Raw genomic sequence first — 144,179 nt, forward strand, 5'->3', positions numbered from 1 at the left:
CGTATACTTTGCATTGATCGCGGGCGCCTAATCAGCTATCATGTGGTTTTGATGCTTGTTTTGCAGTTTTCTTATTGAAAAAGGTGTAAAACTATACGAGATATCATAAGGCGCGAGCGATTTGTTTTTTGTTTCGACTCCTGTTCTGTAGACGGACACAAGAAAAAAACCCGACTAACGAGTCATATACAACTCGCAGTAAAAAGCTCGAGTGGTTTTAGAAACTTTTATTCCCAATTTTCCTGTCGCTCATGGCAGGATTACAGTGAAGTTCGTTTTACACGAGGAACAAATGTGGTGGCCTAAGTCATGCTGGAGACATTTGTCTTTTGTGCATTGTCAACAACGATGACTAAATATTTTGTCGGTTTACGTCAAGTATTGTCATACGCTGCATATGTTTACCAAACTCGTAAGCATGTTCCAGCAGTGACCCAAAACAGTCAATGACTTCTCGTGCTTCACAACTGTCACCAGAACACCACCAATATGTTCATTTTCTACTTGTTCGTCGAAAGTTGAATGCAATCGCAATGGAACAAAGTGAACTCACACAAAAAATACCATTCTCAAAATATTAATTTGTTTAAACAAATATTGCTTTGACACTAAACACTGATATGTCTTCCTGATATAACATTCCCGCAGTCAGACGCATGTCACCTTTTTCTCTAAAGTACCCAAAAAGAGTTATAATTATTACCAGCGTCCTGAAGTACCCGACGTTCACCATTGATGAAACTCTTTTTTGTACCACGCTCCGTCCTTTGAAGCAGATAAACAAAGCTGTAAAGACAGAATGTGCTTATATGGGCTGGGTTTTATGCGAAATGTGTAGCTCCTGAGCCTGAAAAATGCCTTACGCTCATACCAAGGGAACGTAAATTATGCATAGCCCATAGCACGCGATGCATAATCATCCGAATAGCCTTGAAAGCCCACTTAGTCGTAATAATTCATATATGTACATAACTAGACACAATTAATTGCAACAAGCGAGAATCACCGGGGGCTCAAAGGTTATCGAGTTTCGGACCATGAGACACGCATCGCGGCGTCTTTGCTCGGCGCCTTTTTTATCATAAAATAACAAATGTAAATTATAAAGCCGGGAACACATTTGCGAAAAAAGGAACCGAAAATTGGAGAGAAATCGGAGGCTGCGAAAACCGTAGCTTGCGATTTTCGGAAGACGAGCCACATGAGGTGGAATGCGCGGCGCGGAAATCGCAATGCGCTGCGGTTTTCGTGCTCCGACTTCAGGAGGCTGTTCGGCAGTCTGGCGAACTGGCGTCCCATATTCCGCGCCTCTTAAAAACTTCAGCTATTATAACCTCGTTGAATGCGACGCGAGCCTTTGTAGCACCACCCTCTGATAGAGACAGAAGGGGACTTCTACGAAGGTTGAGATGAGAACGCAGGGATGGCATACGATGTTGCCTGCGCTGCTTCCGAAGCTGCGCGAGCCGCCATGTTGTGAGCCGATGGTATCTTTTCGTTCCGTTCTGTTCCGGGCTTTCGCTCACCGAGCTCCTCCGCCCCGAATTCGGAGGCGTCGTGCGAAAATATCTGGCGCTGCAGATCTTTCGAACCGCTCCCAATTTTCGGAAAAGGGGAGGAGCAAGGGAGGAGCCTAGCTGCCGTGCGATTTTCGTGCGCGGTTTTCGCACAAAATTCGGATTTTTTTCGCAAATGTGTTCCCGGCTTAATAGAGCTCTGCGAGCGGGTGTCTTTGGCCGATGCAAACAAAAAAGGGAGTTCTATAACATGTACAAGATTGACACATACATGCAGTTTATCAAATCACATCAAATCCTTTTTTATTGTCACCTTGTACAAGGAATTATGAACGAACTTCACATAAAAAAGCTGCAGCAGCGCTACTTTGCAAGTCCACAGACCATTAATATAAGCCTTCTAAGCAGGACCATCCTGAAATTATTCAAAAAAAAAAGAAGTCGAATGTTGTTAACAATAAATTTCAAAAGCACACTCACTTGGTGAAAACATCATTTAAAAGCATTGTGAACATGACATTTAAGGGCGCACACATTTCAACAAAGAACATCAAATTCATACTATCTCGGTTTTATACATTGTACGGAATTTAGTGTATATACCGGTGAATAGCTCAGAAATTCACAATCTGATAACTGTTTGACAGAGACGGCAGTATAGCGCAAGCAATCTTTTTTATAGCTCGAGCAAGGTGTGGGCACTACCAGAATCTCTCTGTGTCTTTTTGATATAGCCAGTTTTTTTTAACTTTAATATGAGAAGTATTACGTGCATTACTAATACTGTTTGGTGGTCTTCATTTATACCTCAAAATTAACAGATATTTATACAGGTTTACTGCTCTAATAACATGAGAGCGCTAAAACAAGTTGGTAATTGGCGTTTAATAAGGAACATTGTAATTATGTAGGAGACATTTCTTTTGTAATACATCAACGCGTAGTAGGTTTGAATGTGTTCTTCCTAGCCATATCAATTTGCAATAATTTAGATGAGAGTAAAAGAGTGAATTATAAAGGACTAACTTCATTTTTGTGGGAAGAAGGTATATAATATACAACCTGTCACTCCTCTGATCTGAGCTATTTTGGTTACAACAGGGTTCATTCGACTATTCTAGGACATAGTGGTAGAAATCACTACACCGACATACCTAACATGTTCAACACTTTGTATAGAATATGAATTAAAGGTGATGTATTTATGTACTGGAACTGCCTGACCACTTTTCTAGTGCATTCATTGTAAATTACATTTATCTACAAATTCGTCGTTGTCATTACCAGAAAAAAAGAGCTGTATCATCCGTGTATATCATAAAATTTGCAATTAGGGTTGATGTTCACAATATCAGAAGGAAAAACATTAAAAGTAGTGGTCCCAATATACTACACTGGGGTACACCACAAAAGACGGGTTGAACTCTGGAGCACATATTGTTTTTAACGACTAGCATTCAATTAGATAAGTACGACTTCAAAAGCAGCAACACTTGTCCACAAATACTGTAGCATTCAAATTTTTTTTTTATCAAATTAGTAGAATTCACGATATGGAAAGCCTTCGAACAATCCCCAAGGATACCAACACGCACGTCTCTCTTTCGAACTGTGTGAGTATATACTATTTTTGTGCAAGTAATGCCAGTTCAGCGGATTTGCTTTTACGGAGGCCAAATTGATATGCTGTTAATAAGTTACATTTCTCTGGACATGAAGTGTGAGAGTCTTGATATAATGTTTCTAGTTGGAATTATTTTCAAACAAACCCTTCAAAAAGTACAGCCCAGCATTTTAAAACGCATGCTGTTTTTTCATGAGGGTTGACTAACAAGAACGGGGAGGCAGCAGCTTTCTTCTTCTTCTCCTCTACAAGAGAATAATAAAAAAAAAAAAGATGAAAAACGGAACAACAAAACAAAAGGAGAAGAAAGAGGAAGCTGCTGCGTCCCCGTGCTATTCGGTAACACCTGCTAATGAATCGGAATGCGCTGTAAAACGTTGGGTTGTAATTTTCGAGGACTTCTGCTAGAGTTCATTCTTTTTTACCCAACAAGACAAATGTTTGTCAAATATGTATCCGTTCCCATTTTTAAGTAGTCTTGATAAAAAAGAATAGAAGTATGCCTATAATTTCCCAGATTTTTTTTATCTCCCGTTTTAAAAGAGCAGAGTTGGAAAAGCAGCAGCCACAAACCATCGAATAAAAATCTCAGAAAGAATCCGTGAATAGATATGAAGTACGTGCTTCACGGGCTCCATTTGTAAGCCATAAATACGCTATTACAGTTTTTTGTATTATTGAATACAAATATATCACTGCTTCCTCGGTAACAGGTTGCAGAAACATTGATCGGTGATTTTTTGATATTTATATAATCGGTATAAGTCTCGGGTGAGGCACCGTAAAAAATCATACATAATATTAAAGTGAGGGACCGCGACGGAGGACTGTATTTAATCTGAACACGAATTAGGTCACGCCTACACTTCTTATGGTTTACAAATGAGGAGTCGTATTCTACGCAAGCAGAAAGTAGATTTTTTTAAAAAAAATTTTGATTTTACTTAGAAATTATAAAATAATCGGGTGTGATAGTATTTGAAAACAAGCTTTACATGAGTTGTCTATAATCTTTTTATTTTTTTACGTAATTCTTTTGCGATCCAGTGTAAAAGTGGTTTAAGCACTTTTACACTGAAGTGCATAGTTCAGATAAGAACGAAGAAACATGTCCGGCGACCCTTTTTAAATTTTGATGAAAAAATATATTTTACTTGCTTCATGCAGAGAAGAAATGAAGAACAATAATAATAAAAAAATAATTCACTTAAAGAAAAACAATTATGCACCATTTCATTCACGTGCGTGTTTTGCGTACCGCGCGATGTTGGCATTTCGGGCGGCTTTCCTAAGAACCCTATTCTGGCTACGGGTCTAGAAATGTTTGGATGGAACAGCGCGGATATAGTCACATCACAGGCATCCAAGCATGAATTCCTAAGTAGCCCAAGCATCCACATTATCGAGGGTCTAGAATTATTTACTGACAAATTAGGTATAGGAAGGATTGACAAAAAAGTATTAATCACCGGATATTAGGGTCGTATCTTCAGTTACATAATCGCGAATATGGCGCACTGCGCAATAACGCTCTGGATTCAAGATTTTGTTTCTCCGTATCAATACAAGCTAAGGTCTTCGAGCTTTACCAGTGTGTTCCTGTGTATAAAGTTCAGCTGTGCATAAAACATTATTTTCCTGGTTAGCGGGCGAAATCTACAAAACTTGCTCACACAGAGGCATTGAACTACATACGCATTATTTTGAAATTCATTTAAAAAAGGCCATTTTTAATGTTCTTCATACTTTTCGAAATTAATGCTCACAATTTGCACTAACAGTCTCTGCAAATACACTTTGGCAGCGGCGGCGACAGCGGACGGACGTGCACTAACGACAGCATTCCTGTACATTACAGTCGGATCGCCGCACATTCACGGATCATCATCGAGGAGGGCTTCTGCGGCTGGTTCCTGAAAATCGCGGACGGATCTGAGGGAGACCTCGGCCGCAGCAGAGACGTGAACAGACAACATTTCCAAGTCCTCGATCATCTCGTCAAGCCTGACATCTGTCGGACATTTTTGTCTACTTCAAGCGTCTTATCTCTTCCGAGTAAGCGGTTCCTCTGGGTGTTTCGCACACTTTGGCAGCGGCGGCGACAGCGGACGGACGTGCACTAACGACAGCATTCCTGTACATTACTGGTTGGTGATTTGTTTTTCAATATTTATTCTAAAAGGGCGATTTTCGAAGCGCTGTCGCTGTTGCTGCCACACGTGTCGTGCCGCATATCAACTTTTGCTGTGTGATTCTAGTTTGCTTTTCTGTAGTACTGGTCGTTGGTTATAGGGAAAAGAAATCCCGGAAGTCTGAATGATGTGGTGAAAGCCATAGGTGAGAAATAGCCAAATAGCATCAAGGAAGTTGTTAAGGTTCTAAATGACCTGATAGTTCAACTTGACGCATTTGCGACCGACATAAAAAGTGACGTCAAGAAGGTAAAGAGCTCGAATGATGAAATCTACACTGAGCTGATCGGTATACGATCATCGCTCACCTTTTTGAACGCGGATGTCGAACAACTAAAAAAAGATGTCGGGGGCTTCCGTCAAGAACTATCGGAAGTAACGGTCCAATGCACTCAGAACCAAAGAGAAAACCAGCATCTAAGCAAAGAACTCTGTGACGTCAAAAGAGAAGTCATAGAACTGAAGCAATATTCTAGAAACATGAATCTCGAAATTAAAGGGCTACCTATTCTTCCAAACGAAAACTTGCAGAAAGCTGTGGGAGTAATTGCGACCTGCCTAGGCGCCGAGATTTCTGAGGGAGATATAGATGTAGTGCATCGAGTCCAGTCAAAGGACAAAGGGAAGCCGAATGTGGTGGTAAAGTTTTCCTCGCGCACAGTACGTGACAAGTTTTTGTGTGCGGCCAGGAAGACGAAACTCAACAGAAGTCTTCTAGGCTTCGAGGCAAACGACCCACTGCACGTAAATGAACATCTTTGTGTTGAGAATAAGATTTTGCTAAGTAAGGCTCGCCAGGAGAGGCGAGAAAAGAACTGAAAATTTGTTTGGGTAAGACAGGGCCCACTGCACGTAAATGAACATCTTTGTGTTGAGAATAAGATTTTGCTAAGTAAGGCTCGCCAGGAGAGGCGAGAAAAGAACTGAAAATTTGTTTGGGTAAGACAGGGCAAGATTTTCATGCGGAAGTGTGAAAACTCTCCTGTGCTGCATGTGACGTGTGAAGGCGACCTTGCGAGAGTTGTGTAGTCGTCATAATGCTAGCGCCTTGTTCTGTGTTCTTAGGATCATTATGCCTTACACTTTCCAACAGGTTGACAATTTAATGCTAAACCTTGATTCTTTTTCTTTGTTCCATAGCAATGTACGCAGTCTAAGAAAAAATCTAAATCAACTACTTGCATGTATTTCACGGCACCAACAAGCATATGATATAATTGCTGTAAGTGAAACATGGCTTCAAAATACTGAAACGGCTCTTATACCCTGGTATATATTTTCCTCCTTTCCAAGGGACGCACGTACAAGGGGAGGTGGCGTTGCATTCTCTGTGAAAGAGGACATTGTCTTTGAAGTTGTACATACTGCCTCTATCAGTGATGAACATAATGAATAACTTTTTATTAAACTTCCTTGTAGTCTAATAATTGGAGTAGTGTACCGTCCTCCAAGCACCGCAATGACACCTTTCTTAGACAAATTCGAATCAGTTCTTGTACAAATAACTCATAAGCATACCGGCCGCATTGCAATCCTTGGAGATTTTAATATTGACTTGGCATGGGATACGCACAATTGTTATACTCTACTTCTCGAATCCTTTAGCTTACACAGTATTATACGTGAACCCACTCGTATTACCAGTACTTCGAGTACGTTGATCGATCACGTGCTTTGTAACATCGATAGCGGTGTGTGTGCCGGAGTTTACTCTGATCCAATAGGGGACCATCTGCCTATTTTTGTTGTTTTGCAAAACCGGTCGTCTGTAAATGCGAATCTTTATGCTAAAATACGCACCAAGGTAAACTATGTCCTACTACGAAGTGTATTAGAACAAATTTTTATGCTTTGCATAATCATGACATCATCAATGAATATCAAAACTTTGTTCATGCTCTTAAAAACGCAGCAATGCAGAGCGCTGAAAGTAGGACAAACAGCAGATATGGCGAGCCGGTCTGCCCTTGGATGACGAGTCAAATTTTAGGCGTACTGAAAGAGAAAGACAGCTGGTATCGTAAATGGAAACAAAACAAAAGCAACAAATATTATCTAGGACAATTTAAGCGATTAAGAAACGCATCTGTTTCTCTTATGCGGAAAAGGAAACGGCATTATTACTCCTCTCTTATCGAACAAGCCGACGGGAATGCACAAAAGATTTGGGATATTGTTCATCACGCAATCGGCCGTCGCTCAGATCGACGTGTGCAACCAGAACTAGCCAACCAAAAAATGGTAGACAATTTTAATGACTACTTTACAAACATAGGTCCTCTCCTAGCAGCACAGTTGCCACATGTGATAGTTTCCACGAGGTTAACGGCTTCGGTTGTTAATACCTTTGTCATACAGGAAATTGAGATGGCTGCAATTACGTCTACAATTAGAAGTCTTCGAGTAAACATATCGGCCGGGCTCGATACCGTTCCAGTAAAATTAATAAAAGATGATATAGACATTTTAGGCGTTCATTTTCTACACTTGTTTAATCATTCATTGGAAAGCGCAATATATCCCGATGAGCTCAAAATAGCAAGGGTTGTGCCCATTTTTAAAGAGGGAGATACTTCCGAGCCGTCTAGTTATCGATCAATATCAGTATTAAGTGTAATTAATACAATTTTTGAAAAAAATAATTTGTAAACACATTCAGGGGAATTAACAAGTAAGTACAATATACTCTGCCCTAGTCAGCGCGGATTTAGGCCGAACAGATCTACCTCTTCCGCTGTACTCGTGTTAACCCAGCTTCTTAATAAGGCTCTTCATTAAAATGAAATTGCTGTGGTTGTTTATTTGGATATAAGTAAGGCTTTCGATACAGTTAATCACGACATACTATTGAACAAGCTTCATGAGTACGGTTTTAGGGGAAAGATATTAGAGTTATTTCAAAGTTATCTTTCTAAACGAACACAATGTGTAACGATTAATAATTTTATTTTTACACAACAAACAGTGCTTACAGGGGTACCACAAGGTTCTGTTTTGGGGCCCATTCTTTTTTTCTCGCTACGTCAATGGTTTTCCTTCTGTTTTATGTCAGTCTGAAGAACTCATGTATGCAGACGATACGGCATTATTTTTTGTCGGGGACACAATAAGTGAACCACAAGGTAAAATAAATGAAGAATTAACAAGGCTCTTAACGTGGTTCACTAGTAACCAACTCACACTTAACATAAAAAAAACTGAGCACACTGTGTTTCACTCTAGGAGAAAGCAAACAAATTCTGAAGAACTAGCTATATACGCCCTCTACTTTCGCTGGCGCTCAAGAATGAAGGGCGTGTGCGGTATCTGCTCTGCTCCGATATCAAGGCAGCGCTTTATCGTCTGTTCGGGCGCGTGTGCTCGTAGCTTTCATTGTGAATGCGTCAATGTTCTTGAGGCCAGTCTTGTACACGTTACTAAAAAAAAGTAATCGATTACAATTACTATTACTCTTGGATAAAAAGTATTCGATTAGATTACTTGATTACTCGACGGCAAAAGTAATTGGGCATTACTTAAAGAAGTAATCGTTACTTTTCCGATTACTTTATTGTGTGAAGACATCTTTAGCGCTCATAACAATGAACTACTTCCAACCTATCTTTCACATTAGCACAAGTATTGAAGAAGAAAAACTGGCTCCCTCTTCGTGGTCGTTGCACCTTCACAATGCGGACACAAGCATAGAATTCGGTTGGAGACGTTTTAGGATTTGGGCGTTCGCCAGTGTGTGTGTGTGTGGGGGGGGGGGGGGGGGAGGCGGAGGGGGTTGTAGATCTTGTTAAGCTTGAGCAAGAGTTGTCGCTCAAAGTTTGCCTCGCTTATTTTATTCTTCACATGTTGATGAGCTCGCATGTTATACAAAAGAGCAGCAGCTCCAGGATTTGAAACGGATCATGTGTAGTATCCATTGGCGGAAGAGATCGCCCCGACCACTCCTCAACTCGAAACATTGCTTGTCACAAAGACCACGTAGGGGAAACGGGGAAATATTTCAACTGCCTTTACTATATTTTGCATCCGCTTTAGGCATTCTTCGTTTCTGGCTCTCCTACGGGCTGCGAGTAGGTACCCTAAGCAGGATTTTTTTATTTGTTTTTTATTTCTGTGTGTGTGTGCGTGAGGGGGCTAGTTTGAACGAAGGACTCACAAAGCTACATTCTGCTTCCTCAAACTTCGCCCTGAATGGCCTTTGTCAAGCACTGTGGCTTTCCTGGGGCTTCCCACTCCCAGTCCCAGCTCAAAAAAAAAAAAGAAAAACGGACATTTCACAGAAACTGTACATAAAAAGAGATTGACCTCGTTTCCTACAGCTCCGCAAAAATCTTTCTTTTTCCCGTTCGAAAACAAAGCAAATTTTACTTATTGTCATTTCATAAAAAAAGGCGTGTGCCGGGGGGGGGGGGGGGGAAGGGGACGGGGGGGGGGGGGTCCTGTGTACAAATTGTAACGGTTACAAGTAATTTTATTACTTCAAAAAGTAATCAGATTACTTTTGTGATCGCTGCCTAATAAAAGTAATCAAATGATTACAAAATTACTCCAAAAAGTAATCGATTACAAGCAATTTGATTACTTGTAATGGGTACGGTACAAGTCTGCTTGAGGCTGACTTTGACCTGCTTGTGACGAACGGTGTTAGCGCCTTCAAGTGCGATTCCTGCACTAAACGTCGGAGTGAAGAGGCGTCGATAGTAAGAATCGCGTCGTCGGCTACGTCGGCTCGGGATAGCGATGGGCAACCAAGAGAATCGCCGTCAGAAAGTTGTAGTCTTCACAAGCTGGTCCAAGAGCTCTGCTGAAAGATCGATGGTCTGTCCGAGGAGGTGCGGTCCTTACGAGCTGAGAACGAATCTCTGCGAACGTATTTGGTGCGGAACAGTGAACTGCTTCGGAGATGCCTTGCTGCTGAAGAACCTGGCCAGGCCCAAGCTTGGCAGGGTGAGCCTGCACCATCTTACTCTAAAGCGCTGCAACCCAATGCATCCTTCTGTTCGGCGACCACAAGTTTGCCCACTGCCGCCGAGGTTTCCGAGCGTCTTCTGGAGGGTGAGCGTCCCCGGCGTGTGTTATCCACGAGAGGGGTGAGACATCCTCCGAATGACGAGCGGCGTCGGGGCCTACCCGACATTCGTCGCAATACAAGTGGTGAAGATTTGGGCATGCCACCGATCTCGGATCAGCGAGGACACATGGGTGCTGACAGCTCCAAGAGGGCGGTCTCCTCAGTTGTGGACGAAGATGGCTTCCAACAAGTCATGCCACGCCGACGAGTCAAGGCTTCCGTCGGTTCGGCAAAAGCCAGTAAGTTGCGTGTGGTGGCCAAGCCTCCTAGGAAGAGGGCTCTTTTTGTTTCCCGATTGCATCCAGAGACCACCAGCGACGAACTATCAGAAATTGTGTCTAGTGCTCTAGGATGCCAGAGCTTCTCTTGTACTAAACTGGCAGCTAGGTATGATACGTATGCTTCGTTTCACGTGTTAGTTAACGAGCGACCCAAGCCAAAGCAAGGGGAAGATTCTGCCGCCCCTTTAGGTTCCTAAACCTAAATGCTCGAAGTGTTGCCAATAAAGCGGTAGAGCTTGAGGGCGTTTTATTGGCATTTAACCCTGATGTGGCAATTATAACAGAAACTTGGCTGTACGATCAAATAACTGATAATGACGTTTTTCCTCATGGTTTCAAAGTGTTCCGACGGGATCGTGGCTCAAGAGGGGGAGGGGTCGCTCTTTTGATCAAGGACACCATTCCATGCATGTCTATTGAGCAGGCCAGGACTGTGAAATGGTCTGGGCCTCTATACGTTTTGGTTGCCAATCAATGCTTGTAGGAGCAGTATATAGATGTCCTCAGGCCAGTATTGATGTCGTACAGAGTTTATCTGAGTTTCTTTTAACTAAAACCAAGCAATTTTCACGTATAGTTAAGGCCGGTGATTTTAATTTGCCGATATAGATTGGAATTGCGTGATGCCCAATGGGATATGCAATCAGTCTAGGCTTCTTGTTGATATTGCTTTTAGTAATAATTTAAGTCAAGTGGTCAGGTGTCCCACACGTGTGTCAAATAATAGAGAATCCTTGCTTGATCTCGTGTTTTTATCTGAGGTCGTTACAAAAAGTATTCTTGACGTATCAATCGCGGATGGCATATCTGACCATGCAATAGTTGTATGTGACCTATCTGTACCGCAGCATGCACACAATGAAACCGAAGCAAAATCTTATCGTGGTTTCAACAGGGCGAATGATATCGATAATATAGACTTCTTGGAAGTGGCTCTAGACAGATTTCTTGCGTTTTGCGATGCGAACCCGGACTCAGTAAATAAGCTTTGGCTCTTTTTTAAGCAAGTCATCCTTACATGTGTTGATAAGTTTATTCCAGAGCGACCGACAAAAAGGAAGAGGCACAATCCATGGGTGACGCGCGATATTTTATATTTAAAGCGAAAGATAAATCGAGTAGACAGGTTCCAACCAAGTTTAAAATTTATGCTTCCTCCTCTTCGCCAAGAGCTACGGACCCTTGTGCGCACATCTAAATATCGTTACTTTAATGTCACGATGCACAACTTTCTCGTAGAAAATCCGAGAACGTTCTGGGCTCATTTGACAAAAAAAAAAAGGGTGATGATTAAGGAGCAATTATTAATAGCGGGCAGACATTTGCCGATGAAGCGAGCATAGAAAGTGAGCTTAATTATTTTTTCTCTTCTGTCTTCACCGTTGATAACTGCATGTTGCCTTCATTGGTAATCATGACAGTTGTGGAATCAGTGATTTGGTGGTTTCTACAGAAGCTATTTTTAACAGTCTTTTGCAATTAGACACTAGAAAGGCGAGTGGCCCAGATGGAATTCCTAACGCTTTCTTACGAAGGTACGCTGAATGGTGTTCCAAGTTTCTTTACGTGATTTACTCTTGCGGTTTAAAAATGTGTGACGTGCCTCAAGATTGGAAAGTAGCCAAAGTTGTCTCTATATACAAAAAATGGAGAGAAAAAAAGTGTTTGCAATTACAGACCAGTGTCACTGTTGAGTACATGTAGCAAGGTTCTCGAACACTTCATATTTAAGCATATTGTAACTTTTCTAGAATCTGAAACTTTCTTAGTAGATTATCAACATGGGTTCCGAAGAGGCTTTTCGACAGTGACACAGCTGCTTCATACGGTCCACAATTTTGATTCAGTGATTGATAACAATGGTCAAGTCGACACTGTCTTCTTAGATTTTGCGAAGGCGTTCGACAGGGTTTCGCATCGCAAGTTACTGCACAAATTGAAGCAAGTGTTGAACAATGATCGCCTACTGAGGTGGATAGACTCGTACCTTACAAATTGTAAACGGTTTGTGTGCGTAGGCAATGCTGAATCAATAGAGTTACCTGATCTTTCTGGAGTGCCCCAGGGCTCGGTACTCGGACCATTGCTCTTTTTGGTTTTTATCAATGACCTGCGAGTTGATAAGCCCTCGGTACAGTGCAGTTTTTTTGCTGATGATTATGTATTGTTTTCAAATATATCTTGCGTATCTAACCAAAAATGCTTAGAGGAGAGTATTCAAATGATTTCGTTATGATGTCGAAAATGGCAAATGAATTTGAATGTCAAGAAATGTGTGCAGATGTCAATTACACTGAAGAAGGTGCCTATCTTTTTTTCTTATTCTATTCATTCAAATGCCTTAGAAGTAGTTCATAAATACAAGTATCTAGGTGTTACTATCACGTCCAACTTAAGCTGGGCTAGTCATATTGAGCAGACTGTCGCAAAAGCGTCAAGTAAATTGTGGTCGCTACGTAGGAAAATGTGTCACTGTACTCCTGCGACAAAGCTGACGGCCTATAAATCGCTGATTCGTCCTTTGCTGGAATATGCTGACGTTGTATGGGACCCGCACTCACAATCGCTTATTGACGGCCTTTAAAAAAAATCGCTTAGGTTTATTTACAACTCATACGGCAAAGATTCACACGTGTCACCATTGTATACCGCCTCCGGAGTGTCTATATTATCATGTCGAAGGAAAGTAAAGCGTTTGACATTTTTGCATAGCATAATTCATAATAACGCTGGTTTAAATTTTGATGATTATTTGCAGTATAACGCGAGTCACGCTACAAGGCAGAAGCACGAGAATTTGCTCCTTGAGTTCCGCTGCAGAAAAGATGTTTAAAAAAACTCATATTTTCCTCGTTCTGTTAGTGAGTGGAATGAGTTGCCACCAAGTGTGACGGCGATTGCTTCTACTGCTTTCATTGCGAGTGCAGTTGATGAATTGTTTTTTTGTCACAAATGACTAAGCTACTTGTTCATTGTTGTTTGTTCATTCGACTCATTGATGGTATGTTTGTCTATCATGCCTTGGCCCTCAAAAGTTGGCCGGCAGTATTCCCAAATAAATAAATATACTTAGATAACGTGCAGTTGCTGCATGTTTCCTGTTACAAATATTTGGGTGTCTTGTTTGAAACCGATATGCAGTGGAAGAATTAAAAACATAAGCACAAAACGTGCACACGGATGCTACACACTACTAAAGGCTCGGGAGTTTTTTTAATTCGTATATACTGCGCATTCTATACTTTGCATTTGTACAGAGTCACTTGAATTACTGTATAGAGTCTTGGGGCGGAACATACACCACGTATTTAGAGCCACTCAGCCAATTGCAGAAAAGGGCAATGAGACTCATTACTTATTCTAGATATACCGAACCAAGTGGTCCTCTATTTCGATCAGTTGGTGTGCTGCCACAAGACCTCCTATACAACTTAAAAATAGCTGAAACAGTCTTTAAAATAGTAAAAACTAACGACCCACTCCCATTACATATATTTAAATTACCATTACGGAATACGAGAGCTGCAACAAATAATCTGTTTAATTTGCCATCTTGTCGAAATGTTTATGGAGAAAGGCTTATTGAATTCAACGGTGCCCTGGTATGGAATGATATCCCTACCGACATCAAATGTAAACCCAATATATTGCCATCCTTAAAGAAGTATTTAATTAAATTGCGAGCCAATGAATAAGTTCAATATCATGCCATATATATTTTTTTTCAATTAGTATGTATATTGTTTTGCGAATACTTTGATACGTGCGTACATTTGTTATGTTTGCCTGCCGCATTGTAAAGGTTATTTCTAATGTTGGACCCGCGACTAGCCTCCACGGCTATGGGTCTAAGCAACGATTGTGTATTTGAAAAAAGAATTACAAAGGAATAATAAAGAAAAAGAAAAGAAAAAGAAATAGAATATTTGTGTGGCTTTGAAATCATAAAGCGAGAAATACGTCCAAATTGACGCTAACGCGGTTGCCATAAATGGGGCGTGCACATGCCCATTCATTACAAATTCATTATTTAAAAAAAAAACTCAAAATGCTGCGGTGTGGTACAACCGATCCCAAAAATGCCCATGGGCGGAAGCGATCGAGAGGCGCCACCCTGTAACATGCTTCGCGGTGCCTGTTTCAACAGCCGGCGTGTAGCGTCTCCGTCTACGCGACGTAAAGGAAGCAACCAGAGCGATTTTGCAAACGAATCAGTCTACAACCTTGGCGGTAACATGAGATAGGAGGTAGGACGCGGCAGAACCTGAACCTCCGCCGCCTGTGAGCGCCGAAAGATCCGCCGCCGTAAAAAGCCACACAACGAAAAAAAAAAAAAGTCAAGATACTGCAAAAGGGAAAAAAAATTGCGATTGAATGAGATCGTCTGTAACAACGCTTTGGAGAATCGTGAAATTCAATACAGGTACGCTCATGTGACATACGTCTGTGATGGCGCACCGAGCCACTTGAAGAACAAGTACCAACTAGACGAGCTGCGGAGCAACAAGTAACGTCAGCGACGGGGATTTTTTGCGCAACTGGACATGGCAAGAGTGCGTGCAATGGAATCGGGGGTCGTTTCAAGCACCAGACAACGTTGTACAACCTCCGACGGCCCACCACGTCGATGATCAAGTCGGCGTCAGGGATTGTTGGCCTACTGAACACTAAATTGCCGAACGTGAAACCAATCCATCTCCCGAAATCTGATGTCAACGCGTTCAGGGACATGAAAGCAAAGGAGTGGGACTCTGTTTCTATTGTGCGCGGAATTCATTCCTGTCACTTCTGGCAGTGTACGCGGTCGGACACTTCGCAACCACAGCTCTTTTCGCAAAACAGTAAACGCAGAAAAGATATACTTTTGAAAGTAAAGTTTCCTATGGCTGCGAAAAGCAGATTGAGGTCGCGAGCTTGTGGTGCCACAGAGAAGAAAATAACAGTGATCGCTTCAGGCAAAAAAAAAATATATATATATATATATTTCTTCTCGGAGTGCCAGGAGAGTTCCGTGACCGACTCAAGTCAGCATCCGGCAGAAAGAATCCACGCGGCAAGCGCTAAATGTGCGCGCATGATTTTGATTTATTCAATTGGTTTAATTGTACCACTTTAAAGATGTGTTCTTTCTTATCAATATTTAAAACTGGTCGTCAGCTGCGCAGCCTCCCTACAAAATGTAGGCTTCAAAATTTAGTGATCTCAGAAAGCTGTATTTAAGTGGTTGACTTGTGCTTCAAACTCACCTGTAATCTTTGGTATGAATTCTTATTTTTCATGAACTTCTGTCACAGTGCTTTCTCTTCGTAGACTTCCTACATGTTTAGACCCCTTTCTTGCCCTTGTTTGAAATCGGCAACGTCCTATTTTTCTCTACTCCCGTTGCGGCAATTTACATCCTTCATAGATCGCTGGGGGCATGCGCCAACTTTGAATCAGGGCAGGAATGGGAAAGTCGCCATTTTTACAGGATATCTCGTCTGCTTAGTCGTTCAGGCAATGTTGGTTCGGCTGGACTCCCTCCGCTATTCTCACGGCTTGGATTTATACTCGTCATGCCTCAACACTGTGCTGCTGTAGGCTGCATAAATAGCAGCAAAAATGGTTAAAATACAAAATTTTATAGAGTTCCAGCAGGTTTTTGCGGGTGGTGCTCAAAAGCACCCGATGTCAGACACAGCGTCCTTTTTGCCCCGTTTTCCAAAAGCCCCCGTTTCAGAAGTTTATGACGCAAATTCCCCATGTCAAGTGGCCTGGTCCTTAGGTTGACGGCGGGAAATTCTAAAACGCGGGAAGTGTGTACGAGAGGTTGTACAACGCAATCATGGTGTACCCGGTACTCAAGCAAAGAATAACTGGATGAAGGTTTCCGTTGTTCAGGCGTGCGCTATACATATTCGCGTATCGCCACTTTAAAAGTTGATTTTAATATACGTAATATATCCGTATAATAATAATATCATATATATATATATATATATATATATATATATATATATATATATATATATATATATATATACACATATATTTATAATCAAATGTGTGCAGATGAATGAACCGTACTTAATCCAATTAATCAAAGAATCAAAGTTTTCAGGAACCCGCCGAAAGACAAAAAACGGCGGAGCCAGGATTTTAACTCTGGGCCTCCCAATGTCCGGTCGGGTGCGCTAACCTCTACACCACTCCACTTCGGCTTTCTGGCGTTTCCTACCTGTCTTATTAATGCACAAGAAACGAAATGTATCCAATCGGAGGTGTTCTGGAAACACACGCCGCCGCGTGGAACGCGGTACGACGCTTAGTGTCACGTGGTACGTGCTCGTTTGTGCTCCAGAAATCCTCCCACTGTTTGTCTCGTCCCGTGTATATGTAGCATTCTTTGTTTATGAGCTTTAGAGATACAGTATCATCATCATCTGCGAGAATCAAGAGCCACGCTATTGAATATACAACATAAGGGCACTTCACACCATCGTACGTGGTCTCCGAGGAGGATATAATCAAATGTGTGCAGATGAATGAACCGTACTTAATCCAATTAATCAAAGAATCAAAGTTTTCAGGAACCCGCCGAAAGGAACCCGCCGAACCTATGCGGGTCTCCCCGCATAGGTTCAAATCCTGTCGAATGCGCAAACATTTTTTCTTTTTTTAAGAAGACAGATGGGATGGCAATCGATGTGAGCACGGACGCCAGACGGACAAGGCTAGGCCCTAAGGAGCTTATCACCTAAAAATATCAATTCTGTATGTTTAGCGCTCTGTAAATTCAAAAATACAAAAATATTGCTGAGCATTTTTAAGGGCCTGATAGGACTTGTTATTAGCCTTGATTTGTGAAAAGCAGAAGAAAACTTAAGATGGCCTTCATATTAAACAGATTTTTCAGTTATTGGAAAATCGGGAAACTGCCTACATTTCGGTGCCTTTTTTTACAAAGGTCATCGTTTTTAAGTTCAATGGCAATTTTTGCGAATATTGTACAAACGCGCCCAAACTATGCGAAAAGTTTTAAATTTATTGTCTCTTAAAATTTGGATCCATAAAGCTCTGAATTTCTGAACTGCTCCGTACTTGATAATAAATGTTCAGCTCCTTTAATTTTATGTACAGTCTCTGCACAATAATATTAAACTTAAGGCGACAACACTTTTTCTTTTATAAATATCCAAAGGGACGGTTTCATGCAAGTCGCAAAAACGTGCACGTATATTAACAGCGACTTTGTGATTTTAGATCCTCTAGAGAAATTTTGTTGCACAAAAAAGTTGGAATATGCTTTTTGCGGTCGCACAAGTAAAATATATGGTTTGGTAAAATAAATAAATGCCCTCCGGACATGGCTTTATCTGAAAACGCCGCACACAAACGATATCAGTCAATCGTAATATTTTTTTGTAATATCTATATATTTTTTTACAGCAAAGCTGTTAAGAGCTAAGTTCCCCAGGATCGTGTCCGGTACCAAACCAATGTCGACACAAGTATCCACCGTCGCTCATAGAAGGCGGTAGCTGTCCAGCGTGTTGTGTTTTCCGGTTGTCTGCTTGCCGTCGTCGCTTGTAGATGGCGGTAGCTGTCCAGAGTGTTGTGTTTGCCGGTTGTCTGCTTGCCGCCGTCGCTCATAGGAGGCGGTAGCTGTCCAGCGTGTTGCGTTTGCCGGTTGTCTGCTTGCCGCCGTCGCTCGTAGATGGCGGTAGCCGTCCAGAGTGTTGCGTTTACCGGTTGTTTGCTTGCCGCCGTCGCTTATAGAAGGCGGTAGCTGTCCAGCGTGTTGCGTTTGTCGGTTGTCTGCTTGCCGCCGTCGCTCACAGAAAACGGTAGCTGTCCAGAGTGTTGTGTTTGCCGGTTGTCTGCTTGCCGCTGTCACTCATAGATGGTTGCAACCTTTCCAGCCTTTCCACTCTGGCTTGCCGACTTGCGGCCGGCCGTTACTTCATTCCCACGACAGAACAGCTTCGCTGGTCTTCCTTTTTCACCAGAGTGAAAAGGCTGAGAGTTTTTTCTTTTTGTGCGTTGTGGGGCCCTCCGCGGCGGCGGATCTATTGGCGCTCACAGGCGGCACAGGTTTTGTGGCGCTAATCCTCCTGTGTCATGTTATCGCCAAGGTTGTAGGCTGATCTGTTTGCAAAGTTACTGCGGTTTCTTCCTTCGACGCTACACGCCGGCTGTTGAAACAGGCACCGTGTAGCATGTTACAGGGTGGCGCACCTTGATCGATTCGGCCCATGGGCATTTTCGGGTCGGTTGTACGAAAATGTATGAGGAATTTTCCCTTCAAATCTACCGTCCACCACTGTGCTGTCAATTTGTCTTTTCCTGACAACCCCGTAGCATTTTTACGCTTTTTAATAGTAATAAAATTGTGAAGAACGAGTATGTGCTCACCCCATTTATGGCAACTGCATTAGCGTCAATTTGGCGATATTTCTCGTTTTATAACTTCAACGCCACACAAATATCGCATTGTGTGTTTGCAGATTATGTTTGAACATATTGTAAACGTTGATTTTGGAGAGTTTACAGAATATTAAAAATGGCTTTTTTTGTAATTAAAATTGATGCGTATTTAGTTAAATGTCCCTGTGTGAGTCATTGTATTTTTATCCCGCTAGCGAGGGTAACAATATTTTATGTAGCAATGAACTATATACAAGGAGGCAGACTGGAAAAGTTTCAAGACCTTAGCTTTTATAGATACGGAGAAAAAAATCGTTATCCTTGAGCGTTTTTGCGCAATGTGCTATATTGGCGATTTTGTTTCTCAAAATAACAGCTCTAGTACTTGGTCATTAATACTTTTTTTCAATCATTCCTATGCCTAGTTTTCAAAAATATTTCTAGACCCGAAGCCCAAACAGTTTTTTGGAGGGAAGCAGCCCGAAAATCCAACATCGCGCAATACGCAAAACGCGCACGTGACTTAGAGGGTGCTCACAAATTGTTTTCGCAAAGACAATTTTTTTTTCTAAAACAATGATTTGGTTTATTCTCTTGGGCAAGGTGCCTGAAAAATATTTTTCTTCATCCAAATTAAAAATGATTGCCGGACATGATTGTTCGATCGTATCTGAAAATGCCCGGTATAAAACTGCTCAAAAACGAAGTATTAGCCTCATAGGGTTGCTTTATATTGCCTTTTTGGTTCCAATTCGTCTGCAAGATTCCATCCCAAAAAACATTAAGTATAATCTCTGTAGGTGATCGGTGAAATATCTGTGTGGGTTTGTTTAACTGTTTACCGCTATCCTGCTTTTTCCCCCACGCAAAAGAACACAGGAACATGATTACGATGGAAGGGTAAAAGCACAGGCGAGCTGGTGAAGAACTTACATCGTAAACCGGAGACACGGAAAAATAAAAAAAAAACGGACAAAACAACAACAAGTCTCAACCTGTCTCCAAATTGAGACTTGTTGTTGTTTTGTCCGTTTTTTTTTATTTTTCCGTGTCTCTGGTTTACGATGGATGATTACGATGCAGCTCATGTTTGAAACTTCGATCGCACAACGTTTCCAATAAACAACTCGAGGACGAACTGATACTCAGCTGCGACCTTTGTTGGTACATTAATCACATTAAATCATTCATTTGATAACATGAGTGTGTCAAACTCTCTGGCTGACGGATGATTATTTTTTATATCTATATGAAAATACGCACCTGCAATTAAAGCTTTAGTTTTTCTTTTTAATTTTCAACCCCAAAAGCGTGAAAGTAGTCCTAGAATATTAAGCGTTTTTTAGATAGATATATTTCCGTTCGGTGGCCAATAGCAAGCAAAATGCACTGCCCCGAAGACAGCGAAATCATTTCATAACCAGGAGTAATCGCACTGTAACAATTAAGCAATGTGCATTCAGTATTGTTGTAACGTAGCAATGCAACCTCGCCACCTCGGCTAAAGGTTTTATTGACCCTTCGCCGAAGCATCGAAGTGATTTGTGCTTTAAGTCCTGGTTGCATAATGACAAAAAATTCGAAAGAAAATTTAATAAACAATTCTTCTATACACGAAAAATGTATATATTGTTGACTTTGTGTTTAAATTAATACATTTATTAAAACAGGTGGAAAATGAGATACACTCACATTAACATATTTCGGCAACTAATAACGTTTTTCGATCATTGTAAGTGTGTCCCCTCAAAGTCTGCACAATTAATTCATTTATTCTGATGCAGGTCATGGTTGCTTTTAATGTGAATAGGACGTGATCTGTCAGTTTTCCGAACCAAACTTTTCCATTTTTGGACCATCTAAGGGCGTGGTGTTTTCCTTTTTCTCAAATTTTTCTGAATGAAAAGTTGAAGGGCAGTGTTCTTAAGTTCGTTTTTGTTTTTCTACCACACCATTCTTGTTCTGTTGCCTAACAAATATAAAGATTACTTCACGGGCGTATTCTTGTTTCCCGGGTAGCCTATGAGCAGATACAACATGAGAAGCCGTTAGATGAGAGCGCTCAAGCTTGTCAGCCGCCTCATTGAGCGAGAAATGCAGGCTGGCAATTTGCGTCATTGTAATTTCATGTACTTCTTGATTGAGCTATCTGCTTCGAAACTAAAGCTCATACAACCCTGGCTGGAGCACATCCTGTAATGCTTAGCTGGTGCCATACTTCAGCTCGAATGCCTTCTTTTTTGTTTAAAGTTTTTAGTATCGGTCATTTGGTTTGTTATGCTTCTCAAATTCGTGAAACCTGTTTTACATGTGCTGCACGGACTGTTCCATACAGTCTACATTTCCGTTTAGACTGGGTAGACTGTCAAGTTTCTTGTTGATGGCTGCAAGAGTAAATTTCGCGTCTAATTCAGTCTGGCTATCATCGCTACCATCCTCCAGGGATGCACCACTCCTGCACTGTGGACTCTGCCCAACACCACCTGGACAGAAGGCCTCCACACGCGTCATCATAGTCAGATCGATCGAGGCGAGAGATTGGGCAAGAGTGCTGCGTCAGTGTTCGGCTGCGGCTCGTGGCCAAGCAGCCCGTCGAAGGTCGGGCTCGGGTCCAATAGCCGACCGAGCGCGATCCGACTGTGATGACGTTTCATAGAGGAAGAGGAAGCCATGCGGAGGCCTTCTGTCTAGGTGGTGTTGCTCTGCCACGACTTTTCTTTGGCTCCATAAAAAAAAAAAAAGAGTGCTTAGTATTTTTTGCAAATTTGCAATCTTGTACTCAACGTCATGCAACGCCGGTAACAAGAGGTGAGCAATGAAAGGCGTACCTGGTGCTGAGACACAAGTTTTTTGTGCATTGGCAGACGGGCATCGTGCTATTTAAATCGGGTCTTTACAATATCCCCAGCGTAGTTTTTTTGGGAACTAGATTTCTCTAGCTAGCTATATAAGGCCCTTATATAGTTAACTCCCAGAAAAAGATAAGGCCATGCAGGGTGACCTTCCTCCCTTACCGAAGTGTGTTCAGTACCAGAATATCGCGTGGCATGTGTTACAAGTTAAAATAATATTTCTAGATTTATGCCGTCTTTTTTTTTCTTTCCCACATCAAGATAATTTAAATTATGCCATGCTGGATGAAGATAAATCTTGATTTCCGCACGAAGCGGCACGCAAAACAGTTCGGCATTGGCGCAATAAAGGAAAACATACGCTCTAGCGTCAAAGCAAAGGGGCAACGTGAACAGTTAGTGCCCTACGGAAAAAAACCCCTTCATTTTATTTCTAGATTTTACAGGCAGCACCTCCGTCTGAAACCTAAAAAAGTTGTATTTAATTTCGTGCCGAACAGGTGAGTTATTTCAGTTTTTGTAAAACTGGAGCGATAGAGGGGCGACGGCATGACCAGTCTAGTGGTGTCCCGATACAAACGCTTTCTTTTTTCTTTACTTAAATATTTTTTTTTCAAAATATGCTTTCAATATATTTCTTAGCTTCTGCTTTTCCTTCATCATAACTCAAAACACGTGCCCTCTTGACTGCGCCGCAATTGCTGTCAGCGTCCATCCGCAAAGAAAGGTACAGCCCTCGCAGCGTCCACTAAATATCAGCAGGTATCATATATTTCTTCTTATATACGAATTTATTTATTGTACCTAGCAACAGCCCTGGACCTAAAATGGAAGCGCACAAAAAATATTCAACACAACGCTGCAAAAACACATTATAACAAAAGTGGAATGCTCCTCCTGAACGACAAAATGTCATAATTGAAAATGTCAACAAACGATGTTGTCAAGATGATTTAAGAAGTTATGCATGCGAAATAGGAGAGGCAAGCAATACATGGTGTTAACGTAGATGTGTGATTACAGCAGAAATGTCACTCAGGAACTTTATTCTTGACGTGAGATATTTTAATTAAAACAGTCGTGACAAAAAAGCAAGCACTTGAACAAAATACTAGGTCACCACTTAGCCCGAGAAAGCACAAGCCAGTGCACTTTCACTTTGAAGTAACATCCAGACGTCCTAGACCGCCTTTGTGTGGGCTGAAAAACATTGGTACATCGCGTTCTTTCCAACCAAGAATTCCAAACAAACGTCCCACAGATGCGTTGCATTTGTTTTTACTTCAATCGTTTGGCAGGTCACAGCGGGAAAGGAATACCATATACAAAAAGTACCGCGTTGCATACGTAGCTTTGGTTTAAACGGAAAATTTTTCTTTCTTGCAACTCCGCACCGGCGCCACGGGCGGCATCTAGCCTCACGCCTCCTTTACCGCATTATAGCTTGGTTAACTCTAGACTGACCCGCAAGTAATTTATCAACGAGGCAGTCGACCGAACTGCCAGGAAAATTTCTGACATCGATGGCCATGGTCCCAGCCAGGCACCGGATAATTCCTTTAGAATCGTTTTCGCCCCCCCCCCCCCACACACACACACACTTTACAGAACATTTTTATGTGCGTGAGCGCACGCCGTAGCTTTGGCCTCAAAGAACTGACAACTCTTACATCATCTGCACAAGTGAAAAGCTTAATAGGCGGCACCACTAAGCCAGTCCCCCCCTTCCCCCCCCCCCCCCCCCCCTCGCCGCCCCTTTTCCGTGTACTAATCTCATGCCCCTTTACTTGGCTCCGCAGGGAGGAAGTGAAAGAAAGAGAGAGCAGCTTTACTAAGTATAACTTGGGACCTAGGGTAGTAGACGACTTTCCGCGGCGTGTGTTACATAGTCCGGCATAGTCACTACGGAGGCGACCATCAGTGTCCTGCCCTACTCTTAGTCCAGCATACTTTGTACGCATGTAACCGTCGGAGGCGAGTCATACAATTTAGCTGCAAGCTCTCTCAGTCCGAAAATTGTGTTTAAATGCGACAGCTCTATAGGGTGAGTAGCGCTTTTAATTCGGGTGGTGCCTGGGGCAGGATGAATTTTAGATTTCAGTGCCTGGGCTGTGTGGTGCCCTTCGTTCAGGTGGTACCTATGACAGGGTTTTATATGGGAACGGACTACGTCATAATATTGTCTCTTCATGACGCTGTGCACCACGCGGATACAGAGCATACGCTGCATTTTCTGGGTCATCATATTCGCGACTCCAGCGACCTAAAGGGGGCGCCACCACCAAAAAAACATGGCGGCTGAGTCCAGGTCGCGGCGGCTCGGCCGGGCCGCCTGAACAGGTGGCGCGTTCAATTTAACAGATTTTCTTTTGTTTAACGCCCAATTTTATAGGTATTTGAGCTGAGACGGTTAACTGTAGCCGGTGCAGATAAACTTGCAAAGCATAGTTTTGTTTTACCGGTGTTTTTTTTGTTCTTTTCGTGTCAAACTTTCGTTTCGGAGATTTCGTTCAAAACCGAAACTATGGGCTTCGGAGAGACGGTAATATACTAATCAGTTTTGATCATCTAAGGAAAGCGGCAATAACTACAGAATTGTTCCACCGCCGGCAATTTCCAGCTAACTCGCATGCCTTGACCTTGCGACTTATCTGTCCACGAAATCGAGCTTTTGTGCGTATCCGTGTTTAAGAAAGAGCTCCAGTCGTCTGCTTGGTCAACAACCCAGGCTGCAGGAAAATTACGAAAATTAAGCAAGCGCTTCTTGAGCCAAGAAGCATTTTAACCCGCTGGCGCCACACTAAGCAGCTAATACTCGTATTTCATTTCTGGTTTTAGTAGCAATCGAAAAGTCATTTTGACGAGCGGGTTATGTATTATATTACGTACTATGTCCCACTAAAGCGATGTTAGTATATCCTTCGGGTTGAAATATGAGCTTAGTTGACTAGCTATTAGGTGAGCTGCTGAATAAAAGTATATTTGACAGACGGAGACATACTACTTAAACTTAGCCAAATGGTTCTATAGCCGGCAGCACGGAGACTAACTGAATAGAGTCTTCATTGAAGATCCACGCAGAACCTCTCTGCATTGAACTTTGCTTCGAATCCTGAACGGAGAAAATTAGTACTTTTTTGTGGCCGGTCAACCCGATTAATGTAGACGTATATTGCTACTGGCTTCGACGTCCTCGTTATATAAATATTGGAGGCGCGATAGGTCAAAATGCCGTGACAGCATCTAACGTTGCGAGACTTGTCTCCCACCTTTTGAAAACAGATAATTTCCCTCATTCATCATTTGCAGCGAGCAAGTTTTCCTGAATCAAGTAATTGCGAAATCAGCCCAACTCCTTCAGTGTGGTCCAGAGGCGTTTTCGGCGAAAAGCAGCCAAGATGAATAGCCAACGCACCGACCGGCGTTGGTGGCTCAAACTTGAAGCTAACCGAATTCCACAACCAAACTCAAGAAAAGCAGCTATCGAACCTTCCCATTCACTTGACTGCAACATTGATGTTCCCTCCAGTATCAGTTACCAAGCAGTCGCCACTTTGAATGTGATTCGAGACAGACAAGAAATCAAAAAGTTTTTTCCGTGATTCCTCCCCATCCAAGAAATCGAAAGCACGCGACCGTGTGCTGTGGAGTAAACGGGCTTTCAAACATGTAATAGAAGAAAACAATCTTCTAAGGCTTCTCCACACTAATGATCACTCAGGCAAACTTAAGAAGTTTTGGGACCTTCGTCAAATTACATTGTTCGCCACCGCGCCGACAACACGTTTCCCCGAAAGCCACCAGAGACGCGGAGGGGCGCGGAGCGACCTGGACCGGCTGGTTCCCGGTTTTCCCGCTTGGCGGCGACCGTTTTGGTTTCCTGCCCTCTCCACTTTCCCTCGTTCCGCGAGCTCTTTCCACACCACCTGTTTCTGCTATTCTCTTTTTTACCCCTTCCACTCGTTTTCACTCCGCGCGCTTTCTTGCACCACCTGCTTCTGCTTCTGGCGTTCCAGTGTACTGCGTCCGTAGCTAGGTTCAGTTGCGGCTTTCACCCAAAGCGGATGTCACGTAGACCAGAAAACAAACACCTAACAAGGGAACCAAAAAAGAAACGTAAATTTTTCCTCGTGTACTGGATGACACTAGTGGGTACAGCTCAATTCGGACTCTAACCTAGCGGTAGAATTTGGGGTCCACAAATATGTTTTTGCACATTACCATGTAATATGCGAAGACACGTCCCTGTTGTGTTCTCACGAACATGCGTCCCGGAATGTGTGCACGCCAAAGGTCACTAAATTGGCACAAAATATTCCTTTTTTTTTTCTTCCTAGCTTTCAATATGTTTCCTGCTCGTGGTGGGATTTTGAGAAAGAATTATTTAAGACACGGATGAGGTGTGACGTCACATGCATATACAGCGCCACGGAAAGTTGTAGCTTCAAGAACAGGTATTTCCTCCTACTACCACTAAATTTAGGGAAGGCGTTTACTATGTCCAGCGACATAGACTGATCAGCACTTCATGGTGAGATTGAACGTATTCGGCGTTCACGGGAGTTAGGCAATGGCGCTTAAAGCGCCTTTCCGACTGTTTAGCGTCCTATCGTGGACCTACAGCAAACGTGGGCCCGGGGTGCCAACAAATGACATCACAGGAACCGGAGTGTCATGCTGTCGGACGTCGTGATCCTGGCGGTTGGTGGTAGAAATGCAGGCGAAAAGCACCAGGGGACGCGAGTGTCGCTGTTGTCGCGGCGTCCCAAAGTCTGGCTGCCAAAGCATCCGTGGACTGCAGCAGAACAGGCGTCTGCACCATCCACCACCGCTGCTGGGAGACCGCCAGGATCATGTCCGGCTAGAGCATAACGTTTCTATGACGTCATAAGGCGGAAATCGAATGACCACATTTTGGAATGTGATACGTTCTAGCACCATTGTTTTGTCGGGGGCTTGATCTTTCTTGCTGTTTTGTTTCTAACACAGAAAGTGTAGATGACCTGGGATCAGTACACGGTTTACGGGACGCCACGAAAACCGTCATATGTACACAAAATGTAATGATCCTGCGTCTTACTATATTTAGCATCAGAAACATGTGACGCGCAAGATATCGGCCACCAGACTTGGAGGCCGATATTTTGGATATTGGCCTCCAAAGTTGGAGCTGCGCATTGCGCGAAGTTTAGCGGAAAGCACAGCAAACAAACACGATCCACTTTGTCATAAAAACGACTCTAGCGGGTGACAGGCTAAGGATGCAGTAACCGGTCCGCGTTAAGCAAGAGCTCCTCGCCTTTTCCCAGCTTCCATTGCAAGTACCGCAGTAAATAAAGATTTAGGCTCCAAGCGCATCTTTACTAATGTACTCATTTATGTAGACAATTAGAATATATGTGTGTATGTCCACTTTTAATTATATATATATGTATATATATACGGAACAGCACCTGAGAACAAAAGACGGCACTCGAGAGAAATATGTTCACAGAAATATTTGCCCTTAAAGGAGTTGGTCGAGGAGGTCACCAAAAAAGTGAGCTTGAAACGTTTCGGGCCTGGTAGGCTCTTCGTCAGTCAAAGTAAGAACACTTCGATCTCCTTTTCTTTCAATCAAAGAAAAAATGGCCGGAAAAAAGAAGTTATTTCGCAAAATGCTTACCGTTTAGCGGGTATCTACTCAACTAAATTCTCGCTTAAAAGTTTAATATATCCCGATACCGAAGCAGCAAACACTGTGGAAATAATTAAATATAATATTATTACTGCCATTCTTATCATAAAACCAGTTTTTGGGACATGTGGTTGGACATAAGTAGGGTTTGGAGTTTTCGGTTTAAACCGATAAAAACCGATAAAAGTACGCCTAATTCATTTTCCGGAATTCGGTTTTAACCGAAAAAGTTCACTTTGTAGGTTCGGCGTTTACGGTTTAAACCAATAAAAGTATGTCTAATTCGTTTACTAAAATTCGGATTTTAACCGAAAAAGGTTAGTTTTTTAGGGCCGCGTTGACGCGGGTGGGGAAAGGGGGGGGGGGGGGGGAAAGAGAGGGCTTTGCAAGGTTCAACATGCAACAAAAAGGGTCTTGAATTGGCCTTCGCCGGACATTTGTGTCCTTTCAGTGATCAGACCTAGTTTGTCAAGTTCCTGGTCCTAATAAAAAGTTCCGGTGTCATACACTTCAGAGGACACCGAGGAAATCCGTTAATACCTTTCTTAACACTCTCTTTCAAACTTCTCTGTGGTTAAAAACGTTAATACAATGGATCTCTTTTTTTTTTTTTTTTTTGTTGCCAGTTTGCTGGTTTTTTGTACGGTCATCACCTCAGACAAGTCACGTCGTCAGATTGGGAAGGAAAAAGAAGCGCACTTAAGATTATGCCCGCGAATTTCGCGATTTTGAGGTGTGTCCTGACGGAAGTTGCAGCGAAGACCACGTACTTATATGTGCCGTTATTCTTTGAGTGTTCACAATTATCACTGTTACAAGGATCATCTGATCCGGTGTCCGATAGTGTTTCTTTCATATTCACCGAAAAAAAAAACAGTAATTTTTGGGGGGAATATATATACATCGAAAAAATCCGAAAATTAAATTTTAAAATAAACACCGAAACAAGTACGCCGAATTTTGAAAAATAAAAACCGAAAACGCTGAACACTAGACATAAGTCAACTATGCCTGGTGTCATGTGAAGCCAATGAGAGGCCCAATGTTAAGCGTTTGCTTGTGTCGCGTTAAACGATGAAGCGAGAAAAAAAAAAAAACAGTGCGGCACCGATTAGAAGATCTCAATTAAATGTCCATGAAAAAAGACGGCAATGATCCTTTCGAACTGTTAAGGCCCTTCGGTTCTAAAGTATTAAATTTATAAATAAATTCAGATTCTTTATTTTTTCGATCTCTGGTGGTCCGAAAGCCTCCCGGGAGTGTAATAAAATTAAGATCAGAAAGTCCGTTATGTCCTGCGGAGTTTAAGTGACGAGAAACTGGTCCGGCAACGTGTTTACGTATATGACTTTTATGTAGATTCATGCGTTTTCTTATGCTTGTTTTAGTTTCTCCTATGTATTGAATTTGGCATTTTTTTACATTGAATCAAATAAATGACATTTTCGGAATTACAGTCAAAGGTACCATTTATTTTCCAGTTAAAGTTATTTGATATGCTACAAATAGAGTTAGCTATAATTATGGCCCCACATAAGCTGCATTGGTTATGATTGCACTTGATGCAACCAATAGGGACCAGGCTACGTCCGATGGAGTTTTGGGGACTGTTTAAAAAGATCTAATAAATTACGTGGTCTCTTAAACGCTATACCAGGGGGTCGAGGGATAACTGCCTTTAAAGCTGTGTCCATGTCTAAAACATTCATGTGTATATTGTTTATGTTTGGAAGTTTTGACTGGTAAGGTAAGATTAGTCGTAATTCATGGTTATTTCTTTTCGGCCGCTCTACTAAACACGCGTTTCGAGCAGTGTTGTACGGAACGGCGTTCCAAGGAACGGCGTTCCTGGAACGCGTTCCTTTTAGGAGGAACGAAGGAACGCCGCCGTTCCATTTGGCATCGGTGGAACTGGAACGGGAACTCGTTACATTTTTACTGGAACGGGAAAAAGAACGGCGTTCCTTTTTTCCGCTACTGGGGTAATTTTTAATTTATTTTTAAGAGGGATATTTTAAAAGTATAAAAACAATGTCTTCACGAAGAGCAGAATCTCGTTAACGTTTTGGTTACTTATGTTAGGGTTTATTTTGTGTGGTCCTCGCTTGGTAACAGTTGGGTACATGAGAGCTAGTGGACGTTAATTTTTTTTTTTTCGTGCCCGAGGCTGCAGTTCAAAGAGCAAAACATAAAAACTTTAGTCAAAGGAAAAGTCACAGAAAGAGGGACGTTTCAAACTCAGCTACTTGCGTTGCTTCCACAAATCCTCATGCACGCAGAAATCTTAGGCCGACTACAGCCGCCACTGAACTTACACAAAGAGAACCACAGTTACAACAAAAGAGCAGGTTACTAGTCTCTAGACATTGAACGCACTCCTCTATCCCGAACACTGGTCACTTAAAAAATACACAAAAATGTACCGTTATTCCTTCTCCCCTCCTTCAAACTGAACAAGGAATTCAACCTTCACGAAGAAGGACTTGAGTTTTCAAGACTGACCTTCCAAAAGCCCTACCCTCTTCTTCATTTGTTTGTCATGCAGACAGCAACATCGATAAGCAACTGTTGTTAAGTTCGAACAGGGAACATTGTTAGATTGAAACGTACGAGGTTGTTGTAAAACGCTCGTGCAATGCAACAGTACATTTAGCTCGCCTGCATTGCCCACCACAAACATGAATATGGTTAAAAGCTGAGACTTTTAATGGTGAATATATCATAAAATAAATATTTGCTTCCGCTTGTTTTCTTCTCCAGGTGCCTTTCCATCACGGCATTCAAATTCTTGTGTTGGCATTTGATGGGATAGATGAAAATATAAAACGTGGTTCGATCCAACTCACTATGGTAATCAGCAAAATATAAATGTAACGTATATGTAACGATACGTTCCATTGTTTAACTGTAACGGGAACGAGTTCCTTTTTTAGATATGGAACTTGTAACGGGAACGCGTTCCAAATATCAGAAGGAACGAGGAACGAGCTTTCGTTCCTTTTCTTGAGGAACGTGTACAACACTGGTTCCGAGAGATCGCTCGACGTTTTGATATAGAATTATTTATTAGCGGTAAGGCGTATCCACGGTTAATGAAATCCTCTCCTAGTGCTCTAGCTTTTATATCAAAATCCTTATCTTCTGAACATAAGCGTCTTAAGCGTAGCATTTGACTGTATGGTATACCTTTTTTTGTTTTGTATTGGATGACAGCTTTTATAATGTAGAAATTGACGTGTATCTGTAGGTTTTCGATATAAGGTTGTTTTCAAACCATTTTCAGTAAGTCTTACTTTAATATCTAGAAAGTCTATTTCTGCATCGGAGTATTTAATGTTAATTTAATATGTGGATTAAAATTGTTTGCAAAATTAATAAATTCAAAGAGCTTACCTTCCCCATTATTCCAAATTATAAATATGTCGTCTAGGAAACGTTTATAAAAAAGGGGTTTATGCGGGAAGGAGTTAAGTAGCCGCTCTTCTAGCGACATCATATATATATTTGCATAGGAGGGAGAGAAGCGAGATCCCATTGCTGCGCCATGTATTTGTAAATAGTGCTCATTCATAAATGTAAAGTTATTAAGCTCTAAAGCTAAGTGCATAAAAATATTTAAGACGCTTTTACTAACAGTGAGGTCGTTCTCATTAACAATATTAAGAACTGCTTGAATACCTTCATCATGCGGTATATTAGTGTAAAGAGATACTACGTCCATTGTGACAAGCAACGTACTATTAGTCCTAAAATCTATATAGATATCATTAATCAAATTGAGAAAATGAGAGGAGTCTTTTACGTAGGACGGGGCACCGGCTGCAGTACTTTTCATTTGTTCGTCAATAAAGGCGGAAATATTCTCTGTATTAGTACCTATTCCCGAAATAATTGGTCTACCTGGGTGATTTGGCTTATGTACTTTCATTAGCATAGAGAACTGTCCTGGTCTCGGATTTTCCTGAATGAGATACGTAGAAATGTTTTTCTCTATTTTCTTATTATCTACTAGGTACTTTAATTGGTTTTTTATTGTCTCTCGAAACTTAAGTGTTGGATCATAATCTAGTTTTTTTTATAAAACTTAGTGTCGTTCAGTTGTTTAATTGCTTCCGATACATAGTCGGCTGTGTTAACTATGCACATACCTCCTCCTTTGTCAGCCTGGGCTATTATGATATCTCTGTTATCCGTGAGGTTTTTTAAGCATTGTCTATCCTTATAAGTTAAATTATTATTAAGTGGTCTGTCTTTTTTATACGCTGATAAAACATCTTTCTGGAGCGCCTCTATGTATTTTATGACATTAACATTTTGTTAATTCAACGGCGGAATCCAATAGGATTTGTGTTTATATAATGGCTCTTGATAAGGAGCTCCTTTGAAAAAAACTTTACAGTGCAATTGCTGTGCAAATTCATTTAAACCTTTGTGCAAGTCCAAATCATCACTATTGTTGTGAGGAGTGGGGCAAAACTCCAATCCCTTCTTGAGAACTATCTCTTTGTGTTTAGAAATTACATGGGAAGAATAATTGAATATTTCGGGCTTTTCTCCACCCAAATCTGTAGAATGTTCTGAGTTACATGTATTAGTATCCTCTGTTCTATTAATTAGGCGTGAAAAGAAGTTTTTCCATTTTTCTATTAGGGGCGAGAAAAAATCCCAGAGTACATTATCTCTAAGTGCTTTACGTCGTTTAGTATTAATTACTTCTCGCTCCTTTTTATGTATGTAATGCTGCAATTCTTTTAATATTATTAAAGGTAAACCAGGGGAAGTTTTTAAAATAATATCGATCTGAGACTTTAAAGTACGAATATTTTCCATTGACTGCTGTATGGTAATGTCCAGTAAAGACATTCTAAAATTAAATATAGCGCAATCCCATGTTTGTACATTTACATGGGATAACTGTATGGTTGGAGCTGTGTATGTGTTATAAAAACCTAACGGAAACATTTTTTTGTGTGCGGCAGTTTTGCAAAAAAAGTTTATGGGATTCAAATCGAATTAATTTATCGAAACCAACACGAAGATTAAAAAAGGTTTGGAGAAAAGCCTGTGGGAGTCAATTTGAATCCGACGAACGTCGGCGTTTACTTTGTGGAGCGCGTCGAAAACGACCCGCTAGTGGATTTCTATTACGTGAGGAGTCATCCCTCACACTTTGCATCGAGTGCAATCATAACTAGGGTGTGTACTTTCCGGTGTTTATTTGTTAGAAAAATCGGCGGATGTTTTTCGGTGTTTATTTATTTTCAAAACACCGGTGTATTTCGGTAGAACGTCTCACGGCGAGGCTAAAATCGGTGATTATCGGTGAAAAAAAAACGATTGATCACAGACAGAGGGTTACAATTTTATTCACATAGTTCATACACTCCTTATATAGCTAGCAACTATTTCTCACACTTGGTCTAGTGGATGAAAGCATTATAGTATATGCAAGCATACATGCCTTGCGTGTAGATGCTTGCATCTACACGTAAGGAACGTGCTGCCGTCATGGCAGCACGTTCCTTGCGGTTCGCCACCCGCAATTATGAAAACGCACGCTCCTGTACGACACGGACGTTGGTAGTGTCTTCCAGAAACCACAGCAGCCTCTGAATACATGGCTTGCACCGACATCACTTGGCCAGACACAATGAGGAAAAGGCACGTGAGAGCCTACCCTCTACTGCGTTAATTGTTCCACAAAAGGGGGCCATGGGAGACACAATAGGGGAAAGGCGTATGAAAGCTTAGCTTCCACTGCGTTCACCAGACGCTTTTGACCCCCAGAAAGGAGGGCGGACTGACGCCGCCTGCAAGCCACGTATAAACACTGGAAGAATGCAGGATCCACGAGATAACACGTTTGACGAACCTCTACGGGGAAGGGGTTTCGCTATGGCGGAAACTAGCAACGAGCGGTGTTTTTCGGTTTTAACCAGGGCAAAAATATCCAACCACCGGTGTTTTTCGGTTTTAACCGATTTTATATTTTCGTCACCGACGGATGTTTATCGGTGTTTTTCGCTTAAAACCGGAAAATGCACACCCTAATCATAACCAATGCAGTTTATGTGGGGACATAATTATAGCTAACTCTATTCGTAGCACATCAAATAACTTTAACTGGAAAATAAATGGTACCTTTGACTGTAATTCGGAAAATGTCATTTATTTGATTCAATGTAAAAAATGCCAAATTCAATATATAGGAGAAACTAAAACAAGCATAAGAAAACGCATGAATCTACATAAAAGTCATATACGTAAACACGTTGCCGGACCAGTTTCTCGTCACTTAAACTCCGCAGGACATAACGGACTTTCTGATTTCATTTTATTATACTCCAGGGGGGCTTTCGGACCACCAGAGATCGAAAAAATAAAGAATTTGAATTTATTTATAAATTTAAAACTTTAGAACCGAAGTCATTGCCGTCTTTTTTCATGGACATTTATTTGAGATCTTCTAATCGGTGCCGCACTGTTTTTTTTGTTTTTTTTTCTCGCTTCATTGTTTAATGCGACACGAGGAAACGCTTAACATTGGGCCTCTCATTGGCTTCACATGACACCAGGTATAGTTGGCTTATGTCCAACCACATGTCCCAAAAACTGGTTTTATGATAAGAATGACAGTAATATTATTATATTTAATTATTTCCACAGTATTTGCTGCTTCGGTATCGGGATATATTAAACTTTTAAGCGAGCATTTAGTTGAGTAGATACCCGCTAAACGGTAAGCATTTTGCGAATTAACTACTTCTTTTTTCCGGCCATTTTTTCTTTGATTGAAAGAAAAGGAGAACGAAGTGTTCTTACTTTGACTGACGAAGAGCCTACCAGGCCCGAAACGTTTCAAGCTCACTTTTTTGGTGACCTCCTCGACCAACTCCTTTAAGGGCAAATATTTCTGTGAAAAAAAAATATATATATATACAAACAGCAACAACGGAAGATTAAATCGTCCGTTGTTGCTGTTTTCACTAAGGAATTTTTTCTTCTCGGTTATATATATATATATATATATATATGTTATCTTATCAAGATATACATGTTTCAAACGCCAAAAGAATCACTTCTTCCTCCGACAACAAAATATTTTAACAACTAGCACGCGTGGCGTGTGAAAAATGCGCAAAAAATATTTTTTTCCCGAGGTGAAATCAAGTAGACATAATTTGCACCGACGTCACATCAGCGGTAATTCACGTGGGCTCGCCGCTTAACGCATACAGTCGCTAGTAATGTGATCTAGAATGCGCAGACGCCGACCAGGCCGCAGAGACCACGCAGTCTACCTGGCAGAGTATGGAGGGTTAGGACGGCAGTAGAGGCGTTTCAATGTGAGCACTATCCCCGCAGCGGGATACCTTCCCTACATCCCACGAATGCACGGTTTCCGGACGACAGCGTGGTCTGTACTGTCTAGTCGCCGTTTGTGCATTCTAATAGATCATATCGCTAGCGCCGCTGCCTCGTTCAGCGTACATTTTGCACCAGCCAATCTGTTTCTGTGGGTGAGAACGAGTAATAATAAAGAGTTGTAGTATTGCGTAAAAGAGAAAACTAATTCGCTGTGCGCTGCGCACGCTGCGCTGTGTTCGCTGTGCGTGCGTTAACGTTGCGTGCTAAACTTTGCGCATGCGCGTCGTCCCCATGCGCCAATTCAAGACCGAAGTGTGCGCTGCGTTTACTCGAAGCGTGGAACACGTAACGCTAATGCTTGCGTTGCTCGTATCCACACTGCTAAAACTTTTGAATTACCAGCAGCGCGATCCATTGACGTTACGTGGAAGACATGTATATGTGGGAAGTGTCAAATGGATGCACTATAATCACTGAGAGGGTGGGAACGGCATGGACGGCTTTAAGTTGTCCTGCCTCCAGCGCAACCAGGGTGTAAGATAGACAGATGGGGAAACGAGAACCAAATGAGCGACCGGATCGTATCCCCCTCGGTTTTCTCTTTTTGCGGCGCCATCTATGTGGAGCGCCGTGAACTCTCACTCCGGGTGGGCGACCTTTGGCGACCGGCTAAACTGACGGAGATGGTTTGTCGTGGATTTTCAATGGAGGACTGTCGTGCTCTCGGCTTATTTTGCGCACTCTACCATAGAGTTCCACGCAAATTCGATTTCGATTTTTTTTTCCCCTCTCGCCGCAGCGCCATCTGTCGCAAATCTGGGGTACCCGCAAGCAGACGAGTACACAATCCGGCCACGGCGCTGCGGTAGGCTTCTATGGTCCGTTTCCCCACCTGCCTATCTTACACCCTGAGCGCGACCTTCCTGCCAGTGTTGTACACGTTCCTCAAGAAAAGGAACGAAAGCTCGTTCCTCGTTCCTTCTGATATTTGGAACGCGTTCCCGTTACAAGTTCCATATCTAAAAAAAGAACTCGTTCCCGTTACAGTTAAAAAATGGAACGTATCGTTACATATACGTTACATTTATATTTTGCTGATTACCATATTGAGTTGGATCGAACCACGTTTTATATTTTCATCTATCCCATCAAATGCCAACACAAGAATTTGAATGCCGTGATGGAAAGGCACCTGGAGAAGAAAACAAGCGGAAGCAAATATTTATTTTATGATATATTCACCATTAAAAGTCTCAGCTTTTAACCATATTCATGTTTGTGGTGGGCAATGCAGGCGAGCTAAATGTACTGTTGCATTGCACGAGCGTTTTACAACAACCTCGTACGTTTCAATCTAACAATGTTCCCTGTTCGAACTTAACAACAGTTGCTTATCGATGTTGCTGTCTGCATGACAAACAAATGAAGAAGAGGGTAGGGCTTTTGGAAGGTCAGTCTTGAAAACTCAAGTCCTTCTTCGTGAAGGTTGAATTCCTTGTTCAGTTTGAAGGAGGGGAGAAGGAATAACGGTACATTTTTGTGTATTTTTTAAGTGACCAGTGTTCGGGATAGAGGAGTGCGTTCAATGTCTAGAGACTAGTAACCTGCTCTTTTGTTGTAACTGTGGTTCTCTTTGTGTAAGTTCAGTGGCGGCCGTAGTCGGCCTCAGATTTCTGCGTGCATGAGGATTTGTGGAAGCAACGCAAGTAGCTGAGTTTGAAACGTCCCTCTTTCTGTGACTTTTCCTTTGACTAAAGTTTTTATGTTTTGCTCTTTGAACTGCAGCCTCGGGCACGAAAAAAAAAAAATTAACGTCCACTAGCTCTCATGTACCCAACTGTTACCAAGCGAGGACCACACAAAATAAATCCTAACATAAGTAACCAAAACGTTAACGAGATTCTGCTCTTCGTAAAGACATTGTTTTTATACTTTTAAAATATCCCTCTTAAAAATAAATTAAAAATTACCCCAGTAGCGGAAAAAAGGAACGCCGTTCTTTTTCCCGTTCCAGTAAAAATGTAACGAGTTCCCGTTCCAGTTCCACCGATGCCAAATGGAACGGCGGCGTTCCTTCGTTCCTCCTAAAAGGAACGCGTTCGAGGAACGCCGTTCCTTGGAACGCCGTTCCGTACAACACTGCGTCCTGCTAACGATAAAGCCTCGGTGACTCTTCGAGCGTGCACGCGCAGCCGAAGCGAATTGGAATCCAAGGAGAGCATGCAGGAGCCCGGCATCCGAAAGAGGAACCCTGCCGTTTCATTCCCTGTCGGTGACTGTAAAAACCATTCCGCGCAAAAATAATGCGTCTTCTAGAATTGAATTTGTACTACAATCGACTCTTTTTCTTCAGGTCTCCGAAGCGTAATGGGTCTCAGCGTGCCAGGTCTTGTGGCCAGCGTTCTCTTCTATGCATTCATCGTGGCCGTGGGCTTCTGGGGTGCCCGGAAGAGGCTAAGAGGGGGACCCCGGACGGACAGAAGCGAGGACCTGATGCTCGGTGGCCGTAGCGTGAGCCTTGCTGTCGGAGTGTTCACCATCATCGGTATATTGCAAGAAAAATGTCCCACGTTGCGTACGCATGGATTGAACGTGACATCATCGAATCATGCTGGAGGTTATTTCTACCATAGGCTCATCTATACTGACAAAGCCTGGCAGATGGCCACGAGCCGCGGCAGCCGAAAGTGAAAAGGTAGAGCGGGTGACAAAAGGCATGTAACGAGCGCCCCGCTGCAGCGAGACGCCGAAACTCACTCGTCCCACACCTTAGGACGTCCAGTCGTTCTTCTCGCGTTTTTCGGGCTACCGCTTCTTTTCTCGTCGGGTTTGAAAACCATGTTTCGGGTCCTCGCCGCTGCAAACGCTGTGCGCTGACTATAGACTCCCCGCGAAATGTTCTGTACTACCAGATCCTCGCGCTCCAAATCTGCGAGCGGGCACTCTATGGCTCCGTCATCGAACTGCCAGGCTTCGAGAGTATAGAGGAGGCTATTTTCCCACTTGTTCTTGCACAGGAAAGCAAATCTGGTGGTGCGGAACGTACGCGGGAAAAGTATGCTGCCTGGAAACCGTGTCCGACTGCTGAGTTTACCGCGTCCTAAAAAATGCTCCCTCCTGTTCCGCCTGATGACATGATAAATGTGCCATGTTTTCACCGGTCGCAGTCATGGCAGTTTCACAGCAAGGGCGGTATATGTAGCAGATACCTGTTCTTCTAAGGGTTGCTCTCCAGCTTGGCGTACCGTTAAAACAGGGGCAACCAAAAGTTAAGACCCAATGCTAACAGTGGCACTCGTGATCACTCCTTCTTGCCGGGACTTCTAGCACCAATGGCCAAAATGGTGAGAATTAACTACAACAACGTACGTCGGCTACCGTGACGCCACTTGTTGCAACTTCGGGACCACTTTTGATGTATGGATGAGATAGGCCGCTAAGCACTCTAATCAAAAACGCTTTACCGTCATCGTAGCAGGACGTTCACGATCAGCAAGGCCACCAAAATGAGTGCTGAGGTAATGTCATTGCAAGCCATATATTAAAATTCGAGCAAAATGTATTATGAGCGCTGCAATCTTGCGGTAACTCCCTCTTATGGTTCCTATTTCTTGTGTCACGACAATGATTTGCCTTGCCGTGACGTCGCACCATAAGGATCATTCAGCAGTTGCCTTCTGCACGGGGAACCTCAGAGTACGTAGGATGATAAGGAAAGTGGGAAGTAATGTGCGATGTTGATGAAGTGACCCTGCCGACCATGACGAATCAAAGCATATCGATGAGTGTTGTGTAAAAAGGAGTTTTAGAGCGCAGCTCTTAGGCGCCCGTTCGCGGCTTGAGTGGTTTCGCCGTCGCCGTCGGCGTAACCGTGCCTTGCATCATGGGAAACATCCTATAATGCAACGCACGGGTCTCACTCTTGCCCCGCGCATTGCATTATGAGACGTTGCCCATAAAGACGTCACGAAGGTCACGAGTGACGTCTTGTCGCAGTGTGGTGGATAGCGCGGTTGTGCTCCTGCTGGGCGCTCTCCAGCTTGCCAGTCCACGGAAGCTTCGACACCCAGGAGTTGGGACGCCACGAGGACAGCTACACGCGCTTTCACTAGTATTTTTTTTCTCCAGATCTTTCACGCCTAACCGCCAGGGTTGCAACACCCAACAGCATGGCACTTCCGCTTTTGTGACATAATTTGTTGACACTGCGGGAGCAACTTTTGATGGATGGACGTAATGGCAGCCTAACACACCAGCCGGGGACGCGTTCCGGGCACCGTTGTATGCGAAGCGCAAGTTCGTCTGCTTCTTGAGCAGGAATCGCGGTGACGTCAGAAAGATGTCCAGCTTTGATTGGCTCCGACTGGAGGGATAGTTGGTAGACCTCAAGGTACACTCTCCGGCAATATGAAAGACCCACTGGGAGCGCGTGGCCCATGCGGTGGGTGGCGGGGGCGCTGCGAGCGCTCCGGGCAATTCCATTCTGTTTCGAGGGGAGGACGCTCACTCGGGCTCAGATAAAGCGAGACGCGCTTATTAGTTAGTGCCGAGTGCCGAGCGAGCGTTCTCCCCTCGAAGCAGAATGGAACTGCCCGGAGCGCTCGCAGCGCCCCCGCCAGCCACCGCCTCGGCCACGCGCTCCCAGTGGGTCTTTCATATCGCCGGAGACTGTACCTAGCGTCGAGGTCTACCCACAATCCCTCTATCAGAGACATTCAGAGCTCGACGTTCTGACGTCATGGATGAAGAAAGAATAGAACATTTAAAACAGGAACAACCCAACCACAACCACAACACAACCACATCTTTGAAAGATGGGGTTGTGTTGTCCTTGTTTTAAATGTTTTATTCGTTCTTTATCCATGACTTAAACCAACAGGCTCTTCTTCCAAGCGTTCTGACGTCAGGGCAGCTCCTGCGCAAGAAGCGGACGAACTCGCGCTCCGCAAATTTAAAGCCTGTGCACTGGAATTTCGATATGATCACGGTGAGATTGAGCGAAGACAGATTAGAGACGATTGCTGCGTCGACGTTCGGGTGGGCCTCGTATCCAATCATCGTATCGAAAGATGCTCGGCATCGGGCTTGGGTCCAGTTTCTGAGTTGGCGCCATCCGACTGTGATGGCGTTTCATGGAGGAATGGGAAGACGTTCGGAGGCTTCGATTGTTGCGGCTGATATGGAATAGGTTGAGGAGCACCGAACAGCGCTCCAGAAAGACTCCTTGCGTGATGCGAGCTTTGCAATCTTTGGGGACTAGCATAAGCCTAATCTGGTTTTGCTCCAAGGCGTTAATTTGTGCCAGATTACTTTTCTTTCGCGTTTATGACTTCTGTTTTTTTAAAAGGTAGGGGAGGCGCTTGCCAAATAATGTTTCCATTGAATTGCCAGATGTGAGCAAAAGATGCCACCAGACGCCAAAAAAAAAAAAAAAAACAGCACTGAAGCCCCAAATTGGCACTTGTCTGCCAATTTAGGCGTAGCATTGCCAAATAAAAAAAAAAAAAATCCGGCTCTTGTTTGCAGATTTAATGCTCATTCACACTGACACATTTCCTTACGTTAAGTTACGTTACGTGTAAGTCACCGAAACGTTCGTGTCGAGGATGTCGCGTGCCTGTCCGTGTCGTACGTGTCTCTTTTTTCGTCCTGTTTGTTCGCGCCTTTTAATCTTTTAATCCTGTTTTCTCCTTGAACTCGTAGCATCGCTTAATATGAAGCACACAGGTCCGAATGACTTCAACGTAATATTTCGTAATGTAACTTAACGTGCAAAAATAGGGCAGTGTGAATGAGCCTTTAGGCTCAAAGATGCCAGATGACAGCCAGACTACTCGCAGTTGAAGCCTAACTTTGGAAATAGACCCTTTCCGAAATTCAGTGCCATCTGGTGGCTGAAATGGCGGTTTAACTTTTGCCATACGAATGGCGGCAATGAACCCGTAGCCTGCAGTATTTTATCGGGCACCGTCACTTTTGCATGTCAACGGCAGACGAGAATAAACTTTTCGCTATACAGGTTTTTCTGGATCATCTCTTCCAGTGTCGTTTCCCACAACGATGCAACCAGTCAAAACGAAGCACCAACCCAGACAGACGCCTTGATAAAGTTGTAAAAGTCAAGGGGTTTCGAAGTCGATTTTGTGCCACTAACAGGTTCACTGGGCTCGAATTAGAGAAATGAACACTTACGCAGCGCTTGCATTCAATTCCGGTTTCGCAACGTGCTAACGTCTAGAATATATAGGCCTCGAATCCTCAGCTTAGGAGTATCTTCAACATCAGTAATTAGAAAGCCGCCATTGGTATGGCACATATGCCATTTTTCAGATGATGATGATAGTGATCACAGTGGCCAGACTGAATTTCGGAAAGGGTCTATTGTTTGGCAAAATAGGGCCAAGATATCCATACTCTGGCAAAGAAGGTCAAGTCCGCTCTTCCTTGACTTCTTCGGGCTTTCGAAAACCTTAAATTCTCCGAAAAAAAAAAACAAATTTTGGCACAAAAACAAAATTAAGCCGTCTACAACTCCCTGTAACGCCGAATTAGAGCGCAGCTCTTGAGGAGGAGGGGAAGGCACTGGGTGGGGGAGTCACGTGACCTCGGAAAGGGGGTCACGTGACCAGGGGGTCACGTGACCTGGAGAGCCACGTGACCTGGGAGGTCACGTGACCTGGGGGTCACGTGACTTCGGGGGGTTGCATGCATTTCAGGTTGCATGCAATCTGAGTTGCTTGGGGGGGTCACATGACCTCGGAGGAGGTCACGTGGCCTTGGGGTCACGTGACTTCGGAGGGTTGCAAGCAACTTAGGCTGCATGCAACCTGAGTTGCTTGCAACACGTGGTTGTGGCGACATGCAACACTAAGTTCCGTGCAACTCAGGCTGCATGGAACCTGAGTTGCATGCAACGCGCGGTTACGCCGACGGCGACGGCGGCGCTGCTCAAGCCGGAAACGGGCGCCTAAGAGCTGCGCTCTAAAATCGGTTCTTTTTAGGACGGACCTTCTATGTCTTTGCGTAGCCACCTGGGTCGACGGCGGCTTCCTCAGCGGCATCGTGGAAGAGACCGCCGTGCGGGGCCTTCTCTGGTGCCAGGCTCCAGTGGGCTACTGTGTCAGCCTCTTTGTTGGTGGGTGCATTTACGACTCCCTAGCAGTTTTGTAATGGAGCGCAGCATGGTGCGTAATGTAGTACGTATTTGAATGGAAGCCAATTTAAGATGTATGTTGTGTTGCAGTACTGTTCAGTCATCAGCTAAATATAGCGGGTTAGCGTCCTGCTAAATTAACAGGGGACGCCGCGTAGGTCTTTTGGCACCTGGATTTGTGTACTTATAGTCCTAATTGATCCTGCGTACGAAGGTAGACGGAAAGTGCACTTCATTTTTTTTTAATAACGACGGAACGCGCTACAGTCTTAATCTTTCACTGTACTCATACGCAAGCTAGGAATGCAGCACACCTACTCTCAACCGCCCCAGTGTTCTTCCTCGCTACACAAGTATTCCGCTACTGAAGATTACTTCGGTGTGACATATGTCGGGTTTCGGTGAGTACTTCTTGCCCCTAAGAACAGAGTGAGCAGGGGAGAGAAGGAACATAAGCATGTCCCAGCAGGCCCAGCGATGCAGCACCGGGTCCATTTCTCGCGCTCCTTCTGCCAAAATATTTCTTCTCCACGATCCCACATGTCCCAGAGCTCGTGTTGGCTAATGCCTTTCCTGTTTGGCCCGCGGTGTGATTCAATGCCGCGGCTTGTACGTTCAGGTGGTGTTTATTTGGCGCATTTTTAACTGATATCCAACTATAGTAAATCTCTTCAAATTATCAAAGGAATCAATCGGCTCGTTATCGACGTCAAAATATTTCGAGCTTCTCGGTATAAAAGCGCGCTTAGTATTCAACGTACAATTTAAATTAACTTTATTGGCCACTTGATTTTTTCGGGCGCTTGACAGAATTTTCTTCACCGTGCGCAGTCACCTTGAGTGAATTAGAGGTGTCTGATGGGGCACTTTAAACATTTCTAAAACTGCACATTTCAAACTAGCTGTTCTAACATATTTACTGTATCTTAAGAAAATCTAAGGCAGGCTATTAAAGTAATATGCTAATTGTTTACTAAAATTAATACCTAGAAAATATACCTCTGGTTTCTTTTTATTTTCTAAAATTAATACTAAAACCCCTTCAAGCAACATTGCCGGTGGCCATTTCTCGTGCACGGGGCGCGTGATTGGATCCGAATCCTCGCCGAATGTTGACGCAGCACTAGCATTCGTACAAGCTAGGCCGAGCTTGTGCCAAACGCTGACGCTCCCTTAGTGTTCAATGCATGCTCGGAGTACGTCGCCAAACAAAGGCGGACTCGATTAATTGGCGCAGCAGCAACTAGATGGAGTGCTCTTTTGAAAAGGGTCTATCTTGTGGAAGGGTGCAACAAGAGTGCGCGACACGAGAGGGCACGACACCAGAGCGCCCCAACACCAGAGCGCACGACGGGAGAGCGCCGCGACTTGAGAGCGTGCCATTAGGGCGTGCGTCACGAAAGCGCATGCCCACGCCTTGAGAATGGTCGGTATTAGAGTCTTCAAACGCATGTTTTTTTAGATAGCGAAGTTTTTTGCACATAAGTTAATTGCCCAATGTATTGTAATTTATACGCAACATACAGGGCGTTTTTTTTTTTCTTTTATTAAAAAAATATTTGTTTAAAGTAGGGCTTTGTGCTTTGTGGATGTTGTCTTCGATATGTGCTGTTCAGGTTTGGTGGACATACGGTAAAATATGTTGGGCAACGAACTAAAAGTTTATTGCCCAGTATGTTTTACCTATATTGGTAAGATATGTACGTGTCCAACGAGGACCAACAATCACGTCGAGTCTTGGCCTAATGTATTTTAGAGGTCCTTGGGGCTACATCATCCGGGCACGCACAAGCTGCTGGCCACATTTCAAAGAGAGAAGAGCTGGACAGAGCAGAAGCTGGCGGATGTACTTCGTGGGGAGCCACAAAGGAGCAGGAAGGCCACCTATGTTCGCGTAGGGAAGATTCTGAGCAAGCTAGTTGAAGAGTACGACCAAAGGTGCACGCTATAGCTATCTCCCCGGTTTCGCGCAATCATTCATTCTTTTATTTACTTTTTAAAAATATTATGGAACGGCACTTGATAAACAACTATTTCCGACACTCTGTATCTTGCTTCTTCGTTTAGAGTTTGCGAAAATTGTATTTCTTACACTTCAGGGCTGCGTACTCAACCAATAAAAGGACGTAAAGCGTTCGATCCGGGAAAACATCTACGTATTGGAAGACTCAAACACCAATAGTTTCCAAAGCGCGTACATGCGCTCTCGTGTCGTACGCTCTCGTGTCGTACAGCCCTATATTGTGACACCTACTCAATGCGTAATAATGAAGTGAACGAGCATCACGGATTTTTTCTAAAGCTTCAACAAATAAAATGTTTTCTGGTGCAGATTAGTTAAATTTAGAAGGTTTTCCAGATTTTTCTTTTTGTCCTATTGTTGAACAAATGAGATGTTTTCTGGGATAAATAGCTTATTTTTCAAAAGATGCCTCAAAGATAAATGTTTGAAGAAAAAATTATCTTCCATTGTTTTATATTAGCACTGAGATTACGATATAAAGCGATGACACAGTCCTAACTTTTGTACTAAAGAAAACAAACAGTCTTTGTGCTAAATTTTCTGAAGGCTCACTCAATATAATAATATTTTCCCACCTTCCTCAAAAAGTATCCTGCGTGTCGTTGAATTGCTGACAGACTGTTATGTTTTGTGCACGGATACAAGATTTCTAAAGGAAAATATTTTTAAAAAAAGGAGCGTTTTCCGCATGAGGTTAATGATGCGGCTTGCGGGTTAGTATTCGCCCAACCTCTTGTTGAGTACGTTCTAAATTCTCCTTGAGGCAGGACTTAAACATAGTCGCAGCGCTGCTTCTGAGTCGCTTCTACTTATTTTTTTTTTGCGCTGTTTTAACTATATGTTTACTATGCACGAGCGACCAGCCCACCTCCAATCAAATACTCAATCAATCAAATTAATCAAATACGTGGTCCGGTGTGTGGCTCCAAATTGTAATGCTCACGTTCGCTGCTGGCGGTATGACCGAGTTGCGGGGGTACCGAGAGACATTTTATTTGAGGCTTTGGGGTTAAGGCACACCGATTCAGGGAGCGTGTATTTCCGATAGCGTCACATCGGTTTGAAACTATACACAGCGGAATTACCGAGGAAGTATGAGACGAGAGCGCGTGGGGAATTCCGAACGCCGAGCTCTGGTTGGAAGGATTATTGCGTAGACCAGAAGCTAGCTGCCCTTGTCTCCACTGCACTCGTCGAGAGGCTTCTCATGGGAGATCCGAAGGGCCGACGCCGGCGTGCCGCGTTCTAAATGCGTTCGACGAATGCATTCAAAACAAAGGCTTTGTCTTTGTCTCTCTCTCCTCCACTTTTGGAACGCGTTCGAATGCGAAAGCAAAAACGCTGGTCGCCGGCGTTCCGCGTTCTGACGCGTTCGACGAATGCATTAGAAACAAAGGCTTTGTCTTTGTCTCTCTCTCCTCCACTTTTGGAACGCGTTCGAATGCGAAAGCAAAAACGCGGGTCGCCGGCGTTCCGCGTTCTGACGCGTTCGACGAATGCATTAGAAACAAAGGCTTTGTCTTTGTCTCTCTCTCCTCCACTTTTGGAACGCGTTCGAATGCGAAAGCAAAAACGCTGGTCGCCGGCGTTCCGCGTTCTGACGCGTTCGACGAATGCATTAGAAACAAAGGCTTTGTCTTTGTCTCTCTCTCCTCCACTTTTGGAACGCGTTCGAATGCGAAAGCAAAAACGCTGGTCGCCGGCGTTCCGCGTTCTGACGCGTTCGACGAATGCATTAGAAACAAAGGCTTTGTCTTTGTCTCTCTCTCCTCCACTTTTGGAACGCGTTCGAATGCGAAAGCAAAAACGCTGGTCGCCGGCGTTCCACGTTCTGACGCGTTTGACGAATGCATTAGAAACAAAGGCTTTGTCTTTGTCTCTCTCTCCTCCACTTTTGGAACGCGTTCGAATGCGAAAGCAAAAACGCTGGTCGCCGGCGTTCCGCGTTCTGACGCGTTCGACGAATGCATTCAAAACAAAGGCTTTGTCTTTGTCTCTCTCTCCTCCACTTTTGGAACGCGTTCGAATGCGAAAGCAAAAACGCTGGTCGCCGGCGTTCCGCGTTCTGACGCGTTCGACGAATGCATTAGAAACAAAGGCTTTGTCTTTGTTTCTCTCTCCTCCACTTTTGGAACGCGTTCGAATGCGAAAGCAAAAACGCTGGTCGCCGGCGTTCCGCGTTCTGACGCGTTCTACGAATGCATTAGAAACAAAGGCTTTGTCTTTGTCTCTCTCTCCACTTTTGGAACGCGTTCGAATGCGAAAGCAAAAACGCTGGTCGCCGGCGTTCCGCGTTCTGACGCGTTCGACGAATGCATTAGAAACAAAGGCTTTGTCTTTGTCTCTCTCTCCTCCACTTTTGGAACGCGTTCGAATGCGAAAGCAAAAACGCTGGTCGCCGGCGTTCCGCGTTCTGACGCGTTCGACGAATGCATTAGAAACAAAGGCTTTGTCTTTGTCTCTCTCTCCTCCACTTTTGGAACGCGTTCGAATGCGAAAGCAAAAACGGTGGTCGCCGGCGTTCCGCGTTCTGACGCGTTCGACGAATGCATTAGAAACAAAGGCTTTGTCTTTGTCTCTCTCTCCTCCACTTTTGGAACGCGTTCGAATGCGAAAGCAAAAACGCTGGTCGCCGGCGTTCCGCGTTCTGGCGCGTTCGACGAATGCATTCAAAACAAAGGCTTTGTCTTTGTCTCTCTCTCCTCCACTTTTGGAACGCGTTCGAATGCGAAAGCAAAAACGGTGGTCGCCGGCGTTCCGCGTTCTGACGCGTTCGACGAATGCATTAGAAACAAAGGCTTTATCTTTGTCTCTCTCTCCTCCACTTTTGGAACGCGTTCGAATGCGAAAGCAAAAACGCTGGTCGCCGGCGTTTCGCGTTTTGACGCGTTCGACGAATGCATTAGAAACAAAGGCTTTGTCTTTGTTTCTCTCTCCTCCACTTTTGGAACGCGTTCGAATGCGAAAGCAAAAACGCTGGTCGCCGGCGTTCCGCGTTCTGACGCGTTCGACGAATGCATTAGAAACAAAGGCTTTGTCTTTGTCTCTCTCTCCTCCACTTTTGGAACGCGTTCGAATGCGAAAGCAAAAACGCTGGTCGCCGGCGTTCCGCGTTCTGACGCGTTCGACGAATGCATTCAAAACAAAGGCTTTGTCTTTGTCTCTCTCTCCTCCACTTTTGGAACGCGTTCGAATGCGAAAGCAAAAACGCTGGTCGCCGGCGTTCCGCGTTCTGACGCGTTCGACGAATGCATTCGAAACAAAGGCTTTGTCTTTGTCTCTCTCTCCTCCACTTTTGGAACGCGTTCGAATGCGAAAGCAAAAACGCTGGTCGCCGGCGTTCCGCGTTCTGACGCGTTCGACGAATGCATTCAAAGCAAAGGCTTTGTCTTTGTCTCTCTCTCCTCCACTTTTGGAACGCGTTCGAATGCGAAAGCAAAAACGCTGGTCGCCGGCGTTCCGCGTTCTGACGCGTTCGACGAATGCATTCAAAACAATGGCTTTGTCTTTGTCTCTCTCTCCTCCACTTTTGGAACGCGTTCGAATGCGAAAGCAAAAACGCTGGTCGCCGGCGTTCCGCGTTCTGACGCGTTCGAGGAATGCATTAGAAACAAAGGCTTTGTCTTTGTCTCTCTCTCCTCCACTTTTGGAACGCGTTCGAATGCGAAAGCAAAAACGCTGGTCGCCGGCGTTCCGCGTTCTGGCGCGTTCGACGAATGCATTCAAAACAAAGGCTTTGTCTTTGTTTCTCTCTCCTCCACTTTTGGAACGCGTTCGAATGCGAAAGCAAAAACGCTGGTCGCCGGCGTTCCGCGTTCTGACGCGTTCGACGAATGCATTAGAAACAAAGGCTTTGTCTTTGTCTGTCTCTCCTCCACTTTTGGAACGCGTTCGAATGCGAAAGCAAAAACGCTGGTCGCCGGCGTTCCGCGTTCTGACGCGTTCGACGAATGCATTAGAAACAAAGGCTTTGTCTTTGTCTCTCTCTCCTCCACTTTTGGAACGCGTTCGAATGCGAAAGCAAAAACGCTGGTCGCCGGCGTTCCGCGTTCTGACGCGTTCGACGAATGCATTCAAAACAAAGGCTTTGTCTTTGTCTCTCTCTCCTCCACTTTTGGAACGCGTTCGAATGCGAAAGCAAAAACGCTGGTCGCCGGCGTTCCGCGTTCTGACGCGTTCGACGAATGCATTCGAAACAAAGGCTTTGTCTTTGTCTCTCTCTCCTCCACTTTTGGAACGCGTTCGAATGCGAAAGCAAAAACGCTGGTCGCCGGCGTTCCGCGTTCTGACGCGTTCGACGAATGCATTCAAAGCAAAGGCTTTGTCTTTGTCTCTCTCTCCTCCACTTTTGGAACGCGTTCGAATGCGAAAGCAAAAACGCTGGTCGCCGGCGTTCCGCGTTCTGACGCGTTCGACGAATGCATTCAAAACAATGGCTTTGTCTTTGTCTCTCTCTCCTCCACTTTTGGAACGCGTTCGAATGCGAAAGCAAAAACGCTGGTCGCCGGCGTTCCGCGTTCTGACGCGTTCGAGGAATGCATTAGAAACAAAGGCTTTGTCTTTGTCTCTCTCTCCTCCACTTTTGGAACGCGTTCGAATGCGAAAGCAAAAACGCTGGTCGCCGGCGTTCCGCGTTCTGACGCGTTCGACGAATGCATTAGAAACAAAGGCTTTGTCTTTGTCTCTCTCTCCTCCACTTTTGGAACGCGTTCGAATGCGAAAGCAAAAACGCTGGTCGCCGGCGTTCCGCGTTCTGACGCGTTCGACGAATGCATTAGAAACAAAGGCTTTGTCTTTGTCTCTCTCTCCTCCACTTTTGGAATGCGTTCGAATGCGAAAGCAAAAACGCTGGTCGCCGGCGTTCCGCGTTCTGACGCGTTCGACGAATGCATTCAAAACAAAGGCTTTGTCTTTGTCTCTCTCTCCTCCACTTTTGGAACGCGTTCGAATTCGAAACCAAAAACGCTGGTCGCCGGCGTTCCGCGTTCTGACGCGTTCGACGAATGCATTAGAAACAAAGGCTTTGTCTTTGTCTCTCTCTCCTCCACTTTTGGAACGCGTTCGAATGCGAAAGCAAAAACGCTGGTCGCCGGCGTTCCGCGTTCTGACGCGTTCGACGAATGCATTCAAAACAAAGGCTTTGTCTTTGTCTCTCTCTCCTCCACTTTTGGAACGCGTTCGAATGCGAAAGCAAAAACACTGGTCGCCGGCGTTCCGCGTTCTGACGCGTTCGACGAATGCATTCGAAACAAAGGCTTTGTCTTTGTCTCTCTCTCCTCCACTTTTGGAACGCGTTCGAATGCGAAAGCAAAAACGCTGGTCGCCGGCGTTCCGAGGTCTAGCGCGTTCGACGAGTGCAGTTGAGTCAAAGGCAGTTAATAAATTTAGGCCTACCCACTAATATTTCCAACTAGAGCTTGGCGTTCCGACGTCCACGCGCGCTGTCGACTCCTCCTCTCCCCCATTTTATCGGCTCATAGCTACCTACGCGAGAAAGAAAATACCACGAGTGGATTCCAGTTATTCCACTTTTAGTGCAAGCTTACTGCCATCGGCAATACTTTGGCGCTTCGTGGACTTCGAGCGTGGACACGCAGCGCAAAAGCGCAATGGAATGCACCGAACGCCTGCTGGAGGCAGGACACCCGAAAGAGACATCCTGCGCTTCTCGTCCTGTCAGTGAATGAAGGCGGCAATAAATAGTTCAATAAAATCATAAGACAAACTCAGTCACTGGTCCTATTAATTCAGTCTTCGCTGTTTTATACTCGAAAATGGGAGTTTCCTTTATGTTGTCTCGACCGGCTAGGGGTGGTCGTATGCGGAGAACAAGTCGTCTGCTTCTTGCGCAGTGGTTGCGATGACGTCGGAACAACGCCGAGCTTTGATTGGCTTTGATTGAAAGGATAGTGGGTACACCTCAATGCTAGATGCTTCGAGGTCTACCCACTTGTTTCTTCAATCAGCCTATGAGACCTTGGCGTTCTCACATCATCGCAACGCGTGCGCACAAGCGCACAAACTTGCGCTACGCAAAGGCGGGAAAATCAGAACCCTCGACGAGCTGGATCTGGCGGTTTTTGACTGCGTCTTTTGCAGGGATTGTGCTGACATCCAAACGCCAAGCTCGGCTTGACTCCGACTAGAGGCTTGCTTTGAGGTCTACCCACTATCCTTCAATCAGAGCGAATCAGAGCTCGGAGTTCTGATGTCGCCACAACCCCTGCAAAAGAAGCAGACGAACTTGCGCTGTGCATTTGGTTGATACCATCCGATGCCGAGGGACCTCCGACACACTGGCTGAATTCGAGGACCAGCCGAACATTGACCCCGAACTCGTGTTTAATCTGTGTCTGCCATTGATTGTACTGTCATGAGTCATGACATAAAAATGCTAGCGCACAGACTTTGACCATTCTAGGTGGTGTTCGACAAGCACGTAAAGACAAACTGTCCCTTTCTTTTGTGTGCTTCTCAGTATCAGTTTTAGTCAATCTGAATTATCAACAGCGCAGTTCTCTTGTTAGTTTTTTTTTTTTTTTTCAAGTTGACTTAGTGCACTTATTTCTTCCCAAAACTATACTTCGTTTCATCCAGTTCAAACGCCACAAACGCTGCGAGCTTGTGGGACCATTGAGACGGCGTCAAAATCGCACCATAATTGTTTTTGTTGCGTTTTTATACGTGTTATGTTATTGCTGAAGCAAATCATAAGGATAAAAGGCCTAGGGACTTGCGCTTTTTTGTGCTTCTTAATTGGTCCAATTAGCTCTAGCGTTGGCTGCTTTCAGACTCAAGCTTAAACGAACTATAGGAGGTGCTGTCCCTTGAAACTTCTGCTCTTGTCTCTGTCTTTTCTCTAAGGCCCTGGTTGGTTCGAGTACAGTAACGCATACGTGTCCAGCTGGACCGCATCACGGAAAACAACGTGAAAAGATCGCATGGACGAAGACGAGGAATTATTATTTAAAACGTACAGCGAAAAAAAAAAACAACAAAACAGACTGGACAGAAGAAAGGAGACACACAACCGCTGAGCTTACAACTGAAGTTTTAATCGTCAAGGTACGCAATCAAATGTACACGATCAAACAAAGGAAACACACAAAGTCAATAACACCCCACTGAAACCCGCACAATCATCGGGCATGCTGCCGTCATGAAAGAAGGTCTAATTCTTTAGGAGGCGAAACAACTGACGTGGCGCAAGTTCTCTGTTCAGGTCAGTTCAGGTCAGGTCAGTCCATCCCGTCTGTTTCGCTGTACGTTTGAAATAACCATGCCTTACAAACACGCCTAAGCTTCCATTCTGAACAAAGAATCACACGACCAAGATCATGGTTTTGTAAACTCTTTTTGTTTTTTTCGCCCGCGGTAGTTTTTCACGGCGTATTCCGCAATGTATTTATAGCAGCTAGCAAAAGCTGTCTATCCTTTCCAGTTGGAGCGCTCTTCTCGGGCCCTATGTGGCGTGCCGGCCACGTGACCCTCTTGGACCCCCTGGAGCAGGCCTTCGGGAGCCGCATGACGGCGCTGCTATTCATTCCGGCCCTGGCCGGAGAACTCTTCTGGTGCGGCGCCATCTTGAACGCGTTAGGTGGGTTTCGTCTCTCTACGGTGCACAGCAGGCGGGTGAACTCAATAGCTTCTAGATGGCAGTGGTGATAGATTTTTGGAGTCACATACCGAAGGTCAGCGCGTGGCACAGGCATCGGTTTGCATCAGCGCTTGGCTACAACTGATGTTCCGCCAACACGATCCCCTATCCTGATTTTTACCCAGCACTCGTGTGCAATCTGGGCCCCGCGCTAAGATTCAAAACCACGGCTTTTTTTAGGAGGTATTGGTGAACTGCCGGGATCTTGCCAGGACTGTGACTCATCCTGCGTTGGTGAGACTGGTCGAAAACGGAACAACCCCGCTTCATAGCACACAAGGGGGACGTGAAAAAGGACACACATTCCACCAGATCAAAAACTGGACTAGTAGACCGCTGCTGGAAAACGGGTCAAAGCTTTGATTTTCAGAGCACGGTGACCTTGGCGCGAGAACAAAGGTGGGGCCCACGAAAGTGTTTATATTTGAATTTGAATTTGAATTTATTTATCTCTCAACTTTACATTGTGAGATGGGCCGCAAGGGAAAAAGCTGCGTGGTGCAGCTTGAGGGCCCCCTGTGCCCCTACACACGACTGCAGTGGGCAGGAACAGAACATTTCCAAAAAAAGTACACTGACACATTCAACGTAATGGGGCACTATGCACATTTCAGTGAAAGGAACAGTTACACAATTCTTACACAAAATGTAGATCTAACAGATGAAGGACATCGATCAATTTTTTCTTGGGGGTTGTTTCTATAGAAATATTATTATGCAAAAGAATGTTGAGATAAAGCGGTAAGTTATAACATAATGATTGGGCGCGATAAGATGTGCGGCAAAATGGCAATGACCAAGCAATGTTGTGACGTATGTTATATGCGGGTGTGTGGCGATTGAGTTTAAACATACTTAACAGGACATCATTGTTAGTCGCGACAGCACTCTTATGCAAACACAACAATTTGAAAGCATAAAGAGAGGTTGACTTAATGATACTGAACTTGAAAAAATATTGTTCGGTATGCGTGCACCATGAGACATTCGCAATCAGCCTTACTGCCCTTTTTTGCGCAAGAAATAATTTGAGTTTGTTTTGTTTTGTGGTTGTTCCCCAGATGATATGACAGTAAGTAATAATAGGTAGTAAAAAGGCATTATAAATGAGGATTTTAGCACTTGTCGGAAGCGAGTGTCTGTGGCGACACAGTACACCAATTATCTTGTTCATTTTCATGCGTGTATGTTAAATCTGTGCATCCCAGTTAAGCGTCTCGGAAAACACAACGCCTAAGCATTTCATCGTTGGTACGATATTGATCCTGCTTTGTCGTAGTAGAAGTTGGATATCTTCAGATATTACTTTATTCTTAGTTCGAAATATTATAGCTTTAGTTTTGTTAGTATTAACCTTCAGGTGATTTTTTTCGGACCATTGGTGCAAGGATGAAAGGAATTGATTGCCACATGCAGACAACTCGCCAACCGTTTTTCCTGTTACAAGCATTGTAAGATTTAGATATTCCAGGTGGATTCGTAGTGACGCATCCTCCAGCAATGCCAACCGAGGCCCCATTCCCAAAGTGTACGTGGATGTCCTTGAATAGCTTTCTGGTCTCTGCGCTATTTTCATTCGTGTCCCTGAACACGGACTGATGATGTCTCGTGCGTGGGAGACGAAGTGCCGGATTAAACTGTTGACGTTGTGAAGTCAAGTCGGTGTAGTGTTCTTTATCATTAAAAATAGCAATGCAAGCTCGTACTCACCGCATTCATAAACCAACGTAGTCACTGTTGACCCCCTGACGATGCGCTGATTTCCCGCGATAACAAAAAAATACGTTATAGTGAAACAAAAAATAAATACGTTATAGTGAGCGTTCGACCAATCGCAGATCGCGACCCCAGTGACGCTTATCGTCGCAAATGCGGTTAATAGTCACAGAGAGTTTCAGAAATGCAGAGCCTGGCGATTCCCTGGCGCATGAATACTACTCCGTCCTTAATCAAGCCGCGCCATCAGCCGATAAGAACGCCGGAAAACGACCCGAAAATCGTGAACATGCTGGGCTACAACCTGCGTGCTGTCAGAGATCAAAAATAAGAGACGTTTACAATTCCCTGTATGCCGAATTAGAGTGCAGCTCTTGAGCAGGAGGGGAGGGTATTTGCGTGTGATTTCACGAGGGTGACGTCACACGTCACCCTCGTGACGTCACATGTCACCCTCGTGACATCACATGTCACCCTTGTGACGCCACTGGTGACCCTCGTGACGTCACATGTGACCCTCGCGGTGTCACTGGTGACTATCATAACGTCATTTGTGGCCTCGAGATGTCACTGGTGACCCTCGTAATGTCACACGTCACCCTCATGACGTCACCGGTGACCCTCGTGACGTCGCTCGTGTCGTTAATTCGTGGCCCTTGTGACCCTCGTGACGTCACTAGTGACCTTTATGACGCCACTGGTGACCCTCGCGACGTCACTCGTGACCCTCACGACGTCACTGGTGACCTTCCTGACGTCGCTGGTGACCTTTGTGACATTGCTCGTGGACGCGGTTACGCCGACGCCGCTCAACCCGCAAACGGGCGCCTAAGAGCCGCGCTCTGAAATGACGGCAGGCTATTGTTCCAAAATATATGCTTCATGTCCTATTCGTTTCCGTCTATCCCCCCGGAATACCCGCTCATTCGCACTAGAAGCGGATCCGCGTTCGCAAAGCGGTTGCGAACGGACGCCTTTTCGGAGGTCGATACGGGGCAGCGACGTCCGGGACGTCACCGTCGGAAGCGTAAAAACAAGGAAAACTATTTTTTCTTTTTACGTTTTGTGGAGAGCTTCTTGGGTGGGTGGGTGTTGTGTCCAGCAATTGGGGCGAGGGGAGGTGGCGGTTGCGGCGTGTTATTGTTGCAGAGCCATGTGGCTAAAGAACCGACGCCAGATTCACGAAACGGTCTTACGCCAAAAATGTACGTATGAAAACAGCTCCGGAGCAGTTTTTCTACGAACAAATCAACATGACCGACAACGTTGCTCAGTTACCTGGTCGCGACGACCAACCTCTATGCGACCAACGTACATTAAGTTTTCTACGAGCTCTTCTGGCGGGTCCCGATTTTAAGCAGCAAGAAAAAAGGAGGAAGTACTCGAAACGGGCCACGATGATCACGAACGCTGGATTCACAAACTCCCCGGGAAAAGAGACAACGGCAACCATGACACCGACGGAGCGAACTCGACAGAAACTGTGCCTAGCAGGCACTCCGACTCGGCGCAGCGTTGCTCCGACGGTCCTTGCCCAAGACCGTGTGCCCACGACCGGCTGGCTTGCTGGATGGAATACCCGCCCGCGCGACCCTTCTGGACCCTTCCAGTATTATGGCTTGATCGCTGACCTCAATTTTAGATTAAGAGGTCAATAATCTGTTCCCCTTGTCATCTCTTCTTTTCCGAGGCAGCGGTGACGAGCGCTGTCGTCAAAAAGGGACTCTCATTGACTCCATCTCCTCGTTTTGTGTGATATATGGAGCTCAAATAAACGTCGTATGGATTACCTTCGCAACACAGTATGTACATTTTGTTATTAGTATGCCATCTTTATTCTGACACGACGGGTCGAGCCATAACAGTTCGTGGGAGCTACGCAATGCCGGTCCCACCTTTCTTTGTCGAGTGTCACGTCAGTATCGACTGGTACTCGTAAACGATCGGTCCCGAGGCACTTCCATCAAACGCGCGCGTCCGCTCCAAGTGTGCGCAGGTATCTACATGGCTCTTGCTGACACTCGTAGTTGAAACCCATATTTTTTAACGCCTGCTCGCTCCTGCATCTCCGAGGCCGCGAAAAACGCCGCGGCGATTTGTTTCCATCAACGTCGCTTTGCTGGCTTTGCAAACGACTGGCACGAGCCGTCTTTTCCAGCTATGCCAGTTGGGTTGACTTCGGAGGAACGAGCTGGGAGCATACTCCGGAGGAGTGCGCGAAGTAAAGGGTGAACGGGTGAAGATATCACGAAAACCGGACATGACGTCACGGACGTCACACTACTACTACTCTGCCTTCTTGCTCTGCCCCGTATCAACCTCCGAAAAAGGCGTCCCTTGCGAACGTGGTTGTATAAAGATCCGGTGTAATTGCACGCGCACTTGATGTCACCGAGTGCGCGTGCAATTGTACCGGATTTTTATACGACCGCGTCCGCAACCGCTTTGCGAACGCGGATCCGCTTCCAGTGTGAATGAGCGGTAAGAGCGCTCCTTCGCGCTTTTTAACGTGCCAACCGAAATCAATTGCAGGCGCCACGGTGAGCGTAATCACAGGCCTCGGCTACGTGACCTGCGTGAGCGTAGCTGCATCGGTGGTGGCGCTGTACACCTGCGTAGGAGGCCTGTACTCCATCGCGTACACCGACGTCCTCCAACTGCTCATCATGACTTTTGGGCTGGTAAGAAAGACTTGAAAATCACATAGTTGAAGCAGCGGCGTTGTTAAAGACGTTATCGTATCAGAGCGCAGCTCTTGGGCGCCCGGTTTCGGCTTGACCGGCGTCGCCGTCGGCGTCGGCGTGGGCGTAACCGCGCGGTGCGTTATGGGACGGTGCCGAAACGTAACCGTGACTTCCACCAAAACGTCACGTCACGTCTCGGCACCGCGCCGAAACGTCGCTCGAGGTCGCGCGTTTTGCGCGTGAAAGGAAAAGAAGGGGAGGAGGAGAGGGTACGGAGGAGGGAGGAGGGGCACACCATCCCCTCAGTACTTTCCGCTCCTCCTCCTCAAGAGCTGCGCTCTAAATCGTCGTTAGAGAAATAAAAAACGTATTTTTTTTTTGTAACACGTTATATTCATTTTGTTTAGATTAAGTCCGACCTTAGCCGATGCTACGATTTGATGTGGCGAGTCAAAGAGCGCCAAATCTGCATTGTCACAATGCCTGTTGTCTTTGTAAGTTTGCCAAGACCGGCTAAACAAAAAAAAAAGAGAGAGCGGGATTGCAGCGCATTCAGTGCGCGTGATCGGTTGAGTCGGTGATTGGCAAGGCACAAAAACGATAAGCGCTATGATGATGCACTTTTGACGCTTCACGATCGGCTCAATAGAATCGTCGCGTCAACTGCTGGTGGACTTAAATTGAAACGAACGCACTCTTTAAGGTTGGACACGATTGACGAGTAAAATAATTTCGGTGCCATTTTATGCTGTTTTCCATCAAATCACATCACTCGTTTCTCCTTAGATCTAAACAACATTAGTCACGTTGTCGGTCACTTTGAGAGGTCCAACGGGCAATCAGAACATCGCTGTATACCTCAAATTTGAAAAACCAAGGGTAACAATATTATGAAATCGCTCTGTAAACGTTTAATTGCCGTCGAAGTTCGCAACCGCGGCTCGTGGCTGCCAAATGCTAAAACCCAAAGTAAAAAAAAAAAAAAAGAAAAAGTAACGTTCGTTAGATATCGTAATTAACTGTAGCGTTAGGCTCTTTTTTAGAAGAACCATATCAAATCTTAGTAACGCGTTAATTTCTTACCAACTAGAGAGTAATTATATTTAGTTAATTATTCTCCGTAAGGGACAAAATACTCGGAAGAAAATTCGAGTCAGCGGATAGAGGGAAGCGTCATCGCGGAAAGCGAGCTTTTCCGAGAAATGCTCGAGGCATGCGCGAACCCACCGAGGGCAACTTGGAGGCAACGCTAGCAGACATCTTAGTTATTTGTATAAAAAACACCACAGTGTTTTGGTGCTGTTAACGTAGCTTTAGAATAGGCTTTTTACCCCACGAGCGGTATGATACGTTTCTAGATGTAACCCAGTGACAAACAACAAAAAGCCTACGTTTTTATTATTTTTTTTTGCGTATTTTATACGCAGGGATTTCTCGAATTCGGAAAACTAAGGGAAGGGAAGTATTTTTGGGTCACGTGATCAGTTGAGCAACAAGGAAAGCAGAGTAAACTCATTGAGCTTGCGAGACAGCGCGTACGCACAGCGCTTCTCGGAAAGGTTCGTACTGCGACGACGACGACAGATCCTCTGTTTACTTCCAACTTGTTCGTCCCGATGAAGCGGGACACGCGACTGCCTCCGGTGAGCAGATCTTTATTCCTCCCCTCCATAGCGTTTTTGTGTGGAAAGCTCCATTCGCCGCCTGGAATGCGTCTCCCACTGTTGTGTCAGTGTTTCAAGCGCGCCCGATACATCAAACGTGGCCCCAAGTGGAAACAAAGGACGTCACAAAAGTGCCTTGCTGTCAGATGTCGCGATCCTGGTGGTAGGGAATAAAACTGGACTGATGAAGGCGAGCGGATTGAACATGAATCCATAAAATTGAAAGAATAAAACACAGAGAACAGGCACTGGACAACCACTTTCTTTCATTTAGCAACGACGTTTATTTTGGGCAAAAAAACATTGCACCCTGAGCGAGACCCCGACAAGATAGGTTGATAAGGGGGAAGGCTAACAGGGAGATGGAAAGGGTGATATGGGGGACGGAAAGGAAACTTAGGAGACGGAAAGGTCATAAAGGGGAAGGGAAACTGGGAGATAAAAGGGGTGATAGGAGAAGGAAAGGGGGAACCACGAGGCACGGGCATAACTAGTCGGTTGCAAGCCAAGAAAAGACCGGAAATGCCTCTCAGAGGAAAATGTAATCCTACACCGAGAAACGCCAGCCAATCGTTTTCATGACGTTACGATTCCGTGGACCAATAGCGATCCTTTTGAAGAAAAAAAAGCTCAACATGGCTGCTGGCCTTAGCAACGCGACGCTAGTTTCTCGTGACAATTATTCTGCTTTTTTGCACCATGTTTTACGTGCCCAAGGTTATGCCACGAAATTTTAATGGTATCGGCTTGCGTTTGCAGCAGCTTTTGCGCGACAACGTGAGAATCCAGCGACGCAATCGCCAACGAAAATTTCGAAGCGGGCGCGAGGCTTAGCACTGCTGAGAGGTGAGAAGCTACGCCGGACGTCATCTGCTTCGTTGGATTTCTGTCGCCTCTGCACCACGTTGCTAGTTGCTACTCAACATTGTACCGGCACCGCTGCTTCAATTCGCTGTGGTTTCCGCGGGGTGAGCTGAGATTGCCGTGCTTATCAGTCGCAGGCAAAGAGACAAAGACAAAGAGAGCGGGGCGCGGTGGTGGTGTCGATGACTTGGGAGGGTGCCGATTTGTCAAAACCCGAAAAGTATAATTATTCTTGTTTTCTATTCATCCAACATAGTAAAGGCCCACATTTCGCGCGCAAAGCCCACAAAATTAAGTAAATCACTAAATATTATTTGGAGGAACTATAAGGTGGCTTCGCTTTCCCTCAATCGAAGGCACTGGAAGACGGTATGTTAGACAGTATCTTGGACAGAAAATGAATTGGGAAGACAGTACATTGGACATGTCTCTCTTTCTTTACTAAACAGCTATTTCGTTGACAAAAACGTATTCTAACTTATTTAAATGTCCTGAATGAATTAAATAAATATTGTAGTAGTTTAAGACACGTTTCCGGAAGGAATAAAAAGCAACGTTGCTAGCGAACTACTTTTTCGACGGCGGAGGCTCTTCAGATGGGCGCAATGCGCTTGTGGGTGGAGCTAAAAGACGCGAACGAATGCATTGGATGCGCGCCTGACTTCGCAGGAACAGGAACCAAGACAAGAGACAAGACACCGCAATCGGCACGGCGTGAAATCATCGAATTTTTTCTCATTCAGAACGCAGAAAACAACGTTTCATCGGCCTCAGTAACCTTATCAAGACGGGAATTAGAATTCCTCAAGCCTGAACTTGGAAAATATCGCAACTCCCCGTAAATACACATCCCAGGAGTTCTTCCTGTGCCTCGTGGTTCCCCCTTTCCTTCTCCTATCACCCCTTCCATCTCCCAGTTTCCCTTCCCCTTTATCGCCTTTCCATCTCCCAAGTTCCCTTTGCGTCCTCCATATCACCCTTTCCATCTCCCTGTTAGCCTTCCCCCTTATCAACCTATCTTGTCGGGGTCCCGCTCAGGGTGCAAGGGTGTTTCTCGAAACAAGTTACAACCCATTCTTATTTGAACCCTTCTCGTTTGAACCCATTCGCAAAACGCCCTTCGCGTTTTAACCTTTCGCGTTTCGACCCTTTCTCATTTGAACCCGTTGTCATTTGAACACCGTAGTGAGGTATAGAAAGAAGGAAGAACAGTTGAGGATGAAGGTTGAAGATGAAGCGAAGCGGCACCATAGCACATGAAACAATTTTCCTTATGCCTGCGTGCCACCCCGAGTCTGTTGACGTAGCTACGTGGTCACATGGTGACGTGGTTTCAAAAGTGCTAGCGCATATTCGGTACTTCATTTCTCTTCTGTCGCTGTATGTCGTTAAGATGTCGTCGTGTGGAGCGAATGGATCATAGTGCTAGTCGTGTGTTATTGCTTGTAATGGCATATTCGGGTGATCATTTTCCCTGAAAAAAAGTTTTCCCATATCTTCGGCAAGGGCGTTCGCGTGGTCAAAGGCTGGCGGGTGCAAGCTTTTCGGGTTGCGTTTCTCAGGCGTGTACCGGCAATTTACCAACAGAAGTTTTCCCGAGCTCCAAGAGGTCGGGCAGCTTGTCTGCCAGACTGTATCCGGTATCGTCACATCCGAATCGGGATGGGGAACCAAACGAAACAATGCTCGCTGAGGCGGCAAATAGCGGGTTCGAGTGGCAAACAAAGCCATCAAGACAGGCAGCCTTTTGTGCTCTGAGACAAGGTAGCAAAAATAACGAAGAGAAAGATAATTTATGTTTCAAAGAAAGTCAACATCTTTGGAAGAATTTATCCAGCCTGAGCAAGGTATGTTTGCTCTGAGACACGGGCTGCATCCTACATCACTTTATTTTACAACTCTTTAATAAAAAGTTATTACATAACAAGTTATTACACCGCTGAAAAAAAAGTATGCATAGTGATGCAGTTTGAAACTTGAACACGCATTACAATTTCAAGGAGGGTGGGTGCAAAAAAAGGTACTAGAGAGTTTTAATAGATCGTTCCGATAGCCCCGATAACGATACTATGCATGCACAAGGGAGGCGGTGGCGGAGTATCGGGTATGGTTATCGGAGTCATGGGAACGATCTACTAAAGCTCTCTACTAACAGTAAACAGAATATGGAAAGAGACGCTGGCAAGCCTCCGTGGCAACAGTTATTCGAAAATCCAAACGAAGTTTATTGAAATTTGACGCGCGTGCGGGCAGCACCACACTGATTTATACATCTGCCCTTTCATTGATTTTATATTTTAATATTCTGTCAGCTGTACGGACTGTGGTAATGCCAATATTTTGAAAAGTTTTGTGAAGCCGCTTCTGTTTACACACATCTCAAAGAGTCGTAATTTATGTTGTTGGCGTATGCAGCGTGCTCATGGTACCATAGAATGATCGAAGAAGAAATTAACAGAGCTCACTCGCGACCCAGTCAAATAAAAACGCCAGTTCATTGTGCTTTGCATTCGGGTGGAGAGGGTCACGTGATGCGCCGCTGGCGCGTTTTTGGTCGCCGGTGCCACAGGCAAGGGCTCGAAGGCAATTAATTACCCGAATTTGCCATAAATACCACAGAAAGATTGCGAGATCATGATGTTGGAATAATTTGGGTTCGAAATGAGAGAGGTTAAAATGAGAAAAGTCCTTCTGACAATGGTCAAAACCAGAAAGTATGTTTTGAGAATATTTGCAATGAGAAAGGTTAAAATGAGAAAACTCGTTTTGAGAAGGGTCAAAACCCGAAAGTTTGTTTTGAGAACGGTTTAAATGAGAAAGGGAGAAACGCGAAAGGGTTTTTGCGCTGGGTTGAAATGAGAAGGTAAAAACAAGAAGGTAGAAATGCGAAAGGGTTCTAATGAGAACCACCCGGGTGCAATGTCTGTGCCCAAAATAAACGTCGTTGCTAAATGAAAGAAAGGGGTTGTCCTGTGCTTGTCCTCTGTGTTTTATTCTTTCAATTTGATGTATAGAATAGAAGTTCTAAAAAAAAAAAAAAAAACACGCGATATCGCGAACGTCGTTGTCGTCGCAATGCACCAACCCTTGGCTCATGATGCTTCGGTGGACAGTCAAGCTAGAGAGCGACATTCACCAAAGCAGGTGTGTGTCACATCTACCAGCGCTGCTTTGGCGCCGCCAAGACTGCGGTCGCGGACAGTATGACACTTCTGTGACTCCATCAGGCGAAAATCGAGGGAATACATTTTGGACACGGCCATCCCACTCTACAGAAACGGTTTCTAGGCTTCGTGCCGTTGTGGCTCTTGGCCGTCTCCGCTCCTACGGCGGTCATCTGCTGCAATAGATAAAAACGGATTTTATTGTTTTGTTGCAAATGCTTGCGCAAAAGTAGCCTTGTCAAACTTTTCCAACTTTTCTTGGAGATTGTAGGATCAGCTCTTAAAGCCATAGGTTAACTACTTATTTAGACAATTAACAAATAAATATTACCGAGGCATCTAATTTTTCTATTTATTAATAGTCTTACTTAATGTTAAAATACCGAAAGCTTTTTAAAGTTTCTAAAGCGTTTTGAACAAATGCAGAAAATATAGTGCTACAAATAATAAAATCTTAAATCTCACTTTAAAGCAAAAGTATAAGAAAAGCTCTCGTCTACCTTCTTAATATAATGCTGAGTATGCGATGCAAATAAATATCACTCTCTTTACCTTGTTGTTAGGAGAGAAAGAGAAAGATTATCCGGCAATATTTACAGATTTTGTTCTTAATTAGCAGCGATCTTATTTTTAAAGTTTTATAATTTATGAAATACAGTATTTAAGGTTCGATCATTTAAAATTTCTTAAAATACATTAAACCTCCGTTTCGGGGAGTGAAGAACCATTATTTATATCAACCTCCCAGGTGCATGGATCAGCAAAAATGGGTGCGTAGGTCATGTGGGGCGTCCAATTTAACGTTTTAAACAAAACATATTTTCGGAAAGAACAGCATAAACATAGCCTATAGTTGCAAGCGAATTTTTATCAAAACTTTCTAAATAATTTTAGTCGTAAATATACAATAATACCGAAACTAACCTGCAAATTTAACGATCCGTCATCTTGTTGGAACGTCAGATGTACGAACATCAGCACGTGGGCAGCGTGAGACTCTCTCGCCCAGTGCCAGAGGCAATCACAAGGCGGTCGCGGTCGTCCGTGAGAAACAATGTACTACTATTTTTCAAGCTTCTCTGAGTCAAGCAATGACGAGAAAATTATATGTTTTTCAGCACGAGATGTCAGACGAAAAACCGTTCGCATTTGGTCCACCGGAACAGCATCCGAGGGAACCAGCCGTGGCGGCTGTATTCGCGATCCGCCGACATGTGGACCCACATGCCCCTTCAGAAGCAGAAGGGTATGGAAGCTTTCGCTTGCTAGCACGGTGAGAACAGTTTTCTAGCACGATCGAACGCTAGGAGCCAGCGTTCGTGTGGAACTGCTCGGACTCACTTCTGCGGCTGACACTTCGCGGTCGGAAACCGAGAAGTGACTGGGAGTGTCGTCTAAGAGCCTCGTCTGCTCTTAGAATATAACATTTAATGTCGAGAACGCCCCTGCTCATTGTTGCCAATGGAGCGGGAGCCAGCGATTTGGGGGTGTAGGCGTAAAGCTTAGAATTGTTTTTTGACGAAAGAAAATTATTATCTTGATTAGCTATCTTGTAGATAAACTGAGCAACTCATGGTGGGCCCGCGAAGACAAGCGTTGCAAAGACCACTCCTATGCCTAATGCACTTGTACATACACTCGTCGTGCCTTTCTGTAAATAAACAATGTTTTATATACAATATTTACATTTTTGTTGTGTTCCACGCTGCCGGAGCCTTCATCCTCCTTTCTTCTTCATAATCTCTCTTTCTACTTCTCCTTCGGCTATACAATGACCTCCTTCAAGAAAAAAGCACCACACAACTCCGCTCACTCCTAAGCCTGGACATCTACAAAGCCTTTGATAACGTCCCGCATGACTCCATACTCAGTACCCCCAGAGAAACCCAGTGCGGCCGTCGAATGTACAACTACATGCGCAACTTTCTATCGAACCGCACGGAAGCCTTTAAAATTCCTGGACACATCTCCACACCTTTTCCGTTACACCAAGGAGTACCACAGGGCTCCATCCTGTCTCCCACCCTTTTCAAGCTTGCCATGAGCAAAGTTCCCGCACAACTCGACACCATTCCCCACCTCAAATTGTCCATCTACGCCGATGAAGTCACCTTAGGGACCAACACCGGCTCCCCCGGCCAGCAGGAAGAACCACTGCCACACGCCTGCGACACTGTCGCACGCTGTGCCATTAGATAGGCATGGCCAGTTCTCCATCTACGTCGGAACTCCTCGTCATCTCCAACCGCAAAAACAATCCCGACAGACCGCTGATCACCGCACACCTCGAAGGCACTTTGATACCCCAACGCCCGCACATCAAGCTTTTAGGCCTCGCCATCCAAAACAACAGTGCAAGCGATATCACCATTTCCACCCTCTCCAAACAGATCAATGAAATCACACACATCCTCGGTCGTGCTTTCCGCCAGAGGCTTCAAAAAGAGCGACATGAGAGGAGCCATCAAAGCTCTCATGCAACTCTCTCGTATTCTACCATATTTCCGACACCCCGCTCACTAACCGTCGACTCAAACACTTCCAGACACAGCTCCGCAAACCCGCCCGCCTTGCTCTCCGGTGTTCAACAGTACGCTCCCCTTGAGCACCTACAACAGATGGACCCCTTCAACAAACTCGAGGAGTGAGTCGACGTCCACCGAATGGGTCAACAGCAACGCCTAACAACGTCCCTGATGGGTCGCTACATTCTCCAGTCTCTCGGATACGACACCCGGCACCTCTCTCCCATCGGAACAAACACCACCCTGGGATACCGTGCTCCAAATCACCCCACTCCGCATACCCAAACATACGAATCCCGACAGCAACCCGGAACGACGCCAGCGCAGAGCCAAACTCATATCCCCGAAATTCGCCACACTTCAGGCACTGCAGCACCTCATCAACTGCACAGACGCCAGCTACGACCGTGGCACCAACTTGGCCGCACCGCAATTCACTGTCTCTAGATGAACACAACGCATAGGCAAACATGGACCGTAGCGCCTTCGGCAGACCTCCTGGAGACTCAGGCGCTGTGCTCCTCCAATAATAATGCCGTCGCCAAACCCCGCGAGGGACACACCTCCATCACTGTTCTGACGGATTCCCGAATGGCAGTCAGCACATTTCAGTGCAACCAACTCCCTAACTACATGTTGCGCGAGCTTCGAGGCGTCCTCAACACCCCCCCCCCCCCCCTCCTTCGCTTCTGTATCTACTGGATCCCTGCCACGCTCTAATCCCGAACAATGAACGAGCACATTCACTTTCTCGAGTCACTTCCACTTCGGGACCTGCTATCTACTGGCCTACGTCTTATGAACCCCAACTCCAGTGCAATGAAACATATCAACAGCGCTCTGGCACACTCCGACAACTCCGCGAACTGAGACTCGCCCTCGTACGACCGCCTCCCACACTCTCCCGACAACAGGCCAGCACTCTACACCGAGCACTGACCCACACGCTATCATCCCCACACTATACTCATCTCTTCCAAGGTGCTCAGGGCACAACTAAGAGTCCCTTCTGCACTGGCTACCAAACAACACGAACACCTACTGCCAATGCCTCCATGCACAACCATCCATCCGCTCTACGCTTTCCAAGCTCCCTCCCGGCCTTCGGCCCACGACATGGAAAGAGGGGCTCTCTCCCACAAATCATCAGCACGTGCCTGCCATCTTCGACGCCCTTCTTCACCACATCGCAACGATCGAATAGAAGCTGAGGGCATCGAAAGACGACACTAATCTCCCATGATAACCTATCCTCACGCTTCTGAATGGCATTCTCCTTGACACCACTTTGACACCCTGAACTGAGGGTCAATAAAGATGTTTTCTCTCTGTCTCTCTTACTATTCAACTTCCTTCTTCTTTTCAACAGAAGGAAGGAATTTCAACAATTTCGTGCTACACATGAACGTACACGTGAAATATAAAAATAAAACTCTCTTGAGTTTTTTTCTTACATTTCATGTGTATGTTGCTTTGTTGGTTTGTTAGTTTTCTATCTTTGTCAAAATCATTGTTAGATTATTGTTAATTTCGCTGCTGTAACCTCTAAATCTGCTTAAATTTTTTTTTCTCCGCTTCGGTTTCTCGCTGTTGACTTCGATGGCAGGTTAGAGATGAACGTCCTCTTGTTGCTGCTTTTCATGCACTCTGTCGTGAGACGTGGTCGCTTGACAGCACTTGGGTCAAACGTTTTCGTCACTTGTTCATTATCATGGCTATTCAGCTCTATTATATTCATAACGGAACAGCGCGAATTTTACAGGGACAGGGGAAGGAACTGGACAGGACAACACTCGTCCTGCCAAGTTCCTTCTTCTGTCCTTGTAAAACTCGCGCTGTTCCATTATAAATACATACCAACTCGCCCAGTTAATATGTTTGCTAAGTCTAGTATATTCAAATTTCAATTCGGACTTTTTTTTTTGTCGATAATCTTGTGGTTCAAGTAAAGCTCGAAGAGAGGACATTCTTTTGATTTACGATGATTGTGCGCAATACAGTGATGTGATTGGCCAAAGCCATATTCGAACACCTTTCGGAGCAGCTAAAACAGCTTTTTGGAGCGGAAAATGTGGCCTTTGGAGCAACACAAGCCGTGTTTTGGAGCAGCAAAAGTGGATTTTTGAGCAATTAAAACAGTGTTTTGGAGCAGCAAAAGTGGCTTTTAGAGCAGCGAAAGCAGTGTTTCGGAACTTTAAAGGTGCCTTTTGTAGCAGACATTCTTATAAACATAAAAATATTTGTTTTAAGTGCTGTACAAACAAAAGGCACTTTGTGTTGTTTTATGTTCTGGTGTGACGTGTTGTGACGTAACTTGCTGCTTGTGTTTTTATTACTGAGAAATCCCACAAGTATGCAGTGTTGTATGCATTGCCGAGCAATTCTAAAAAACCGTTTGCCACCGTTTTACTGGCTACCGACGTGCCAGATTTTCGTAAAAAGTAAGTAAACGCAAAACAATGGATTGCAAGCGTCCAAGCTGGTGCCTCTGTCGTGCTATCATGTTCGCATGCATGTAAAAGCAACTTCGGCAGGCTTGCAGTGGCACGTGCTTCGTCGAGCGAGCGGGACAACAACTGTTCGATCGAAACCGAAACCATGCCACTCGGCTTCGTTACCAACTAATTCCCAAAATTGTATGCAAAATGTAACTGTCAAGCATACGACAAAAAACGGTCTAGCGGCGCGTGCTTGCGAGGCCGCCAACAAGGTACGAGCTAAGCGCACACACACAAAAAAAAGTACCTAAGCCCATCGATGCAGGACATCGCGAGCCAGGGTCGAAAAGTTCTTGAAGCGCTTTGTGCAACGACTGAACTCGAGACAAACACGCGCGCTGTGGGGCTTCAGCGTGCGGAAATTGCCTTATTTGCTTAAGCTCACTTCTCTTCACCAACTTTCTTTCGCGGCAGATTTTTCACGTACAAGGGTCCATCTCGAAAGAAAGCCCACCGTGAGAAACCTAGGTAATCTATACTTCGACACCGCAGTCTTTGAGTTAAAGAGGCATGATTTAAACAAGAACAGGAATGTTGAGGAAGATGCGGCGGTACTTAGTTTCAATTTAAAAAAGAGCTCGATCTACAGCGACGTGGGAACGGTAACACTTGATGTCGCGCGACCATGGTGACAGGAAGGCAGGGACCAAATATAATTTTCCCACGGCTGTTGCTTTCAGGAGCGAGTGCTTCAGCTCACAAAGTAACTCCCGCCGCTCAAAAACGTGGTTTCGTTTTACACCATGAGGGCACGGCTGGTACCCGGCACGCTAGCGTCGGAGCGTCCTCACACACCCGCGTCTATCGTTGAAAATTTGTTAACAAAAGACGCGGGACGAGACCGACCAAGCGACGAGAGCGCGAAACGTGAGATGGCGGGAAAGCCATGCAAGACCGGGTGGACAATTGATCCAGGGTCCTTTGTGTGGGACGGCCGCTTGTGTCACATAACACATGCAGGCTCAAGTATGGTACTCAGGTTAGCTTCCGTTTCGAAAGGCAACCGAAATTTGTTTTGGCGCAGGCTTGACGCAGATTACCTATATTTCGGCAAAATATAGCAGGATAGACCAGGGTTAGCCCCTTGGCGCAGTTCGGCGCGATCGGCGCAGCAATCATATCACTAGCAATATAAGCGATTTCTTAGAAGAGGGGGAAGGAACGCCAATCAAAAATAAAAAGGAGCCCAACGTTTCGAAACCTGCTTGGTTTCTTCTTCAGGGGCGACTGTGTACGCGAGGAGCAAGTGGTCTTCTTTTACGGCGGTGAACGTGATGTTTTCGCGATCGTAATGTGGCTGAGCCCGCTGACGTAGGCGGATGGTAAAGAGCCAAACGACCGACTGATGTTTTGCGGTGTGGTTTGGATGTGCCATGACTCGACGACGAGCCTCTGCCCGGAATTGGTCTCAATGTCGAGGGTGCGTGTGTTGTCGAAGTCAATGCGGTGGTCATTCGAGTCACTGTGTTCCGCTACCGCGCTGCGCTCATGATCGAACTTTCGCACGTCGGTTTTGTGCTGGCGAAGTCTTTCTTTAAAGTTTTTGGTTTCACCGATGTATGTGGCAGGGCAATCCGCACAAGGAATCTGGTAAATAACGCCTTGCGCTCTTTCCTTGGGGGTACGATCTTTTGGCCGGGGCATCAGGTGTCCAAGCGTTGACACTGGTTTGTGGGCCATCCGAATGTCTTCTTTTGCCAGCACACGCGCGAGCGCTTCGCTGGTTTCCTTTATGTAAGGAACGCAGATGCGCGTGGTTGAGTGGGGATATGCGATTTCTTGTGTTTCGCCGATTGGTCTTAGGCGTCGATCAGATTTACGTTGACGACGCGCGATTCGCTGAATAAAACTGCGTGTGTAGCCGTTATTTAGCAGGTCGAAGATGATGTATTCTTCCTCCTTTTTTCTGTAGTCCTCCGACAAGCAAATAGCTTTGCTCGGGACAGGAGTGCCTGGACGACCGACGCCTTGTGGCTCGCAGGGTAGTTTGAGTCAAATCGGAGGTAGCGCCCAGTATGTGTCGGTTTTCTGTATACTGTGAATTCCAATTGATCTTCTTGTTTTTTGACCAGCACGTCAAGAAACGGCAGGGCGTCGTTCTTTTCAGATTCAACGGTGAACTGGATGGCCGGCTAGATGGAGTTGAGGTGTGCCAAAAAGTTGTTCACTTCTGACTTCTTCATAATGCAGAAGCAATCGTCAACATACCGTAAAAACACTTTAGGGCGTGCGGTGAAAGACTGGAGCGCGCGTTGTGCAATGGCTTCCATTGTCAGGCTGGCCGTGGTGACGGAGATGGATGCGCCCATTGCGGTTCCGCTGGTCTGCTTAAAGAATTCTCCTTTAGAGCTGATGTAGGTGCTCCCCAGGCAGAATTCCAGCAGGCGGCACAGTTCGTGCACCGTACGGCTGGTCTGTTCGCTCAGCTTCTTGTCTCCCTCAAGGGCAGCTCTGGTTGTGGCGACTGCCAGGAGAACCGGCACGCTGGTGAAGAGCGAGACGACGTCGAACGACACCCGGCTGTCGTCATCGTTTACCTTTAGTTGCGCAACTTGTTCCACAAAGTGCCCGGTGTTCCGCACATAGGTCGCTGTGTTTCCAACGAGAGGAGAGAGAGAGTGCTGTGGAGGCAGTTCGACAATCCCCGAAGTGGTGAGGTTGTGAAATCCACGATTGGCCGGAGAGGGACGTTAGGCTTATGAACCTTAGGAAGACCGTAGAAACCGGGCGCAAACCCATTCCTGCACAGAAACCGCAGATGAAGGCTCCGCGCGTCAGGGTACTTTTTAAAAATTTCAGAAAGGATATTGTTCAGTTTTGTCTGAACTTGTGATGTCGGGTCTTTCTTGAGTTTTTCATAGGCAGAGCTGTCAAGAAGGTCCCGAATCTTGTTCTCGTAGACATCCCGGTCAAGGACCACAGTCGAGTTTCCTTTGTCCGCGGGTAGAATAACGATGTTTGTGTCTCCTCGAAGCTCCCGGAGAGCTGCTATCTCTTCTCGTGGCGGGTTAGGCTGTTGACGACGTGGAAGTTTCGATAGGATACCGATCCCCTTCTGCCGGACTCGGTCTCGGACACTTGGATCTAGGTGCAAGATGCCGTTCTCGATATTTGCAACCATTTTTGCAAAGGGGGTTTTGTCGCGGTCATGTTAAAACCGGGACCCTTCGCCAACACACTGACCTCGCACGGGGTTAGTTGCCTGGAGGAGAGGCTCGTAACAAACCTAGTGGAATCAGTGCTGTGTATTGCTTCTCCTTTCTTCTTCAGTCTCAAAATTCTCCCTCTGAGATACTCGTTGCTTGTCTGCGGAAGTGGAGGCGACACTGTCGGCGAAAGACTGAAGTGCTGGAAATATGCTTGTGATGCGGTGTTCTAGTTGCCGACGAATAAAAAAAAAAGGTCTAGTCTTTTTCGCTTTAGCGTGGCTTGACAATCGTGGATGCGGGCTTTAACCAAACAGTGTTTTGCCTGTGCGATGATTTGGTTTCCTTCTCGCTTGTGGACAAGGCGTTTGAGGCAAAGGCTTCGGTGTACGACGTGTAGGTCCCGGTAGCTGCTTGTAAAATCTAAGTGAGTCTCCTCGACATTGAGACCAATTCCCGGCAGAGGCTCTTCGTCGAGTCATGGCACATCCAAACGACACCGCAGAACATCAATCGGTCGCTTGGCGCTTTACCATCCGCCTACATCAGCGGACTCAGCCACATTACGATCGCGAAAACATCACGTTCACCGCCGTAAAAGAAGACCACTTGCTCCTCGCGTACACAGTCGCCCCTGAAGAAGAAGAAACCAAGCAGGTTTCGAAACGTTGGGCTTCTTTTTACTTTTGGTTGGCGTTCCTTCCCCCTCTTCTAATTGTTCTTACCCAACCAGGCAGATTTCTGCCAAATGTTTACTTTTAAGCGATTTCTCTGTTTTCGTTGTCGTGTTGTTCATGCCAAACACAGCGTTGACATCTGAAGCAGGAGTGTTCTCGTTCTTTGAAGCTATGCTGATTTACACCGTCTCGCACTCGATATTTTTATCTTTGTCTTGTTTGTCATATGTTTTTGTTGGATTGCGTGAATCTCGAATATGTTTCATTAATTATTTTCTTGCATCCTTCCTTTACTTGGTGACGAGATTCAATCTGCTAAAATGGATTGTGATGTTGTCGCTGTATCCGAGGCTACGTGTACCCTCTTCTTCGAGGTCCTTGTCCTGAACTAGAGGTTCTTTCTCTGTGTCTAAAGTGGGCAGCCGAATCCGTATACTATCTAAATGCTCAGTCATTTCATTCAGTTCCGTGATTTACGTTTGATCCAAAAATGTTGAATACATGTCACTCAAAATGTCCGTTGCTTCGTTTCTCAGCGCAGTGTTGTTTTGAAGATCTATTCATTGTGGAATGTAAATTTTCAGTTGTGTCAAAGATTTTCTCAGTGCTAAGTGAAGCGGCGCGGTAACGTTCCTTGTCGTTGATTAATGTTTATCGAGAGAATTTAGTCGTTAAAGACGTTCTTGACCTTTCCAAATTCGTAAGTTTCCGTAAGGTTGCTCGATAAGCGTCGGCTGATCGGTCCAATAATCAAAACAGTGTTCACTGAGTTCATCCCTGGTTTCGGCTCGAAAATGTGCAACGCTAGACTGAGGCGACTGGCAGTGCTTTTGTACAAATGAACTAGGTTTTTCATTCAGCATTTACATCATCTGTGCGTTCCACACTGCCGGAGCCTCGATCTTAACTTCTAATGCCTCATCTCTTTTATTACTTAACTTCCTTCTCTTTTTCAACATAAGAAAAGAAATTTCAGCATATAATATCCTAGTCACCATCACGTTCATATATTATATCACCACATAAGTACCATCGCTACACGCGGCACCACGGGCCTCTGCGGTACGTGCAGTTGCCTTCCTGCGGTGCCGTGGCTCTCCTGAGCCAATACAAATTAATACCATCATTTGGTGAATGGTGAAAGTTTCTAAAATTTTATTGCCATCAACGTTTGCGCCATTTTCCAGTGGGTCACCCTTCCATTTGCCCTGAGCAACGATCACGTGAAGCCCCTGGGCAGCCTGTCGCTTGACCAGTGGCTCGGAACCATGGCTCCACGGCAGGTCCCCAGCTACGTGGACAGCTTCCTCATGATTGTCTTCGGGGGCGTGCCTTGGCAGGTAAACTCTCTTTCCCACAAGATCACACCCTACTAAAAAACAGAACGGTTTGAAATCCAAACAAATTTCTACCGTTGCCCGTTCAACAATACAGGTAGCAGGTTCGAGCTTTCGTTTAGAAGTATAACCATACTGCCCACCAGTTTGTTAAAACTGTTTATTCGGCCATAGTCTAACTGTTCATAGGTCTGAGTGTAGCAATATGCGGACATATTGAAACCGCAAAGCGGTGTGGCGGACCGGTTTGAAGCTGCTCACATGTTTGATAAAACTGCTATCAGCCCAGTCAAACTGTTTACAGGCTTGAGCGTAGCGGTATGCGGACCTGTCGACATAGCATAGCGTCGTGGCGGACTGGTTTGAAGGGGGAGAGAGCGCGAACCTGCTTTCAGGGAGTCTTGCGAGTGCTATCCTATGGGAACCGGTAGAGGAGCCGCTGGACTTTCAATGTCGGCTGGCTCTGACCGGAAGCTGAGGTTTTCTTCGGGAAGAGAAAAATAAATGCAGTGCCAATGGAGAGGAAGCAGAGACAGGACGTGCGTGGTCGAAGGTGGACGTTCGGCAGCCAGACGCGGAGCACCCGGGAGTAAAAGGGAAGAAAACCAACCTGGACGCAGCGGAAGCTAAGAAACATAAGCGAAACTGCGAGTGTTCGTAGGCCGCATCCCGGAGGTAAGCAACGTGGACTCAGAACAAGCTACAAAACAGCAGTAGCGCTGTGAGTGTTCCTCGACCTTGTACTGGAGATAACCAAGCTCGATGCAGCACAAGCAGACTTGTGCCTATCTTAAGTACTCTACTCAATATCCTGTATTTCAAATACTTTTGGTGCAATTTTGGTATTTTGCACATTCACTATGTCCAGAGTATTTGCTACTTTATCTTAATTACATTTTCATTATCTTGTAGTCAGTATCTCAAATACATTTTTCAACCTTCGTAAATATTTGTTACCGGAACAATCTACGGAACTACGTAGCGACCACCCTTATGTGTCTTTATGTCCAATTTTTTTCGATCTCAAGTTGTTTTTAATGGCACATTAAGCTTCTAACTAGCAAACTGCTGGTGACATAATTCGGATTTGACATCTTTTGTCTGAAGCTAAAGGGCTTTAGGCGGAAGATGGGGCTTTAAGAAGATGGTGACACTAACGCTCGGTGCGGCAACAATGGGATCATGTCAAGAAATCGCCGGTTCAGGCTGTTCTGGTATGAAAATGCGCAAGCACATTTCATACCAACTCACCGGCAGACACCACGGCATGAAAAAAAACTAATCTACTCAGACTGGTAAAGGCTTCCATCATAAGTAGAATAGTCTACATCACTCCATTCCTGCAACTAATAAGTGATGAACGTACCAAAATTAACCTGATGATGAATAGAGCCTACAAGCGACACCGCAGGAGAAACTTTCGAGGCTCTAAGATTACACAATACTCTTGACGAGCTCATAGAAGCTAAAAGAATTGCCCAATTGGAGAAACCCTCGGAGACTCGAGTGGACAGTGCATTCCCCAATCGCTCGGGATTACATACAACACCCAATTGGGGCAAAAGGTGGGCATTCCCCCAGAGAAAACATGCTTGCACTTTGAAGACCGGGACACAGGAAGAACAGACACCACAGAGCGCTAACTTTCAACTAATTTAATTCAAGAGCCTCAGCGGCTCTTGAATTAAATTAGTTGATAGTTAGCGCTCTGTGGTGTCTGTTCTTCCTATGTCCCTGTCTTCAAAGCGCAAGCATGTTTCCTAACGTACCATACCAACTTGCCCAACAATCAGCGCTTGTCATTTCCACGGAGCTCAGAAAGCACATACACATCCCACCATTACCTAAGAACACCCACCTTCTGCACAACCAAGAGCGCAGACAGGAAAGAGACAGAACCATACACATACGCTTCACAAATTCTAAAGACGTGGCCTATGTTGACGCGGCTGAGTATAATAATCTAGAAACCATGGTAGTGGCTGTACTTGATCAACAAAATCAAACCAACGCTGCAAACTCAGTCATTACAACCTCGCCGGAGGTCGGGGAGGAAGTCGCAATTGCCTCGGCGTATTTCTCATCCGCAGCCAAATTCATATTCAGCGTCTGAAAGACAGCCATAGGAAACTTCGCGAAAGGGCGCATTACGCCCGAAGCCGTAAAACATTTGGCGAAGGTACCCGAAACCCGGCGCAGATGGACACAACTTGTTTGGGCACCGGCGCACTCCGGCTTCCGATAAACGAAGCTGCTCAGTGCGACCCGAGAACTGGCCAGCAGCGGTCGCCCGATAACCTCTCACGATGACCAGCTCGAATCCCTTCGTCGTTCAGGTAAGGACCGTATGGTGTCCTACAAAAAATTCTACAATACTACCAACATGGCATTCGGCATTACCTCGCCTCTCACATAAAATTTAGATAAAAAAAGTTTACAGGGTTTATTTCTTCGCAAAAATAAATTTCACATCGCCGAACGCTCATTCTCCACCCAAAGGTAGCGCTAGAGGTCACAACCAGATCGATGCCTAAGTTTCAGCCCGATCCGATTACTTAATCAAAAATGAAAGCCGCTTACAACTCCCTGTAACGCCGAATTAGAGCGCAGCTCTTGAGGAGGAGGAGGGAAGGGCACTGGGGGGGGGTTAAACTAACCAGGGGGGGTCACGTTACCTTGGGGGTCACGTGACCCCCAATGCCGATGATGTCATCACTGACGTCACTGATGACGTCATCAGTGACGATGACGATGCGGGTACCGATGACGTCATTAGTGACATCACTGATGACTTCACCAGTGATGATGACGATGCGAATGTCGGTGACGTCATCAGTGACGTCGCTGATGACGTCATCAGTGATGATGACGATGACGATGCGGATGCCGGTGACGACATCAGTGACGTCACTGATGACGTCATCAGTGATGATGACGATGACAATGCGGATGTCGGGGACGTCATCAGTGATGATGACGATGACGATGTGGATGCCGGTGACGTCATCAGTGATGATGACGATGACGATGTGGATGCCGGTGACGTCATCAGTGATGATGACGATGACGATGTGGATGCCGGTGACGTCATCAGTGATGATGACGATGCGGATGCCGGTGACGTCATCAGTGATGATGACGATGACGATGTGGATGCCGGTGACGTCATCAGTGATGATGACGATGACGATGTGGATGCCGGTGACGTCATCAGTGATGATGACGATGACGATGCGGATGCCGGTGACGTCATCAGTGATGACGATGACGATGTGGATGCCGGTGACGTCATCAGTGATGATGACGATGACGATGTGGATGCCGGTGACGTCATCAGTGATGATGACGATGACGATGTGGATGCCGGTGACGTCATCAGTGACGATGACGTCATCGGGGGGTCACGCGACATCGGCGGGGGTCACGTGACCTCGAGGAGGGGGCCACGTGACCTCAGGGGGGTCACGTGACCCCCCACGAGGTCACGTGACCTTGGTGGGGGGCTCGCGCGGTGCATTATGGGACATTTCCCATGATGCACCGCGCGGTTACGCCGACGGCGACGGCGACGGCGACGCCGACGGCGACGCCGCTCAAGCCGGAAACGGGCCCCTAAGAGCTGCGCTCTAAAAGAAATCAGTTACCGGGCGCCTTTTAGAAACGCATACTTTCCCAAACCTAGGGACCTGTATCCCGGGCTATATACAGCAGATTGAAAATTATGCGCAAGTAGGGTCGATTTTCACCATATCATGTGGACGTGCACCCTGATAAGTACTCAAAAACGCATCCCGCCAAAACCTTCATTTTCCATCACCAGCCTAGAGCAGTGGGAGACTGCAATGCTTAACTCTGACGCGGATATCCAACTCCGGGTCGTCCAGATGGCCGAAGTCGCCGCCAAAACCCAGGGCCTGGTCGCCGCCTAAAGCGCGATCCAAACCAACGCTTCTTTTTGCGGCTGTAGGTCGTGCGCGCCCCGGATGTGACGTATTTCGTAACGTTTTTGCTGCTTCCGGCGCGCTTTCTGAGTCAGAACCGTGCGCTTTGGTTTGGACGGGCGAAACTTCGGGCGAGCGCGCACGCGCGCACGCAGGCACGAGCGCACAAGCAAGGTGCAACTGCGACAGACTGGCCGGCCAGACGGCGAGAGAAAGAGAGATCGCGTTGTCATGTTGGAAGAGAATAAAAGGGGGGGAGGAGAGGGCAGCCAGACGGCGAGAAACGTGGAGCCGGAACTAGCTTGCCCTCCACCGATTGGCCGGGACACAGGAGCGCCCTACTACGTCACCGCGCGTTTTTGTGCGCGTTGAGAAGAAGTTGAAATTATCCAACTTTCTTGTGCGCGCCCGGAAGGAGCGAAGAAGCGGCGCGACGTCACGAAAATACGTCACATCCGCAGCCGCACGACCTACAGGCGCAAAAAGAAGCGTTGGTTTGGATCGCGCTTAAGGAGGAAGAGGACGGCAGGCCCTCCTCCTTAAACCCCATCTCAGAAAACACACTCTCAGAAAACAAGGTGTATTATTACACCCCTTGTCCCATATAATACACCCCAAAACTTCAATTCGACGTACAGCGCCCCGGAATCGAACAGGCGGCCCCAAAGTTTTCGAGGGGCTTGATAGCCGTGTCGTACAACTTATTAAAATAGCTGATGTACGTATTATTGACTACAAAAAAGATTATCGCAGTTTTCTTGGCCGTACTGCAAAAGCTCCGTGTTTTCTTTCTTTGGTCTTTGATACGTACTTTAGCAATTTAATAAGGTATATCGCACCGTTAACTATCCCCTGGTAAAAATTCGGTGCCGTCTGTTCGAGTATAGGGCGCTGTACGTCGAAATGAAGTTTTGGGGTGTATTATATGGGACAAAAGGGTGTATGGTGATACCCTTTTTTTTAGAGTGCATTAAGTTTACTAATACTACTACTGCTACTACTACTACTGCTACTACTACTACTACTACTACTACTACTACTACTGCTACAATTGATAAAAAAAATTTAAAGCCGTTTACCACTCCCTGTAACGCCGAACTGGAGCGCAGCTCTTGAGGAGGAGGAGGGAAGGGTGCTGAGGGCCATGGTTTCTCGGGGGGGGGGGGGGGGGGGGGGTCACGTGACATAGGGGAAAAGGTCACGTGACCGCCCCCCCAGGGCACGTGACATTGTTGGGTTCACGTGACCTCGGGGGAGGAGGGCCTACGTGGAGGGGGGAGCCAAGTGACCTCGGAGGAGGGGTCACGTGACTCCCCAGGTCACGTGACCAAAATTTCCCCGCTAGATTAAGCGGGGAAATTTTGCCGCTACATTTAGCGGGGGAATTTTGCCGCTAGATTTAGCGGGGAAAATTTTCCTCTAGATTTAGCGGGGAAAATTTTCCGCTAGATTTAGCGGGGAAATTTTTTCCGCTAGATTTAGCGGAGAAATTTTTTCGCTAGATCTAGCGGGAAAATTTTTGCGCTAAATTTAGCGGGGAAAATTTTCCGCTAAATTTAGCGGGGAAATTTTTCCGCTAGATTTAGCGGGGAAGTTTTTTCGCTAGATTTAGCGGGGAAACTTTTCCGCTAGATTTAGCGGGGAAATTTTTCGCTAGATCTAGCGGGGAAATTTTTCCGCTAGATTTAGCGGGGAAGTTTTTCCGCTAGATTTAGCGGGGAAATTTTTCCGCTAGATCTAGGCATCTAGCGGGGAATTTTTCCCGCTAAATTTAGCGGAAAACATTTTCCGCTAGATTTTGCGCGGAAATTTACCCATAATGCACCGCGCGGTTACGCCGACGGCGACGCCGACGCCGCTCAAGCCGGGAACGGGCGCCTAATAGCTGCGCTCTAAAAATAATTCAATTTTCCAACATGGCGAGATTGCAGCCACTGGAATCCCGTCATGGCGTTTATTATATTTGGGAATACCAATGGGGGGCATAGTTTAACGCACGCAAAATCAACTGTGGTCCACTCGCAGCGTCACACTTGTTATTACATCACTGATTCGCTCACTGCGGGAATCGGGGCTACGAGCACCCAAACATCTGGTTTCTTTTCTGTCGTTCATGCGACCTTCCAAGCGGCACATGATGATGAATGCATATCAAGCTGTATTTGAACACGTTTCGCTACCTGTATTTGATATTAAAAAACTGCAATTTGCCATTACTGAATGGGGAAAGTTTGTGATTGAATACTAAACTTCAATTGCTAATCTATCGATCGCAGTTTCTGGCAAATGTAATATCAAAATATGCTTCGTACGTTAATGACTCGTTATTTTTGTTAGATCACATGAATCTGGTGTAAAGCACACAAATGATATGATTTTAAATATTTTCTTTTTAAGATATCCATTGTCTGTATACAGTTCATTGCTTACTTTTCGCATTCACTATATACAACAGACCGCTCACGAAAATTATCGTGGTAAATGATGCTTCATAATTGCCGAAGAAATGTTCAGTATCAGAAACTGTTCTTTATTAAAATCTAAATAATAAACAAAGAACTTAAAATAAAGGCAACATTGAGACTTTGAAGTATATGTCATAAAGAACTGTAATATAAGTTTCTTGGCCAGTGGCGTTGGGTGCGAGTATCCTTGGGTTCCAATACTACCAGTAAGCTCTGTAACGTGAAAAGCAATCAAAGCGAATATCCTTGCACGACAGCTTTAAAAGGCACGAAGTAGAAATCCCTCCCTTTGCTCCCCGACATGCACATCACATGGTAACAACAAAGCGCTTTTTCGTGGAGGCGCGCTGATATAGTTATCCCCGAGGAAAAGGAAGCTTTCGCTAGGGCTGTATAAGCTGTCCGCGCCTTGGTGGATGATCTATCCCTAATTGACGGCATATTGTTCGCGTGCCTGGCAACTTCACAGATCGTGCTTTCCAGGATACCGGTGGTGACATCGGATTCACGACATCAGCAGGCCGTCGGATCCTTGAACTTCTCTTTTCCTTTTTGACGAAATCTTCATTATTCATCGATGCAGTCCTTAAGAAGGTCCTCATACAATTGGATATAGATTACTCGTTATGTGTGTTACATCCACGCTTTCACCCAGCATCTTTTCTTTTTTAGCAGGAAGCAGTTCGTCCTCTTCTGTATCTAATACCACTGGTGCCGTAATCGCGTACTGCCATTTAATATGCGCCTCCATTTTCCTACTCTGGTCAGCAAGCACCGAGCCTTGCTGTCGAGAGTGCGACCACTTAATTCGTCTGTTAATACTGGCATCCTTCTCGGTAACCCGCCGTTCCTCTCCAAAAACTTTCCAGATGTTAATGCCCCTTTACAATGTGCTTTGAGGTGCGTTGGGTAAATATTTATTAAGGCGAAAGCCTTTTATGTCTCATCGTTCAGTCGACCTTCAAGGTCCTTAAACAAAATACGCCAGTGACACGAAAAGTACCAAAACACGTCGGCGACACGAAAGGTACCAAAACCAAAAGTACCAATGACACGGCGCCGAAAGCGTTTCGTCAAAAAGCGTGGTGTCTTCGGAGATTCGATATCACCGGGACCACAGACGACACCACGATCCGAGTGAGCCAATGAAACCGCGCCAAAAGCGCCTCGTCAGAAAACGCGCTGTCTTCGGAGGTTCGCTATCACGTTTACATCAGCGCTTGGGCTTTCACCTTCAAGTCGGCTTAGGGATAACGTAAAATACCTTTTGAAGTTTTAGCTTTTATGGTCGCGATAGCAATTCAGATTCCCTGTTAAATGTATTGATGATCCTGAGCTGGTGCATAATTTCACCAATTCGCCTCCCCCCCCCCCTCACACTTGGCGTTGAAATGCCTCTCCATAATTTAGGGGGAAGGAAAGTTCGCTAAATTTATCGTGATGCTCTCATGGGCTACATGGTTGCCTTGCACTTTTGGGGAATTTTTATTACGTTATGAAACCGTAGTCTTAAACACCGTCGCATGTGAAGTAGATAAAAATAAATGAAGGACGACATTTTGCTGAAAGCAACAAGAACGACATAACGCTGAAACAAGAATATCGAAAAATACGGCTCCTGAACAGACAACGCCATAGTCACGCATGAAGAGCCTTCTAGGCCTCGAAATATAGAGTTTCTACTTTTAGGACTTTGTTGGCTGTCGTCTTTTATTTATTGCTCTCCGAACCACAGAGGTTTCTCTCGGATACTTATTTTCAAATGTAAAATAGATGCGCGCATTTTCTTAAGGATGGCTCGCACATTTGCGCATGGGCGCGATCGACTGCGATGGCACCGAGTGCGACCTCTTAGGCCGCGTACACACTTGCGGAAAACTCTCTAGCCGTCGGCCACACTTACTGCGCCTCAAAAACGGCGCCGTCCACATCTGATGCCACCCGCCGCGTTAGCGCGACTCCGGGCTCTCTCGGATATCAGAGCAGACTGCCCCTGGCTCGAGGAGTGTTCAGAAAACTTCTCTCGCAGACTTCCTGTTTCAGTTAGCCTGCAGTGCCGGCAAAAATGCCCAACACTTCCTCGGAGATACGAGAAGGCAATCATAAAATAACGAGAAAGCAGCGACAAGGTGTGTCTGGGGCCATTCACGCCAACTTTATTCCACGCATCTTCTTTGTGGGCACTGTCTTGGTTGTTGCATAGACGCCTCTTGTCGAACAGGGTTGAATGATTTAGTCTCGATCAGTATTCCTACCGACACAACGATAACAGCGAGATGGCGCAATTTGGACAACCTGGGAACAACGACGACTCCGGCGGCAATCCCAACAACTCGGACGACTCGGCTAACATCTGACGCCGGCAACATCTTCGGAGCGTTCCGACTGATGGCGGCGACAAAGAAACTTTTTCTGCGCTGTAGAAATCGGTCCCGGACCGAATACCCCCGCGGTCGAATATTATGTCGCCGGCGAGGGGATTGCTTCTCCCTGCTTCAACTTCACCGCGGATTCGCCTGGGAATCCGCAAGTGTGAACGAGCCAATACTGCGAAAAAGCACTTGGAAGACTGGGGTCATCTATTGGGTCGGCCGAAACGCGGGAAAATTTACTGAAGGTTCTATTTGCGAAATCACATATTTCCAAAATCTACGAGAAATTGTCGCTTATCACATTTTCAGAATTAGTTCGACCACAGGGTGAAAGAAGTATCCGTAAAACATACCCAGATCGAAAGTATTTCAGAGTTTGGTGACCCAGACGTGATCGCCATGTAGAACGGGTGAAATGCAGCTAGGAGAGCCCTCGGACCCGCCGCTAGCCACTGTTGCAGCAGCCGCAGTCCGCCTTCCACCATACTGGGACCGCAATCCGCGAGTTTGGTTCCTGCAAGCGGAATCACAATTCCACCTCGCAGGGGTCACCACACAGGGTCTGAAATATCAACGTCCGTCTCCTGCCTGTTTCTTTCATCACAAGAGGAACCAGACAGAGCTATCGCCGGTGTGTTTTTACAAAGCGATCACAAACTGTTGCAACTTAAATCACCCCTCCCCCCGAATGACGTCAATATATTTCGTTTCAGCTTTCGTCAGGGCGCAGCCGACGCTACTAGCTAATGCTACCGATCAAGCAGCGTCCAAAAGGCCAGTCACTTGGTCTATTCTGTTTCCAATTGGTTCAGTAATGATAGGACACGTAGAGGTACATGACAAACGCCACGAAGGTGCTCTTTTGACGCTGTCTCATTGCCCGCATCAAATGGTAGCGTCGGCTGCGTCGGGGCATTAGGGGAAACAAAGTGCACTGAATTCACGCAGCGCCGCATACAGGTCGCGTCATCGTCGCCATCAGCGTGTCTCGCAGCGCCTCACAATGAAGTGAGACGCTAGTGGCGAAGCCAGACGGACTTGTCTGCCACCCTGCAGCGGTGTACCTTGGCATGGCCTTCTGTATGCTCACAAAGCCTGGCAGTTCGACGACGGAGCCATAAATACCCGGTCGCAGATTTTGATCGCGAGGATCTGATAGCGTTGAGCCTCAAAGAGTCATTTCTAGGGGAACCTGGACGTCAGCGCACAGCTTTTGCAGCGGCGAGGACCCGAAACATACTTGCTCGCTCTGGAGGAGTGTGTTTCGGCGTCTCGCCGCAGCGGGGCGCCAGTCACGTGGCTCTCCTCTCTTCCGTTGTCTGCTGCTCCACCTTTTCAATTTTGGCGGCTGATTCTCGTGGTGATCTACCAGGCTGTTTACAGGAGGCTATGACCCTGGTCAAGCTTCTACGTGTTTGTAGCTTGGGGCGGGTCGGGTGTCCGCTAACGACAGCGTCATGCGCAGGCTTTGTCTTCTTTGTAAAGTTATTCCAGGCCATGCCATTATACTGAAACACAAATATGGGAGTCAGCCTTTAAGGGGGCGGTGGAACGATGTTTTACTTTGTGCAAATACGACTTAGTATGAATACCAGATATCTGTAACCAGGGCTCTTCGTTTTCGGAGAAATCCGATAATATCCGAAAACACTCGTCGGTAAAAAAATATTGTGAATTCGGATCTATTCAATAAGCTCCAAACTCAAAAACTCAAGTACAGAAAAAAAAGGAAGAGGAAAACCTTAAAAGATTAAAGGACACTTTTTTCCGTCCACTTTTTATTGTTTCCAAGTTTGATCGTTCCACTTTTTCCTTTCGAAAAGCTTAAAAAATGCATGTCCTCCGAACCCTTTTCAGAAAAGGCAGGAGTATTATCCTCGACAACGGCCGAACCAAGGTCAAATACATAGCCAGTTCAAGCGGGGTCTTCCCTCCCGGATATCTTTCTAAGACCTCCACTCACCTTTCTGGGACCCCCTTTGGTGCAGACTGAGCCTTTGCACACGTTCCCCTCTCATCCTCGTTGACGACACAAATTCGAGATTCAGTCAGTTGCATTAATGTGGCAATTTGGGGAGTTGGTTCATGATGGTAGACAAGCACCGAAAAAACAGACGAGGACACGAAATTGGCGTAAACACTGGAGCACTCGAAACTATCGAGCATTCATTTTTGCCACTAATGATCTAAATTTTGATATCCGTCTCTAGTTTTCATCATATTTTATTGTTCTTCTCAAACATAATTATAGTTGAAATTGAACACTCTGAAATACTAAACACCAATAAAAACTCAGAATTTTGACTGTCATAAAGGAATGTTCCAAAAAATCAGAATTACGGAGAAAAAAAAAATGAAGTCCAAAAAATGCTTTCCGACTTTCCTCAAACATTTACTCTGAGAATGCATTATCTGGTCTATAACCCAGAAAAAAATGCGTTAACATTCCTCCTTGTACGATGGTAATAAAAAAAAAAAATGTAAGTGTTTTTTTTTTAGCTCGGAGTCACAACAAGCGGCCAAATGATTTCAAGTCTTTTTTTCCGTTAATGTTGATCGTAGCCCCGCGCAGGGGTTGGCAAAATACAGGTCACGCATTGAGTTCCAGACATTGTGATGGTTCCGCTACTGTCGTCATTGAAGCGATTTGACACGAGCCCCTACTCCAATGCTTGTCGAGCTATCCATTGATTGTCGCGAGCCCGAATAGAGTGCTCCCGGAATGCTCGGCTCCAATCAATAAGCCGAATTTAAATATCGTCATCGGGGGACTAGACATCTTGACTGGGGGACCCAGCGACCCAACGTTATTAGATTCGCTCAGTTGCGGAACTGCTCATAGACGCTGCTTGCGCAAGAAGTAGCCCCACTTCTCTTTGCGCCCACAAGCCGCCTTCGACGCACCGGGCGGCTTCGATGGTAACTGCGCAGTGTGTTCTATGGAATACGCACGTTTCCAAGCGCAGCGTCTCGATGGCGTCCTACCGTCCTCTACATGGACATAGCCTTCGAGATTTTTCGCGCGCTCTGCTCCAGCTTTGTCCAAACTTTCGGCTGCCCCGCAGAAAAAGCGAGCAGAGACAGTTCTCTACATCTCCGCGCATGCGGCGCTTCTATTCAAACCGAAAACGGAAACAGACTCGCCTCAAAGCACGTTGTCATCTGTGAGCTCGACGCATGAATCTTGCAGTTTCATTATTATCGAACTAGATACAGGTAAGTCGATTTCTGTTGATTCGTAATTTTTATTCGCAGCTCCTTCGCGCTCTCTCGCTGTATGATACCTCAGAATGCAAGATTTAGTGCGAGTCTATATTTGTCCTCTGCGAATACCGTCTGAATCGGCGACGACAGCCCTAGAAATATTTTTTTCGCCATCCATGAGAACATTTTTCTAAACTTAACTTATAGGCACGGACATTTGTTATACACCTTTCGCGCTTTGAAATGTTAAACCTCCAAATTTCGATCAACCTCTTCCTCGCCAATGGTCTTTTTGTTGCGGCGAGATGCGGGGAGCACATTTTAAGCTGCTCCTAATTTCCGTTCACCGACGCTAAATCTAAGGATGATAATTTGCTGCTATTTTTTTCTATTGTTTGGTCTGGTTGTAAGCGGCACCAAGCGACCCACAGTAGCAGTCTCTACCGGCGAATTCAGTGGCCTCAGGAGCGCAGCCAGCGCGCGAAAAATCTCGGAGGTCATGCTTTGGAACACACAGTTTTGCAACGAAAATCGAAATGGCGCTTCAAACGACGGGATGCACACTGAAGGGAATAGGCGGGGGGGGAAGCGAGAGGGGAGAGATACCCCCCTTCGTGGTCTTTTCACAACAGAAGTAATCTAGCAACGTTGCTGCGACCTCCAAACTTCGTCATGAAGTTTTGCGAAAGGCAGATTGAAAGAAAACGCTCGGCCTTTATTCATGACGTTACACCGCAACAAAGAGGCCTCATGTCAATGGCGTTGCATGCGAGCATATTTGCGTCCCACTAGTGCCTCTTAGCAGACTTGTACACGTTACTGAAAAATAGTAAGGAATTACATTTACAATTACTCAAGGCTAAATTGTAATTTATTACAATTACAATTACCCTCTTATGAAAGTAACTGACCGTTACTTCAAAAAGTAATCCGTTACTGTCGGGGCGTTACTCATAACATTATTGTCCTCAAGTCAGAAACAAAGGGAAGAGGGTTATTCCACCTGTTCCATTTAATGACCTTGAGTATTTTTAGCAACAGCTGGCTCTCGAATGTCTCGTCAGACATTTTGCATTATCTCTTACTCAATATGTCGACTGCTACGCTGAACACCATTTGAGCCGAGGCACTGGATGGGAGTGCCATATTGTTCCTCACGAATGCTTCCTGCTCTGCATTGGGGTAGCGGACATTTCATCGAACGCCGTTTCATCGAATGAATGGACATTTCATCGAACGCTATTTCATCGAACGCCGTTTCATCGAATCGCTAAGAGCCGTTTCATCGAATTTCTCTGTATTGAGTTTTGGGGCATAGCAGTGCTTTATAGATGTTTTGCCTTACATTTGTTACGACTAAGATAGTCACTTGTGAAACTGTCTTTAGGGTGGAGCCAAATTACTAGAAATAAAAACCATTGGTATAAAAACAAATGGGCATGCGACTTACTGAAAAGTTTTACTCATGTACCTGTCAGAAAACATGACACTGGAGGTAAAGGACCGACACTTAAAAAACTTTTGAATGTCTGTGTCGTTTTTTTTTTTACCGGCTGTCCGGGGGTTTCGGTAATGTGCCATTCACACCAGCTCATTTGCACACTTACGCTTAGTTGAAGGTTTATTCACGAGAAGCATTTAACTGCGAGGGCAGCACGCTTATAATAAAACGATACTCTGCCAGGAGATCACACGAAATAAAATATAATGATACTCTGATTATAAGCTTTATGCCCAGATTGAACGTTTCTTCTTTTTTTTTAAATTTTCAAACTCTACAGAGTCAAAAGCTGCAGAAAGTGTCAGCCAACATGGTTTCGGGCTACACCTGGACCGGAACCACCTCCCCTTCACTGTCAACTTTATTACCGACCCTTTTGCCTATGAATCATCTTCAGGACGCTTTCTTAGGAAGGCCAACCCGCACCAGACAATAGTAAAGCCCTGGGTGTACTCTGTCACCCAAGAAGACAGAACCCTTTCGGAACCTCACATAACCCAAGGTTACAGGTACACGCTGTCAAACAATAAAGCACTACCCGCTTCCCAGAAAGCACATCGTGCTTTCTGTTTTTTTCTTGTCTAATTTTTAATTGTTTCATGTGACATGGAGAGGGGTCATTGTTTCATGGAGGCTTTTTTCTAGAAGCAGGACATGTTCACAATGGAACTTATATCGTCACTGCATACTGTGATTTAAAGAAAGGTAGAATTAGATCACGTTGTGTATAAAAATCAAAATAAATTGCAAAAATATTGCAGGTTGTAACAGCGTTCGATGAAAAGGCGTTCGATGAAACGGCTTCGATGAAACGGCGTTCGATGAAACGGCGTTCGATGAAACGGCGTTCGACGAAATGTCCGGACCCATCTGCATTGAGCTTTTTCAGCGAAGCAAGAGAAGTACTATTTACCTCGAATGTAGAGCAAAGCTTCGTCGTTGCAGCCGTTGCCTGCTATCCGAGAGATTTAGTAGATCCTTCCGATACCTCCGATACCCGCGATAACGTACCCGATAACGATATGATGCATACGCAAAGACGGCGGCGAAGCATTGCATGGATATCGTTATCGAAGTCATCGGACCGATCTACTAAAATTCTCCATTCTCTAAATCGCGAAGCTGTAGAAGTCATCAATAGCAAAACATAGTTGTAACAGTAAGGTAATAATTAAATAATAAATAACGTTTGGCTCGATATTCTTCTTCCTTTGGTTCTGAACAGTTCGAGCCTCACTTGAGAAGTGTGCGAAAGAAAAAAAGTTTCCAGTATATAAAAATAAGTAATACAAGAAAAAAGAACACTCATAACAACAATTAATTAGAACGTCGGTTAAAACAGGAAAATGTAAACGCACGTTCGCCGTGTGTACCTTTCTTGGTGCCGTTCAAAAACGCACGGAGCACGAACCGACTGCAGTTTACTCCGGTGCACTCCAGATAGACGTCCGCTGATACCACGGGCAGCAAAGTGTAGAGTACTAAGTAAGCCGCGCTGTGGCCCCCACTCACGAATTTCATTCTCTCCTCAAGCCCAGAATATCAAGTCTACGTCAGCCACCATTATGCTTTATTTGTAAAAATATCTGCTTGTGATAAGATGCGTCCTGTTGGAGTGAAACAGGAAGAAGAAGAAAGGAAGACTATTACCATTTTTTAAATGCTCGCAAAAAGCTGACTCACAAAAAAAGTAGGGTAGACGGAGCGTTGTCTCGTGTTGTGACGTTATGAAAATGGTCGTAGTCGCTATAACCGAGAAGGACATTGTTAATTCTTTTCAGTGCACTTACCGCCTCGAGCTTCTCGAAGAGGTGCACAATCACTTGGTGTCCTCCTCTCCCCGTCTTCGATCGCAAAGAAAAAACAAAGGGACTAAAAAAAAAAATCGGAAATAACTTGCCCCCTCTCTTTTTCTTTCTTTTTTTTTTTGTAAATTGTTTATTTGGAGTTTTTTGTCATTGATGTTAGGGTCTAAATATGATAGATTCAGGGGCTTGGTGTTGCAAAAAAAGGCTTTCCGGAACTGAAGAGTGCCAAGCCTCCCTTTGCGCTGGTCGATTCACGTGACAGTGTCACTGCGCTCGACTTTACAAAAAAAAAAAAAAAAATCTTTATTTAGAATGGGGGGGTGGGGGTTGGTTCTGAAAAAAAAAAATGTAACGGGTTACAAGGAATCCGTTCCGTCAAAAATGTAAAGGAATTACTTGAAAATTACTCTAGAAAATATGTAATTATTCCGTTACAAAATTACTGACAAATGTAAGGGATTACAAGTAATTTCGTTACTTCTAACGGATTACGTACAAGTCTGCCTGTAAGCTCGTCTAAAATGAGAAAAACATTCTCACAGAATATCGTCGCACAGCCCATTTGAAAGGGAGGTGCAACAATTTTATTTCCTTGCTTATATACCAGTTACAGTGATTCTCTGGCGTATGAAACACACGTTCCTTAGTTTTTTTTTCTCTAGTTTAAAGGCAGAGGCAAAAGGGAATTAAAGTAAACAAGCTGCGTTTTTTGCCTCAACTTGCAGCCAGAGCATGCGGCCAAGTGATCTGGACCCGGTTATAGACCTTTTTAGCGTTCTCTCGGCCCCCGGCCACATAATAAAAGTATCCGGTGTAAGCGACAAAAGAAATTCAATTTGTAAATAGTTAAAAACATAAAAGGGAGGCAAAACGAGACAGAATGACGGGTAGGCTTATACCCTGAATGTCGTCTATTGGTGTCGTGACGGCAAAATGACGTTTTCGCCCATACCGGAAGTGAAAAAAAAAAAAAATTCAAGATAGCGGCGCGTTTGTGGAAAAGGTCTTTATGCTGTCAATGTTTATATCAGCCGGCCGCTGGAGTTGGCAGAGCACAGGATACGCGCTGAGTTCCAGACATTGTTAGGGTTCGGCTATTGTGTCAAGAGCGACTACCCGAATGCGTGTCAAGCCATTGATTATCGCGAGCCCGAATAGAGTGCTCACGCAATGCTTGGGTCAAACCGCGCTTAAACATCGTCACCGGTGGACTATGCCAACACTGCGTCCCCAAACTACATCTTAAAGTTTTGCGAAGGAGACATTGAAAGAAAATGCTCGCTCTGTTCTTCAAATTACACCGCAACGGGGTGGTTTCTCGGACATTGTCGTTGTGTGCGCGTCAGCCTCAGGCATGTTGGCTTCATACATTTGTGTTCCGAACATTTCCTCGGACAGTTTGCTTGAATTCGTGTGAAACGTTGTGACTATCGTTTCTTTACTCTAAAAAGACAAATGAATAAATCTTATTCTCTTTTAAACGTTCAGTATAAATGAAAAGTGTGCATAGACTTCATTAGCATCACTTTTTAGAACAAGATAATGCGACATCAATTTTGGTTTCGTTTCGGTTTCAACTGTGCTCCATGACGCGCATCTCAACTGGAGTTGTTAGGTGTATGTACCGTGTACACCGGACAACTTAGTTGAACTCAATGACAGTTGGGAGATGCCAACGATCGTTCGCTTAATACCAGTTGAGATCCCTCGTGTAACTAGGCTAGTGTCTGCAGTTCTTTTCCATAATGTATTATAAGTGTGAGCTCGTCTTTAGAATGTATTGTTTTTTCTCGCGTTCATGATCACGAACAGTGATAACCCAAATACCAATATCCTGCCCCTTGTTGTGTCCTGCTCTTTCTCTTGTCCTCGTCCTTGCTGCGCACAAGCTTGCATAAAATGTCAAACCAGTTCGCCCAAAGAACCACTCTTCTGGAATCCTGTCACATTCGCGCGTCGAAAAATATTCCAGAACGTGTTCCAGAGGGTGCTGTCCGCGAAGACCGAGTTCCGGGCCAAAGCGATCTGTTACGTCGGCGGCGTGGGCTCCCTCATCCTGTGCGTGCCAGTGCTGCTTCTGGGACTCGTCGCCAGGACTGCCCGTAAGTTCCTTGGTTCTGACGAAAATTGGTGGCGGCTTCTATCCCCACAGCGCTTGTGAGGCTTCAATAAACAAAAAGAAACCGCAATATACTACTTGCGAGGTGAGTACCTAAGCTCATGTTACGCGATATTACAAAACAAAAAAGAGCATAACAGCCTTTCCACTCTCGTGAAGAAGGAAGACCAGCGGAGCTGTACTCGATACACTGTGTGCTTCTTCTTCGTCGTCGTCTGTTCTTTGCGCCTGTTTCCTACGACGAATTCCCACCAACGCGCCCAACTATCCACTCTTCTATGATAGCTGGAAAGGTTGGCGCCATCTACGAGCGACGGCGGCAACTATACTGGTTTTGTGCTTGCCGCCGTAGCTTATAGATGGCGGTAGCTTTCCAGGTAGGTTTGTGTCGACATACACGGACACGATCCTGGGGAACCTAGCCCTTAACAGCTCCGCTGTAAAAAAACACAAACCCCTGGTAGGGCATTTGTCTCTCCGGCTCGTCGCCCGTCTTCCCCCGGCGGAAACGGCGATCTCTCCTAGTAAGGGTCCCCCGGTTCTACCCCTCAGCGGAGACGGCTGAACTGTTCGCGACGTTGGCTCGCGAGATGTCATTTCTAAATGAAAACCACTCTTAGTGTCCCAATGTAGTGCTGCAGCGTGTATAAAATTGTGTCACAATCATCTGGTGGGCTAGTTGGTTGATCATATGGGTAATTAACAGCGCAAACGCGACAAGGTTTTCAGCGCTCTATCCTGTCTCCCTTGTCTCTCCTTCCTTGTCGTATTTGCGCTGTTAATTAAACAGTATAAAATTGTGCCTTATTAAATAGTTTTAGCAATGCGTATAAAAGCAAATGCAAGCCTTGTGGTTTTGAATTAGATTTGCGTGCTCCACGCTGCGCATACACGTCGTTGACATGCGCCAATCCACGACTGAAATTTTGGGCTTCGCGCACGTGCAATATGGAACACGCAACGTTAACGCAAACATACAATCCTTGCGTTCGCTCGTATACCCAATACTAAATCTCGCTTCTGTTCACCGGTTTCCAACGCCATCGAAACGTGCTGCAGTGAGCAGACGTGCAAGCGGGTATGCGTTCCTTCGGACTGGAAAGGTTGAGATTGACAAACCGACGTCACGTAAAAATGAAAGAAACTAAATGTTCATAAAAAAATTGGTAATCGAAAAAAAAAAGAAGCTATACAAGAACAGAATTTGCTTTTTTATTTTTTATTTTAGGGCTTTCGGTTCGGAAGGATCGGCGGCGACTTTGGAAGCTTTGCCGATTGCCAAAAACTCGCGACTCTGATAGTACCAGATGCTTTACCCACAGTTCGTATTATTTTACGAGGATCTCTCAGATTACCTAGAATCTTCTCATTTTTTTATCTCATATTATAGCTTTTCAGTTAATAATGCTGCAATTGGCTATAGTGATGATAATTGGCACACTTTTGATTGCCATACTTGTTCGCGTGTTTGAAATTAGGTCATAAGCAACAAATTAATTTAGAGCTTGAAAACTGCGAATTAAAATATCTTAATTGTATTATTAATATTAATACAAACTGAGGCAATGTAGGACCCCAATAAACGCCACGATCACAAAAATATGCAATTTCATCATAAGCCTTTTCAGAACGGTATAATTTTGTTTTCTTTTTAGCACTAGAAAAACTGACATCGTTATCGCGATCGACACAGTAAAACACTAGATGTAATAAAAAGTAATAGGCGCCTCGTATTTCCTAAAAAAAAAAATGAAAATTACATTTCTGCTGTTTGATTTGCATTCCGTCTTTGGGTTTTTGCACTGAGAACAGCTTTTCTTAAATTTTTGTCAGCATATCATAAAGTGGAATAGTTTGGAATATATAGAATACCTGTGGGATATTTTGTAAATTTTGGATTGATTCTGTAATTTTTGTGTGTGAATGGTGTTAAAGTAATTAATCATCTTAAAACCCACTAGGTAGTTAAAAGACCCACGGTTACATATTTTACATTACAATTATCTGAGCGAGAAAAAGCAGCAGGAACACACAAACATCAGCACTGCTATTATTAACCAATACAATATCTTATGTTAATCGAAGGTGTATGAAAGGTGCTGTATTTAAAGGGACACTGAACTCTTCAAAATATTTTGATGTACCTGGATCGGACGCGTATGCCACGAAATGAACTTTCCGAGAACTTTCTTAGCTCAATAATTACGCTGTGAGACACTTAAAAGGTTAAGAAAGAATCAGAAAGTGTCCCCTATAGTAACAAATGAAATCCAAAATCAAGGTTAGTTTCGTTTTTGTTCCAAAATTAAAACGGCCTCGCGGAGTAAATATTACGCTAAGTACCGTTTTTGTTCTCAATATAAAGAGATGACCTGCGCTCATACCACTCTAGCTTCCGTGTAGAAGCGGGAATAAGTTTTGTCGCTCAATGAAGCCAGCACACTAGACTGGCTCAGCAAATGCTATACCCGGCAGACACCTCCAACCAGCACTATAGCTATGGTGCCTGGAACGCGTCTTCGACTGGTGTGTTTACCGCGCCCAAAAAAGTGGCCCCTCGATTTCCGCCTGATGACGTCATGGAAGTGTCATGCTGTCGCCGGTCGCGACCCTGGTGGTGTCTCAGCAGCTGTGGTGGACGTAGCGGACGCCTGTTCTGCTGCAGGTCGCTCCCCACTGTGACAGTACACGGAAGCTACAGCAGCCGGAAGGTGGGACGCCTGGGACGCCGTGACGACAGCGACACTCGCGTTCGCTCGCGCTTTTCGCCAGCAATTCTACGGCCAACCGCTAGGATCGCGACAGTAAACAGCATGACACTACGGTTTCTGTGACGTCATTTGTTGCCACTTGGGGACCACTGTTGCCACTTGGGGACCACATGTATGGGCAGCATAGAACGCTAAACACACCAGTCCGAGACGCGTTCCAGGCACCATATTATAACCGCTTTTTGGAAAACGAGTGGCGCCACCTATAGTGGATTGTTGTCGCGAATAATGAAGAATTTTCAAGACGGTGCACATATTCAGCGCTTCGCGGGAATGTCAACACGCCTAACGCATCTTCCACTTTTACTTTTTGTTATCCGCGTCACTTTTTTTCTTGTACTTGCTCTCGGAGCCACTGACACCAGAACTCACAATTTTCCCCAAATCGCTTCTGTCTATTACCTAATTCTCAACTACTGGAGATCGGAACGGACACAGATTGGATTTGAGTGTTGCATCTGAGTTCAACTGCGACTCGTGTACTCACTAATGGAACACGGGCAGTGCCTCCTGCTTAGTATCAGTGCCAAGCAAAACGGCCTCCCGAAACCGTCGTGCGCCCTCACATGGTAACCGCGTGAGGGCGCCGGTTAATATGGTCCGCCTAAAAAGTCCACAGTTTAGAGATGGAGCAACTCAAACCGTGAGAAGTTTAGTGATTGAATTGCGGACGCGTCCTGCGAAGACTTCTCGTAAGTGAGCATGCGTTCCGTTGTTACGTGTCAAGAAGGAAGGCGGGCGGAAATGCGGAGACGCTTGCAAGCGCTAGGCGCTTTCGTCGATCTCCTTGCTGCCGGACAAAAGGTTCCAAATATAGCGGTCTACGACGCCCGACATATATATATATATATGCAACGGGCATAGTGGCGGGAGGCCGAAGGCGTGGGTATATAACGGAGAAGAAAAAACCCTAGGTGAAAACAGCAACAACGGACGATTTAATCTTCGGCGTTTCGGCCAGAGTCCGGCCTTCGTCAGGAAGGCCGGACTCTGGCCGAAACGTCGAATATTAAATCGCCCATTGTTGCTGTTTTCACCAAAAGTTTTTTCTTCTCAGTTTATATATATATATATATATATATATATATATATATATATATATATATTACATTTTGATTTCCCTAAATTTGTTTCGCCCAAAAATGATTTTTTTTATGGCGTGAGAGTTGTTTGAACTTTTCAAATGGGCGTAAAAGTAGGCATCATTCAATAATTTAGGTAAAATAAGGTCTATTTCTAAACGCTTCACAATTTATTTATGTAATGTGAACGGCATTTTGAGCTTGCTGTGTTGTGAGGATTATAACATTTTTATTGTTATGATATTTTTATACAACTTCAATAAATGCTTTCTCCACCAATCGGACGTCCTGCACTACCCTCGCCGACATAAGGCCAGGGCCACGGCTCAGATCTTTAACATTAGGAAACAAGCTCTGGTTTGCTTAAGAGCCGGAGAAAATATGCCAATTTCAACAATCTGGGGAAGCGCCAAAGCGTGCTTCGCCAAGACACTTTCTCTAGCGCCGGCGAGTAGATGAAACAATTTAAGTAAATGAACGATTCGCAAAACACAAGGCACGTGTTGACGTCTTGGGAACACAAGCGTCACGCGGAGGATGTGTGGTATCATAGCATCCAATATATACTGAAAAAGCCTGGCAGATCGCCACGAGAAGCGCCCGCCGAAATGGAAAAGGTGGAGCGGCGGACAACGGATGAGAAAAGAGCCACGTGACCGACGCCCCGTTGCGACGAGACACCGAAACACACTTCTCCCGAGCGAACAAGTGTGTTCCGGGTCCTCGCCGCTGCAAAAGCTGTGCCCAGGTTTCTCGAGAAATGTATCCTTGAGGCTCCGTGCTACCAGACCCTCGCGCATAAATCTGCGACCAGTCACTCTATGGCTCCGTCGTCGAGCTGCCAGGCTGTCTGGGTAGAGAGGAGGGTGTGGTGCTATATACACTCGGCGTTCTGGGATCCGGTTGGCTACTTCGCGAAGATTCCCACGATGCTCTTGTGCGGGTGCTAGCGGACAAACATCACTTGCGCTCAGAGCTAGTACATCTACCGTCTCGAACCTCGGAAAGATGATCCAGGGTTTCCGAATACGCCGCCAGAGCTCGAGACGAGGTAACAGTACCTATTCCCAAATCCAGCAAAACGGACGGCTCCTAACGGGAAAACACTGAACCTAACAAAATAGGTCCTTTTGCAATTTTTGCTCGTTCCTTGTGGCTTCCGTGATTCTAAGCTGTCGGCTGCTGGCGCGGTCGAACACTAGTTCCGGTGACTCTGTTGGTACTGTTGCTAGCGCTCTGTAGTGCTGCCGGATCGCCGCCCGCTTTTCTGCTGCCTCGACGCTCTTTCGTTACTAATTTTTGTTTGGCACAGGTTCGCCCATTAAACCTTTGTCCTTCAGTTCACTGTTCGGCTTCTCGTCACCTTTATTCCTAACATTTCTGTTGGAGGTGCGGGGTATGAAACCCGTGCAGCATACCCCTACAAGAACTCGGTCAGCAAGCCCCACTTCCCGACGACCTTCCGTTGAAGACACGGAGCATCGTGCCAGCCGCCGTCTTCAAGGGCAAGCTCCTGAACACAGACCACTCCCGGCGAGGACAAGGCAAGCGATAACGACGATCGCTTCTTCGACGGCGCAGACCGCAGCAGCACCCCCGTAGTTTACCTGCCCGTCGCCCCTCGGACTCCGACGCCTTTCCACGGGGAGATCCACGAGGACGTCGAGGACTGGATCCAACACTACGAGCGCGTGGCACGCCATAACGGTTGAACCGCCGAGCAATACCTGCAGAACCTCTACTTTTCGTTGGAGGGTACTGCGAGGCACTGGTTCGAGAACCACGAGTCTGCGCTCACGTCGTAGGACGCCTGCGTCACCGAGCTGAAGCGGGCGTTCATGCATCAGCATCGTAGGCAGCGGGCCGAAGACCATCTCCAGGCGAGGACTGAAGGCCCCAACGAAACGGTCACAAGTTTTGTTGAAGACATCCTCCGCCTGAGCAGCCGCGCCGACCCGCAAGCCACTGACCAGAAAAAGTTGCGCTTCCTTATGAGAGGCGTAAAAAGCGAAATCTTCGGCGGACTTATTCGCAACCCCACGACGACCGTTGAAGAATTTGTTGCCGAAGTGACAAAAATCGATCGGGCGCTAATAGCCCCAACGCGCCACTACCATCGGCTCAATGACGTTTCGACTCTGGCATCTGCAAGCTCAGAGTTCAGCACCAGCACCGACGAGCTTCGCGAGATGATCCGTCAAGTCGTTCACGAAGAACACAAGAAACTGCTGCCTGCTGCCGACACCCCGGCGTCGCTGTCCATCGGTCCCGCCGAAAGAGCCTGTCTCCCGTGTCCCACCGGGAAAACTGAGTGCGGCAATACCGGGAGGTGGTGTTGCCGAGGACCAACGACGCCAATATCCTCCACAAACGTAGGAGTGCTCCCACACTAGCGACAAGACGCATCAGAACGACGCTTCTGTGACGGTGCCGAATAACCTCGACGTTACCATCGACGGCCACGACGCAAAGGCACTCGTCGACACCGGAGCAAACTATTCCGTTTTAAGTGGGAAGCTCTCTCGCCGCCTTCGGAAAGTGATGACGCCATGGGATGGCCCGAAAATACGAACCGCCGGCGGACATCTCATCACACCAGTGGAAAGGTGTACTGCGCGCGTGGACATCCATGGGGAGACCTGTCCCGTGAAATTCGTCGTCCTTAAGGACTGTTCGAGAGAAGTCATCCTTGCCATGGGCTTCCTCTGTGAGTACGGTGCCGTGACAGACCTTGGAGCAAACAGGTTGACGCTGCGAAAGCCCGTCCTACCACCGGAGGGATCCAAAACGACGCCAGCCGCCGTCCGAATCATTGCGGACCACGTGAACCTGCCGCCGAGGTCGTGTGTTCTTGTGCCTGTCGTGACCGATGCAGTCGCCCGTGAGAAAGTTATTCTGGAAGGCGACGTCCAACTGCTCCTCGGGAGAGGAATAGGAGTCGCAAGGGGCGTAGCAGAGCTGCAGGATGGACGTACTGTGGTCCTCGTGACGAACTTTCGACCGGAGGCGCAGCACCTCATGAAAGGTGCCGCTATAGCACACGTCGAGAAACTCCGGGCCAACGCCGAAATCGCCATGATCTACGACGAGCCCTCGCTATGTCAGCCGTACAGTACACCGCCGCCACAGCTCGACGTTAACCCAATCTCAGTGCCACGGAACGACGACAGCTCGGAGACCTCCTCGACGTATTCAGCGACTGTTTTGCGACAACATCGAGGGAGCGCCAGACAACAGTTGCTAAACACCGCATCATTACCAACGAGGATGCGCTCCCTGTGCATCGGCCGCCGTACCGGGTCTCCCCAAAGGAACGAGAGGCCATCCATAAACAAGTATAAGAGATACTCCGCTTGAGCCACACCGACCACCGCCGGACCACGGCGTACCACCCACAGACCAACAGGCTGACGGAGCGATTAAACAAGACCATCGCCGACATGATCTGGATGTACGTGGACGTAGAACACAAGACGTGGGATGAGGTGTTGCCCAACGTCACGTTTGCGTTCAACACAGCGGTTCAAGAAACCACTGGGATTACGCCTTTTCAGCTGGTGCACGGCAGGAATGTGAAGACGATGCTCGACGCCATGCTGCCCCACGACCCGACAGACGCCGGCGCCGACGACGCCCAACTGGTCACGCAACGAGCAGAAGAGGTACGCCAGCTTGCCCGCCCTCGCATAAAGGACCAGCAACGTGTCGACGCTAGCCGGTAGAACCTCCGTCGCCGCAACGTGGAGTTCCAGCCCGGAGACAGGGTGTGGGTGTAGACACCCATTCGCCGCCGCGGACTCAGCAAAACACTGCTAAAACGCTACTTTGAACCCCACAAGGTCATACGCCGCCTTGGGGACTTGAGCTACGAGATGCTTCCCGACGGAGCCCGACCATCAGGACGTCGCCAGCCACGACCCGAAGTCGTCCACGTAGTTCGACTGAAGCCGTTCTACGCGCGTTAGGATTGTGACACCGCATGTTTATTTTGTTTCACCGTAAATTGTTTTAGTCATTTTTTTTTGGCGTTGCATCGGGACGATGCACTTTTAAAAGAGGGGATAATGAAGCCCGCAGGGTTCGATAAAGAATCGCTTGGTCACGGACTTCTAGAGGATTCGCGTTCATTCTCGCACCAGACATAACTTCCCTCCTGCTTTTTTGTTCTCGAAATGTGCCAGTTCATCCTCGTCCCGAGCGCGCGACGCTCGAACTTTCTTTGCCGACCTTTCGAGATAGTGACGCACGGTAGATAAGCAGCTGCCCGCGACCTCGTCGAGTCAGTCTAGCTAGCGCTCTGCAGTGCCGCCGAATCGCCGCCCGCTTATCTGCTGCCTCGACGCTCTTTCGTAACTTATTTTGGTTTGGGACAAGTTCGCCCATTAAACCTTTATCCTTCAGTTCACTGTTCGGCTTCTCGTCACCTTCATTTGTGACAATATGAAAATAACGTAGGAACCCTACAGTTCGACGCAGGGTTGAGGCGCTCGTTCGCCGCCCTGCTACACATGTACTGTACAACGGGTGCAGCAGTGGCGCCGACAAACGATCCTGTTTCAGTGGCCCACCTAGAGGCTAAACGTTCTACTTGCGACGACGGTGGTGGCTAATTGTTTTCCGTCTCTTTTTGCCACGCAATGAAAGTATATTGTAGGCACTGACACGAGCCCCAGCAGACGGTTCACTCCTTTTTTAACCTGAACCCAGCGTTGGCCTTCATTTGACGATGTAGAAATGCCAGTGCTAAGGCCTTGATAAGCTTTACCTCTCCTCTATTAAGGGTGGCAGGAGACGTCTTACAGCAGAGCTGGCGGCGGCAATGTGTCCCCGCTGGACGACGAGTCCCAGTTGTCCCTGCTGCTGGCCCTGACGATGCAGCACCTCACTCCGGCCTCGGTGTCCTTCCTGGGGCAAGGGGCCGTGGCCGCGGCCGCCATGTCCTCGGCGGACGCCTGCATGCTTAGCACCGGAGCACTCTTCACAAAGAACGTCTACGTACCGCTGATGCGGCCCCAGGTCGGTGTCGTCAATCTCTGGCATAACCATTTACGTGGTACCAGTCCCTCTGAAGGAATATTCGGTTTAAGTAGCGTGTTTTAAATTGACGGGATGAGAGATAGAGAAGACAATGTGTGAGGGACATGGCATGCGACTTGGTTCCATACGAGCGCACCGATTCTCGTTAGCGCAGATTCGCTAAACTTTGCGAAACTAGGGCGGACAGAATGGCGAAATAGCATGAAGCAGGAGAGTTTTTTTTTTTTTTTTCTTTAGGAAGGCTAAATAAATGTTACCGGTATAAAGCAAAATTACGGATAAAGCAGTCTGGCTCGGCTAATAGTCTCACACCGATGGGCGCCCCATTTAAGAAGCCGCATTAAAATCTCCATACATGTCTCCCAAGGCGAAGAATTCACCCAGCTTTCAAGACTACTCGACCCGCTACACTGTTGCAACTACCACATTACAAGTTACGACGCTACTGGTTAGCGTTAGTTTTTTTTACTTACGTACCAACGTACCCGTTAGAACCCCGAAGGACTAAGGAGTGAAGTAATGTCGTAATTATTTTGCGGTATCTCCTGTAAAATTACGTTATTCGTTACTTGTTAGTTTTGAATTAAAAGGGCCGCATGATTGAAAACAAACTATTTTTTTTACACTGCCGAAAAGTGGGAAATAACCCCAACAAAGCTACGCATATGCGGTGTCATTACAAACTCTTTCGAAAGACACTTTGAACGTTCCCACGACCGGGCCCAAGAGGCGCGAGATGATCGCTGTTCGGAACCCGATAAGCGTCCTTGGTTCAGTCTTTGTATAGAAGCTGCTAAGATCACCGTCGCCGCACCCTGAGCAGCTGTCTCGCTGGAAAGAGGCATCCTTTCAGAAGGTAGCAGTGTGCCGCCGCTCGCAGAATTTTCCCTCAGCGTCCCTATTTACTCCTGCTGGTCACAACCTTCTCTTAAAAAAAAAAAAGAAAAAAAATTCGTTCTGTCAACAGCAAGAAGAATAAACGCTGAGTTTGGTAGCTCTGACGTTCCCACGCTTTGAATCAAAACAAGTGTGTTAGCGGTGGCCGGGTGCTGACGTGTCGTTAATTGGAAATGCGATGTTGGATTGCGAAGGAATGAAATAACGTTTATTTTGCCGGATTTCTCTGGATTGCATAAAGAGGTCAACTTTGCGTCCGATGCGGGGCGTGAATGCAGTCGTTCCTTTCAGAGCGGTTTCTTCTGCCCAGGCAAGTGATAGGGCAAAAGTTCAGTTCTCCGAATCGCGGAGGATACAGGGATACTGTGAAACTCTTTATTTTCGCTGCCGCTATTTTTCGCGAATGGGTCACAGAGGACACAATGGCGGCCACTAAATCTCGCGAATTCTAGACGCCTGCATTGAAACTCTTAAAAGGATCGAAATTTTCGCGTGCCCTTAAATTTTGCGAATTTTTCGATTCGCCAAATTCGCGAAAATTGAGGACTCGCGAACCTTAAGTGTTTTGCAGTTTGCGGGGAGCAAGTCGTTTGCTACTTGCGCAGGAGTTGTGGTGACGTCAGAACGACGCCGCGCTCTGATTGGCTTTGATTGGCAGGATAGTGGGGAGACCTCAGTGCTGGATGGCTCGAGGTTGCCCCACTATCGATTTTATTCGGGCAATAAGAGCTTGGCATTCTGACATCATCGCAACCCCTGTGGGAGAAGCAGACGATCTTGCGCTCCGCATACATTACACATCCTGCCGACGGTGAACCTTTTATTGACCTGATCAATCCAATATGACTGCCTTTGTTAGTATTTTTGGTGTCTATGGATATTCTAACTTCTATTATTGTGTGTTGCTTTGAGCCGTTTATTCATATTCTTGGTTGCTGGCCCGTGCTGTTTCTCCAAGTTTCCAATGTATCAATGTGATCTGTACCCAACTCCTCTTCTGTAATGCCCAGGCACTGCAGAGTAAATAATCACTCTGAAAAAGTGCATTGATGGCGAAGTTTATGGAGGCGGTTTGTTATAAACAGCTACCATATACTAACTGTAAAACACGAAGTAACGACAAACTAACGTAAATGTAACGCCCGTTAGTCGTGGCAAGTAACGACACCGGTATTACGTTACATTGATAAAATGGTAACGCAGCTCAGTAACGCCTTAGCTTTTTTCCAAGTTAACGGCTAACGCTATTTCGTTTCATATTTTCGGTAACGGGCACACCGCTATGCTGAAGATAAAACTGTATATAGTAATTTTAAATAATAAATAACATTGGCAGGACTTTTACCTCCAAAGTCCCATAATGCAAAAAATGCGCTATAGGGAATTGGTGTGTCAAGTGGTGTAATTTTTACTGCGAATTTAGCGGGGAAACTAAATCCTTGAATAGTTCATGTGTCCTCAGGTCACGTGAAGTCGATTTCCCCCGCTAAATTTACCGAGGAAATTGGATTTGTGTTTAGGTCACGAGACTCGAAGTTTCCCGCCAAATTTAGCGGGTAACTTATATGGTGTATTGGTCACGTGACGTCAATTTCGCACTAAATTTAGCGGGGAATCTGAATTGATGTTTTTGCCATAACACGTTAATTTTTCCGCCAAGTTTAGCGGGTGAACTGAGGTAACGTAAAGGTCCCGCGCCCTCAATTTCCCCTAAATGTCTAGGAGACGTGACGTCAGGTGACCTCAGGTGCCGCCACTTACCCGCAAAATATAGCGAGGAAAATAAATTGGTGTAGAGGTCACGTGACGCCAATTTGGCCGCTATATTTAGCGGGGAAACTGAATCAGTCTGTATGTCTCGTGACGTCAAGTCACGTGACATCAATTTTCCAGCAAACTTTAGCTCAGGAACTGAATTCATTATTTCCCGAGTGTCGTGATGTCAATCTTTCCACTAAATTTTGCGGGAAACGCACGAACGGACGTCCGGACAAAGTTTTCAGATTGCCGTCTATATAAACTTTATTGTCGTCCCTCTGCCTTTTTTCTGCATTGTATTTAAGCAGTCGCATTGCTCTTTTTGTTATTCACAACACAATAGCCAGCATGCCAATCATCGAGACCGCAACCTGGCTATCGAACGGTAACCATTTCCTATTCCAATTACGCAGGCGTCAGAACGAGAAAAGGTGTGGGTGCTGCGTTCCTCCATAGCATTGACGGCCGCCGTGTCTTCCGTCGTGGCCATCACTGTGGACTCGGTGTACGGTCTTTGCCTCCTTGCGGGAGACATGGTGTACGTGATGCTGTTCCCGCAATTGCTGGCGGCTGTGCACTTTCCTTCTCTGTGCAATGTTTACGGGTCCCTCGCAGCCTTCATAGTCGGGCTCGCCCTCAGGTCCATCGGGGGCGAGCCCGTACTGAGGATCCCGGCAGTGTTCAGCTACCCGTTCTTCGACGACGAGACCCAGCGGCAGCTTTTCCCGATCAAGACGGTGGCCATGCTCGCCAGTCTGGCGACACTGGTGATCGTGTCCGCTGTCTTCAGGGTGGCGCTCTCGTCGCCAAGGTATGAGCTGTTGCGCCGCCAGTTCACCGGAGAAGCCAAGGTCAAGGCGGTACCCGTGGAAGAAACTGTGGACACTGAAGGGGATGCCCAGGAACGTCCCTCTAACTGCACGAGCCGTACACTAAACCCCCAAACGGAAGCCTCGAGTTGTGTGTAGGGGACCCGTTGGCGTATCGAGAAAACAACGTGATAAAAATATTCCGAGTCACCAATTGGCCTCTTTCTTCTACGTCACTGCTGCGAGCTTCAGCGACTAAACACGGCGGTCTCTTTACTTTTCTTAACGACGCGGCCCAATACCACCTATACTTCGTTCACCTTTAAACTGACACTAGAAGCTACGCCTTCAGCGCAAGCTTTCTCCGCTTGCTAACGGAAGTGTGAAAGCGCAGGTACGCGCGACCAAAGCACTGCGATAGCCAGCGAACTCGCGCTGGAGGCGGAGCTTCTAGTCTCAGCTTAAGGGTGAACGGAGTAAAGATATAAATGAGTGGTGGCTAAATCTCGTCCACCTCCTCTTCAAGGCCACCGCGGAGCACATATGTTGTGCGAGTGCTACATTAGTGTGCAGCTGGAGCACGCGCTCATTGAGGGAAACCACTGCTCCCAGCTGAACACTGACGCAGCTATCTTCTCTAATATATGGGCCACGCTGGCCCTCAATAGGGAACGCAGAACCTTGAGCGCTACGACTTTCCATCTATAATCGTTTTCTGATGTATGTCGTTATCCCTCAAGTAGGTTCCGTATCTGGTATGAGCGGCGAAAAAAATAAAACATTTCAACCTTGAATTTCCGAGAAAATATAGGTAAGGCAAAACAAAATTTGTGGCAATTACACTTTTTTCTTAAACCCCTTCCAGAGGCGTGGAGAGATTAAAACAATGTTTGAGCGCATGCAAGAAGCGACGACATTCAAGATGGTTGCGCCCTTGTGGAAAAGCCGAGGTTCAGTCGGAGCTTCTCCAAACCTTCTCCTCTGTGCACAGTGAACAATGGAGGGAAAAGAAGTGGGAGGCGTTTCCCTTGAACTCTTAACCTGTCACTAAATATTAGCCTCGAGAAGTTTGCGTGGCGCCCCCTTACGGCGAACCGGGCTGACGTCAAGGCGAGGACAGAATTTTCCCCAAACTCGCCCCACTCGCCTTGTGAAGGCTGTGAAGGCGTTAGCTGTCTGCGCTCTTGTTTCTATTCAAATATCTTTGTGCGCGTTTTTGTGGGATGTGCAAATTTTCATATGTGGCTTCATTGAGATATGGCCTGTAGCGGCAGGCGAAACCTCAACCAACATTTCAGGCATGGTTGACATTGCAGGCAACGCATGAATCGCAGCTGGTATATTAAAATAGAAAAAAATATGGCCACAATTGCACGAGCATCACTATAGATATTTACCTCACACAATCAATGCTGCTGATGGTCTTAAGGTATTGGCAGGTTACTTAAAAAAGTGAAAGCCGTTTACAACTACCTGTAACACCGAATTACAGCGCAGCTCTTGAGGAGGAGGAGGAGGGAAGGGTACTGGGGGGGTGAAGTGACCTGGGGGGGTCACGTGACCTTGGGGGTCACGTGACGATGCCGATGATGTCATCAGTGACGTCACTGATGACATCATCAGTGACGATGACGATGCAGACTCCGATGACGTCATTCGTGATGATGACGATGACGATGCGGATGCCGGTGACGTCATCAGTGACGCCACTGATGACGTCATCAGCGATGATTACGATGACGATGCGGATGCCGGTGAGGCAATCAGTGATGTCACTGATGACGTCATCAGTGATGATGACGATGACGATGCAGATGCCGGTGACGTCATCAGTGACGTCGCTGATGACGTCATCAGTGATGATGACGATGACGATGCAGATGCCGGTGACGTCATCAGTGACGTCACTGATGACGTCATCAGTGATGATGACGATGACGATGCGGATGCCGGTGACGTCATCAGTGACGTCACTGATGACGTCATCAGCGATGATGACGATGACGATGCGGATGCCGGTGAGGTAATCAGTGACGTCACTGATGACGTCATCAGTGATAATGACGATGACGATGCGGATGCCGGCGAGGTAATCAGTGACGTCACTGATGACGTCATCAGTGATGATGACGATGCGGATGCCGGTGACGTCATCAGTGACGTCACTGATGACGTCATCAGCGATGATGACGATGACGATGCGGATGCCGGTGAGGTAATCAGTGACGTCACTGATGACGTCATCAGTGATGATGACGATGACGATGCGGATGCCGGTGACGTCATCAGTGACGATGACGTCATCGGGGAGGTCACGTTACCTCGGCGGGGGTCACGTGACCCTGGGGGTGGTCACGTGACCTGGGGGGGGGGCGTGTCACGTGACTTCAGAGGAGGAGGGTGTAGTGGCCGTCCCAGGGTCACGTGACCTTGGGGGTCACGTGACCCTGGGACTGTCACGTGACCTCTGGGGGTCACACCTTGGGGGTCACGCGACCTTGCGGTGACCTTGGGGGTCGCGTGACCTTAGGATGACCTTGGGGGTCGCGTGACCTTGGGGTGACCTTGGTTACGCCGACGGTGACGCCGACGCCGCTCAAGCCGGGAACGGGCCCCTAAGAGCTGCGCTCTAAAAATAGCGGTAGCTGCGACGCTGATGAAATGAAAATTCGCCCAATTAAGTATGTTGCCGACCTAATTAAGATTAAAAATGTAAGTTAAAGGGAGCGTTTTAACTTACATTTTTAATCTTTCTTTGGAGTCTTGTGTGGTTCCCAGAAGAATGGAAGTAGCGAAGGTGTCTGTACTGCATAAAAAAGGGGATCAAAAATGAAAGCCGTTTACAACTCCTGTAATACCGAAGGGGAAGAGGAGGGAAGGGTACTGAGGGTTACCTGTTCTCGGGGAGGGGGGGGGGGGGGGGGTCGGGTCATGAGAAAAATGTTTTCGCTAGATTTAGCGGGTTAATTTTTCCGCTAAATTTAGCGGGGCATTTTTCCCGCTAGATTTAGCGGAGAAATTTTTCCGCTAAATTTAGCGGAGAAATTTTTTCGTTAGATTTAGCGGAGAAATTTTTCCGCTAGATATAGCGGGGAAATTTTTCCGCTATATTTAGCGGGGAATTTTCCCCGCTAGATTTTTCCGCTAGATTTAGCGGAGACATTTTTCTGCTAGATTTAGCGGGGAAATTTTTCCGCTACATTTAGCGGGGAACTTTTCCCGATAGATTTAGCGAAACAATTTTTCCGCTAGATTTAGCGGGGAATTTTTTCCGCTAAATCTAGCGGGGAAATGTTTCCGCTAGATTTAGCGGGGAAATTTACCCATAATGCACCGCGCGGTGACGCCGACGGCGACGGTGACGGCGACGCCGACGCCGCTCAAGGCGGAAACGGGCCCCTAAGAGCTGCGCTCTAAAACGACTTAGGCAACTATAGACCTATTTCTATATTGCCCGTATTTTCGAAGGTTTTCGAAAGGCTACTCTATCACCGTTTAGTAGACTTCTCGAATAAATGTGACCTCATAACTTCCTCGCAATTTGGTTTCAGAAAAAAAAACTGTTCAACAGAGATAGCTCTACTTAATCAAAAAGAATTTATTTTAGAAAATTTTGAAAGTAAAAAAATTAATTTTAGGAGTGTTCCTAGATTTTACAAAAGCCTTTGACTGTCTTAGTCACGAAGTATAATTCAAAAAGCTTGAAATTTGTGGCATTCGTGGACATGCCCTACAGCTTTTAAAATCGTACTTTAAGGGGTACGGAAACCAAATTCTAGAGCCGATCTCTTTGCTTGAACATAAAGAGGGTTAAAATAGGACTTCACCAATACCAATATTCCGTAGGATAACGCGAGAAAACGAATTTTAAACTGAATAAAACGATAACCAAAAACCACCTTGTGGATGTCTCTGAAGCTTCGATGGAATGTCGTGACGACAACATGCCCGTAAGAGCAGCGCCACAACGGGAAATACGGTCACTCATAGGCATTACTTAGGCCTGGACGTAGTACCGAGGCGCTTTGGTGAAGAACGCAACGGCAGAGTTGGCCACCGTTCGTTTTAGTATCGGGTGGTCTTTCCGGCAACGCTTCTTTGGGGTGGTTTGGAGATTATGTTCGTGCGATGTAATAATATTCACGCTACGAAATGTCTGTTTAAACGGGCCCGCATGCCCAGCTTTCCTGATCACGAGATAGCCGCCTTCGTTGACCGCAACTGATAACGAACTCGATCGCTAAGAAGTCAATACAACTACCATCGTTGCTAAAACTAGACGGCCCGTACGGCTGTGCAAAGCGGCGCGCATGTAAACAAATCCCTGCGGCGCTTTTCGGGGATGCGGGAGAGAGCCAGCGTCCAGGAAGAAGCATTTGAAGTAAAAGCGTGTCAGCTAGCAAGATCCACGTAAATACCTGTTCGCGCTGGGAGCAGAACCGCACTGGCATTGCGTTCTTGGTAACCGCTTCGAAAACGTTCTTTTACAACCGATCTTATGAACCACTGGGCCTCTAGACAATCGCAACTCGATGCTGACGAGACGCTCGGCAGAGAAAGATTGGACCGGCATTGAGTCGCTCCTAAAAACTGCTCTCACTCGACATGTTTTGGCGTATCATGTCGAAATAAAATGGACATCTAAAAAACGTGTACGTACGCAAGTTGCGAAGGCAATCCATATGGCTTTTATTTGAGCTCTATAACACACACACACAAAAACAAGGAGATTGAGTTGAGGAGAGTGTCCCTTCTCGACCAGATCGTTCGTCACCGCTGCACCTGAAAACAAGCTAGGTACGACGAGGGGAAAGACTGGCCTTCTTACCCCAAATTATAGGTCAGGGTTTAAACTATTCGTACGAGGAGGGTCCACAGAGGTCGCGTGGGCGTATTCCATTCATCAAGCCAGCCGATCGTGTGGTCTTGCCACGGATCGTCGAAGCGTTTTGCTAAGCCTACTAGCCTAGCGTCTGCGGTGGTCGCTTGGTTGGTGGGTTCTTGTCGTTGTAGCTTTTTTTAAAATTTCAATTACTTTTTTTTTTCTTCTTTTCTCTCGTTGGGACGCGCACAGAGAGCACATAGAAATGCACGTTGGTCGTCGCGACGACGTATGCGAGCGATGTTGCCGGCGATGTCAATTTGATCATAAAAAGTGCGTAAAGCTTTGTAGCTGTCGTAGGCGTGGTCGTAGGATCTTATCGTAGCGTGCAAAAAACTTGCGATAATTTCGCTTCGTGAATACGGAACTTTTCTGAGGTTTTGCTGTAAGATCGTTTTGTGAGTAAGCTCTGTTACCTGTTGCGGACGACGAAGACAAGGCAGACGGATCGTACAAATACGACTCTAGGCAGAATCGCTTCTCGGCCATCATGGCCTGGTGATGTAGCGGCGTGGCGACATCTTCGTCCTTATTAAAGGGGTACGGAAACCAAATTCTGGAGCTCATTTCTTTGTTTCAACACGACGCAGGTAGCAGCACAACCACAGAAACATAAATATTGCGCTAGAAAACGCAAGAAAACATATTTTAAAGTGAATTAAACGATAATCAAAAACCACCTGGTAGTTGGTTATGAAGCTTCAATGGAATGTCGTGACGACAACATGCCTCTGAAAGCAGCGCCACAGCGGTATGTCCGCTCACTGGTATAGATTGCCTAGGCCTGAACGCAATACCGAGGCGTCTTGGTGGAAAGAGCCAAAACGAAGTGAGCCACCTTGGTTTCAGCTCTCGCGCGACGTGCAAACGCGTGCTTCGGTTGTTCTCAGGTTTGGTGCGCGTGTCTTTGTCGTGAAGTTTAAAGGGGTATGGAAACGAAATCTTAGCGCCGATTCTTCTGCGTAAATATGGGCTAGGGACAGGTAGCACCTCGGAAATATCAATATCACGCTGTAAAACACAAGAGAACTAATTTTAAATCTAATGAAACGGTTTCAAAGTCACATCTGGTGGATGGTGTGAAAGTTCTCGTGACATCACTTGTGGCATAGGAGCAGCGCCGTTCTCCGGAAATACGGCGTGCCGGCAGAATTAGCCTAGGCCTGAACGCGTTTGCAAAGCCTTAGCGGAGAAAGCCAAAGCGTAGTTGGCCACAGTGAGCTCGTTCTTGTTGAGGCTCTTTGCACGACACGACGCGAGCACGCTTCTGGTTCTGAAGGTTTCCAGCTGAACGTAGAGGGAAAAAACCAAGGAGTGGATAAAAAGAGAGACACGCTGCTGGACTATCAACCACTTACTGAAATTCTTCTTTTTCATCTAGCCTCATGAATTATACTATTTACTAAAATTCTTCTTTTTCATCTACCCTCATAAATTATACTATTGTATTCCCAGGCGTAACTTCTTCTTCTTCGGTATAATATTCGGTGGCTAGCGTTCACATGTTCCTGACAAGGTTTCTCACTTGAGGTGCTCCCAGGAGATACAGTTTTTCTTTCTGAAATAGCGGAAACACAAAAACCAGCTTACAAGGGAAATCCTGGAGTCTCTGGCTATTGAGGCGCACGGGTACACTCTAGCACGGGGATGACTGCGCGAGTGCCGCCTCCATTACGCCATTTCCGAAAGAAAAACTGTGTCTTCTGGGAGCGCCCCAAGTGAGAAACCTTAGTGAAAAGACGGTGAGAGTGCAGGCGAGCTGGTGGTAGCTAATCATGTCGGTGTAATACGACATGATTGAGAAACCTTGTCAGGAACATGTGAACGCTATAGCCACCAAATATCATACCAAAGAGTTAGTTACCCCTGGAAACTCAATAGTATAATTCATGAGGGTAGATAAAAAAGAATTCCAGTAAATAGTATAATTCATGAGGATAGTTCACTCTCCCCCTCGCCATTGCTGGGTGCTAACGGTTATTTCTACTTACAGGTTCCCTCGAGCTACTACTTTTGCGGTGTGAAACTAACACGGTGAACCGAACGCTCGTGGCACATAAAATACGGGTATGGTCGCGAAGGACGTTATGGACAAGCTAGATCGTACAGTCCTCGGATATTACTACTAAGCGAGATCGTCACACGTTGACGCCATCAAGCGGCAACGCTCGCAACTATGGTACCCTTGGCAGTGCAGGAACTGTTGACGTCACCGGCGCGATACGCATTGCGCTTCTCGCTGGCCGACTTTGAAGCGAAAGGAAGAGAGCTCGCGCTCACGTCACTTCGTTTCCGTACCCCTTTAATGTCATCTACCCACCGCTCTCGCTGCGTTGGTCGGCGACCATTCACTCGAAGTCGCTCCAGCCGCTCCGCCGGCTCTGCAATATGCTACTACAGCCCTCGGGCACTTCGACTATGCGAGATTGTAACACGCTGACGCCACCGAGTGGCAAGACTCATAATTACGGTATGCTTGGCCCTCCGAGGCATGATGACGTCAAGACCGCGCCGGATCTCCCGAGGTGCATCGCGCTCTTCGACGGCTGATTTTGAAGCGCTCGTCGAAATCCAGGCATTTAGAACGGAAAATACAGCCATCCGCTTGAAATATGTCTATGCGATTATCAATTACTGGTTTATCTGATTCCATTTGACTTATCTCTAGGTGTTTCGTGTATATTTTAAGTTTCAATTCAGTATCCCTTTAAGAGATCGTCAGCAATATGTTAACATAAACGGTCATTCTTTCACTGTCAGATCTATTACGTCAGGCGTTCCACAAGGAAGCATATTGGGACCATTTCTTTTTAATTTATACAATAATGATATAATAAACTTAGATACTAAGGCGAAATTTGTAATTTATGCCGATGACACTACCATTTTTTTCTGCCGAAATCTGTGACGAATTAATTGATATGGCGAACTTTACTCTATTAAATATAAAAGGCTGGGGGGATAGCAACTGACTGAAGATAATATTAATAAGACGAAAGCCGTCATATTTCGACCAAAAAATAAGTCTCTGGTTATATCGAAGGTTGTCCGCTTTGACTCGTCTCCCATCGAAATCGTTAGTTGTTTCAAAACACTTGGAGTGTGTTTTAGTGAGACAATGAGCTGGGATAATCATATAAACCATATTGTTCCAAAGCTTGCTCGGGTAGTTGGAATCGTAAATCGCTGCCGATATGTTTTACCAACGAACGTTAAAATGTTTCTAAATCACTATTCTATTCCCATTTAACGTATTGTCTTCTAGTTTGGGGCACATCCACAATGACTAATATAGAAAAACTGTTTTTGCTGCGGAAAGAAATATTGAGAGGAATATGTAATGTGCCATATGACTTTCATTCCGCCGATTTATTTAAGACTAGTAAAATAATTAACATTTCTAAGTTATACCAGTACAGGCTCGCTACAAGTTTTAAAAGTGAAAAGAAAAGGGGATTGTGTTTCCTGGAAAGACTTGCGTCGTTAAAGGAAATTTGCCCACATTATTCCACCCACAATGCAGAGAAATGGAGGATGGTCACTCAACGAACAAATTATGGCTATTATATGTTAAATTTCACACTCCCACATTTACTAAAGGGTCTTAGCACTGATAATATTGACTTTGATAGTTTAACTTTCAAAGACTTGCGCTTATATGTTTGTACGTGATTTTTGTTTTCATTATTTCTTTTGTGCTTGGTTGAAACTTGGTTTGTAGAAATGTCAACCGTAGATGTGCGCTGGTTTTACTATATACTCTGCCTTTTTTGTATTTTTTCCGCCTGCTTGCTTTGACCAATGTAAGGGGCCCGAGGACCAGTCAAGCTGCCTACTGCAGCTTTTTTCCTTTGGACCCCCCAACATTTGATGGAAATAAAATAATAATAATAATAATAATAATTATTATTATTGTTATTATTATTATTATTATTATTAATATTATGCATACTATATCGCTTTTTTGTTTTTGTGCCTAAGTGCAGGGGCAGAGTAAAGAAACAAGGAACATTTCATTATGTTCATTGCTCGCCTTTGACCTTTGCTGAATTAAATAGTATTTCAATGGACTCCACTGGTGGTATCTGTGGACTTGTTTATATCATAACTCAAGTAATGTACAACAAACGCAAGCGAAGGTGTCTAGCCCGTTATTAATCCCTTAGGCTGTAAAATCTAAGATTTTAGCTAAATCAAATTGTCCTGAAGCTGAACTACCAGAAGCACGCAAACTGTCGCCCTTCACAGGTTTCACCTCTTCTGCTTCTAGTGCAGCATCTACCACTGGACAGCCGTTCGAATGCTTGCTCTTCCTCCTGTTCTTTTCTGTTGTCAGAAAGTCCAGTTGTAGACAGTTTCGAGTCCGAGAAACCTCTTGGGGACCTGTAGGAGTGTCTCATATAATTGGAAATGATAATTCAAACTAAGCGGTGTTTGAATTTAAGGAAAAAGTATAAACATTCTAAATTACGGTGCTAGCTTTGCATATTTTGGCACTTGAATACATCCCATACGGCCGACTGGGGCATTTCGGCCGTTCTTCCTGCTACCATGAAAACTAATTTCTAGTAATTGCGTATTTTATAAAAATGAAACATGCATGCATACGTGTACGAACTATATCATTATTTCACGAAGACGCTACATTTATGTAAAACGATCCTTTTCCACGAGCACTTCAAAGGTCTTCATACCCATGACCTTTTAAACATCTGAGAACCATATAGCATGCAGAGTTGCACGCGCCGAGTCGTTGTCGCGAGCTAATTTGCCGACCGCCCAAAGGCCGTCATTATGCATGCCTTTTGAAATGTATGCAAAGCAGGCTTTAATATTCTATTAACTCATAAACATTCAACGAACAGAATTCCAGCGTCTGAAACACTTACACCGCCACTTCACCGATCCCTCGCATGAGTGCCTTGTGCCGTGTGGACTGTCAGGGAGGTTCATCGGCGGAATTGCCTCCGCCGATATCTTTCGATATTTGTAACCCATTTATGAAGGTAAAAGCGACAAGCACGCTTATAAAAGGTACGGAAGCACGTCGGTATTGGCGTATACCAAGCGTCTTCTACACCGGGTAAACGAGGACCCGATCCTCGAAGTGCGTGCGGCACACAACGGCTTAACCAGGAAGCCAGGGCAGAGAAGGCAGCCGAATGCGAGATCGCGGGGCGGAGTCCTTCCTCTGACGTCACGGTATACGTCACCCAATCAGGCGCGGCGACCGCAGCGACGCCTGTGTTCGCCCTCCGGGCTAATAGGTGGTGTTCCGCCTCCTTTCCTTATTTAGAAAAGAAGAGAAAGGAGGGTGAGTGAGAAGGTTGAGGCACTTCAGTCGTTACGTTACCACGCCTCCGGGGGTCCACGTATTTAATTATGCTAATCGAAACGACTTTTAGCGTGTTTCTTGAGTCACTACGTTCCATGGGACCAGTTTCACGTGGTTCAGCTTTTAATCCAGGCGGTTCGGCTGCCAAAGACGTTCTTTATCGCATAAATCGCCAGCCATCGTGTCACCATCGCCCCCGTGTACCTCGCGTTGCACACGCACCCATTACACTCCCTCGTGACTTTTGATGCGCTGTTCGGTCACGCGGGGTTTCACACTTTAATGTTGTCTCGGTTACATTGCTTGGAGGCCAGTTCAGATAGTTAAGTTTGACTGTGGCAATCTGCGCTACGACTCCTTCCATTTCACTGATACTTGTCACGCAGAGCTGAAATGAGGTGGTGGCTGTGTGCAAACCTTACCAAAATACCGCGTATAACTATCCGCTCTCTGGAATAGGAAACTGGAAATCTAAACGGAATTGTTTCTGGAAACTTGAAATTCGTTGCATACAACGAAATAATTTCTGAAAATCTGAAATCCAGAGAAAATCCAGGTAGATTTCCAGTTTCATAATCCCGTTAGCGAAAAGCTATTATGTCTTTTTCGGAAGGAAATAACACTCAAGAGCTTCCGGTCGAGAACTAGACTGGGGGTTTTGCCGTACTTGCGAGATCAAATCAACGCACTGGCTATAAAAATGCAGGCTTATGAATCGCTATATTATTTCAATGCCATAAAAAAGACAAGGCGTAATTTTTTAAAAAATATATGCTGACCGGAAGTGGCATAGAGATACTCGATAGATGGCGGAAGTCTGTTGCCTCGTTGCAAGCAGTCATAGGCGGTCATTGCACATTCGCTCTCAATCAGCCGCACATATCTAAACTAGCCGTCACTGGGATGAGTCATATTTTCTTATATCAACATCGACCGCGAAAGGTGACACCGTCGGCTGTTTTCGAAAGAGCGGGACGTTCAAGTGGGCCAATCGGGGCGCAATAATATTCTAATGTTTTGCTCCGCCCTGAAGCAGAAAATTAAAACGGTCACCAATCTCAGAACTACAAAGGGCTGTTCACAAGGGGTACGACTCGCTCCGACCTGTATCGTGCACGGATTTTGTGGACTAAGTGAGTAGTTTTTCCCCCGCTTCCAATCCGTTTTAGAGCAAATTAGGTGGGGGGAAAAGTGACATCTCGTTTGCGTCGTTGGAAGAAGCCCATGACGCAGCCACTCTTACAGTCTATGTCTCTACTACTGTTAGCCCCGAACCTCCCAAGAACAAGGAAGTGGAGGAGGCGACGGTGATGACGAGGATAAGTATTCTGGATTGCGCCCTGAAGTAGGGTTCATGCCCGGAGTAAAGTCGTGCGCACACGCCAAATTGAATAGGGTTCTTGAAGATAGTGCAAAACACAAATCGTGTATTGTTTGCACAACCCTTGAAGGCTGACGTGAAACCTCGTTTCTTTCAGCAGGGACAATAACCCTCTTAGCGCTCCCTTCACCTAAACAGCAAGTGGGAGCCGAGTTGGGGCAAGGTAAGAAGGGGAGAGGAGGAAAGAAGGAGGCGGGCAAAAGTGTAATGCACGAAGTATACGTCGGTTTTTAAAGGAATACTGAGCTGAAATTCGAAGCTCACAAAACAAAACTGGAGCGATAGGCGGGGCGCTGAAGAACCCCCCAAAGCATCTTCATAGACCGATATCCCTAACGGATGGCACTATTTTTAGAAAATAATTGCGCGATTGAGCACGGCCGACCAGGCCGACGAGACAAGTGACGTCACGATTCCCATTCCCTCTCGTCTTCGCTTGGACCCCGAGTAGATGAATCGAAGCGACGTGGAGGAAAACGAGGGCGCTTTTTTGTATTCTTAACTGTTCCAGGAGGATCGTGACGTCATAGCCATCGCTCAATCGCGCCCTTCTTTTCCAGAAATACGGACATCCGTTTGAGATATTTATGTGGGTGTTTTCATTTCAAATCGGGCAAGCCTAAAAGGGTCTAATTATTAATTTTCACGAAAAAAATATATGTTTTGGGGGTATTTCTAAAATGAAAGAGGGCACAAACCACATGTTCTCCAGACTTTTTGTTCGCGAGTTACGAGCCGTAGAAGCCGCAGTGGCAGAAACTAGTGTTTTTGCCTGCCGTCGCAGGTCGCGTGTTTGACACCCTCTGCTGGCGCTATTGTTTTCTCTACACCCTTTTAACTTTTTCCCATCATTTAATAGGTATTACGAAGATACCTTGATGTATTCAAATAATTACAATTCGAATTTGACATGCTTTTCTAAAAAGCATGTCAAATTCGTCACTCCGGTCGCTTTTCGGTCAAATATGACAGGTCATTACTTTGTCTGTACTTAAGGTAAATTATCTTTCTTCGGCTCTACAGAAAGCCCAAAGCAAGCCTATTGTAGATATAATAATATCATTATGATCTGTCGACTCGCCGCTTCGCTACCTTCACGTATACGTTGTATAAAATAAATGTTGAAAGTTTGAGATCGACTTTTCTCAAAAACCCCATTTTTGTAAATTTTTATTTTTTATATTCTTTTATACATATTACTCGACTACAAGAAAAAATAGTCTTGAAATGTAATATTTTCGTTGTAGGTCCTCTGTTTTAGCCGCAATCGCGTGAAATGTGTGAACATTTGTTATTTTTCACAACGTTTACGTGAAGGTAGCGGAGTGGCTACTCAACAAATCATAATGATATTATTATATCTATACTGGGCTTGTTTTGGGCTTTCTGTAGAGCCAAAGAAAGAAAATTTAGCTTAAGTACAGACAAAGTAATGACCTGTCAAAGTTGACCAAAAAGCGATTGGAGTGACGAGTTTTACATGCATTTTAGAAAACAATCAAATTCCTAAAAATATTTGAACACGTCAAGGTATCTTTATAATACCTATTAAATGAGGAGAAAAAGTTAGAAGGGTGTAGAAAAATCACTAGCATCAGCAGAGGGTGACAAACACGCGACTTGCGACGGCAGGCAAAAACACTAGTTTCTGCCACTGCGGCTTCTACGGCTCGTAACTCGAGAACAAAAAATCTGGGGAACATGCAGTTTGCTCCCTCCTTCATTTGAGAAATGCCCCCAAAACATATATTTTTTTCATGAAAATTAAAAATTAGACCCTTTTAGCCTGCCCGATTTGAGATGAAAACACCCAGGTATGAGTGATACTTTTGCGGCCTTATTTTTCGAAATACAAATTTTGGTTCAGCATTCGTTTAACGAAAAACTGACGAGGCGTCATGCTCTTATCAGACCAAGATGGCATTGGACATGCAGGTATCCAATTTCTTTTTATTTGTTCCGGGAGCGTAGGCGGCTCGGCTGGTTAGTACCGTACTATGGTACTGACCGCTGCGACTGGAGTTACTGAATATGTAATACGCTCGACGATATAAACCAAAGTAAACGCGTGCGCTCGAAGCACGCCCATTTGCGAGCGTCGTCTGCCGTGCTGACTACCTGCTGACTAAGCAGCACCCCCGCTCTTTCTTTGTTGGTAGGTTTATCCGCCGCAGTGTATCCAGCCAGCAGAAAGACATGGCTCACGCATCGGTTTGCTTCGACCACAGGCGCTTATTCTCGTTCACAATGCCGCTACGTGGCACGGCACTGGCCAGCCTACCTGCGAACGCTCCATTTATCTCATTAATGCGTTATCAATAGTACCTACATTACAGGAAATTCTTATTGCGTCCTTAGGACGCCACGTCATCAGATTTTCCTGTCATGGCGAGAGGGAGGTTGTTATGGCAAAGGCGAGAGGCGACGTCAAGCGGCAGAAGCCCTTGCGAATGCTGGGGCATAGCTTTCCAGCGAATCTGAACTTGCAGGAGTGCGGAGCACTTGGTTCGCACAAAATGGTGTGCGAGCCAAGTGCTAGCGCTGGTAAAACTGGGCGGCCAGGATAAAAGTATTTTCATCGAAGGAGACGGGAAGCCATAACCAGTGAACAGCGAAAGCAGCGTCATGCAGCCGATGGCGCTGCTAAGCGTACAAGGCGAGCAAACGAAAACACCCAAGGCCCCCAAAAATTAAAAAAAAGGCCCGTTGCGGGATTCTTAGGGAATGCGTTAGCATGACCCTTGGGAAACGCCGCACATGTCAACCTTTTGGAAACGCTAACACTGACCCCCTAACGAAGCCAAAAAGGGTAGCGAAAAATGTAGGATACAAACGAGAAAGCCAAAACAAAAACATGAAGAAGTCAGCGTTAATGTTTTCTAAAGGGGGATGTGTGCGCGTTTCCCAAGGGTCATGCTAACGCATTCCCTAAGGAAACAGCAATAAATCTTCCTTTACTTATAAATTGGAGAGCTGCGTAGTTCCTGAGCCTCTCTTGATGTGCTCTTTCTATGTGCACTAAGCATAATACGGCTCATTGAAACATCCTACTGTTCGTGCATATCAGCAAATTTGGGAGTGTGTTCAATACATATTTTTTCCCATTTCATTTATTTCTTTTATGAACGTGCCAGAGTATGCATTACATGAGTATGCATTACGCGAGCGAGAATTTGTAAAATTTTCAATCAAAGCACTATACAGACACTAAATGTAAATATGTTAAATCTGCGGAATTTGGTAGATAATCTTCCTGAGATTAGAAGCTATAACCAAAGTACTGACAGTAATATCAATATACCCGGCGTATAGAAATGAACATTGATGGATTTTGCAACCACATACTTACAGGGTATTGCTTAAATATAAGGTCATTAGGAATTTACGCTCATTTACCTAAACGCCGAATATATGCGGAATACATGTTATAAGGTAATATGGCATTTACCTGATCAAAAGTATGATTTTGATCTAATTTGTTTTCTGAAACTTGGTTTATATCACATCATGGCTCTCATCTTGATAGCTATGACTGTAGTTGGCTTCCGCTAAAAAAAAAGTGGAGGTGTTTTGGCCATGTATATTCGTTCAGAGCTGTCATTTGAGTCACTTGCTCAATATTATATCATTTAAAGGGAGCTGCGGCTAAATCGCGATACTCACTGATTTGCTTTCAATATCGCTCAAAGCATTACAGACATATCACAACTAGGAACTCGAAAGCGAAGTAACAATGATTATTTTTGCTAAGCTGCTGAAGTTTTCGATTTTGTCTGAGAGTGTGAGAGGCTCTCTTGGAACACTGACCACGTAAAGTCAAACGTTGTAATGAAAGGCGACATTACAGCATTTTTTCGATAGGTTATAAAAAAAAAATGTCGATGGTGTGAGACAATAAATTCTGAGGAAATTCCTTCCGGAAAAATAGGAAAGAAACGTACAAACATCGCCTAGCTGTGTTTATAGATTTGTGACCTTTGTCCGACTTTTTCTCCTTCTCCAGGGATTATTTTCGTCATTCTTGTCCAGCTTGCTTGCACCTTTGCATATTGCACTACCAAAATAGTGTCGCGAAGTTTTGCTTGCGCGAATGTTGTGTGTAGCTTCACTTTATATTTTTGCCTTCTCCGAGAGTTCTTTCCGTCTCCACGGGACGGTTCATGGATTCCGCCGGAGTCGGGGGACCCCAAATGGGGGTGAACGTGAACGCCGTAACGCTACACTTAGTGTACAGAACCCGCGTTGGAAACGTTTTGTCTTGTGTATGTCTGCTTTTGGCATCTCTACTTCGGAGGTGGCTTTGCTCTGTGTATGTATAACTTCTCTGTGTCCGAATGTGCTTTCTATCGTTCATGACTGCTCTTGTGAGCTTCGTTTGGAATGTGTTCTTTCTTGTGTATGCGCTTAATTTTTGAATGTTCGTATCTGCTTTAGGCTCCGAGCCTTTTGATTGGTGCTAAGAAGATCCCTCTTGATTGGTCCTTCCAAAACACTGATTGGTGAACTGTAGGACCACAGAATGCTGTTGAACTCAATATAAGCGGCCAGCGAAGGGCCGTAAGGGAGGAGAGAGGCCCGTTCTTTTGACTTTGACAGACGTGCTCTTTCGAGCCCCGGAAACGTTCCATAGCTTATTCCGACCTAAGATCACCCCGGGCGGGGTGGTCTCATCGCTTAGCTGTGCTGGAAGGCATCAGCATGGAAGGAACGATACCTCATCATCTACCGCTGCCGCAGTGGGCCAGCTTCTAAGGAACACGGCCGGGGATCCCGACAACTCAAGTAAGCGCAACGGATAGCTGGCCGCAAGGCACGCCTCCACCACCGCCCACGCAAGTTTTCAGCATGATTGCATCAATTATTGAGCGACACTCACTATTCATCGGAGAGCTGTACAGCTTCCTCGCCCAATTCGCGCCCTTACTACCGTCCCCTAACGGCACGCAATCTCAACCAGGTGACAGACAGGAAGAACAACCGTCGCGCGGTGACAATAGGCAAAGCAGTGAAAGAGCTCACACCCAGTCAGGAGCCGCAACGCCAAGCAACACCGGGAGGTGCCCAGAGACGCAGGATGGTGACACGCCGGTGCAAGATTGTGGCGTGCCACCCCGAGAATTCGAATGGGCGCAGATCGGAGAGATTAATCGAAACCTGGCACGCGTGCCACTGACGCCGTCGGCGACGATGGGACGCCGACGACACCCAGTGTCCGGTTCCGTCGCCGAGAAGGAAACGCCGACGTGGCTTCGAGACATCGGGCACTCCAAACAAGTGGAGCTCGTGCAGCTGGCGCAACCACCAACGCAAACCTTCGTTTTGCGATCGGCCGGGAAAAAAGAAGTTGCCGCCTACACTGCAAAAGAGATCAAGGAGGCCATCGAACGCGCCGGCATTCAGACAACAGATCAGTAGACCATCCGCCGAAATGAAAAGGCAAACGCTATCAACATCATGACAAAGGATACTCTCTGCCTGGACAAACTCCTTAAGCCGTATATGTGGAAAGTTTGGTCAATGGGAGGCGCGGGCAGAGTCAGGGCGTGCGGCAGAGTCGGAAAGAGGGCTTGGCATGCTCTCTTGACCAACCAGAAGCCGAAAAGAATCCCCTAGCGGTGGTAGCGACAAGCAGTTCTGATCAAAAGTCTATGTTCGTATATGGTTTTAATAAGCACTTAAGAGTAAAGTGTAGTAACTCTTCGTGGTGGAAAATAGGGTGCACGTGTTGTTTTGACCATGATCATGCGGAAAGATGTAAGAAACGAATGCGCCGCGCCACTCTGTTTTGCGCAGACAGAGTGTGACCGTTCGGACGGCAGATTCCCGGCCCTGGGCGCTTGGCGTACGGATCATGTCGATCGTTCCGCAAGTCGCACTCTTCCACTATTATTCTGGATTAACGTGATTGAAACATCACGTGTACCATATTTTCAGCCATTGAGGGTTACTCTAATGCAGTTATCAGGTTGGTTTCTCACGACCACCACCAGGGCATTATTTCCGGCTTCTGGTTGGTCACATTCGAATTTTTGAAGACGCCCTGGAACACGCCCAGCCCGCTTTCGACCAATGGTGCCTCCTCATTTGTCTCCTATACTTCCCAACGAATGGCCAAACTCTCTAGATTTACGGCTCTGCGTCAAGATACCTTGTTTCCTCCTCTCTTCTCTTCGCTCCCTCAAGGCCGCGAGGCGGAGAAGACGCGAGGCCGTTCCCCCTCCTTCTCGGAGAAACATGACGTCAACATTCCAGCCAAATGCGCCACTTTTTTTTTTTTTTTTTAATACGGTCATCCGTTCGAGATTTCGCTGTATGAGTGATGTTTTGGTGTTTGTAGCATCCCGTTACAAGCTTTTGCCGCGTGTTTTGGGGAATCCAGATTTTGAATCAGCATCCCTTTAACGACTCGACCTCACCGCGGCCGACTTGCTTAACCGCTTATGGTTGAAAAATATCAATCCAGACGTAGGTAGTGTAGCGCTTAGAATCCGAGTTTTTTCGCGCGCTTCCGACTCGGGATAAACAGGGAGAACAAACAGAACGAAGGATTGCAAGGCCAACTAGGCTAAACGCGCTCAGTGTTGCCAATCTAGTCAATAAAACAGAAACCAAGACACAATAAAAAGTTTTTGGCGCACGTTTTGCGTTTTGGCGCATAATGGCGTGGGGTATTGGCTGTGGCACAGTTTCTGCAACATGGCGCAGGATGGCGCAGACACATGCGTCTATCGCAAAATGGCTCAAATGGCGCAGCCGTTCCACCCCTGGGAGATGAGGTGTACCCGTTGCAGCCACACAAGTCTCTCTCCGGAAATCTGTGCCGAGGGATCATCTACTTGAAAGGAGAGGGGAACGACATCGCCCCAGAATCGCTTACAACGGACATTTTCAGCAGAACCAACACCATCGTGGCAGCCAGGCCCCTCGGACGCAAAAGAAACTACCATTATTGGTAACGTTCGAGGGCAGGACCCTTTCTAGGAAAGTAAGCTACATGAATGAGGTCCTGAATGTAAACGAATACCGTCCGAGATCGTTGGTATGCTTCCAATGCCATGGACTCGGGCATAAGAAAGACGTCTGCCCGAAAAACATCACACGCTGTGGCTTGTGCAGTTCCGTCCACAACGGCATTGAAGAGTGTTCGTAAACCCCTAAATGCATCAATTGTGGTGGAGCCCATCTGAGGACCAGCAACGACTGTCCGAAGAGGGCTATCCCACCCCGGAAACCGACTGAGCGGACAGAGGCCTCACAACAGCGGGGCCAGGAGCCCGATCCAATGGAGCAGCGTTGACGCAACAGAACACCGGAATATCCTACGCGGCAGCGGCAATGAGAACTCAACAACCCACCGTCATACCGGCGTTTATGTGCCAAGAGTCGGAGGCGTTAAAGTTCAATGTCCTATCCCTCAGCGAGAGGCTTACGCAAGTGGAGACGCAGCTGGCGGGTATCACACAGGCGCTAAATAAGACTTCACAGACACTTAATGTTACATGCTAAAACAGCAAACACTCTCAAGAACGCTTGGTGGGTCACACCCTCAAGAAAACATAACAAGCACTCCAATGCAACACCATGAGTCCTTCAGTGGAATTGCGGCAGGTTGCAGCAGAAACATCCCGAGCTCAAAGTTCGGCTACTGCAACTTAAAGATCGCAACCCCGATGTTATTCTCCTCCAAGAGGCTAACATTGGCAAAATTAAGCTACAGGGATATAACACGTGCATACACCCTAGCATTCAAAGAAAGTATAATAACTACGGTGTCGTAGCTACTTTAATAAAGAAAAAACATCCACAAACAAAAATAGATTCCGAGCTTGCGTGTTCAGACGAGCGCGAAGTCTCCTCTACACAAATCAAGCTCGGAAACACTATAATTGACATAAAAAACACTTATAGTAGGTCAACTGTGGGTCCGAATGACGCCGACTGGATTGACCGTCTTGTGGACCGGGGAAGGCATACTGTACTGGCGGGGGACTTCAACGCCCGACATATTGCCTGGGGGTACCCGGACAACAACGCTTTGGGAAAGAACATAAAGAAAGCCTGCGTTGCAGCACATCTCCAGCTCTGCAACAATCCTGAAACACTCACTCGACTGGCGCAGTCCACCAACCAGAATGACACGTCTTCCTATCTGACGTGGGTCTCTTCAAGATTGCGTGTCCAATGGCACGTGCAGTCGGATCCCATGGGAAGCGACCATGAGCCCATCGTCATCAAACTCCCCATCAGTACCGCTCCGAGACGGCGGACAACCTTTACCAAGTGGGACACCTACCGCGCCGCACTGAGCCGCCAGGACGTTGTGCCTTTCGCGGAGCGCATCCAGTCCACGCTCAAAGAAGCCCGCACAGAGTACCAGGTGAAGGAAGAGACGCCAATACCCAACCTCCGCTTGGTCAAGCTATGCGACGAGCGCCTCGCAGTTCTTATCCGGTACAGGGCCAGGAGATCCCTCGGGAACAAAATTCGTTTGAACCACGCCACAGCCGAGGCTAAGAAATACACCATCGAGCTTTGCCGCACCACCTAGAATGGGCTGTGCAACTCCTTCAACGACAAGACGGGCTACGCTAAAGTCTTGAGCGCCTACAGGGGACCAGCAGGAAAAACCAAAACCCGCGGCACGGGGAGCAACCTTGCTCGCCGTCTCAACATCACGGAGAAACTGGCAAAAGAAGCTGGGGAACACTTCTTTCCTCAGCAACCAATGCCACCACCGCCCGAAATCTACAACCGGATGCCTATCCTACAAGAACAACCGGTGGATGCACCGTTCACCTTAGAGCTCATCGGCGCAATCAGTCTGTCTATGCTAGATCGCAAACTCAACGATGAAGTTAACTCAATCGGTCGCTGATTGGCTGCCCTTTTGGTCACGTGATGTGACGTTGCGATTGAGTTTTTCCCTACGGATTCCGATGGAGTTGGAGCTATGCTGGTGAAATAATAAAGTTCGCGGTGACGTCAAAATGTCGTCACGATTAAGTTTGGCGATGGAGATAACTTTGTAGTAGTCGGGCAGCCAAAGTTGCCGAAGTCGATGAAGATGGCGACGTTCAAGCTCGCGGACGGGGCGGGCCAAAGCGAGCTTTCACGAACTGTCGCTACGTTTTTTTATGCGTTCGCCGTTCAAGGTTCGTCAGGGACGTAATCGGGGAATACTGCCCGACACTCGTTGGGCTGACATTTGCCGTGGAAGCTTTGGCGGCGTCGCGAGGGGCCCCATATGGTGACCGCCGAGCAGCAAGTGCTCTCCTTGTGCGTTGCTGGCGGCACATTTTGCTGCGACGAAGACGTCACCGTGCGTCAGTGTGCTGCGAGTCGCATTCTTTGGATGCTACAGAGGCGATAATCGATAACCTGGGGCTGAAGGTGGGTGAGCTTCGCGCGCCAAGTGAAGACGGAAAGACGACGACGAAGAAGTTCAACGATGCGAATTCAGCGGTGTTGTCGGTAAGTGCTCAATACGCTGTGTTCTAATACAGTCTGAATAGAACATTTTTTCAATGCGCTTGCACGAGAGCTCTCGGTAGAAAACGGGTGCCTCATTCACCATGATGAGTGTCGTGTGAGATAGTCGCACGGATTCAACCTTACTCGTGATTGCATGTGCATCATCCAAATGTCTCGGGCCTCAACATCTGTAAATAGTCCTGCTGCAGCATGTTGTGTACGTTTTCATTTTACGATTGCAGGTTCAAACTGGTACAGTATCTTGCTCTTTGCTTGTGTTGTCTGAAACGTTTCTGCTGCTTTTCAGCCACCCCGGTTAGGGCGCCTCGTCAAGCTGCAAGCCATGTGGCTTGACGTTTGACATTATATGCCCCATCTCCCACCTTTGTATATAAAGGAAAATAAATGGATTATAAACTCAATTGACACATCTTTGCTCTGAAGGCATAATTCTGGGTATTGTGCAAGACAAGTGGAATACCTCCACTTTTTTTTCGACTTTTTTATTATTTCATTTTAAGCCTTTATGGATGCTATGCAACTACTAGCTGTTTAACAAAGGCCAAGTTTAACAAAAAAAAAAAAAAACATTGCTTAAGATTCTGTCGTAGAGCAGTGAATAGGATGCTGAAAAGCAGGTTCCGGGGGTTGCAAAGGTGCTAGGCACAGCAACATCATTTGACTCTCTGCACAATGCGGGCTTGTATAGCTCTATTTTGGGGCCTCCCCCTTGAGCCCCAAGATCCGACCCCGAGTACGGTGTAAGCCTTGGCAGCAGAGGACACGCTGCTGAAAATCTGAGAGGTGGCCGCCTCTGCCAGTAAGTGCTGCCTACCAGGGTCTCCTTGCTCAAACTTGAAGCCTGGCAGCTGTTGAGGCTACTACGAGCTTTGTCTCTCGTCACATCTGTGAAATATACTTGTGTGTATCCGCTTGCAATGTTTTGTCATACTTTGTAACTCGCCAAATAAAGTATACACGGTAAGTCCCTTTGGGGCTGCAGAGTGGTCTACCCAACAGACAGTTTAAGCGGCATTCAATTCTCTGGGGTCTTTTATAGACCCCGAGAGTAGTTTTGGTCTGAAGCAATTGCCTACGCATCAAAACAACTTACCCCCAGCCTATGGCAGGCAAGTTTGGTATTTCAGAAAATGGTGTTTCATATCAGACATAAATAGATAGACATGACAAGTACTTTTTTTTATTGCTGTGGCGCCCGGGCTGGAGAAACACCGCACCAAGCGTGTGCTGTTGGAGTTTTGGTAGGACACCTAAGAATGGAAGTTTGTAATAAGTTGATGTTTCTGAAAAAGCTTTTTAACACAATGTTCTTGGCAGGGTAACCTGGCAAAAATGCAAACCGCATAAGCGAAACGTCGAGGCATTACAACAAAGAATAAAAGAGGGCCTCCTCACGGGTGGCATCTTGTTTCCCATTGACTGCATAAGCATTCTGGCTCTTACAGTATATTGTTCCAAGCATAGAGGAAGAAAAGGTGAATAATTAACTGTGGTTGCTGGTATCTGGAAGACTGGACTTGCACTGCCGTGTTACCGTTAATTGTAAAATTTCTGGTTGCCTGTATATGAAATATACATCGACATCTGAAGTCGAGATACGAGTGCAGGCACATAAACAATTGCACCGAGATTTCCTGACCCAAACTTTGTATTCGATGTATGACAATTTCGTCGGGTATGACCAAGGTAGTGCTGCAAATCTTTTTTCCATGCTATACTGAAATCATGACAGACGCAAAATGGAGCCTAGGGAGCATGTTTTATTGTGGATGGAAATTCTACACCCCCATGAGGGGCAGCACGAGTGTGGTCAGTGAAAATGACTGCTGGGCATGTGCAGCTGCTTGTCCCTCCAGCCTGCAAACAAAATACAGGAAAAGGGTGAATGTTTATAAAAGCAAGCATTTTTAAAGACTATGTTACAGAAATTACATAGAACAAGCGAATCCCAGGGGTGTGGTGAGCAGTAGTGTATGGCATACCACTGCTTTTACCTTCTTTAAGAAGTCTCATGCAGTGCTTGAAATATCAATATGCGAGACTCCTGAAAGACATATTCTTTATGCGGGCACCTTCCTAACAAATGAACTGCTCAGACCAGTACACTCATGCTGTGGGTCTTCTAGTACAACACACAACCTATGAAGCAAGCAGCCTTGAGCAATGTGCACCTAGCATGATCCAATTACTTTGCAGCAGACAGGCCTGCTCTGTCCATCACATGAAAAATGGAAAGCGAGAAGTTGGAAATCACTCACTTCGAAACACAACACAAGGTCCTAAAATGAAAAGGAGCGAAAACAGAAGAGTCCTGCATTCACTTTCCGTTGCGCTATAACTGTCTGTCATAACTGATTTCCAATGACAAGTTAACTGTTGTTCCCGTCAATGTTTTTGGTGCTGTGGAAGTCCAGCTCTTCCGCATTGCGTTGAACAAACAACAAAGACTTTGAGCACAAGCTGCTCTGGATGTAACTGAATAAAGCAAGGACGAAGAAACCCGGCCTGGAATAATTCATTAATTCCATATGACAAGGGTTTTCTTTCCAGGGTTCTCAAAACAATGCTCGACAGCCAATTTTAGAACTTGACTGCACTCCTCTACAACTAGGGCACTCATGCTGCAATGTTGGGTGCCCAGCAGCATGTGCAATGCAACCAGCTGCTCCTGCTGAGTGGGCGAGAGGTCCTAAACAGTGCAGCTGGGGGCAATTCAGGCCCTCACTATCCACGGTGGCAACGTACAGCTGCAGCTGAAAAAGATTAGCACAAGTGACCGATGACCGGAGTAGCAAAATCGCGACAGGCAGTGCTATTGTTCCTGAGCGCGCCGATAGCAAGTGCCAGTCATGTTCCATGTCTCAACGTGTGGGTGGCTGCCAGAAAATTGAGGGATAAGATAGCTTTTGAAATGCAAGCTTTAGGATGGGCTGCTTTGTGCCGGCCACCACAGTGTCTCGCGATTTTGCTGCTCCGGTCGTTGGTCGCATGGGCTTATCTTTTTCCGCTGCAGCCCTACCTGATGACTGGTGCACAGCTGACATGACACAGTTTCAGTAGCACGCATACATGGTTTGCAGGTAATGTCATATCAGTATAAAAAACAAGACTTTTGAGTACTTCCAAGGGCATTGTGTTGCTGACCACCACTTGGTACATGTCAGATGTGATTAATGACAGAGGCTGCTCATATTGCCATGCACGTCTCCGAGCAAGCTTGCCCGTGGCCGAATGGTTATCGTGCTTAGGTTGCACACAAAGGGCTGAGGTATGATGCCTATCCGCAAATGCACCTTTTTGTTATTTCTGTAAATGTTGCATTCTGGTTTAATTCAAGAATCCCGTTGCTTCTTCAAAGTCAAAATGTTCTACGCACCAAACTTTCTATGCCGATTGTTCCAGAAGTCCACGCCTGTACATGAGGGGCTCTGCGTGGCAATACAGAGAGAGTCTCGCTCCTGCGCTCGATCTTGCTACTCCGCCAACCTTCGATGCCTGTGATGCTATCTCTTTGTATTTTTGTTTTCGGCACAAGTTTGCCAAATTAAACGTTTAGTTTCTGCTCATTCGTCACCTGATCATCTGTCATTCGTGAAATTTTGGTGGAGGTGCGGGACATTAACAAAAACGTGCATGCGCGGCCAGAAATCGAACCTTGGCCCTTTGTGTGGGAACCAAGCACGAGAAGCATTTGGCCATGGGCGCGCTTGCTCGGAGACGTGCGGGGAAATATGTGCTAGTGCAGGCACTTGGGCTAAGCCTAGGCAGAAGTTTAAAGCGTCAAGTGATGATGACAAAGTTTGTCCAGTTCAGTACACAGAAAATATTGCTCTGTGTGGTGGCGAGAACCATCTGCTACTTACTCTCAACTGTGACAGATTGTGATATCTAGCCAAAGGTGGAGGACGTGAATACCTGAGTGCAAAAAATTAAGAGAAGTATACAAAACTGCACGCCAATGATTTTGCCGAGTTCGGCAGGCAATGCCCAGCCAGGTGCGTCCTGCTTCCACAGCCCTTTGCATTAAATATTTTTAGAAGTGGACCGTTTAAATAAATAGCAGACACCGTTTTTGGAATTGGTGAGGCAGTTTTGTCTTAGTGTCATTCCTTTGTCAATTTCAGAGCGGTGGCTAGATGTGGTGCTGCCGGGAATGTTTGGTGGAAGCAGGTTGCTGTTGGGAAACAGGACCGGAGGCACCGTCTTTTTGCTAACTGACACAGTCTCATTAATTGGATCTGTGTCTTGTCGGACACAAAACTCGAGCAACCATGTGTGGATTGTCTCTGCACCTTATGTACACTTAAGTTTTTGTGAGTCTTGCTGAGGTGTCACCTTGCTAGAAACATCAACACGGTTGGACCTACAGCCTCCTTGGGAGCTACCGACCAGGCACAATATGTTAATGACAGCACCTTCTACCTTCCTCATAGTTATGCACAGTGCAGGTCATGTTCACATTTTTGTGCAATTGCTGAGATGTGTACAAAAGCTGTTACTTTGGGCCACTGGAGCCAGCGCAGTTCACCATGATCACAGTGTAGCAAAGCTGCAACCCCACAACATCAATGGCCACCAGCATGAGGCTAGCGACGGCACTCATGCATAATACATGTCATGATACAGGCGCAAACCACGCATTATGGAGATGAATTTAGACTTGTTTTTATACCTACCATTTGATGGTGGTGGAGCTGCCACCTGTGCTGGGTCCTCGCTAGCACCTTTGGCCACAGCAGATGAGTCCTGCATCATCCAATGAAACACAAGTTAACGCACAACAAATTGGCAGCCTTTCTGGTTCCGCGTTGATGTAATGCCCATTGCCTACACTTTAGAATTCAGGTATCGGAGTGTCTCATGCACAGCTCTAGAGAAATTAACTGGTGAGCTTGAGCGCTACGATCCGAGCTTTCAAAGAAACATCACGAGGCAGCACACTCGTGCAAAGTCAATAAGACCAAAAACAACACGGTGTCTGTTTACTACAAGTAGCAAGTTTTAGGAGACCATTACCGTGTTCTGCGGTGGCCCCGGTACGGCTGGTAAGGCTTTAAGGGCGCTGAAAAGCATGCTTCAAAGTTACAGCGCGAGTTCCCAGTAGCAATTTCGCTGCGCATGGCAACGGTATGCTAAAACCGCCCAATGAGATGCCATCTACTTACCGACACTGCAGCCGAGATGCCGTGTGGCGACGGACGAGGAGCATCCGCCCTCGAAATTATGCGTTTTCTTCCGTGTCTTTGCGAGAAACCTTTCTCATACGGGCCAAGATTCTGTCCTACTCCTCGAATGCAGCGAGGACACTTGGTTCACGTCCCCCGCCAGACTGCCGAGTGGTAATCGCGACGTGATAACCTTTGAAAAAGCCTAACTTGACAGCAAAAATTCCAAAAGTGAGGCAAATCTTCGTACAGACACACGAGCGCTTTAGGCCCGCTTCAGACTTTTCCATTGCGATAATCTAAACTTTACGCATTGCGATCATCTAAGCTTTTCCAGCAATTTTGAGGTTGCTGGCGGGTTGTTCCCTAGCTTTCCCTAGATCGACACGAATTGCTGAGATCGGGTCCGGCTCGAACAAGCGAGCAACTCGGAGCAAATCGAAGACCGTTGAAGCGGCTGCAGCCAATCAGAGACGCGATATTTTGACGTGACACCCCTGTGGTGGTGATGATGACAGCTAAAGACTTAGTTCTGGTTTGGAATGGATCGTTTTTGGAAATAAACAGTTTCACAAAAATGAGTTAGTATTTTCAACGCCGTTCAAAGATAAAATAACGCGTTTTTAACACGTAGCTGGGCCAACCCCCGGTCACAGTCCCAGTTTCGCGGCGCTGACATTAGCGTCGCCATCATCAGCGGCGCTGTGTATAGCGTCGCCACCGGCAGCAGCGCTTGGGTGGTGGGGGGCTCTCATTAATACAAAAATACATATATAGAACTTTGATTGCTAACAGTAATTTCAACAAAACGTCTTCACCGCAACATGAAAATAAACTGCAATTTATTTTATATATTTCTTTTTATTCGTTCTGTTTTCGGTCTAAAAACAAAACTCTAAACCGACCCGCTGCCCTCGCCGGCGCCCTGGGCCTTGGAAGAAGGCGCCGCTTCTCCCCTCGCTCTACCCTCGCCCAAATTTGAAACTTCGTAACGGCGGACGGCGGTTTTGTTTACCCAAAGATCGTGCGAGCGTGGTTTCGCGCTCCGGCGTTCGCGCGCCTGTCGAACTCGATGGATATTTTGGTGCGAACTTTCAGAGACTGTTGAGAGGTGCATTTTGCGTGGCCATATCCCGATGGTGCACGAACAGCGCAAATGGCAAGACCCACAAGTTTTTGTTTGTTCATTTCTTTTTCAAGAAAAGGCAGGTGAGTATGTATCTCCCGTACTCAGTTTTATTTGCTCAGCGAACTTACCAATAAACTTTTGCTGCCCATAGCTGTTAGTTTGCAGGCTCGTTCTCGCAGTAAAAAACATATGCTTTCCCCCGAACAAGTACGGTTTAACCCCACTTCGATTTGTGCACAACTGCTTATTTAAAGTGTAACAATTGCGTTTAATCTTGAAAATGGTCTTTGGCGGTCCTCGATCAGACGGAGGATAATAAAAAGAAACAATGAGGCTTCCTAATTATTACTTTGAAGTTTCATTGATCTATGCATGGTTCCGGGTGCGACAACGGCATTATGTCATTAGTTTGTTCTCTGTAGATGGACATTTGTTTTGTTTTTAAATCAGTTTAAAATTTTAAATATCATGACCACATTGTCATTACAGATGCTGGGACATATGGAACGAGCATTTGAACGTTGTCTCAAGGAGGAAGAAAGCTTCGGACACTTCGTGGTTCCCAACCAGATATACAGCCTGTTGAGTGCCAACATTTTTCGAAGTTTTATTTCACATTTTCATCTTGCTTGCGTGAGAAGCTTTGAATATGTAAAAATGAAGCTAATGATTGCTGGGAGCCACCTAAGTGGCTTATATTTCTTAAATCAGTGAACAGCTGATCCAGCTTGGCATGTTGAATGCGTAATTATGTGGGTCAATGTGTACACTTGTAAAGATATATGTTAGTGACCATTCCCAAGAAGTGATAGTGATAAAATTAGTGATAAAGCCCATTGCCAAGAAGGTGTGCGGAGGCGTATGTAATAATGAAGTGATGAGATCGTGCACAGATGACGGAGAGGTGTTGGCGATCTGAAACTGGAGCTTGAGGGCGAGGTTGACGAAGTGATTTTGCCAATGTTTTAATTTTGCGCGTATACAGGTGCAGTGCTATACTTAATTCCGTTTTAGCATCTGTGCAATAAATATGCCTCGAAATATTTCGGTCGCAGCTCTGGATTCCTTACAGGACGGCGGGACGCATCGAAACAGAAGAACAACGAACACACACGACTACGTTCCTTATACAGCTGAAAGCGAAATCGGACATCGTATATTACGTTAGGGACTTTAGCGAACTGTTACAGTGTTCCGCGTACTGCACTATCGAAGCCTTTGAAACATGCTTTATAGGCGCGCACCCGGAGTGATACCGTGAAAGCGGGGCGCACACTCAAAAGCATGCTTCAAAGGCTCCGATAGTGCGGTACGTGGAACACGGTTTGTCAAAAGTTCCTATTATTACACTACCGGGACCGGGCGCGATGCTCAGGAGCCTAGATCCAGGCTCCAGCACGACCCCGAAGCGACCTTACGAGAACCACCCTACAAAAATAAAGAGGCGCCATGTTGGATTCTTTACGGCTTGGCTTAGAAACGGCTTCAAAGTAGGCTACTACGTCCCAAACGTGTATATAGAAGTCGTTTTGAAAAGTGAGCCAGATATTTTATTAACAGCATGGTTAGCTCTTAATATAATTTTACAATTTACCAAATATAAAATAATAAGTTAACTCGTTCAAGTAATGAGAGCCCCCCACCACGGACGAGGAATTCGGCGCTACTGTACAAAACTCGACTCCATTGGCCCTATGGGAAATGTCCGGGGGTTGGCTGGGCGTCTAAATAGTGAAAGAAGAATCGAATTTAATGATGATGATGGCAAGTTGGAGCAATTCGGTTGCTGCGTGTGAACGCGGGTGGCCGGTGTTGCTGGTGTTGCGACGTCAAATTGCTGGGTGAAATTGCTCCGTCTGAAGCGGGGATTCATCACGATCACGATGCAGCTCACGCATTGCGATCATCTAAATTGTTTCACTTACGTAAAATACACGACTCATGCGACCTGAACTGGACACCGGTAATTATATTTAGATTGTACCAAATTATACATTTTCAGAAGTTAAAAATGTTGCTTTTACAACACCCTCCGATGTGGCGTTGCGCAATTCCCTCTAGGGACATTTTCTAGGTACAAATTCCGATGAAGTTTAAACTCCATCGCCGCTCTTCGTCGACGTCATCAACGCGCCGCGATGAAGATTCCTACCAGCTGAGTTCGCCGCCGATCAGATTCGGCTCCTCCCACCGGCGACGTCACGATGAAGTTTCTCCATCGCTTTTTCCAGCATATATACAGACAGCTCGGCGGGGGCGAAATCGGCACCTGGCCCATGATCAAGTCACCGTAACAGCGCTCCGGAACCTTCCGAGTGGGGCTACGAAAGAATTCCTCGACACCTTCAACATGGTCTGGATGGAAGGCTAACTACCAGCAGAATGGAAGCGGGCAACAGTTATTCGCATCCCCAAGCCCGGCAAGACCCCACATGCCATAGCCAACCTCAGACCCATATCCCTGACATCCAACATATACTAGGTTCTGGGGCGCATGGTCACTGCCTGCCTGCAATGGATCCTTGAGACTGCGGGAACCCCTCACCCCATGCAGACGGGTTTTCGACCGCACATGTAGACGCAGGACAGTCTGCTAATTCTTTACCACGACCTCTACGAACACCGCCTCTACAAACACCGCCTCTTCAAGATTCAGCCTCGAACGCTCGTCGCCATCGACTTGCGGAAAGCATTCGACTCCGTCGCGCACTCCACCCTGGTCGCTGCTGCTCAGAGGCGAGGCATACAAGGCCGCCCTTAAACTTCATCAACACTTTCCTTCAAGAACGCACATACCAGGTCTCAATTGGTAACACGAAAGGTCGTTGGAGGCCCAACAACATCGGCGTTCCTCAGGGGGCGGTCTTGTCACCGCTTCTCTTCAACCTCGCCATGACCGACTTTGCTCAACCCCTGGAGGCTGTCCCGCAGGTCTGCTATACCATCTATGCGGATGATGTCACCTTGTGGACAACTACCGGAAAAGCAACCGACCAGCAGCGCCACATGCAAAGTGCCCTTGACATAGTCACCACGTTCACCTGCAACACTGGATTCGAACTTTCCAAAGGAAAGACATTGTATATGGTCATCCCCGCCAAACGCAGGAGTTCCAGCACCGACATGCAGTTTTGCGTAGAAGGTACCCCCACCACAGCAACAGATAATATCAAGATTCCGACGTCCCCTTTAATAAGAACAGAAGGGCATCCACGTGAATTACGCAAGTCAAGAAACGTTGGAAGGACGGGCTGGACCTCCTCAGAGCAATTACCAGCAAAGCTTGGGGAGTTCAAGAGGACCTACTACGCCATCTCGTGCGCACGCTCCTTGTCTCCAAGGTGGTGTACGGCCTGAACTTCCTCCGCCTCACTCGAAAGCAAGAGGCCACACTCGTCACCATCAATCGAGCGGCGATAAGTATCGTCACGGGTCTCCCCCGCTTCACGATGGTGGAGCAGCTCGAGTGCCTCGCGCAAATGAGCACCATCCGAGAGATCGCGGGCGAAATGCGCATTAGCCAAGCCCAACGCCTGTCCCGGACCCTACAAGGAAGAATTATCCTAACCAAGAGTGGGAGCGCCCGTCTCATCGAAGGACCACTGATGCCGACACCTTCGCCTCCGTGGGAGACGGAAACGGTCGTCGGCGCCAAACCAATAGCCAGAAACCAAGGGCACAACACGCCGGGACGGCGGGTCACCCAGGCCTCTATCCATTTGGCTGAGGTTGGGGGGTTGGAAGGGCACGTAGAGGTGTTCTACACCGACGCGGCGCGCTAAGAGAACGGTCGCACGGCCATCGCCTGGCACTCCCTCACAAGACACGACACGCAGCAGCAGCTTACAGAAACCAGCCGGAGCGTCTGCTCCGCGAAACTACGGGCGATCCTCATGGCGGTGAGGGCGACCACTCAAAAGGGAACCGACGTCACGGAAACGCGTACACAAAATCTCAAGAGGCGCTCCGAGAATTACGCCGGACTGACACATGCAACCCCACTATATTGGAGATTCGAGCAATGGTGCGCCAGGGGAAGGCGGATCAAGCCATCAGCGTTACGTGGCTCCCAGGCCACGAAGGCATCCCGGGGAACGAGCGGGCGAATTGGGCTGCGAGGGCAGCACTACAAGCAAGATCGCTCTCACAAGGCCCGGTTCCCTCGTCTCTTCAACTAGAGGTGCCCCAGGACGACTTTGACCTCTCGGAAGTGAAGCCCGCAGAGAAAACCGCACGCAAGGCGCGCCTCAGCGCTCTTCTACCGCCCAACCTTCATCCGATCCCGCGCGGCTTTCCACGGTGGGAGCAGGTGGCACTAAACCGGCTACAAACAAGAACTTGATGACACCAGTATGGCTGGCAAGGTTACACCACCCAGCGGATCCACAAGACATCGGCCCCGATCCAAACTGCCAACAGTGCGGCGTCCTGGCCACCTGCTCCCATCTTGTGTGAGGGTGTGCTAGATACGCGCAAGCGCGGGAGGCCGCGATCCTCGACCTCCCAGGAACCTTACGCCCCTGCTAGGGTGACCACCCGTCCCGCGACTCGCGCGACTGTCCCGCATTTAGGGCTCGTGTAGCGCGTCTCGCGAGAATTTCCGAAATCTTCAACATGTCCCGCATTTCACACTGTCGTAAAATTTACTCTACAACTTTGGGTACTGCCCATCGACAGTGCACGGGAAAGCGCCCAGGTCACTGGTAATCATGTGAATCGCAGTGGTATGCCATTTTCTATCCAAGCGTTGCGTGGAGCGATCGTCTTTTTTGCAGGAGAACCGACGTGCATGCACCGTTGTGCCTCTCCCTTTGGTGGAAAACTATCGTAAAAAAATTTCTCGCAAAAAGTTTAAATACAAAATATTATAATTATTTTCAAATTGCTATGTCAATGCGAAAGGGTTTGCTGTGGATTTTTTTTTAGTAAAAAGAGCCAAACTCGCTACGATCGAAAAAGAACATAATGTTAAAAAAATTGTGCAGGACCATGTTGGTAAAAGCAAGCGTTGACAGGAAAAAATGATCCGATAAAGATTTACTGTTGATTATTTCCATTTGATGCATTGAGTTATCATACAGTCAATTTTTATGTCGTAAAATTCGACATATCTATAACATGTTTGGCACTAAAAATATCACTGTAGTGGAAATTATTTGAGCTTAATTGCCGCAATACAATTAGCCGGTGTATACGCATTACAGGATAATAAATGGGTTAACAGAGCCTCGGTTCTTTGTGTACGTGTTCATAAATTTCCACTACCCCCCCCCCCCCCCCCCCCCCCCGCCGCGCGTGTCCCGCATTTCGCTAACAGGATGGTGGTCACCCTAGCTCCCTCTCCATTTTAGAGTGGACTCATCCGAACACTACCGTGAACGCGGAACAGAAACTCTTTTATGAATCACTCATCGACTTCCTCCAATCCTCCTGGGTCGGTAGGTTTATCTAATCGTCATCACCCAACACTCCCCCCCCCCCCTCCTCCCGCCCCCTCCCTTATCCCCCTGCCTACCTTGAGGCCCTCCAGCCAGAAGGCAGATATCCAATAAACGTATTAACCAGCCAGCCGTAAGGTACTTGGCTCCCGGATACCAAGCCCTGGACATCACCCTGCCTCTGGAGGCCAACCTGTGCGTCCGACCCCCCTTTGGCTGTGGAGTGTTCCGCCCGCGAACTCGCAAGCTTAGGATCCCTTACGGCTGTGGAGGAGTTCGGCTCGCCCGCCTTCGTGTGGATTCTTGTTTGCCAAGTCTGGCCGTGGTCGGGGCACCCGCTGAAAGTGTGTATTCCCCCCAGCATTTATAGACGAATTGCCCGTAATTGTTACTAAAGAGTCTATCTCATATCCCTTGAGTAAACTGTCATTCGTTACCACCAGTATCGCTCATCAGCGAAGAAGAGGATTCCTATTTTCTTCATTACAATAGTGTTGTTTAGACCGCATGCTCCCATTTAAAGTTAGATAACATGTGACGTACGTCACTCAAGTAGAAAGCGTGGAAAAATTGTGAACGCTGGTTTTTTCATCACGTTTCTTCTGCCGCATTCAATTTTAACCTGGGAAATAATGAATTTCGCGGCGGAAAGAATAAAACATTGGCATTCCGGAAATGTACTTCGATTTGGTAGGTAAAAAAACCGCCGAAGCTCTCCTTCAACGATAACTTTCCGTCCATTGCCTCGCTGGTGGGGGGACAGTTGGAAAGCTTGACTTTGAGCTTTCGCTAAAAGAAGTAATACAGGCAAGAAGAAAAACAATCACGAGTGCGCTCGCGTGATACGCCGCAAGAAAATGTTTGCGCGGGCAATCGGAGACGCGTTCGACCCGACGCGACAACGGAGGCGTCTACAACGCACAGAGAAACATAAATTTGAGAGGCCGATGATAGCAGAAGAACCTACGTTGGAGCAAAAACGAGAAGATGAACAACAGAGCGCAGAAGCAGAAGACACTAAGTTAGGCTTCCCCGCTTCCAACCCAACTTCTGCTGTAATTTGCGTGCAATACAAGTAATTCAAGGATTTGGAGAGCATTTATAATCTAACCACGTAGAGCTACAACCTATATGAGCCAAGCCACAACCTCCGCAAGCTGTATCGAAAAGGAAAGGTCGTTTCGCTCTGATTCCCTACATGTACAATTCCGTGTACCATTTAAGATTTTTTAGGAGCGTCCATGTTGGACCACCAAGTCGCCAACACGTATTTCTTTGAAGGCTCTGCACGCCTAGAGAATCGACAGTGGAGGAGGAATAAACTTTATTATAACTTCAGCAGACGAAAGCTTGTGCGTCGTCCCCAGGTGGGTGGCTGCCTCAGTCCAGGATGCCATGGTCCCGCGCTGCCAGTCTGGCCCTCTTCACCAGTCGGGACTGGTCCTCAGGTTTTGAGCTGGTCAGCTGGTCCTCCCCTAAGAGGAAAAAGGACGATTACGGGCCGCAAATTAAGAGAGGCGCGTGGGATTCTATGCATGTGCTCATCGATCCGACACCGGCACTCCAGGGTCCCCTGTTTGCCGACATTTGCGAAAGGTTGTTTTCCTATTTTGCTGTTTTGGTTTGAAAGTAAATGTGTAAGTTACGTTCCCCGAATGTGTGGATACACAGCCGACGCGCACACTATGAGAGCAGTTCATGTTGGCACCGAGTTGCCAGCACGCAATACTTGTTAGCCTGTCGATTGTCGATGTGTGAAGAGACTTTAAAGAATTGTGTGTTGGCAACTCGGTGATACAACATGGACACACCGTCACAGTAAGATCCATCGTACCCAAGTTTTACACGAGTGTAGATTTCCCAGTCGTATGAACTTGAAGCAGATGTATGAACAGTTAAATTATAGCGACAGTCCCAGAGGGTGCAATGTTAAACATACCAAATAGTTCGTAGAGTAAAAAGAAAGAAAGGTTTATTCTATGCAAAGCCTATATAGTTTATTAACTCGTCCATTTCAAAGATCGGCTGGTTAGATTATATGGCACTTCGGTGTCGCGCTTGTAACGCGGAAGTTAGAAGGCGCGTGCGGGGTGCTTACATTTTCGAACCTAGCTGGCCAGTCTTTTCAGTTGCAAAAATACTTTTAAGTTATGCGGTGTTTTGACTTGGTCTGGTGCGGGCATTGTGTCTCACCTGCTTCGTTCATTTAAAAGCTCTTTGCTTAAATTGAGAATACAAGAGTTGCGAGACGCGCAGTTGAGGTACCTCCATTGCTCAATCCTGGCCGACTTTGACAGTCGCAAGGAGACTTTTCAGTCATGCCGGGTTGTGGCTTGGCCGGAAAAGAACTTAAATGTACATCAATGCGTTAATCGCAACTTTCAAGCTTGTGCAGGGCCAGGACTCACAGTGGTTACTCCACTACATTTCGGTGCGTACCCCCGTTGCACGCTCATGGCTCTTGTTTGGAAATGATCCCCGATCAGCGACGCGGCAACCCCTGGTACACGGCCGGACGTCGCGGACAAAGCCTTGTAAGAAGGACGTCCAATAGACTTGCTTGTGCTGACTTCAAAGGCCGGTACCGCGGGACATTGGCTTCTCGGGGTGGTGGTTATCCAACCCGATGACGGTATCCTGCGTAGTGTAGTCGTAGCTTGCTAATGGCGTAAGAGTCGCGAACGATGTTTACGTGAATGTGCGGAACGTTAATTCGTACTGTTAGCGGCAGTCTTTGTTCGTATGGTTATTGTGTATCGCACCTCGCGAGCAGTGCAAGATTTGTAGCTGCTTGTGACTTGCAGGCGGTAATCTGTTGTGTTGATGTTTTGGGCTTTTGTGACAAGTGATTTTAGCTGTGAAAAAGGCGAATTCTGTTGTAGGAGAAGCGATTCTCTAGCGTTCTCGTAGATTGTGTAACATTTTAGTAGAGAGCGATTGGGTTGTCTTCTATAAGAACAATGCTTGTCTAATTACTAAACATTTCGACAATAGTTTAGTGTCGTTGCATGCTTCCTGACTTGATGGTTAGTTTTATTTTTGGGTACGTCTTTGGAACATGTAGCGTTACGAGCTTGATGAGTGTATGCTTAATAGTTTTAGAACGAAGAGCTTCGTTTGTATCTTGTGGCATGCCCACTGAGCTGAAGATTTGGTTTCGTCACGCAGTACGATATTCATTGCCGCGATTTGTATGCGTTTGTTTTTTCTGTCCGGAACACTGGGGTGGAAGGGACTTTTAATCTTGGTGTATTGTGCGCGACTTAGTGCCCGTGCGCGTTGTGAGCCGTGGTGCTCTGGGCCCGCTTCTGGACTGTGCGCTACCGGGTCGAGCTTCCCGGCAAATGAACGGTCCGCGTGGGATTGCCTCGTTTGGCACCCTCGCCGTGATCGTCATTAAGGGCGACACTCAGCTGAGCTTCCGTGCGGTATTTGGGTGATCTGCGACACCTCAACTTCCGACCTTCACGACCCCCGGGCATTGGTTTGAGGGGGGGCGGGATGGTGTGGTGTCCCGTCAGCCCCCATCGGGTCGACAACAGGACGCCGGCGCCTGGGGACTCCTTTTCGGATGCCGCCGTAGCGAAGACGGCGCCTTTAAAGCTTGGTTCCCGAGTGCCTCCTCACTCGGGACCCATCTTGAAGACGTTGGCGGTGTCGGCGGTGGATATCCTAGGAACCCCCTCCCGGACAGCGTCGGCACCCGAGGCCCTGCACGTGCTGCGGCAGAGCCAGACGGGGAGCTCCATCGAAAGACCGCCCGCACATTTAAAAATTTAACACCCTTATTCGTGTAAATAGCTCGTCTTCTGGCTAACGCCTTTATTCGTGTAAGAGTGTTAGCCGCCAGAGGTAAAGAAAATCGTGTAACTGCTAACACCCTAAAAACAATATGACGGCCAGTGATGCGACAGGCGATACGATTAAAATGCTTGACGCCTTTTACGCGGCTTTTTGACGGTGCGAGAGCATACGGCTCGCACGCTCGTTTGGTGTCATCTGTAGGCACAAAAAAACTTTCTAAACATCTTTGTGTCAAAGCGCCAACATCGCAAGTAATACGAGTATGGCCGAAACCGCTGGAGGCTGAGCAGCCGAGATTGTTGCCGAAGTCTCGCTCGGCCTGCTCAATGCCGGTCGCATTTTCATCGCATCAGAAGTGTTTATAAAGAAGGGATCGCTTTACAAACAATGGCATGCCGGTTTTATTGAACACAACGCCAACTTGCCGTGAGCGACAATGAATCGCTCCGACACCCTCTGTCGACAGCGGCTAGGAGGTATCGCACTCGCGCTCTGTGTGGCTCTCGATCAACTAATGCCCGTGCTCACCTCCGTTACGTGTGTTATTTACTCATGGACGTTTGTGCGTGAACAGCGGCATTGAGCACCTAGAACACGCGCTGGGGAAGCCACCTAACCTCCTTTTGTTACAATCAGGCAGCATAACACGGCGACACAGCTACCAGCGGGATTAAATTGGAGCACAGTGAATCGGAGCGACCAACGCGACGGATGGACTAATGGCATTCAGCTCTAATAGTTATAGATCACCAACCGCCACACTTTTCAAATTGGGCGGTGACAACCCCCATCTAGCGACGAAAATAAAAGTAATAAATATTTGAAGAAAATTTTTTTTTTATTTCGACTGCCCGTCGCACGGCCAGATGATCACTCACGACAGGGACATACACACAACACTGCACATGCACACACACGCGGGAGACAAGCATCACTAAATAATTCCACAACACAACGACCACAACGACCACAACGACAAAGCCGTGTATCTGCACAATGATAGTACAACCATCCTATTAATACGACCTGAGCAGTGCCCCGAGCGGTATATATTCCCTGGCTTTTCGCGCATCGGTTAGCCCAGTGACCACGCTAGTCTTAAAGAAGATATGAAAAGATTAGGCCAATATTATTTCTCAATAATATTTTTCCTGCATTTGTCTTAGGTAGGTACACGTATCCCTTAATAACTTATTGTAGCGTAATGCCTTATAATGATAAGCGCCTGACTTCCTGTAACTCAACGTGAGTGAAAAGAAAAAAAATCGTGTGAATTCTGTGTGGCAACCATACTCGCGGCGTGGTTGCTATGGCGAAGCTGTCGGTATGCGCGCCGGTCAGTCGCAGCCGCAGCCGTCCAGCTGGTTCGGCGGTTCAGCGTCGGCCGAATGCAAGAGTCCACGGGTCCACGGTGAACGCCGAACGCGATCGAGAGAACAAAGCATCGACTAGAGACCTCCAGAAAAAAAATCCTGCGAGTGGGCAGGAGCTGGGCAATGCACAAAGCAATAGAAGGCTAGGACGCATACGAAAGCTCTACGTAATCGAGTTTCCGCCCGTTCGCTGCCAAATTCTCTATAGTCTTCTTCTTCTTCTGCCGGTTTGAAAGGGAACAGCCTACAAGTCCGATTACCGCCGTGGCTTCAATGGCTTCATCTTCGGAGGGAACCGTCAACTGAATTAGTTCCAAAACGCGCATGCGTCAGGCGGCGCAACGTGGCGCATTCCACGCAAAAAGTCGGTAAGTAAACAAAACACTAACACAGTGCCGTTCTATTTTTTTTCTTTAGTTACGGGAGCGCGCGGTGTTTTTGGGTGGCTCAAGGTATGGGAAAGCAACCAGAAAAATCGGCGCCTGAACGACCAGGAGTGTACTAGTCTATTGATGCATTTTATCTTGTGGATTTCAAGGCGTATCGTCGTTCCTGTGAAAAGTTGGGCTCACCTGGATCCGTTCCTGTGTAATCCGATGCGGATGACAGCGTTTGCCGGTAAAAGACTCGGTCGTCTGTGGCGAACGCATTTTAGTACTTTTAAGGATGTTCTAGCTGCAAACAAAAAAAAAAGGACCGCCTTGAAATTTCACAAGGTAAAGTGCACCATAAAATACACTGCTGAGGAAACGACGCCCCTTTGCGTGCAGGCGCCGATTTTTCCGGCAGAGTTTAGCACACTTTGCAATAGAGTGTGCACTTAGGGGAAGTTTTGCATGATATAATGTTGCACATTGGAAATAAAAAAAGAAATGCTGGCATCATATATTTACACACACTTGGTCATTTTTGGAACCTGAAGTACCCTTTTTTATGACAGGTATTGAACGCCAGCACATTTTACGGAGGAACGAAGAATGCAATCCGGCCAATCCCCCCCCCCACCTCACACACACACATTAACATCAAATGAGTGATGTGAAAGCAAAGAAGAAATTGAGGGTGAAACAGTTCCTGCAGTAGTAAGTGCCAGAAACAAGAAAAGTGCTCCGAAGTGGAACTCCCTTGAAAGGGATCCAAAAGAAATAGAGGTCATTAGGTATATAGAGACACCGCCGAGCGTCACAGACCTGGACACTCCATTCCAGTGTTTTTAAATACCCATGGCCTTGATGAGGTGTTTAGAGTGATATTTGAGGGGACCACCCTGTTCTCAACTCAATGTTCGAGTTCTGGTCACACTTATCCACGCAGGATGTCCTGCTCCAGATCAAGGAGGATATCCTTGACAGAATCTCCTGTACGACGACGCGTTCGGCCCTGGCCCTGGATATGAAGGGTGCCTTCGACAGCATCAGTCACACGCTGGTGTTCGAGAACCTGGCCTCGACTGGGTGCGGGCCCCGGATGTATGATTATATGCGGGACTTCCTGAGCAACTGCATGGCCACCATCGGAGTCGAGTCCATCCGCACAAGCACCATCCCTGTCCGATCGAGGGCACCCCGCAAGGCGGTCCTGTCACCCACCTTGTCACCTGGCGATGTGCAAGCCGCCTCCTCTTACGGATTCTCCGGATCAAGCATACGCTCTATGCGGACGACCTGACTATATGGACTACGTCGGGATTGGACAGTGAGAGGCAAGACTTCCTCGAAGAAGTCATCGAGACGGTGCAGAACTACTTTAAGTCCGGCAACCTCCAGCGTGCCCCCGATAAGTCTCAGCTGTTGCTCGTCCGCACGGGCAAGCAAATTCCCGAAGAGCAAGGAGGCGGAAATCCGCCTCACGTTCAAGGATGGTACCCCCATGCCGGTCGTGAAGCGGGTTCGAATCCTGGACCTTCACCTCCAGCGGGACGGCGGAGCCAAGTACATGGTCGGCCGACTCGTCCATACAACCAACAAAATGCATTGGTTCATTTTGTACATGGCCTGCTTATTTTTCATGGGGCAGTATAGTGCTATACATAAAATTTCCTGCGTAGCTATTCATTTAAAACTTGTTTTAAAATTAGTTGTTTAAATTTAAGGCTTCCATTTTTTTAGTGGGAAAAGTCAGATATAAAATTGTGCGACACATCGGAAAAATAAAGGTATAACGAATAACAAACTGTTGACTTTACATTTGTTTTTGTTAGTGCCTCTATATGAGATGTCCCCACCCCATGCTTGAATTTAAACTAACCATTCGTGCTCTTTCAAAATTTGAAAAGTGGGCAGCTCAGGTCTCGGTAACATTTGTCAGAATAAGCGTATAGAGGGTCAACAGAAGAAAAAAGAATTAGATTCTGATTTTAATTGATTTGATGGATGTGTGCGGTCTGTTAGCCAGGGTATCGGAACAGAACGAAAACCAAAAACGAAAAACGAAAAAAACGATATTTTTTGGCGGAACAGAAACGTAATCGAAACGTTATTTATTATTTTGTTCCGGAGTGAAACCGAAAAAATTTCTTATCGGTTTTCGGTTTAAGGGAAAATATCAGGTATTTCAGTAATTCGTTTCACGCAGCGAAGAGACAGCCGTTGGTTTGTACCATAATTAAAGAGAAGACAAGCAAGCCATCGCGCCCGCGTCTAAACTCCGGGCGAACAAGCATAGCAAAAACAAAGACAAAAAATACAACGAAAAAAAAAAACATGACGCAAGGCGCCATTGCATCCCACCAATGAGAGCGCGGTGGCGCGACGCCTCCACACGCTCGCAATGCTCTCCTTGGCTCTTGCGCCCTCTCCCTCTATGCTTTCTTCGGACGACACAGACAGACAACAGATCACGGCAAGCGCGGGAAGTTTGTGACCCGGCGTTGTAGAAGTCCATCTTTAGTTTTTCTACGGATACGGCAGTCTGAGACTCTGTTGCAAAAGTGTACTTCTTGATCCCTGTGGGCCTTCAGGGCCTTCTCGGCGCTGAAATTTATTTAATCGGACCAGAGGTCTTGCCTTTCACCGAGCACACTTGATGACGTGCTGCTTCCGAGATCATGGTCGGTGTCTTGATCATGATCTCATTCTCAAGGCAATGAACATGATCTCAGAAGCAATGTCGGTTCCGCGGATTCCTCTAGAGCGCCTGAATTATCTATTTTTGTGTAAAAATAAACGTTACGTTCCTTTTAATTTTTGCTGCGATTTTTTTCTTTTTTTTTTTTATAGAAAGAAACCGTTACGAACCGTTACGGAGCATTATTTTTTCGTTCCGGAGCGGAAACGGAACGGAACTTTTTTGTATGGAACGAAAATGAAAACGGAACGAAAAACATTTCGTTCCAACACCCTGCTAGTGGGTGTCAAGTTACACACGGCCAGAAAACAAACCAGCATAGCCAAACGAAGCACAGGACGACTATTGCGTCCGTAAAATAGCTGACTTTCCATATTTCAATTGGTTTTCGATCTCACTCTACGCGGAACACAATTCGTAGCAGACGATTGTCCCTTTTTGGCTCTGTTCGCAGATGACTTGCCAGTCTGTTCCTCGTTATGTTTCTGTCAGAGAGAGATACCTAGTGGCAAACAAAATCATTATTAATCCCTCATGTTTGCAGACGATGCGTCTGTTAGCAGTATTTTAGCTTCTTCAATGCAAGCCGGCTGAGATCTCGATGACAAATATCAGTCTTCCGGTGAGATAAAATGGCAAACTGAGAATTATTTCATGGCCAGCGGCCAAAAAAATACTAGGTGCATTGTATGGCGAGAGTACTAGGATTGAGAAGTTTGGGTGGCGACCCTTTACGGCGAGCCAGGGTGACGTCACGCTGAGGACAAAACTTCTCCCCTCACTCGCCCTGCTCGCGTTGCGGAGGCTGAGACGGCGTTGGCTGTTGGCATACAAGTTTCTGTTTTATTTTCTTTTGTGTGCGCGTTTTTCGTAGGAAATGTGAATTATTATATGCGGCCTTATTGAGGTATGGTCTGTAGCTGCAGGCGAAACTTCAACCAACATTCCGAGCATGGTTTTCAGGGCAGACAGCGCATGAATCACAGCTGATATATGAAAAGGAAGAAATATCACCGCACTTGCAGGAGCGTCGCAATATATTTACATCTCACACAATCAACGCTGCTGATCATTTGAATAAATTAAGGTTTTTTTATTTATGTTTCTAAACAAAAACGTCCCAGCAAAAAAGCTGCACTCTGCTCGAGCAACGTGTTAAATATATTCTGGGCCATAGAGAGAGAATCACCAGTGAGACCGCTCAAAGGCCTTTCACTTAAATGCCATTTGTATGCCCGCAAAGCGGGGTGTGATGTTCTC

At 46.2% G+C, this 144,179-nt stretch overlaps 1 protein-coding gene and 1 pseudogene across 1 annotated transcript; both read left to right on the forward strand.

Annotated features, from left to right (window-relative positions):
- Positions 1-4,950: 4,950 nt before the first annotated feature.
- Positions 4,951-102,056, forward strand: LOC8043830 (high-affinity choline transporter 1). Its single transcript, XM_042286368.1, has 9 exons — positions 4,951-4,996; positions 37,333-37,527; positions 42,010-42,117; positions 51,600-51,755; positions 56,064-56,212; positions 71,941-72,093; positions 89,354-89,483; positions 98,134-98,369; positions 101,459-102,056. The coding sequence occupies exons 2-9, from the start codon at positions 37,350-37,352 to the stop codon at positions 102,011-102,013; spliced, it is 1,665 nt and encodes a 554-aa protein (XP_042142302.1). The 5' UTR covers positions 4,951-4,996; positions 37,333-37,349; the 3' UTR covers positions 102,014-102,056.
- On the forward strand, positions 10,496-11,822 carry LOC121048396 (annotated as a pseudogene).
- Positions 102,057-144,179: the final 42,123 nt, after the last annotated feature.

Source organism: Ixodes scapularis, unplaced genomic scaffold (genome assembly GCF_016920785.2).
Source record: "Ixodes scapularis isolate PalLabHiFi unplaced genomic scaffold, ASM1692078v2 PGA_scaffold7__128_contigs__length_106722199, whole genome shotgun sequence".
NCBI lineage: Eukaryota > Metazoa > Arthropoda > Arachnida > Ixodida > Ixodidae > Ixodes > Ixodes scapularis.

Excerpts from the sequence above, each read along its gene's own strand:
- LOC8043830 (XM_042286368.1), top strand. The coding sequence starts at position 37,350 with ATGGGTCTCAGCGTGCCAGGTCTTGTGGCCAGCGTTCTCTTCTATGCA. Across the intron at positions 42,118-51,599 it reads CTGTGTCAGCCTCTTTGTTG|TTGGAGCGCTCTTCTCGGGC; the intron begins GTGGGTGCATTT and ends TATCCTTTCCAG. Across the intron at positions 98,370-101,458 it reads TACCGCTGATGCGGCCCCAG|GCGTCAGAACGAGAAAAGGT; the intron begins GTCGGTGTCGTC and ends CCAATTACGCAG.